Genomic DNA, 121,896 nt, shown 5'->3' with positions numbered 1-121,896 from the left:
ATATTCTAATACTGGAGTCCAATCTGCTGTTACCACTGCCCGAGTACTGCTGTCAGATGAAGACTTCATATTTCCAATCTATTGCTTTTTTAAACACTAAAAGCCTTTTAGTGACGAGGAGCAGCATCAAATTTCAACTTTACCCACTGGACAATATGTGGTTGAAATGAAGTTAAAGTAAGGGGAAGTCTGTGACAACATGCCTGACTATAAAACAAAAATCTGTTCACACATTGTGCGTTTTGTGAGGAGCAGATAATAAAAAAAATGTGCAGAAGCTTTTTGATTCATTTTCATCATCATATCATTTGTAAAGGTATGTTCATAGAGTTTCCTATTTCCTATTCCTAGTTCCAGTTGAACATCATTGAGCTATTATCAGTCTGCTAGCCATCTGTGTATATATACAGAGTTTTAGTTTTCACAGTTAATAGGAGCGATAAAAACATTGAAGACACAAGGCCAGTGCAGACACCTCAGCAAAAATCTTTAGAGGTCAAAAGGTGCATTTTAAAATTCTGCATTCCTTGTTGGTGAGTGTAGACGAGTATTCAGTACAGCCAAAAACCTGGGTATTCATGTGAATTTTCTTCACAGGCAGGACTCAAATCTCCAGTTGGAGTGAACTACACTGAATCTTTGCAGTCAGTCTTGCAGAACAATACCAGTCTGTTGAGGTCAAACGCCCAGTAAATAAAAATGTGCAAAGTGGTCAGCGGACCATACTGTTGACATGCATTGAACAGATGTCACACTCAAATCCATTTCGCCACTGCTCACAGCGAGTGATGCACTGCAGAAATTCTCCAGTGAAATGAATCTCCTGCACTTCTTAAGCTGAAGAGAGAAAAGAAGAATGGAGACTCAAGTCATCATGCATATTAGATCACTTAGTGCCGGTTAGGCAACTGAATTGATTATACAAATTCCTTTTAATTAATGTAAGTTTGAATAAATTAAGAAAATATTAAATGCCTTTCCCATATCATCAGGGGATGTGAGAAGTTATTTTTTTCACAGAAGGCAATATACTGTGCACCGTTGAACTACAGCTGTCAGTTGTTCTTAATCATAATATTTCAACTCTCCTGATATTTGGAGTAAAAATAAACACATTCAAGGAAGCTGAGTGGCAAAACCCAGCTGTTTTGGCAGGATATCTCCAAGATATAAAGGAGAAAAAAATGCACAGTGTATTTGGAAGTACAAATCTTGGCTTTTAATGGTGTACTGATGGATTCAAGTAGGTGGTTTTTGGAAGAATGCTCTCCCACTTGGCATGCTTCACAATGAGTGTGGAATTATACTCCACTTGCCAATTGTTAAAAACTGTGATTTCATAAGTCAAATAAGATGGGTAAATCAAGGTCAAGAGCGATATTCCAAGTGAGGGATACTTAACATTTGTTCAAAAGCAATGGACTGTCTTACTAACTCTGAGCATATGTGCATTGTTTTGGTTGTTTGTTTGTGGACCTGGCTGCTTTGACTGCTAAGTCAGGGAGGCAAACAAAGCAGATGCAGGGCAATTTGATCAATGATCTCCCAGAGTTCACGGAGAGGGCACATAGGGGTTTACCAAGGCTGGCTTAACCACCAAAGGAACAAAAACCTCCATTACCTACTCCTGCCTAGCCCACTGATGAGACACCAAATTAGGGTCAATGAAACCACCAACTAAAGATTGATCATCAGAACATCAAAGTCCCTGATGTAAATCCAGCCTTTTTCAGACATCTGGGGTATTGATACAAACCCCTCCCAGAGGAGAGTTGCTGGTTAGAAACCAATATTCCTCATGGGGGGTACTCTGACCCACCCTCTACAAAGACCCGTGAAGTCTGAAAAGTATCTCCTCGTGAAAGGGTTGAAAAGTTTAAGTTTTCACACCATCCTCTACAGACCTACCAGGTGGGCCTCTTATGCAACTGTCCAAAGTTCAAAATGGGTTCAGTGTTCCAAAGTTTCATTCAAGGACACTTCAGCATTTTGATAGAGCCGTTTTTACTTCAGAAAAATCAATAAAGGACCCGAAAGTAGCTCATTGTTTCCAGATGAGGTGACAGTGGTCAATGGAAATATGATAAACAATTACACAAACAGTAAGTTCCCTGCAGCCCCTCCCCCTGTCCTGTCACTCTGTAGAGTATTTTGGTTCAAGTTCCACTGCAGCATCCGGCTGTGTTGCGGTCTCGGTTTCACCTCCCACTTCCTTTTTTTGGCCCTGACGTGTTTCCGCCCCTGAATTAGAATCAACTCTTTCCACACTGAATTGTGATATCAGGCCGTCTTCCTTCTCTTGTCGACAGTGTTCGGAAACTAATAAGAAATCCCCATTGTGGTCAAAAATCTCCCAAATCCTTCGCTCCAGACCACAAGACAGAGATACAGGGCAACATCAAAACCTAGCAGCTGGTGCTACAGAGGAACAGAGGAAGTCTCTTTCTAACTCAGTGATAAGATAAATGCAAAGAGGGCTGACCTGTTGCAAGCTTTGAAGAAATGATGCTGTTCAATTCAGGAAAAGTAGGGAAACATTATTTTATATAATTGTATGACAGATTCTTCCTCCACATTTTCTTTCAGGTGTCTGACCATCCTTCAGTCTTTGTAGTTTTGGGTGAGAAACTGCAAAGTGGCCACAGGCTCTCCCAAATCAAACCTTGTGATGAAGTCCTGAAGATCCCATTTACCTGTGGGAGCAGGATGACACATAGACAGATATTTATTAGTATTTACACATATTTACACATATTTACTTAAAATCCAGGTTTGTTTTCAGTCTGACACAAGATTGTATAACTTAAAACAGTTAAACCTCACAAGTTTATTAGACAACATGTTTTTATTCTAACAATATCTTACATAAACTTAGTACAGTCTAAGTTCAGGCTCTGGTGCATTGCTAGAGCATTTCTCATGACCGCTCGGTCCATGTTTAAGGGATCTGAGGCCTAACTGAGCAGCACATGGCTCTGGGATGTGAGTCACTGAGAACAGCACTGCTGAAAATAAAACATGTTGCTGTAATGATGGAGGTGGGAACACAAGGACGTATTGGCAAGAAGATATGATTCAATCGCCTGGACGTTTTTTTTTTTTCTTCCCTCCCCTTTTAAACAAACACCAGACGGCCATCCGGCTGGTATGACAATATCACTTCTTAGATTTTGACAACCGCTGATTCCCTGCAGCTTCCCCTCCCTTTACAAAAAAACAAAAAAAAAAAACCAAAAACAAATTCACAATTATCATTCCAAGGCAACAAAATCCTGCAGGCTTTAAACTTGTGTCCTCACATGTTTGGGTGTACATAAGACAATGCCTTGCTCCGTAATCCAGGGAATCACTGATATTCTGGTATTTCCGTATGTGGAGTAATTACATTAACAGCTGCTCAAGAAGATTTTTGCGTAGGAAAGCTAATCTTTTGAAAAGAAAGCCAACTACTGAAATGGTCCAAATCTGTAGAGAGAATGGTCTCACAGTCAGGGGTCGAATCTGACTATGCCTGGATAGAAACATTACTGCTTTAGACCTCTTGCTGCAGCTGCTTTACAGGCCTTCGCTGTCTCTGTTTTCACCATCAGGGAGCCACATTTTGTATCCTCCGGCATCTTGGAGGAGATCTGGGAGAAGAAATACGCTTTACCGGTGCCACGCACATCAAGTGCACTCACCTACCATCAATGCAGAAACAAATCAGAAGGGTTCATTTACATTTCAGACAAAATTTCTTATTCAAGGCTGCGATATTTCAGGCTTTTTAAAGAACAAATTATTGTATTTAACTCCTATCAATTCTTAAAGTAGAGTATTTATTTGTATTCCAATTTGCAAATTGGAAAGATTTAAACATAAAAAGGATAGTACTACGAAATTATTACTCAACTATTTTGAGGCTCATACGCTGTTCTTGATCCTCCCCACATGTTAAGCTTATGAGAGTGACACCTCAGTGTGTCTGGGTTAGCCAAGAGGTCACGTCAGGTGGAGCTCAGCTGGGGAAGATGGTGAATAATAACTGGGAGATGAGTAGATGAGTGCCTGAACCTCGTCAGGTCCTTTCTGTGAATGAGGATTGCCAGCAGACAGGGCTCCAATAATCAAGTGAGGGCAATGGAGTCAAGTGACCTGTCTGTATGATAGGTCGTGGCCTGGTGGCCCCTCTGGCCTGTGGTTTAGTGGAAGATAATGTACCGCCTCTGCAGATCCCAGAATCCCCTGCCTGTCCAAAACAAGGTCCCTCACCCCTCAGAGGCAGCACTTTAAAGGAAGCAGAGGGGTGAGGCAGCTGGGGGACAACAAACTTTACACTGAATATTGGGTTATAGTTCACGAGTCATGTGGCAAATTTGACTCTCACGACAGGTATGAGAAAAATGCTCAGACTTTCTCTTTCGCTTTTAATAGGGAGAACCTACCCCACAATAGTGTTAGGCAACATTTCTTCTAATGGAAAATGTCACACTGAAGATCATTTTATTGTAGAATAACGATCAAAGGAACAGTCAAAACCAGGCGCTGCTTGTAAGGCTTTACACACATAATCCTGTCTAAAGCTGTGCAATCATTGGGCGCAATCCAAAATGAGGCAAATTCACAATATCTGGTGCTATCACGCTGGCTGGTTCTCTGCACAAGCCTAGACTTACAAGTGACCTTAAAATAGGCTGGTGTCTGTTTGTAGTGCAGAGACGTGTTTCCGTCTCTCCCATCTGCCTGCTCATGGAAAGGACAGATAGTGTGGGACCTGAGGGCGATGTTAAAGTCTTCCTGCCTCCACTTTTGTTTCCACCTTGCTTCTCTGTCTGGGTATGGCAGGAAGATCAGGACTGCTCTGAGGTGACACAGAACTGCTACATTTAGTGGTGTGGGCGGTGTCCCTGTTAAACCTCTTATAGTGTCTCAGAAATGCTCAAAAGCAAGAGATCCTGTTCATTGCAGTCGAGTAACAGGAGCCATATCAGGGGAAGAGCTTCACTGAGCGTCTTTACATAAGATTCATAGTAATACTAATGCAATCCTAATTTCATGGGGAAGAGGATTCTTTGCGGTCGTCAGAGGTCAGGGGTTAACCACAGAACAGCGCCTAAGAGGTGCTTCAGCAAGGCAGATGCCTGCTGTGGAGGGACCTGGGTCGAGAAACAGTGTTTGGCTGCTGATCCCAGCTGACAGCCTGCTGTCAATATATAGCAGCCTACATCTTTACCAAATGCTGTCACCTTGCTGGAGACTCCATCTTCAATCCCAAAGATAGTAAGGATAAGTCAAACGTTGAATTATATTCGGTCAAGATTCGTCCTGTCACATTGTAAGAAAAATGTCTTTCACTTCCCTTGGAATACCTGTTCTGGTCAATTACAAGGTCCCACTGATTAGGGGCTGCAACTAACAACAATTAAAACTATTGATTAATTTGCCGACTATATATTTATCTGTCTATAAAATGTCAAATAAATAGTAAAAAATGTTGAACCCAGTTTCCCAGAGTTGAAGATGACGTCTTTAGATGTCTAAAATTCAGTTTACGCTTATATGAAAGAGAAAAACCACAACTCCTCAAACTGGAGAAGCTGTAACCAGAGGACTGGCATTTTGTTTGAGAAAAAACCTGAACAATTAATCAGCTGTCAGAATTGTTGCTGATTAGATTGAATTAACAATCAATGATTTAGTGTAAAAAAAAAAAATGAAGTGGAAAAAAATGAATGTGAAAATGCCCATCATAATAAAATAGGTAACATAATCAAATTCCTTGTTTCATCTCAGATTGTTTGTTTACAATCATATAAATGATTAATTAGTTATTTTCCTGTTGATCAACTAATTGACTGATTGACTTATAGTTTCAGCTCTACTTTGATGATTTAATCACAGCAGTGATTTTCTGACAATACTAGGACCCTGAGTGAGTGAAGTTGAAGAAGAAATCCCCAAAACTTTTATCCTAAACCCGACAACTGTGTGTTGAAAAAAAACAAAAAAACAGCTAAAATTAAAAAACGTCAAAGTGTTCCTTTAAGGCAACCGACTCCTGGCTGAAACTCAGGCCTGCTGTAGCAACCAAATCCTGGCTCTCTTGACTCCACGCAGCTCTGATTAATGGTAGAGGCTGTGGGTGGGTGGTAGACATGGATCTGCCCATTACCACACTGCAACATTGCAAATGGCTTCAATTACTGTGGAGTGTGCTGAGCTGGCAGTAGGGGTTCTAGGAGGCAAGATGAGCAACGTGCACCATCCAGCAGCTAACTCCACTGTGATCCATTCACTCACACAACGTGATCGTCACATACATCCTCTGCCTGGTAATTTACCAGGAAAAAAATAAAGGAAAAAATGAGCAAGAATGATGATTTTGATCAATTTTTAATTTTCAGGTTCTTCTTGTTTTCATCACATTTTTATGTCTGATCAGTCTACAATATCTATTGGAGTGCTGGCTATGTGAACAGTGTATGTGCAAACTACCAGGAAGGCTGAAACAACACTAGATGGCCTCTCTCAAGGCCTCAGCGTATCCTTCCTCAGCACTGTAACACTGTTTCCCTTGACAAACTGACTCGGCGGCACTAAACAGTAGCAGGACATATTGAGGGCTTGCCAAGTGGCTGACAAGTATCACGAGGGCCTGTGTGCCCAAGCTTGCCCCCTACCCTGGCACAGGGACAGCCTCCATTCAGGGACAGCCTTCCTGAGCCAGAGCAATGGGGATTCCCTATGATCACGCCCCTGTGCCCGGTGCCAAGAGCGCAGCCCCCTGTAGATCCTTGTGTAACAAACCAGCTGTCTTCATCAGTTCGCTGACCCACATTCATAACCTTAACACAGGAGGCACACCAGACTCCCACGGTTCCTCACAACAGACCTGCTCCACCTCTCATTGTTCCCCTTTATTACTTAAGTGATGGTCAGAGATGAAAAGAAAAAAGACGACAAATTTGCGATAAAATTGAGTCAATGACTGCGCTACTGGAAGTGGAAAACGATCATTAGGAGTCTCCCACCCACGACTAAATGCTCTCCCTTCGCAAATCACATCAATTAATGTCATGGGCTATGAAAAATGCTCTCTGTGTCATACCACATGGAGGGAGGACAGACGCTAATAAGTGAACATACTTAACGGAGGAGGTGGGGAGACATGGGATTCCCTCTGTTCCTCTTGCCTGTGCGGGAATACCGTGTTCATGGCCAAGTGGAGGCCAATAATAATACAGCAGGTACACCACTGAATCCAGCCAAACCAATAATGACTGTAAAATCAAATATTTTTCTATTCATAAACCATGACTAGGCTGTCATTCTTAATATGTCACACCGTGTCTATTTCCATTAGCCTCTTTACAAGGGCAGTTATCCTCTCCAGAATTGACCCATCAAATGAAACATCTGATTATCCAAGAGTGGATTTTCTTAATTTCATTTCCCTTGAATGGAGAGAACAGTTTGCAGGAGAGAGGAAGTGCTACAGCACGAGTTAAATTCATCCAGTAGATTAAGGATGGGTGGATCCACTCAGCTCAATCGCTTCATAATGTGGGGGAAACTACTGTATTTGAGCTGGTAGCAGAAAATTAGTATGCACCAGTTTATTTTGCACAAAAAGTATATTAAATTATTCTAAATAGCAGGTTATTATTCATGCTATTATTTCTTCAGCTTAACCATTTCTGACACAGTCAATACTCTAACAATGTGATAACAGTTCATCTCAACCTCCCCAAATGTGAATTCGGATACAAAAAAATACTCCAAAGTACATCTCTTTTGACATTTCTTTTTCCAGAGGTTTCAACATCAAACACACCTCAGCCTAATGTGCCTGGATTGTTTGCTGACACAGCTGTCAAAACTTCAAACAGTAGAGACTGGCAGCTCCACTCATTCACGGCCGCAGCGCTTGAAGTCTCAAAACGCCCTGATCTCCCCTCAAATCACCGGTCGTGGCCCAAGTAGAACAGACAGACAGGCACGCCCCCTGTGAGGCACTGTACTCTACATCCAGGTGCAGGTGCCCACCTTCAAGAGACTTCTCTTCAGGGGGGGGAAAAGTCAGAAAACCTGAAGTGTAAACAAAACAATAACTCCGCTTTCTGCAAGACAAACAAGGTCGTCCTTTGAGAGACAAACTAAGAAAATGATCTGGTAATAATAACAGCAGTAATCAGGGTTAAAACTAAACTGACCGTGCATGTCTGTTGTCATTGTTGATAAGAATTTCAGGTTTTGCAGAGGTTAACAAGACGTGGTCAAGCAGACTTGTGCAGGTATGCGTGGGAGCTAACAATACTTGACCCTGTAGGCATTAACACTGCAGCAGACTTACTCACTGACCTCATTAACATTTCCTTTGTCAAGGTCAAGCACTTTGAGACGATGATCTTCCTAAAGTAACTCCAAATGCTTCGATTAAATGCTCATAATTGTTTTTGTCTGAGCGAAAAAACACAGCTATAGTCCAAAACCTGGACTTAAAGATGGTTAGACGGTGTCTGGCCGCAGAGCCAATAAAGGTAGCTTCAAGAGTGTCGCTGATATATTTGATGAAACCTAATATGGTAAATCTTCACCCTAAATAAGCCCACTCAAACAAATGAGGCAATAAGTTAATCAGTCTAATATTGTAAAATGACACAACTTCCTACTGTATGTCAGGAAGTGGATAATCCTATTGCTAATGTTTATAAAAATACCTGCAGCAGCCTAAAAAGGTTCTTAAAACACAAAACCTATAACCACAAAAACCTATACTGTAATTATTTTGAGAGGAAATGTTTGGGCCTCAAGTTTCAATGCCTCGGTGTAATCTTTCTATTGCTGATTCAACAACTAGCTGTTGGCAGTAGTGCTGATCAGTGTTGGTATATGATAGATGATACTGCAGCAGCCAAAAGTGGTCTGAACCCAAAGTACGGGTGAGTTGAGTCATTACCGCGGGACGACTTTTCCCGCCCGGTGAGCGACACTGGTGCGTCTGGAAGCTGCTCAAACAACATGAACTGGTAGCGATGAAAACCAGACTTCTGTGGCGGGGTTGGTGGATGATAGTCTGCATGGGCATACAAAGAATCAGAATCAGGAGAGCTGAGGCTGGTGGATGATATTACATAGAAATACATGTGATTATCAGAATGATGCAAGTAAAATCCGACAAAATCTTTGATACGCCAGTTGTTTCCATTGTATCAGGTTTCATAACAGTTATGACTCATGCATCCGGGTTATGTTTTTTAGATTACAATGAACCAGTGGTAGCTGTGGATCTATAAAACTGAATTTCCTAGTGTTCCTCAGTCACTTTGGGTTGTGGGTAATAAACAGGCAACTGTTTTTCTTTGAATAAATCTTTTTTAATCAACACTAAAACCAGAAGACAGTAAGCAAACCTAGCTTCCCTGTTTCAATGTTCACATCTGACTCTCAGCTCTACTGTTGCACGTGTTTCACCTGTTACACGTGGAAAATGTCTGCTGCAAAACAAAGGCAGGTAGGAAGTAAAATTACCCAGAAAGAAGCAGTCACGATAACAATCGTGAAGTTAAATTGCTGTAAGTGATAGTGAAACAAAGACTATTGAATTAATAATAATGAAACGTAATTCAGCAACAGTGCAAAATAATATTGTAGAACAATTCCAAACAAAAAATATTTGATTTACCTCAGTACATTTTACAGCTTACACAACATAAATGAGCAAACTTGTGTAATTAAAGTAAAGCACGGTGTAATGAGTACAGTAACTAAGGCTACAAAATGAATGGTATACTGAAAACCATACATACCAGTGAGGGTGGTTCCTTGTATTTGTCCTTTCTTGAGTGCATCTCCCTGTTGATTCAGACACAAAGTCAGTCAGGACAGGACAGTCAGGACAGTTCACTTCTATGACAAACCAGTTGTTTAAAAATGACCATAAACCAATAATTTGACAAGAAAGACAGCACAGTGGGCCGTTACATTGCTTCCTACAATACAGCCCTTAGTTATGTGCTCCCACAGCCAAATATTCTGCGCTTGCTTAGCTCAGTGGTCAGTCCTTGAATTAGCACCCACTGTACCAACTAGAGAGAGGATGGAGAGGCCATTTCATTCCCACGCCAATTCTATTTGGAGCTAATTTTGTTATAGTCTAACCTGCTTCATTTTTACTTGGTAGAAATATTTTGATGTAGCGAGTGATTTTTAGCAAATATAGATCCCATAAACATTGAAGTTTAGGTGATGACAGATAATCATTTTTCACTTGTGATTTAAAAAAAAATATTAAGCTGACATTTAGCTCCTCTACAGGGTTACATCAAAACAGTTGGTTAAAATATGTCAAAGTCAAATATATAAAAGATCTGTTATATTAATATCTGAAGATAAAAGAGATGTCCACTGAGTGGATCTCCAGGTAGCAATTTCCTGTATTATTAATTACACATTAACTACCTGTCTCCTCGAAACAGACATCATGTTAAACGATGTGAAGCTCAGATATTTTTCAAAAGCATTCTCTACTCTATATTTGTCAGGTTAAACTCCCTCATCCTCAGGAAGCCCACAGTCAGGGACTTCACACTGCAAATTGTGCACACAGGAATGTTTGTTTAATAGACTTGGCTGCTTACTGCAAGACGGCTGCATCCTTGAGTGGGAGGAAAATTACTAAATATCTCGTATGTGAAATGGCCCAAAACACACTTGAGGTAAGCATGGAAGTCCCCATCACAGACATCAAATATCTGGTCTCAGCGGCTATTACTGTCCTCTTTTCTCCACACACAGGCTCCCCCCACAGGGTGACAAAGGTACTGTGTTACTGGACAGCATACAAGGACAAAAGACAAGGACAACCTCCTTTGATCCTTAAACAGAAATTTCAGTTTGCTGGAAAATAAAATACAAATTTCAGTAGGATAATAACATTAAGCTGCATTTCTCTTTATGGATGTGGACTTAACCAACTCAGAAAATAGTACAAACAGCAACAATGGCATTTTGTAGACTATATTTTTCTTCATCTTGGGAATGGTGGAAACACATTTTCCTCTCAACAATCGATCGTTTTTAAGAGGGGGTCAACACATTACACTTTGGAGAGATAACTTGATCCCCCTATTACCTAATAAATAACTTCAATATTAGTGTTTCTTGACAGGGAAGTTTCATTTGATTTCTAGTTATATGCAGAAGAGAGGACTAGGGCACTCGACCGATCACAGTCTGACTGTTTTTTGAAAATACTGCACCTGTTACCCGGCAGCCGATGAACTGCTGTTCACATGATGACCATGTTACAGTGCCAGTTACGATTTACAACTAACTATGGTCATAAGCATATACTGTGTCCGTAATTCTATGCCAAAATACTTGAGATGCACTTATATTATTTGTATTGTTACATTTATTAATTTATTCAAGTCTTATGATTTATAAAAATGTAAAAAAAAAAAAAAAAAAAAAATTAGAACCAGTAAAGCATGTGCCCCTTATTTTGCATCGTCTTATCTCTAATCCTGTAAATGCTGTTTAGGAGGTTTAGGAATAAGTATTAGAGTGCACAGCACCAGTGTTTACTAAGACTGATACAATTCAGAAGATTAGTTTCAACTGTGAGTATCTTCATCCACTGATCAGTGAGAAAAAAAGCTTTATTTAGAAATAGCAAGAGTCCTGCAGCCTGCAGGATCCAAACCCATTGCCATAGCAACAGGTAGTCAACATTTGAGCGTGAAATATTTTCCCACATCTTAATGCTCGGTTCTCGCTCACTCTCCATGGCACCCTGTGCCCTTTAAATTTCATTATAATACATAGAGTAAAAACAACAGCAAATGAATGCAGTATTGAAATTCAGCCAAATAATAAAAGACAAGTCAATCATATGCAGAACTCACACAGAATCACCAGATATCATGATCTTAAAAATGATCGGTTTTGTGGTCATAGTGGTTTATCTATTCCAGAGCAGAGCCGCTGTCACAGTAGTTGTGAAAGGGCAGGACAGTGTTGAGGTTGCTGACTCTTGATGTTCACTGGGGAGGGACGGACTCGCTCACACTAATCTACAGGACATTCTCACATGGTGGGCGGCCTCCCGCAGGGACCCTGATGTGGGTGTGGGGCACAGAGCGTGTACAGTTCTGACCACTAAATGATTGACAGCTGCATGCTCAGTTAATTGTATGGGCTATCATGTGTATCACTTTATTCTTTCAGTATTTTATATAATTAGAAATACACCTGCAATGCTTCTAATTAATGTAATTTAGTACGGCTAAACATATTGACAAAAACAAAATGCCACAATGGTATGTAAAAGTACTGAAAATTGAAATGATGATTCACATGAGTCAAACAGAATTGGTCAATTTTGAATTCATCACAGTTTCACCTAATTAAATTCACCTAATGCCTCTCAACCCAGTTGAATGATTTTCTTATTAACCCCACCCATGCAAAATCTGTAAGTGATGATGTCATAAATTAGGGGTGTAATACAATTATAAGGTTCATCAGACAATGTGTGTTGTGTTCTATCCACAATCAGCTGGTGAACAAGCACTTACATAGGTCTCTCATTTTAGTTATAGTCAACTAAATTCATTTTGTATTGCAGCATGGATGACAGATGTTATGCCTGTTTGAAGCAGGCAAACTTTTTCATATAGTAAATCTATTACTGCTTTGTTAGAGGGAATCAAAAGCCACATAGTGCATTGATGAAGTTAATCTTGGATCAATGTTACTCTGAGCTCAGGGTTAGAAAAGTTAAAAGCGTTGAGACTGTGGACCCCAGGCACTCCAGACTGTAAAGCTCCAATAAAAGCAAGAACATTATAGACTCTACGCATTACCATGTTAATCTGAATGCAATGTCTTGTCAGACACAGCCAAAAAGAATGAAAGTCAACTTGATGGATAATGTGAGAAAATTATGAAGTAGATTTATAAATAATGGGTAATAGATACATAATAGATAAATTACAGTTTGGGGACTATGTAATAAAGGCATTAGATTAAAATCTGATGTGAACCAAGTGCGTTGTTCCCTTGTTGCTTCCTATATACTTTAACGTCCAGTATGATATACTATGGTGCACAAACATTGTATATCTCTTTTGAAAAATCTGAAAGTTCTTCATACACATATACACAGAGAATAAATGGTGTAACTCCTTTGCTGTACAATATCCAAGTTCTCCAACTACAAACAGTTATATTTTTGGATTGTCTGTCCTGACCTCAAGCTGAAGATAAAAGTTACATTACATAATACAGATGTCAGAGAAACCAGTAGTTTGGACTACTGTTGTGTGCTATATGTTTACTCATAATCCAAATGTGAAGCACACGACTAATTCATCCAAAAAGCAATTTTAAGCAATTTGCTTAATTTTAGAAACAGATTAGAAAAGCAGCAGAATATTAAAATGAGTATATTTACCAGAAACCCCAATAGAGTACTCACAGCCACTGTGTCAGTGTGTTTCAACTGTTGGAAATTTGCAAGTTGTGTCATTTCAGCTGCTGAAAGTTGAAAAAGACTTGGACTGGCTTCATTATCTATGCAGTTACCAAGATGTACACTATCAGTGCTTCTCTGTAACTATTTTCTCATCTAGGCATTACATTTTAAATATATGTTTATGAGTACCATACATCACAGAATTTCTTCTATGTTCAATCATTCATTCATCTGACTACTATATTTTAGACTTTATTTTCTTACTTTTAAACTTCTTATGTGACAGGTATAAAACTTACATATTACATTAAACCCTGACAAATCATCAAAATGTCATCCAGCATGACAGCCTTGACATTTTGTGATCGACATCAGTTAAATGAATATTCAAATCAGTTAATGCATAGATACCATCAACAAACTAAACATTTGTACTGAGGGACAAGTCAAGCAATTCTTTCCAACACTAATGAAAAAAAAACACAGCATGAAATAAATTATCTGGATCAAATTAATTTAAGACTTAGTCAAAGAAAATGTGACTACACTTTGCATTCTCGTACTAGGGGAATACCCATTGGTGTAGCTGCGATAGTGAATCACACACTGAGCAGTGTGGGAGAAGCAGAAACTGACAGAGATGTAAACATTGAAAGCGTCAAGCGTTTACTATTTTACATATTTAGCAGAAAAGAATAAGAAAATTCTGAAGCACAAATGTGTTGAAGTCTTTCAACTGGAGAGAATTAATATACTGTAAATTATAATAGACCAAGAGCCAGTGAGCAGTGAACAGGAGTGGGAGAGAGGGCAGTGAGCAGGGTTAGGCTTAGGGGGCCTGAGTTGAAGACACCACAACAGGAAACGTGTGCCTTGGTAAGTGGTCTATGACAAAGTCCCTACAAGCTGTTGTATAATCGACCCTGACCTCTGATCTGCCTGTGAAGAGAAGTAATGGAAAACAGCATTGTGGTTTTAAGCATAAAAAGTCTCATACCAAAAACTGATAAAAAAATACATTGTCGTCATCGTTAATTTCTAAATGTTAAAGAAACAACAACAATTTATTGTTTTTTTCTGCTCTGTTTAAATGTAGGGGCCATTTACCCCTTTAGATACCAGACCAGATCTAATGTGAGTCCAGATGTGGTGCTTCGGACACTCGATCCTACTGTGCCTGCTGTTCATCGTAGCTCAGCTTTGCCTTCATGTTTTAGTGTCTCTATCTCACACTCTGACTCAGACAAACGCAGAAAGGATCCCAAACAACCTACACGTTATGAGCAATGAATAATTCTGAAAATCTGGAAAAAGCTATGCAGCAGATCTTTTTCTGTGGGTCACGCAATAGCCTGACACTCAAACTGCCAATATGCAAAGCAACAACTTTGTCTCTGTTCTCAGTGAAGCACAAGCAAGGTGATCCAGAGCAACTATTTTATCATAATACAGATAATAGATTTGATAGCAGTGTTATTACTTTCATGAAATTCTTGAAAATTATAACTGATGGAACATTGATACATTTCCCGTGGGTCTGAAAGTGGCAAACAAAAACGACTGTAGGCATCACCAAGGTAAACTTAATCAATATTTGAAATTAAGTTTGATATTAAACATGAATTGTTAACTTCTCTAGGCCTTAGAGGAGAAGATGAGCAGTGTGTTTGTATAATGTGTCTACATAACTTCCACTAGGAATCCTCTGACAAGAGCCAATAGGTAGGAGTCTGTGAGGAGGAGGTGGGTGGGTGCAGGGGTGCGGTTTCACCAGGAATACCCACTTGCCCAACAACCCTTCTACTTCTCTGTGTGGGTGAGTGCTTCCCTTTGTCAGCAAGAGTTACTCATGCACCTACTTGTATATCCACCACTTCCCTCCCCCTCCCTTGCACACCCTGTAAACCCACACCTACGACAATCAGCACCCACGTCCTTCTAATGCAGTTCTGAGAGCATCATTCTCCCTTTTACTTGCAGTCAGGCTAACAGACGGGGAGAGAGAGCATGACAGATGGTGTTCACAGCTCTATTTCTGAGGCTGGACTTGTACCGCCACAGCCACCCCTCCCCCCCTCGCCTATTCCACTCAAGCCAAGTGCTTATGACTGCCTCCTCATCTTCGCCTCAGTAATCAGCCCATTCATTTGCAGGGTTATTGTGAATTAAAAGTCTATGTCTCACAAGGAACCTACCAGTTTACAGGTTAAACATAGTTTTTCTTGCAGAGTGGAAGAGAGAATCACATTACTGCTTGACTGGGGGACTTGGTTATGTCGATGAAGGAAACACATTAAATTTCTCTTCATAACAACCTTATTTCTTCTGTTCTAATAATGCTGGAAACAGAATATTTCAGGGTAATCTGCAACTTCTGCACATAAAATGACACGGTTGAAAAGATTTCCTTGTATGACAGCCTTTTTAATTTACACAGTTAAATTAAATTAGTTAATTAACACAGTCGGCAACAATTATCTGGGCTGCGACTCAGCCTATCAACCATCAGTCTCTCATTGAGCCTGACATATATATATATATATGGTCATCCAGCCGGTGCATCACACCTGTGCCACCCCCCATAAAACTGCAGGACAATGTCTGCACTGACCTCCAGAAGAGGCTGGAGCCAGACATAATTAAGCAAGTTGACACATTGCTGTGGATTTGGCGGTCAGACAGAAGCCAGACATTGAGCGAGGAATTCCACAGCCACACTCTGTGAGCTCCTGCGACTATTTAGCTCTTGCAGCCACATCGGGTGCCGGGCGTAGACCACTTACGATTCACTGCTGGTCTGTAATGCTCCCTCCGAACGCAGTCTCTCTCCTCCTTTGAGCAGGTCCCTGAAGTCTCCCAACTTTGCTCTATCTTTTCCAGGTGGCCCTCAAAGATCTCAGAAGAACTACAGTCAACTTCTGTTGGTTTCAACATGAGCTGTTATGCTGGAGTGAAGTGTGCATAGCTCAGTGACTCACCACTGATGCCTGCTGCAGACAAGCATGCGTCCTTGTCATGGCCCACAAGGGTCACCTAGGCATCATGTAATCGAACCGATGGTGGTCAAGGCATCATTGTGGACAGAAGCTGCATGGTCACAGACCTCCTGGAGTTTCTTTTTACATATTTGAATGGCTTCAGAGCTAACAGATGGCTCCATCTTTTCAAATGCACTGCAAGCCCAAGGTACACCATATTTTTACTGAAACCTCTCTGGTGCTCGTCAAAAGCTGGTCAGTGCAGGTCACAGTTAGCTGGGACCAGGTATGCCAATGCCAACCGTCATTTTATAGTGAACAAGTGTTACTTCCTGGCTGAGCAGCTGGTAGATGGCCATGATTCATGATGCTGCTGTGTATGACAGTAAAATCATATGGGAGGTATGTTTTATTTTATTTTTTCCTGTTTTGCAAACGTAGTTGCTCCCCCCTCTGCCACCCATATCACAAAACAGAAAATACAAGAATACCAATAAATTAAACTTCAATGAATTACATCAGTGAATGCATAAAATAAACAATAATGCATTTGTTAAATTCAAATTTTCAATAAAATATAACAGTATATTTTATATCATATTAATAAAAATAATAAACATGTTCTAATTTGAAGTAAAATAATAATACAAAATAAACAGCTAAATACAAACTACTACAAACAAACAAAAAGATAATAATTTCCCTATAAATCAGCCACTAGCATGATAATTACCTTATTTACAGGTATTTGAGCCTGTAAAAACTTGATGGGCTTGACTCTGGGATAAATGGTTGGTAGAGAAACCTAACAGTGATCAGCTGAGCAGAGCGCATTGGCTGAGCAGGACAGGGTGAAAGCCAGTGGAGGAGTCACCCGTGATCTGCTTCAGTGCATCAACAAATTAACCCACTTAACAATAGCCTGCTGGACTAATGGCTTTAGTAAAGAAACTCATTTGGCTTTGGTAATGAACTGAGTTGGAAACATAAACAGTCCAGTTATTAAGTGAACTCCAGCCATCACTGACATCACCCGACACACTGTGATGTACCAAGCCTACACGCCTTTGGTCATGCTCATTAGTAAGAAAGCACACTATTACTCAAATCACTGGCTTAAGAAACTAGCCACCCAAACTCATTATCACATCCATCTATTCAGTCCAATTTGCATACATTACAAAGTGGCCGTGTCGGGTTGGTCATCTCATTCTCACGGAGCAGATTGGGCCTAACAGGCCAGAGTACAGGCCAAAGTGAGAGTGTTTTAATAAGCTAATTTCATCCAACCTGGGTGCTGCTTCCCTTGTAGCTACTGTGTGTGTGTGTGTGTGTGTGTGTGTGTGTGTGTGTGTGTGTGTGTGTGTGTGTGTGTGTGTGTGTGCGCGCGTGTGTGCGCGTGCGTGTTTATGAGTATGGGTGCTGATGAGTCTGTACTTTTAGTACTGTTGAGGGAAGCCCAAGCCTGAGTTCCCAAGGTAACAGTCAGTTTGAGTGGGGGCTGGCTGACTCATTTGAAGGGAATCCTGGAACCTGAACAAGGCTGCCCACTCGCCCCACCCCCAGCTTCATCAGCACAAGCAAACAAGGCGCTGACATGTCCCCATATAGGGCTTCCCACTGACGGGGGTGGCACTGGAAAATCCCAGCCTGAGCTTGCCTACAAGTAGCATCAGAAAACACGCACACACAAACATGAGGCCTCCATGGGAGAGTAAATGGATAGATTATAATAGAGCGGTATGCCTACAAATACATCCAGGCACGTGCTGGATTTTGATTAACACATGAAGGGACGGGGGAGATGTAAGGGGGTGGGAGAGGAAGAGGAAGATTAAGCTTATTAAACAGTCAAAGGCACAGAATTAAAATAGTTTTTGAGGTGTGAACAGTGACACAAAATAAATGAGTATTCAAACCTTGTGGGCCCCGGCGTGGAGGAGGAGGAGAAAAAGAAGTGAGAGGGAGAGGAGGAGGATGAAGAAGGAGTAGGAGTAGGTGGACAAGAGAACGAACTCTTTGCCCACACAATTAATCTAATTATTAAGAAATTAAAAGAGATCAACAGGCGTGTAATTGACCACTTAATTAGTTCAAGGTTAGCCGGTTCTTTTGACTTTGGAAGGACGGTGAGCCGGCGTGCAGTAAGGTGGCAGAATTTTGGTGAACTATCCTGAAATTTACAATAATTAATAAACTGATAAATAGCTAGAAGTGTTTCCACACAGGTGTGGCGCAGTTTCCCCAATGAATAGTAATAGTTTTAAGTACCATTAATCCAACATTGTGTTATTCATAGAAAACCAAGGCAACACACTATTTAAAAGTCAGAATAATAATTTTAGAAACAGTCAAATTTGGCCATCAAACAAAAACTGTACATGTAATGCTCGCTGTTGAGAGTAGCCATTTGCTTCTGTCCACTGTTATATCTGTTGATAACTCTATAGTTCATTCAGTGTCTTTAGTCATTAACAACTGAGAGCTGGTACAAAGGGATTTAAGAGGCAGCATTACTGTTTTGAATCGCTGGATGTTTAATTCTTCTATTATAATTGAGGTAGGAGCGAGACAGAGGTTATGGTAACTGCTGGAAACCTGTCCCACTTCACAGAAAGGTTAATGAACCTTACAAGTCCTATGGGAGATGGAGTATGCTGTTAATTTGACAAACGTGGGAAATAAATGCTTTTATGCTTTTATTGACGGTGACCAATAGCGGCCTTTGCTGGAATGAAAGGTTTTAGTCTTTTGGGTGCTTTGCTATGAGGCAAAACAATAATGTGGAATGCATTTGTTGGAAGAAACTAAGTACATAATTGTTTGAATAGCAATTTCAGGCCAAAAAGCATCTTCATTATTAATTCCTACTTTTGGGGAACATATACTGTGTAAAATGTACAGTAACCTAATTCATGTTATGAAACAACTTTATTCTGAATACATTTGTGGGAATGAGGAATTTTAAAAAGGTGTGTTTTAAAATCTACATATTTTCACATTCCATTTTGTGCACCCTTGGTCTGGGTTTCATTTTAACAGGGCACCAAGGGTTTAATACACTGACAGGTGGAGAGGAACATGAGTAACAGTGTCAGCGAGGGAATCGTTGTTAAAGGTGGCGATGATAGATCTGATCAGGACAGTGGTTTTAGGCACAGGACCAGCAACGTATACAGTGTGCATGATTAAGAGATTAAATGGATAATCTCCTTCCCTTTCAAAGAGCTTGACGGAGGCAGAAATCTGGTTTCACAAAGATAGACTTTAACTACACTTTAGATCTAACCAACAGTCAGAGTTCAGACAGACATCCAACTGGGTGGTTTTCAACAATCTTAGGTAAAACAAATTTTCTGCGTTTGAGTAAATCCGAGTAAATTGTAACTCTTGTAAATTAAAAACATGGAAATCCTTATAGAAGAATTCAACAAATCAGAGGGCAGTTTGCAACAACACATGTACTTTTCAAGTATCTGCAACAACTCCCATTTTTCTCAGCATGTGATATTAATGGTAACTTTACCACATAATCCTTGTACCAAAATTTTTCACTGAATTGGGAAACTACCAGTTCCCTGATCTGCGAGTTAAGAGATGAAGTTTCCATCATCTCAAGGAGTGATGGAGTGTAACTAAGTGCATTTACTCAATTACTGTACTTAAATGTAATTTTCAGGTCTCTGTGTTTTCCTACTTTTCTTTTTCTGATCATTTAAATTTGTACTCCACTAAATTTCAGAGGGAATTGTACTGTTTTCTACACTACATTTATTTTTCAGCTATTGTTACTACTTAGTTTCAGATTAAGAGTCTTCAAGAAATATACAGTATAATCAATTATAAATGATGATGTATTATTAGTATATAACAGTATATAAAGTCGTTGAAATAAATCCAACCTGACCAGGTGCAACATTAAAATGCTCCTTACATGTGAATGTACCTGTGGTAATAATATATCTTAATACTGTATAATACATAAAGTGGGGACCAAAAGTCTGAGACCACTTGGGAAATAATATAACTCTGCTGCATAAACAATACTTTTACTTTTGATACTTAAAAGTGCAGTTTGTTGATTACATGATATTATACTTTTATTTTACTTTGAATACAGGCTTTTTACTCGTAATGGAGCATTGTTAAATTGTGGTATTGCTACTTTTAATTAAGTAAAACATTTGAATACATCTTTTCATCACTAATTAAAACTCTATCATTCATGTTAGGGAAAGAGTGTTTTTAGGGTAAAAAGCGACCTATGTTGACTGTTTGTGGAAGGGCACAAACACCAGATGAATTCAAACACTCTTTTAACACTTGGTTTTTGTTCTTTCTATATAACGGCTACACAAACATGCAGCCTTTCATGCAGCTTGATCAAATCCTGAATGCTGTCCTTTTTCCGGAGAGGACAGTCTCTAATTTGTCAGCAGGTGCAATTTCTACAATCAGCACATTTTTTAAAGCTTAATATCAGACTTAATTTTTAAGTAGCTGTCTAACTGGCACTAGACTAGTCTAGGAGTGAACACTGTCCTGACCTTATAGACCAGTATAACGTATCTTTGTGAAACTGGCCCCAGTCTTGTTCTTTTTGATACCCCCTCTCGACCGAGCCAACTCGCTCTCTCTGTCTCTCACTCTTTCTTTCTTCCAGCGATACTATGGGCACTATTTCCTGTGCCTGTGTGCGCACAATGTTTGCCAGAGGAACACATAAGAATCCGTGCTCCACAATCCCTCTTAACCTTTGACCTTGACTTATTGTTACCTGTGAGCAGCACTGTGGCAAACATGTTGTACAACTACTGTACAGCCCTGCAAGCTGTTTGTGTTCTGCAAGTATGGAGGGCAGGGGAGGAGGGAAGGAAGAGAGGGAGCTATTTAATCCCCCCCAAAGGAACTCCCCTCTCAACCCGTATCGTGAACTCGCAGGCAAATCGCGTTGCTGGAAGGCACACCACACACACACTGCTGTCTTTTTAATTTCATCAGCTGAAAGAAATCTATACAGTGCTTTGGAATCCGACTGAGCTGCGGAGAGAAGTGAACTATACAGCACCCTGGAATGTAAACAGGTTTCACACCAACTGTAGCATAAAAATATCACATTGTAACAAACCTCTTGGCTATGATAATGGTCAATAGTACAGATCAGAGGTCTTAGTAGATTTTATGGTTGTTAGTCCTACAGCATATCAATAAGAACAAGTTGAACAAATCCAGAGAACAATTCAGAGGAAATTATTCAAGTGTATCATGGACAGAATATTGGCATCTGCTGAACATATTGTATTGACAGTGGCTTTTCGTTTGCCATTATGAAAAGCATTATCTCCTGAGAATATTAGGAACGCTGTCATTAAATCCCATGCAGTCAGCTGCTTGGTTAGGAAAAGATATGGGGTGTAATCTGCACAGAATGGACTCATCCTCCTGTACAATGTTTGTTATTGTCAAGTACTGAAAAAAACAGGCAGAATATTTATTTAATATCAGTAAAACAGAGCCAGACTCTTGTTCTACGATTTCCATCGACATCGACAGATAATTGTCAAACCTCCATCACTAAGCCTTGGTAACTCTGATGTGCTCAGTTTTTTTATTTTTTTTTATATTCACGGTAGATTCCAGCTTCACCGAGTGCAGTTTATCTTATTATACACGATGTGAGCTGTCACACCAGTTCTAAGTGTTTGTTCATCATACAATATACACGATGCTGCAGTTTTCTAATCTTATAGTTTAGTATAACTTTTGGAATACAAACAATAATAATCAGTATGTAGAGTTAGACAGGCCACTATAATATCTGCCAGCTTTGCATTCATAGCTGTCACACTTAATTATCATGCCAAAATACAAGAAAATACATTGGCTGCAGGAGGTCTTTTGTGAAGTCTTTGTTTTTGTGTACAATTAACTGGCAAGCATGCTATATACTTAAGTAAGGGCTATTTTAGGTGAGCATAATTGTTAGTGAGTTGTTTTTATCAGCATGCCTCACTCCCCTTTACCGTACCCTATCAGGAGTCACCCCTATGAGGAAGCGTTTTCCACAGCCGCAGCCCCAGTAACCCCCCACTAACCCTGACATTTGTTCATTTATCCGCCCCTCTTTCCCTCCTTCTGGTTTCCATGTCTGCTTGCCCCCCCCCCCCCCCCCCCCCCCCCAGGCCCCCCCCCCCCCCCCCCCCCCCCCCCCCCCCCCGCCCCCCCCCCCCCCATGTCTGTCAAGATTGACCAAGGGAACAGGTAGGCAGACTCCGGCAAGCCCCCCCACCTGTACCCAGAAACGCACAAATTCGCACGTGGGGCAGACTGCCAGAGATCCTGCTTTACTGACTGAAGTGAAGGGGAGGGGGGAGGGTGGGGGGGTATGACAAAGACGACAGCTTGTGTGGGGGAACATTGTCTGCGGCTGCGACTAGAAATCTTTTCAGGAAAAACAGGATTTTATACACAATGGTCGTGGGTGTGAAGAAAGGGGGCACATATTAAAAGAAGCGCCTTTATGTGTGCACAGCTACTGGTTTTTAAACTGCATTTGCATGGAGAAGGTCCAATATGTTCTTTTTTTTCCCTACCAGGCTATAGTGTGACAGACTGGATCAAAGAGGGCTTTCCAGGTTGTCCTTGTTTTCTTGGAGAGTAATCGTGATATATCCAGGACAGTGTGCAGGGTAGAAATTAAGGTAGCACACCGACACATAGTAGGCCTACTTCTTTAAATAAAACAAATGTGTAAGAGATGTAATATGAATTTCTTTCTCCCTGAGAAAGTCACTAAACCCATGTGGTACAATCAATAGGAATTTAGTTTCCTAGAAAAAGCTATTGGGCAACGTGTAAAAACTGTAATTTATGGATGGTTATTCCCTCACTGTCCAAAAAGCATTCACGACTCAGATAGGAAACCATAGCAGCTCACGTTCTTCATGCAGTGAAACCTCCTCAATCATCTCACCACGGCAACTACAGCAGGAAGGTCAGTTGTTATAGAGATGGCAAGAGGCTTGGTAGGTTATCAGCTACAGTATTGAACAAGTGTGTGTGTGTGTGTGTGTGTGTGTGTGTGTGTGTTTGTTTTATGTGGACGGGGGATGGAGCTGACAATTGAGCGGAGGATTCTTATGTAATTCTCCCTTTAGGTGGCGGAGAACAGTGAGAGCAGCAGCCCACACTGAAGAAGAACCTGTTTGTTAATAAGCTGTAAGATATAAAATCGATAGGATTATTACAGGGTGTTTGCACACAAGACCAGGGAGGTCCAGATGTGTCAGAACAATAGGGGACGAAGCCGCAGTTACAGCAAGTTCAGGCACGAAGTTGGCACATCACCCCACAAAGCACCGATTCCTGCTCTGCTAGCCTCTCTCAAACTCTCTCACACATACACACAAATCCCTGCACGCAGACAGCAGACAACATACAATCACACATGAAAGTGCAACTTTGAAAAAGGTCACACTCAAAAAGCTAAAAAAGAAAAAAAAGAAAGCTAAAAAAAAAAACTAACAAACACCAGCATCCCAATCTGGCGGAGAGGCTGTGAGGAGAGTCTGATGGGGTTTAGTGAGGGAATGACTTCCAAAAGCTGAACTCCATGTAGTACCACCTCTGACATTTGTCTGGCTGTAAGCTGACAGCAGGATGAGCACTGCTCTAAATGTTAAGCACCTCCAGCTGGGCTTCCATGTGAAGGACTATTGTTGCCTTGTACCAAGGGAGGTTTCGGTAGTTATGAAAAAAGATGAACGACCTGCATGTAAACTTTGTTGGGGTCAAACTAATTCAAACTGCAATATAAAATACCGTATTCAAGCTGTATACTGACTAGAAGCTGGGAGGGTCTATCTTAAAACCTAAAACATTTTATTGAGTTCTGGGATGACTCTTGATCACGTAGCAGGTGCTCAGTTTACTTACTCCTCACATATACATTATTGACAACAATCTGTTCAAATTCTTTAAGGCACTTCACAAAAAAGTGTGAATGTGTTTATGCTGTCAGTTTAAGTTTAAACAAAGGATGACAACAGGTGCACAGAGTGGAGTTTAGATTAGATAAAGTTGCTTCATATGACTTGGAGCCAGGAGGCACTTCTGTGTAAAAGTTTGTGAAACCATAAACAAGCAAACTGTTAACCTGGGTTATGAGCATGTTTAGCAACTTTGGAGGGAAAAAAAAAAAATCACATTAAAAAGGAAAATTGTTCAATTCCTTTGCGCCCACCCCCTTGTCATAAGATATGGATGTCCCGTAAGGTTATTTGTGTTTGCTGGGAAATGAAGTGCTCAACTGGATTAAAAACATACTGCATATGTTTGGAAATCTGTTTCCCTGGGCGTATGAGTGGAGTGAGCGAGCGTGAAGCAGCAGCTTGCGTCTCCTCCAAGAGAGAGGGCAGACACTCTCATCATTAGCTGGGCTACAATGTGCTCCTCTACCTGCTCCAATCTGCACAGCCAGGCTCCACTCTGACGCCAGACAGATGTTCCCAGCACGAGGTGCAAAGTACCGAGAGGGGAAAAGAGAGTGAGCAGGAGAGAGGCAGAAGAATGGAAATATTCAGCAGCGTACACAATAAGAGTTTAATTATGAATAATACCAATGGCTCTTTGTTCTCACAATGAAGCTAGCTATGGTTTGCCTGGCCTTTGGGAAATTGTTTTTGGCTTCCATATGGGGGCACCTGTCTGTCAAAAATAAATGCTTAAATCATAACATGCCACGGTAGGGATAATTACAGGATAAAGAACAATGCAATTATGTATGTTTATTTGCAATATTGGATAGGTATTTTGCTAAAACAAACTCTCAGGCTATTGCAGAGGTAAAAACTGAACTATCAGTACTATCATACTGTCAGATACTGCTGATCTACAACTGAGACTTTTACTAAACTTGACATACAACTGTAACTCAACAAGATAAACACATATTCTCTAGTTAATGTATATGTTGCAAAGTTTGTGTGACAAGACAAAGAGGACATGCTATACGTGACTAAAGGACCGTCCTGGCTGCACTTTTGAAGGATAAGCTGGTTGCAACTTGTTATTTTTTCATCACTTGTATCATGAGAGAAATCTCTCAAGTACTGTCTGTGCAGCTACGACCTGGTGTATCTTACTCCTCTGTGACATGAACTATTGTTCTAAAAACTATGAAATGCTAGTAAAAGAGACGTATCATGACATAGATTATCACACACTATTTCTTCATTACAATCACTACTGCATAAACAGTTGTATGAAAAGATAATCATTTTTGAGTGGTGGGCTGTTAAGGTGAATGGGTGATAATAACAAAAAGATAGAATAACATCAGTGTTATCCTTTTAAGAGCTAAATAATGAATGAAATACTGCAAGGAGTTACACGCCTAATAGTTAAAGGACATCTTGAGGTGTGGAGCAGGCGATCTCTGCAGGCCACAGAATTCACAAACACAAAGCCAGCTGGTCTGACACACTCACAATACTTCACTGTTTGTATTTGCCTGACCAGCAGCAGAACACAGGCTCTGTCCCTCTTTGGGAGCTGCTAAAACAGAGATGGATGTTAAAGCATGCATATCCCTCATGCATCATAATAATGAGCACAGCACGCAGTGTGCTGAACTGTCCAACTGGCCCTCAATTAGCCGAGGAAAGGAAGTTAACAAACATTTGAAGGCTTCCAATCCACAGACCTTTTTGAAGTGGATCTGGAAGTGAAGAAGTGACCACAGCCTGAACAGGTTACAAGGGGCCATGAATCTCTTTTCTTGTGTAAAATGTATTTCATGTAGCTTGTCTGTAAGAAAACTGCTATTCAGTCCAATTAAACAATAAGAAAGTTAATAGCCGTAATGCTTTTGCTTCAGGTGGACATATGCATACTGTCTGAATATGTTGTTAAGTGAGTGTTTATAGAATCATTGCACAAAGAACAATCTGAGCACAGAATATCCAATAACTAACCTCATGTTAACTTTTCTGAACATTATTAGAAAAAAGTTGAGTATGTCAGACAACTAATACCTTTCATGGAGACAAACCCTCAGCAGAGAAACTTCATACATTATAAAAAGTAAGAAAAAAATCCATAAAAACCTAAGGCTATACATCTCTGTTTAAATGGGATTTTACAGTGATAATGAACACCTTGGCTTTTCTCAGCGCAGAAAAGAGCATTAACTGTAGCACTGTTTTGCAAGTTCATATTGCATCATGTTGACTCTCGAACCGCCAAAACTATAATGAGAGAATAAGTATTAACAACTAAAAGTAACACCCAGTGCTGTATTTATATAACCTGCCTCTATTCAGATACTAATGATTTGCTTGTTACAGTAATTATTGCTGTGAGACCATACCGGAACATCTGCATTGATTTAGACTCTGGGAGAGGAGAGAGAGGGAGGGAGAGGCTCACAATCTGGAATTCGACTCCAAGAGCTTGACAACAATCTGTTGATGGTTATTTTGGTAATTGTCCATAATTGATGTAAAACACAGAGTGTTGCAGGAGATTCTAAATTACTGTTTCTGTAGCTCTAGAGGTCATTGAAAATGGGCAGTTGTGATGAAAATGCATATACAGCATCTAATAATGTGAGTTGTAAAAGAAAGTAGACAGCTGGTGGGAGAAGACGAGACACCCACACAGTTTACACTTAACTGCTGGATTAAATTGTTCTTGACTGTCAAAAGTAATGATGTGATCAGTGATACAGCCAGTTAAATAAAAGATTTGACACCTGACATACACATTAAATTATGATTGTCTTACACACTTAGTTAGTAACATTATTTGTTGTGTCATACATGTACAAAAGTCCAGCCCACATGAACTTATAAGACGCCAAAAATACTGTTGCAGTGGTAAAACATTTGTGGCTGACAAGGACGCAAATACGGTAACTACATGTTTAGTCAAAATGTAGTTAAGACCAGAGTCTTTTTTTTAAAACGATTTAATAATAATAATTATGTTACGTGTTTCCTTTAGTTTTAAAGGTTTTAATTAGCTAAGTAATTTAGTTTGTTATCCCACATAAATAAGAGAGAAGACGAATCCAGTCATGGAGAATAAGAACAGCTGAATTGGTCGTGCTAACGGTAACTAGCCTAGCTTTGCAGAGTAGCATTAGCTGCCATCTCACCCTCTGAGAAGAGTTCATGTAGGTGTGGTTAAGCTACTTTTAAATTGCATATTTATTAATTATATAATTTCAAAGTTATTACACATTGTGGTTGATAATACTGTGTTTCGTATGTTAGAGTGCAGTTTTAAGGTCTTATCTGTGGTCTGTCAATGATTTTTCGTTGTGAAATAATCAGTCTAAAAGACATAAAACGAAGGCATGACATCCTGTCCATCTGTTACTCAGTTTGTCCAGTCAGCCTGAAAACTTAAGGGCAGATTTGTCAGACAAGATCATAACTTCTTACACATACTATAAAAATACCAACAAAATGTTCTGTCTTCTGTCCAAAGCTTGACACATAAAATCTGCCACAACAGAGGCTCTCTTCCTAAAACACAACCATCCATATAGAAGAACTTATCAGAAATGAATGACAGGTTTTCAGAAACAAGTGTAACAAACAAAGTCTTTTCTCTTCAGGGAGACCATTCAAACGTCCTGTTCCTATAATGCTATGTCTGCTTCTTATAAGGCTCTACCCTGTAGGTGTGGATGAATACTGTATGTATGTGAGGCACTGTGCAGCATGTGACAAACATCAGACTCTCAAAATCCTCTCTCTGTGGTTCAAGAGGGTTTTGGCATGGCTGACACACAGTGAGGAGATCCTCAGCACATGTTTTGGTGAGTGAAGATAAAACTGCTCAAAGCAAGGTGAGTATTGTGTCTATAATACACTGGGTAGTCCGATGTGTCCTTGTTCTGTTACCACTGCTTCTCTAATGAGACCTCGGCTAAATAAATCTACGGTGCCTCGTTGCTCAGTCCAGCCTGACCTCACTTCACTCTCGGCTGAATTAAGGAAATCTTTTACCTTCATAGCTGTGGCTATGGATAAAGAATACACACTAATTATGGAAACACCCACAAACTGGGGCAAGACTGCATGACCTTGGACTAATGAATATATATGAAAAGAATATGGCTGCTGCAACTCGCACCGTTTGACGAGCGAGGATCAAAACACTGATCCGTTTGACATTCGAAAGCATGACCCCTGACTTCAGCTAAAGAAACTACTTTGCTTTACAAAACAATCTACCGTCTAACACATTGCCAGAAATCTCAATTTCAATGCCAAACATGATACTGTCCTGAGGTTCACTTTGTTTACATTATATACAGATGGAACCAACTTATAAACAGATAACAAATGGATAATTTCTAAATCATATTTAATCACTTTTTTTTTTCTGAATTATGTGTAAGTGCATTAATTCATAAATTCAACTACATTCCTGTCAAAATCACAACTACACTGAAACAAAATCCAATAGATTCACATCGACACTTGAAAAAACAAAACTGAGGTTGTGTGATGTCACCTGGCCACCCTGGTCAATTAAACACCTCCCACTATGGGTTGGCATCACTCAAAAGGCTCATTAACCCTTCTGACCAACCACCAGTCACAATCAGAAAAACATCCCGTCACATTGGCCAATCCCTACATGGGCAACGCAGGTCAACACCCACACAAGTGACAGGCAATTGAATTGCTAGAGAGAATGTGGTCTGTCTGAGCACTTGAAAGACATTTGTTTATTCACAGCTGGTCACACGGCCAGACAGACTTTATGGGCTTAAAAATAAGAAGCAAAGGTGATGCCTAATGCAATTTTATAAAGTGGAAATTACTTGGGTTTTTTTTTTTTTTTGTATATCAGTGATGTATGTGAGTGATATGATATTCACATATTCTTAAAGGCAAGCAGGAATGTCGTTGCATAAATCATCTCTTAAGTGCGGCAAAGATGAGCTGAATCACAAAATTCTGAATTTATGCCTATTGTAGGTTTACTAAAATATATATCCTAGATACATCACATTTGGATCTTTGAATCAATGTGGCATTTACTTAGTGTACAACAACGCCTTATAAAATGAAACGGGAGCAGTGATACATCGCTGAAGCGTCTTTGTGCGCTTGTTTTTCAGACCACTAGTCTTAATCTACTGGGTTGATCTCCCGGTTCCCCGCGGGATTATAAAATGTCTGCAAACCTCCAAATATTTGAGGCAATCAACAACTCAACACGCATTTGGCGTTAGAATGCAAGAATGTGAAAACACACAAACGAATGGATAAAAAGGAGAGAAATATGAAGAGAAATAAGGGGATCGGAGCCGTGCCCATTTCGGGGGTGTAAAATATGGAGAAGTGTGGATCATTGGGGGAGCTGCTCTGCCTGGGGGAACAGATGAAGGGAGGACACTCTGCCAAGATCTCTCCACTGGAGGGGGAGCTGAGGGACTGGAGCTCTATGGGAGAAAGAGTGTGCGCCTCGCATCCTGCTCTCCTCAATCTCAGTCTCACACGCCTGCATTGACACGTCCCAGGCTCTCTGCAGCAGAGGGAAATTGCTGCTGACAGGGCCTTGCAAACTTTCACAGCCATTTAGAAAGACTTACTCCCACACTTTTGTCACAGGCATTTATTGCACAAGATACATGATATGAAAAATTAACATTTTTTGAACTTGGCATCCTTTCTTCACCAAGTTAGGCTTAAAAACCATTCATAATTTTTCAGCCTTGCAATCGGCCCCAGTGCAGATGTAAACACAAGACATGCCAAGTGAGACCCCGAGATTATGAAAATGCACAATTTTCAAGAAAAAAAAATTCCAGACACTACTTCATAAATTTGTAGCATATGAGCTCCTAATCCAATAAGAAATGCTGTCCGTGTCACCCTTACCAAAACACACAAGGCTGTTTTTAAGTGAGCGCAGAGGTTATTGCAGACGTATTGTACCTGTATGTCCACGACCAGCCAGTGCCTCCAGTAAGCAGAAGTTGGATTGGTACGGCTTGGAACGTCAGGATCAACCATCACCAGAACATACATTTTTTTCTGCAAACACAAGGAAATTCATATATCATTACTTTTAATAGAGAAAAGTACTTTACTACAGCACCGCACACATTGTGATTGGCCCAGAGGCAGTTCCAGGAACAGCGGTACCTGATCCCTTTCGCTTTCTAAATGCAGCCATGTGCTGTTTGTGCATCCCGTTGCCCAAGGCTTGACAGCCATCTCTGCAGCTAACAATACTTAGTTTAAATATTTCAAAACAGATGCTTCACTTTACTTTCTTAGCTTTAACTTATTGTACTTAAAAATGCCATAAAGTGGGAATTTTATTCTATTCATAAAATGTGTGGTTTGTTTTTTAAGTAGCTGCTTGTATTCTCAACTGAGTACAGAAACCTCACAAAGCTAGCTGATACCAGAAGGCTGGGTTTGCCTTTTATTGGCTTGACACATGATTATAACACAGTCTTCCTTCAGCTGTCAAGGCTAAAATGTTAAAATGTTAGAAATAAATTAACAGGAGACAATATTGTTATAAAAAGCATGAAATAAAACTGTCCTAAAAAGGCAACACCACTCATGAGAATACGTACTGTGGCTGTGCTAATCACAAACTGCAGTACGCTCATTTTTATAGAAAGAGTACATCTCCGTCTCTTCTCTGTTATTCCTTAAACTTAATATATTTACTGTGACATCAATAAAAATGACAACGTCTTGGATCTGATACCAATCCCTCTCGTTAACATATTCACAGTAACTTTCTGCCACTTACCCAGTATCTTTATACCCCTCAATCTGTCAATAGATAAAGTGAGAGAAAAAGCATCTTAACTAACACTTGATCACAGTTATTGGACGTTGACTTGGCGGCTTAATTGCCGGAAAATGTTCATTCTGTCTGTCCCTAAAAGTTAGAGAATTATGAGAGCAGATTGAATTATTGCGAGAGCACATTTGTCATCCCTGGTCCTGTGCCCAAAATCTGCCAGACCATATGATGGGGCTTTTTTTTGATTTTGTTCGCTTCCTCTACAAACAGAGACATTAATCGAGGCAGTTTCGATCCACAATGTCCTCTCACTGTATGTATGTACTTTTAACTGAAGCAAGACCATAATGTTATCAGCTTTAATGCATATAAAACAGATGTATCGTTTCTTAAATTCCTACACTGACTGCCAAACAACGCTGTCTGTGGTGCAGTGAAAGATTTCATAGAATCAAATGCTCCCGTGTAAACATAAACCTTAAATTTCTGTTTGTTGTGTCCTATCAACACATTCTTAAAGGCCTCTGAAAATTAAGCCGATGTACTTGAATGAGATAAAGAAGTAGTCATGTATTTTTCTGCAGATGCTCATTTTCAGAAGGATTCACTGCCTACCTGACAAGCAGTAATAAGCGTAAACAACTAAGCCTAATAATAGGATAATACTGTAGTCTCAGTGATAGTGCCTGCAGGTAACATCCAGACACACCAGCAACAATAGAGCCTCCTCCACAGCCTGTCAAAAGTGACTCTATATCAGTGACCCCCTCGGGCAGCTTACCAACCATGACCTGTTGCCTTCTCAAGAGTTGTAATCCTCATTTGTACATGTTTGCTACCAGGCAAAGACACTGTGATAATGTAGTTACACTAATATTTAAGTCAGACCCTGATGCATTCAGAAATAACATGGCTTCAAACAACAGCATGCGTGCACACACAGACACATACACATACACACACAGACACATACACACACACACACACGCGCGCACACACACACACACACACACACACACACACACACACACACACACACACACACACACACACACACAGACACAGATAAATGCAATTTAAGCATTTAAATTAAAAATGACCTCCAGTCACAATTATCATTGAAATAAATAGCACTTTATCGGATATTTCATGAGAGTTACCATGGATAGAGATATACTGTATAGGAAAGGCGTAGATTTCCTAAAGCCAAATTTAGAACAACATTAAGAACATTTCACATTCATTTCCAACTGTAACAACAAAATCATGGCCTATTTATAGTGGGGACTGAATTTTAAATGATTTCTGCACATATTTAGTGCTTGAATTTCTACCTGTAAGAATCTGGCTGGTCCAGCTGGCACGGGCAGCAAATAATACAAGAAGCTCCCTCCGTGCTTGCACTTCACACATTGTGGCATGTACCCTTCTCTCTTACAAGTACATTTTTTTTTCCTCCATCTGTCAATTCCACATTAATTACACACAGATATGTGCGAAAGACTCCAGGGAAAAACAGATGCATATTCTGCCATCTGAAATAATTTATCAGGGCTCGAACAAACTAAATGTATATCAAAACAGCGCTAATTCTCATAGCTGGATACTGTAAGGCACACATTTTCCAAGAATATGTTGGCGCTCTATGTTATTAGCATTACGCATTAATACTTATGGGGAAACTTAACATTTGAGCCTTGCTGATAATTTATAATTCAGATTTGCTTTTACACTGCAGCTAATCAAATCTGTCACTGATGACAGTTAATTGTCTATATTTCGGAGGACAAACAAAGCTATCAGTAAAAACTTCAAATTGTTTTAATGCTCCTGTGTTTAGCCTCTTTTATCTACTTAATTTAGATTATTGTAAGTGAGGTGAGAAGTCAGCTGCCTTCTCTGTTACGCTCTGTAACAGTATCTACAGGACTTTAGAAATGCCAGAATAATCTGAGAGCTCAGAGCAGAAGTGAAATCTGGGTAGGTGTCAGCTACAGACCACAGAACTCGGGCCATTATACAGGAGGGGATGTGAGGCTCCTGGGTGCAGGCTGGAGGCGGGGGGAGATTGAGCCTGTATTCTCTTGGGATTAACCTCCCACTGCCTGCTGTGATCACAGCAAAACGGCCCACTGGGACCACACCTCAGACGCTGGGCGGCTGGAATAAACCCTGCAGCTGACTGGGCGTCTGTGTCACGGCTACTGGTCAGTGGTAGAGAGGAAAGGGGGAGGTGCTCTCTTCAGTGACAACTATAGAGAATGAGGGGGACGGTCTTTTACTTAAGAATATATGGACTCTAGACCTCTTCATGATTATATATTATAGAACTGCGGGTTTAGTTTTTTGAAATACATTTTTATATTGTTGTGTTTTCAAGAGATGACATGAAACTCCCACTCCAGTAGCCAGTAGCATCGAGTAGATACAGTATTTGCAAAACAGAAGACGGTAAAGAACAAAGGCAGAGGAAGACCGTTGTCTCTGAGGATGTAAACTACTGGCTTACCTTTGAGTGAACTCTGCTGGGGCTGAGAATCAGAGAGATGTCTAATCGCTGCTCTCGTAGAGCTGCCTGGGCTATCGAGCCCAGCTCTGCTAACTGATGACACCACGAAGGGCGAGTGAGTTAGCGAGAGGGAGGGAGGGAGGAGAGGCCCCTCTGTGAGTTTACAAGTTCATGCTTTATCCCTGACCCAATACCAAACAGTGTCGTCCATGCAGCTGCCTATTAATATACCCATCGCTTTATCCTCCCTGTTCTTCATCTCCTTCAGCCTCTGCGCACAGAACCCACAACGTTTCATTAAATGGTCAACTGTGCTCACCGCTCGACCCAGAGCAAAGCAACGCATCGATCCCAAATCCCTGTTTAAGTAGCAAAAACACTTGAACTCGTTTGGTAATTAACAGGTATCTGTGTTGTGATTAAGAGACAGCAATGGCTTAACAACCATCGACTGCAGCTTAGAGCAAGGTTGAAAGATCGATCTGTAAATACAGAAAAATAGAAACTCTAAAACATGGCAATAGAAATAAATTTGTCCAATGATGGAGAAAACGAATCTCAGCTACAATTTCAGTGTTTGTGCAGCCAAACAGTATTAAAAAATATTTTAAATCAAACTGAATATATAATCTAGTATCAAGTGAACAGAGCAAAGAGGTGTGAACTTTTATACTAAGAACAATGTAATAAGGTCTCTTTTTGGAGACAGGATAGCAGGGAGAGAGGCAAAAGAGCAAGTGATAGGGGTTAACAGTGGCACCACTGTCAGGGTCAGAAGATGAGGTTCATCCCGGTGGAAGAGAGGTCAGGGGTCAGCAAGGCAGCAGTAATTGAATCCCGACCAGAGAGTGGGGGGGCGTAGACCCAAAAATGAGATGGCTATAGAAGGGGGGCAAGAGCACTCTCACCTAGAGGTCACCAACCTTTACAGGTGAGGAGGTCCTCGTTGTCATTGATAACAGCCCACCCACCCCCACCCCTGATCTGCCGAAGCTTGGAAACCTCATTGTTCCTCACTACAAGCCGCATTATAAAACCTAATTCACAGGAAGTCATGATGGACCGATTGGAAATCTGCCACAGAGGAACTGGGCGAGGAAAAAACTGTGAATTTAAAACTGGGAATTTAAAACTGGGAAACTGGGAGTTATTAAAAGGTATAATTATGACTACAGAGATATGAATACAAACGTCAGCTTGGATACCTGGAACTGTTCCATGATCCACATGTTTAAAGTAAGTAAGCAAATATTTATTTATAAGACACATTTGAAAACAACTATGCTTCACAGGTGGTGTCGTGCTAAAGGTGGGGAGCAGATAGGCTTTTTTTAAAATACACACATGACCACTCTCACCCGTCCTTTGCCTGCAGTTCTCAGGTACCAATAAAACAATGGGAAACAATGCTCCACTTATTTTACACACTAAAGTCAATTTACTATTGATTGGGAGAACTACTCAGCCTGTGAAAACAGTTATAGTTATATCATCTGTGGCTTTGAATGGAGCTTTCTAAAGTCTGAGATAATTACTCACGTGGTCACTTGAGTAATATCAGTTTGGGCCTGAAAACTATAAATCCTTAACAAAGCAAACTGAGGTTGAAAGACATGGGCTTTTACAGTCCATAAAGACGTTAATTGAGTAGCATAATGGGAAGTGTAATGCAGTGTTTTAATATAAGGACAATATTAATTTAATTTGTGTTTACATTCAGGGTTTTTCCCCAAAACACACTAAGGTTTAACAAACATTTTGAATGCATTTCCCTTTTCAATAAACATTTGCAAAGTTTATTTTTTTTATTTGTGTTTACATTCAGGGTTTTTCCCCAAAACACACTAAGGTTTAACAAACATTTTGAATGCATTTCCCTTTTCAATAAACATTTGCAAAGTTTATTTTTTTTTACATGTGCATGGTCTACATCTATGTTTCCTTGCTAGCAAGGTTTTTCTTCAGTGCCTTTGTTGTTGAACCATTACCACCACCAACTGTCAATCATCGGAGTGTGAAACTGATGGCAGGAAGTGAATCCAGCGCCCTTGTGCGCATGCACTTTACAAACAAAACATTGCTCTGTAGCAAAAGTACTGGTAATAAAATCCACAGGGTACCTTTAAGAGTATGTCTAGGCACTTGGTTAAGTTTAGGGAAAGTTCAAGGTCAACAGTGAGTTGTTTACTTCCTTACATTTGACTAAAACTGTCCCTAACCTAACATTAAGTTGTTTTGCTGTGTAAACCTAACCACACAAGGTACTCTGGATACTAACCCCACTCTCCAGTGTCACAGTCCTGCACTTCTGCCACCTCAAGACTTGCGTGTGGTACAAAACGGCAGCACTTCTTTTACTGGTAAAAAGGTTGAACACTGAGCATATTCTGGCAGCAGTTACACTTCCCTCAAAACATATTTGGCAAAACAAATTAGTGGTATGTAAATGGAAATTCTAGGAGACAGTGCTAACTATGGCCTTAAATTCAGAATAACTTTGACATTTTTACAACTGTCTCTTGCAAGTCACCCAAAATGCAGAATCCAGAATGCTCCTTTAAGATGGTATATTAAAGAAACACAATGGACACACATGAGCTAAAGGTGATGTTTTATAATTGAAGCCACTTGACGTCTTAGATCTTGTAATACAGCAGAAAATTCACTACCCTTTATTATCAAACTCCATAAAAACACAGTGTCAGTGCTTCTTGCTACTTTGGTGCAACATGAGTGCTACTGATTCTTCTGAGACTATTACACAAGATGATTTGGTGAATGTCACAATAACAACAGTTACTGGTTTAACATTCAGATTGATTATTGAAACATATAAATGATATGCAAACAGAATGCCAATACTCCTCAGTGTGTTCTTAAGTGCCTCACACAGTGCAGGCTGCTCACTACCTCCAAACCTGCCTATTTTTAACTCAGCCTCCCTCCCACACAGGAGTGGAGTGTGAAGTGGCTTATAAATCCACACTTCGAGGAGCCACATGGTCAAAGGAAAGCCACATGTGGATACAAACGCATATTTAAGGCCCAAAGAAAACACAGCTACTAGATCCCCACTAGGTAGCCAAACAGAGGAGTGAGTGAGCTGAGAGGAGGCAGCGGTTCAAGAGGACTATCAAAGGACAGTGGAATATCAAACACAAGTTTACATTATTACATAATCACATGAACACTTTTTCTGTTTGAACGTACAAATATGTATTACAATGCTATATTCTTCTTCTATATTATTCTTATATCATTTATTGCCTATAGATTCTGCACATTAATCACTTAAAAATTCCTGAACAACACATTTTATTTGAACAGCTCTTTTATATGTTTAAATGCAGCCTGTCCTGAACTCTGTTTGTAAAGCCTTGTACTTTTGCAGTGCAGTTTGGAGCTGCTATGAAGCCATAGCTAACAGTGAGATGGTTCACAGTCTGATTGAAGCTTGAGGGGGGTGAAGGAATTAGTGGCAGCCTAGGGAACCATTTCTGCATTTCTCTCAACATTGAAGACTTCTTTCACCGCGCCATGCTTGCGAACACAGCCGTGCTCATGTTAAGCTTATTAGTCACCCTGGATGCGATCTTGCTAGCTGAGGCTTTCAACACTTTCTAGTGGTGGCTTTACACACATACACCTACTCACTGCCATAAAAGCATTTCTGCAAATGCACATGCTCTAACTAACACAGTAACTACCACTAACAGGTACTCTGAAGTAACATGCAGCCAGGCGCTGGGATATGAGCCTCAGATCCAGCCTGTGCTAAATGAGGCAAGAGGGAAATATTTTTGTCATGTAGTTTGGCTGCTGAGAACACAACACAATCAAAAAGGGCAAATTACAGCACTGGACTCATATCCATAATTAGTCTGTCAAGCATGTCACACACTTCGAGTCATAGATCTGCTATTTTACCAGCAAGTGCAGCCTATAAAAGTTAATGGTGAGCACATTCTAATTACTTCACTAGGATTTGGGAATCTAAATCAACTATTTTGATTCTAAATGCCCTTAGGGGAATTTGGATGATGAAAAGTATAATAATAAAGATCTACTGGGATTAGTGGATATTTTAGTTAGTGTATGTGCAACTGAAAACAGCAAGTTTACACAGTGCATGACATGAGATTTCAAAGCTGTAAAAACCTAAGCTCATATTTAACATGTTTTACAGATTAACTTTATCTAGGTCTTCACATTTTATTTTGGCAGCTATGTTGTTCTTATGGAAACCAATTCTTCCTTTTTTTTGCTATTGTTATATCTATTTTGACACTTGCTGCCACATTTGAAGGACTCAAGACTGTCTATAATTGCATTTATTTAATTGTCTATAATTGCATTTTATTTAAATAAAATATAGGAAAGGCTTACAACAGCTACACTTCACGGAGAACCATCATGCAGCAGAGACAATTCTGAAGATGATGGGTTACATGCTGCCATGAAGGGAGCTTAGTTGTAAGCACTCTGACACCCATTCCTATTTGGCCATCAGAGCTGTTAAAGGTGTCAGGGCTGTTCACAGGCACTGTGTGTTTCACCAGCCAAGATGGCTTCCACATTTTTTCTATCATGATTAATTATGGTTTCGGATGGTAGTACAGTGAGAAAGTGTAAATTATTCCCACATTTTCTTGTGCCCTCCGTTCAGTCACTGTTGTGTAGGAAGATGCTATTGACGCCATCCATGGATGGCGACCAAAAGGCATCTACATGGGGTGGCAAACTCTAGTGCCTATTAGGGGTTGGAAGTGGTGGTGGGGGGTGCTTGGCATGTGGGCTGAACCTAGTCCAGACTGCCAGTTGACAGGGCCGGATTTTCCAGTATGGAAGAGTCTTGTTTCAGTGGGCGAAGCTGGGTGTTGGGAGACTGGGAGAGAGGACTGCCCAGGGCTTGGAAGCTTGAAACAGAATATTTCAAACAGACAAGCACCGTCTGTGTTCCAGTGTCACCAGCCCACCCGTCTGACAATCAGGGCCATGTCATCACACGGGCTCTGAGTAATTCAGGGAGCACTCTTATCACCTTAGAAGATGTGGCAATCTCAGACGTCAGAGCAGTCTGAGGTCCCAGCAGCAGAAATAGCATTAAATGACACACTGCATAAGGTATGGCAGACAAAAAAGTACAGTAAAAATGTTCACCTAAAGGCAAAACACTAACAGTATGAAAAGCAAAGCCTGGCGAAATGCAACCACAATGCTGCGCTTTGCTTTGAATCCTTAACAAAATCGACAATATGTCTTCAAAAACACACACTGCACACACAGCAATGAAAATCCTTAGTTTTGGAGAACTGGTTGAAATAAAATAATTCGTCTGACAGATCATTTTGTGTATGTTGATATATTTAGCGCTGTCAGAGAGGACATCACAGAGAATGGCACTTATATCACAATGCAGAAACTGTTATCAGAGGAGGTACAGGTTTATGGTTCAAGGGCTTGTCCATTCATAGACAACAAGCTCAGCCTCTCTGCCTGACACACTGATAAAGACAGCACAAATAAAACAGCTCCACAGCTCCATCTTTGCCTCTCCCCAAGGGAATAATATATCACCCATCTGAATGTGGCACATATTGAATCATTTCCAGCATTGATGATTCATTTGAATAAATCAGCCTTTTTTATTTTGCCAACTTGAACTGATACGGAAATAAGGAAAACTGAAGTAACATTGTTAGATATGAGGAAGGACAGGTGTTAGAGTGTTCTATAGGACTGGTAATCCTAATCCCCTTTCAAGCAACAATTAATGACTACAGCAATAATCTTTGCGTATATGTTGGTGCAATTCCTTTTTGACTGTCAACCATAACCTGCCATAGACCAAATCCAGGGGGATATGTCGCTGCAGGAAGATAGGATCTTATCCTGGATTTGCATAGATAAATGCACAGCAATAATTCAAGAAGCACACGGGACAGATGTAGTTTTGACCTGAGATATATTCTCAATCTGACCATACACTATTGACAAGGCCTGCTCTCAGGAGCTTAATTTTCAAATATGGTTGATCCACAGAAAGAGGGCCACATGTTATCTGCATTAACTCCAAAAAAAAAATCAAATATTTAAGCAAAAAAATGTAATATGGAAGCTTCCATAACAAAAACTTTCAATGTCTTCCACAAAAAGCTACGGATGCACAGGATCAGCCTATCGGCAAATATGAAAAATCAGCAGCTTGTGCAATGAAAGGGTTATATCCGCATTCAAGCTAAGAGACATACTCTAACATACACAGACACAAATCCTGTTGAGCTGAGCCGAGCAGAGATACCCTACCAGCCCTCCAAGGCACAATTAGGATTTCACGGGGGGAAGAAATCTACATTCCTGCACACATGAAAAAAAAGAAGTCCTTTCTCCCTCCCCACAACAATATCAACTTTTTACTCAAGGAAAAACCTGAAGCACCACTCGATAGGATTTGGACAAAGAAATAAAAAACAAAGCCAGAAAAAATCTAAATTTAAGCTGCAGTTGTTAAAGAAAAAATATCATGGTTGAGGAAAATCCAGTCCTAAGCCTCCCAGTTCCAATCAATTTCTCCTATTCTCTCTGATATGAAAAGAAGCAACCACTCATAGTTTGTTTGAAGTGCTCGTCTGTGTGGAGCTGTGTTACGTTCAACAGCATTCTGTATGGACAGCCTCTGTGTATGATTTTAACACCTGTCAGACATTACCTCCAAGTACAAGAGGTCAAGTACCTGCCGGTCTGAATAAGAGAAGAGATGGAGCGAAACACAAAATTTCATCTCATCAGGTGTCCTACCTAATAAGTGGCCACATTAGCAAAAACACATCACAGTTAAATCATTGTGGTACAGTACACATAAGAGTAAGAGTAAGAAATCACTGTGTGCGTTCACTTTCTTGTTAGCACCTTGTTAACTGCATACATTGTTACAAATATATCTGTCACAAGCCTAAATTAAAATTGTATCGTCTAGTTAGCAGCAAATATATTTCCTGCAAACCACATTTGTATGTTATGCAAACTTAGCCTTGCAGAGTCAATGATATCTTCTTCTAAGCGCAGGTACATTACAGATAATAACAAACACTGCACTATGTCTTTTCTGCATAGAGAAAAAAAGGAAGTGAAATTATATTGAATGTGATTTATTTTAATCTATTTCACTTGTTTCATAGTAAACTGCTATCATTATTTAGTCAGTTGACAAGAGCATTACATCTTTTGATGCAGGTAATTTAGAAACCGTCTGAGATGAAACGTGGTAGATGAATTAAATCAGTACACATAATTGCTGTCAGTGTAAGAAACTAGAGCTGGAACAATTAATTGATTATTCGATCGACATAGAATGAATGAGCTATTTTGATAACTAATTATTTGTTTTCCTGTGACGGGAAAACATTCTCCAGTTCCAGCTTCTCAGTTGCGAGGATTTGTTGCTGTTCTTTATCTTATGTGATAGTATTTGGAATATTTTCAGGTTTTGGTTTGTTGGTCACACAAAACAAGGGATGTAAAGATGATATCCTGTGCTTTAGGAAACTGATAATTTGTAGACAAAACAATGAGCGAAATTAATGAAAATAATCATTAGTTGCAGCTCTACAAAAGACATACACAATGTATTAAATACGTGCTTTCATTGTCGTAGTATTGAAATCTTTTGCTCTATATTGTGAGTAGACTGTTCAAGTTCAAGAGTTCTATGGTCAGACTTCTAATGTTCTCATAACAAATGTGCTTCACTGCTTTTGGTTTGGCTAGAGTGATTTCTGTCTTAATTAGGAAACTAATATAGCGGTCCTTGACCAAAACCCTTCTCCATTTATCATAAAAAAACATTTATCCATGAAATAAAACAACTGAAAACTAATTTGCAGAGTAATTCTTAAGATAATTTCAGAAATGTCTTTATATTTCAGGCAACTCTTTAAACTCTTATCCAAATTAAATAAATTAGACTTGTAGTACGGCCACATTTACTTTGACCCCATCATGTCTGATTTAACTGTGACAGACATGAAGCTAAATACCATGAAGACAATAAATGGACTTAGGCTTCAGCTACAATGAATGTCTCCAAGTGTCAACTTACAGTTCTGCTGATGCAATCTGGCAAAATGAATGCCCTGAGGCACATCCATAGAGCATTATGCCAGACAGTGGCACTACTTGAGTTTGACCAAGACCTTTTAGCTGCCCGGCCTGTGAAGTGGTGTTTTAAAGAAAAACACATTGTAACCGTCACTACTGATTCTCAGATTTGTGTCGCGTCTGAAGAAAAGGTTAAGCACATCATATATCTGAAAATGCCCAAATCTGCAGTCAGGCATAAAGTTGGCACCCCAATAAATCATGCCATCACTGTGCTTCAGTTTTCTCATTATCCATACCTCTCATGACATTCACAGAAAGAAACAAAGCATCCTGCCAACACCTACTCTGTGAGAGAGCTCTTTCAGTTCAGCTCAAAAGCTGAGAGCTCCAAACCTCCACACCACAGTGTGGGCAGTGCTGGCAGAGCCATGTGCCTAAGAACACTGACTGAGTGCAACAGTTGGACTAATAACAGAACAAAAAATAAATAAAATGGACGCACAGTGGGGACAGCCACAGCTCCACAGCTGAGAAGCAGGTTGACTTCTGCCCACCTCTCTCTTTTTCAAGAGCGGAAGATGTCCACAATGCCTCTCAGGTCTTAGTGCCATGAGGGGCGGTGAGCTTGCAGCTTCAGCCACTTCAGGGTAAAGCAAATCACTTTAATATGTTAAGAAGATTAAGCTGGATAAATGTCTAGATACATTTTTTGAAAAGCCACGTAAATCTCTAGTGTTTTTATTTGGGGAGGGGCGGTATGTGAGTCAGTTGAGACGATCAACACAAACCCACCAAAATGCAACGCGATTGGCTAGAGAAAATTGGGCTTATTTGAGATTTTGCATTTTAAGCTTCTTGAATCTAAGACCATCCCACCTCTTTCTTATTATTTTTAACACCAACCTTTGGGACAACAAAACTATGAAAAAAAAACACTGGTCACAGTTTCATGTGCCACTGCTCTCTCGGCTTAGACTCAGCTGTCTTATCCTGCTTATGCTGATATTATATCCTTAATTGTGCAGGTCAATGTTTTTCTCGAGAGACTGTTAATCTGCCGGTGAAAGCATTTAACAAAATATACATAAAAGAAGAGAAGGAGGTTAAAGTTGAAGGTTTCTAAAGTGAAGTAGTTGAAGGGCTTTCAGGGTCTATTTGTGCATTTTCAGGTAAATCATTCAAGTCAAATTAATTAATTGAAGCAACTATATTCTAAATGTGATGGATGGCTGACTTTTTTTTTCTATCTTAAGAATTAGCAATCTGAGGGTGTCCGCCTGTCAGCTCGCTGTGCAAGAAATCGAGTGTGAAAACGAAGGGAGAAATGGAACAAATAATGTAAAGGGATTAACAAATCATTTGCATAACATTTTCTCTGCTTCCAAACTACAGGATCAGAAAAATGACAAGGAATGCAGTTTTATCATCCCCTGTTCTCAGATCAATCAACACATCAATGGACCTGATCGCTGTTACCATTAGCAGCCTTTTAATGTCAAAAGCAAAATTAATAAAATAATACTGATATTAAAAAAAAACAGTAAAACAGACTGGCAAGGTATCTAAACAAGTTGACAGAAACAGGAAAAATCATTCTTTAAAAAAACACTTGAATAGAGAGTATCTTTGAAAAGATACTTTACTTTCACTTTGCCAAATGTGTATTAACCTGTTTTTTCTTAACACTCTGTCTCTCCATCCAGAGTTAAGACAATAAGACCACTGGGGAGATGAAGGGGATGGCATTATGGAGAGTTAAGCATTATGAGCAGCCCTGAAGCTGTTCTTAAAGAAGGTGAATCAGAGGATTGGGACACAACTGTAACTAAACCCTGTGCCGGACCATAAATGAGAAGCACAAAACATTTTGGGCAACATGCCACTAAGCCAAGCATCTGGGTCTTAAGTAAACTTCACATGATCACTTTTAACTTTGTGATTACTTAGTTCTCAAAGAAAAGAGGCTGTCAAAGAAGAAAAAGTCAATTATCCCAGTTTCAAGTATAAGTACCACAGAAATCCTGCACGTAAAGTTATGAGGAGTGTCTGTATTCACACTTAATGAATCTTAGATAAATAATTCTACAACTAGGGATCTAAATTAAAGTTTACAGTTCAATTTCTGTCATGAACTTCCTCACAAAAAAAGCATATTAACATCCATAAACGGGTGGCCCCCGAGATATTTAGAGATCATACAACACACAAGATAAGAGGACAAAATGAGAACTACGCAGAGCAGCTTCACTTCTTCTTTTTTTTTCTGTGATGATGATGTGATGTTTTTGGGTGTCATGAGGCTGCAGACATGTCCCTACTGGACAGATCACATTAAGAAAATGTACAAGTTTCTCACTGTGCCAAAGTGCAACTGAGTCGTCTCCAGATCTTACAATGATTCACTGGCAAATGTTAGGTTTCTGTGGCTCATATAAATAGAAATTTAATCTTGCGTGTTTGTTTAAGTATCCACAGCAGCAGATGCACTTCCCATGCAAATTATGAATCTCTGTTTGAACAGATCTTGCCGTCAATGTATATGAACTGACAAGATAGAATTTCTGTGTGAATACTGAATAATAATCAGGAGGCACAGGTTCGGGTGGTATTTTTATTAAAGACCCGCTGCTTCTCCAGGTGTTTGCTATTGCCTCTGTGCTGAAGCTTGTTCGCAAATTTGGATCTAAATTTTAACTTTTGCACATTTTTTCCAACAATGGATTCTTGTATTTTTTATTAGGGTAGTTTGTGATGTAAAAAAAAAAAAAAAGCTGACCTTTCAAAATAATGTTCAATCAATACGAAAAGTTCCTTTGTATCAAAGCTAATAACCTCAACATATCAGGGTCTGAGTCGGCTTTACATGTTGAACCACCTCCTTTTCTCAGAGCTTTTGTCAAACGGTGAAAATCATTTTCTTCAATACCACTGCTTGCTTAGAAAACCTGACCATTGTCATCTGTAAGAGCATCCCAGAGCTTCCTTAATCTGTTCTTATCCTCCCATTGATAATACAATACATTTTCATGGTAATTGAAATCATATTTTACTCACAGCCACAGAGTAAAAGTATTGCTGCCTACGCACTTAGACCAAATGTAAGGTGAAGGAATGCCATGCTACTGCAACAACAGGGTACAAAACGGTAGCTTCAAAAAATAAAATAGACTGTCAGTATACAAATGAGTGCATGGGTGAGTGGAAGGAAGAAGACAGGAAAAGGAGGTGAGAGATATAGGAAAAATTAAAAAAACAAATACTGCTCATGAGATATATATGTGTCAGGTGCAGTTTCACTTATGCATGAAAGACATTTGCACATATCCTTTTGCCCTCAGTCTTACCATGTGAGGGCAAAACTGAAACCTTGCAGCGCTACAATTTGTATGAATAGTTCTGCTTGCACCTGTAGTCGTCTGCATGCCACACACATGTTTCTCGAGGTGAAAATTATTCTTCTGTGTGAGATTGTGGCTTGAGAGGTTTATTGCATCTCTTCATTCCCCTGAATATGCATAATCAATCGTACTAGTAGAAGAAGGTTGTAATTCTTTCCTCTTGAGAAGCTTGCATGAATCATATATGCTGTGTAGTAATGGGCAATGACTGAATGGAGCGGGACACGGGTCAGCTTAACATGGTGTTATAATGACAAAGGGGAACATTAGCTAAGGAAATAAACTCTCTGAATCTCAGCCAAACACACTGATTTAATCCAGCAGAGCCAAAAACACCCACCTGATGACAGTGAATATGCAATTAGATGGATATTATAGTACATGCTTCACTTGTTGACCCTCACGGTCATGTAAAGGCTCAAGCAAGTGCCTTGTCTGTTTATCTAAATATACATCCTTGACTCTTCACTGAATAAAGACCATCGCCTACTGAAAATAAAATCCCTATCTTTGCGCTCTCACATCCCCAACATGAAGACCTATCAGGAATCCTGCATGGGTGGACATGTAGGCTTTCCTAGGAATGACAGGGTCTGCTAGAGAGGAACCCCACCCTCGCTTTCTCCAGCATGCCAACACAGAGGAGAGTGGGCAGCGCTGAGACGGCAGCCTGCCGTGGGCACTGCCAGGCTTAAAGCTGCCCTGTCGTCATCAGAGGCTTGCAGAAAAGAACGCTGAGATTCACCAAAAAAAAAGAGGAGGGGGATCGTTGCATTTAAATCCTCTCTCAACGCCCCCACATGTTTTAGCGAAGCATAAAAATCATTCACAGAGAGAGAGAAAGCGAAAAAGAAAAAGATAGAGGGAAATAGAGAGGAAACAGCTATTAGCAGCAGTAAGCAAGCTCAAGAGATCATAGTGAGGCAGCTCTAATCGCAGTAATGGTTTAAACCCTCATTCCATCCACCAGATGCAAGAAATGTCTACCCAAAAACAAGGCTTTGAAATCCCCCATGTCTAAGAATGTGCCCTGTGGCTATGGTCCTTACTGAAAAAAGAAAAAAAGAAAACAACAACTCCAAAACTGTCTCCACTTTTGGAGCAACTATGAGGTAAAGATAGCTCCTGTGGCCTGTGTTGTTTATGCCAAGAACAACGAGGAAAAATGAACGTGCATGTTATAAAATAATGTATAGAGCATGTTAATGTATATATACTATATGTATATGTATGTCTACATATATTTCAAAACAGCTGCATAGCAAAGTCACACTATATGCTTTTTTTTATTGGTCTTGTAAGTCATGCTAAAATTAATCTAATCTAATCGCGCTGTTTGCAAAATAAAATAATTCAAAGACTAGACTAGAAAAGTACTATATAAATGCAGTCCATACATACAGGTAGCAGTATGTGACCAAAAAATACATTTTACAATGTTCTATGACGGGCAAATTTGTGGGCTGTAGGCTGACCTCGAAGACAGGATTTATCACAGCACACACATGTGATTTACAAAGTTGGATTCTGACTTTACATATTAATCTTCTGAGTCTAGAAGAAGTTGGTTCCAATTACAGATTTGGTTCCTTGCTTCTGAGGATGTCTTCGTTCAGATCATTCTCCTGAGACACTATATACAGCAAGGTGTCACTGTAGATCAAACATAAGAGTTGGTTTGGAAAACCAGTAAGGATGTCATGAGAGCACAGCCCTGGCTCTCATGTTAGACCTGCTGAGCATGTCATTTACAGGGGTGAAAGCTTCTCTGCTACATCATTATTACCTTTATGTGTCGGGAGTCATTCGTACAGCATCTATGTCAAATATTAGAATTTTAGTTGAATCAAATTATATACGAGTGTCTTCTGCCTGTCATTTTGATTGTTTTAACACTTTTTCTTGGTAATGCTGAAGTTAACTGATGCTCCTGGCCGCTACCAAAAAAATCCAGAAGTGTGAGACTGGAGCAAGAAGCAAAGGATTTTTTGAGACAAGAAATGTCCTAAATTTTGACTTATTATAAGGTCACTGTACTGTGTAATTTTGGATATTACAACTAGGCCTATACAGTCATGAAAAGCTGTAGGACTCCAAGGATGGTGATTATTCGTAGCTCTGCATTGGTACAACCCATTTAAATGTTGTTTCAGACAATATCACATTTAGTGGGACAAAACTGGAATCACACCTATGTTATGCATTCCCCTCAAAACGCATAGCTTTATCCTTAAGGTCAAAACTTTTCTTAGTCTATATGGCACAATTATGGTATTTCAAAACCTTCTTCCACAGGAAATGTAGTTGAAGACAGTTTCATTATCTACTGTTGTTCCTTTTAGAGTTCAGAGGTGAATGTATGTGCATATGCATGTTCTCATTAATTTCCAGTCTTTATTATCACTTCACACTAACTTTATTTATCAGACTAAGTCATGTTTTTATAGTTTAGTAACGTTAGCCAATACATGTCCCACTTGTATCGAACTGTAGATGCTTTTGAGGCATCTGAGTGTAATCAGGGCTTCTAAAAATGCTTCATTAAGACACGTGCCAGGTTTTACTCACACATAAGTTCAATTGGTGAATCGTTGCTCTGAAGTTTGGACACAGAAATCTGCAGTTTCTGTGGCCCTTTGCTTTTGTTTTTGGTCATGAGCACCTATTTAGAGGCGTTTTTATGGGACTACTGCCCATTGCGCTCCATTACAATTACTCAGCAGGCATGCATCCCGTCCCAGTAATGAAGTGGGTGTTACAGTGGGTGGATTTGAGCCTGAACGGCCACTATTCTGTATTCCTGCTACTGGGTACAAGGGCTGAGTGGCAAAGAATAGCAGCAACACTGGCAGCATGGCACAGTGACAGAAAGCGTGGTGGACCAGCAGACCAGCCACAGAACCACAGGCAACAATCCGAGCCTTCAATAGTGCGTGTTTGCTTAAGTGTCAGGAGAAATGGAGAATTACATTTCAAAGCCCAGTAAATAAAGTTTGTATTGATTTAATCTAACATGTAATCTGTTTTGCTGTCTAGCACTGATTCTGGCAATAAAAGAGAATCATGTAAGACAGCATTACAGATAATACGACCATAGATCAAAGGGAGTTTGAGCAAGAGAAGGGCAATAGATCATGTTCAAGCTAGACTGCTTAGCTGTGGAATTCATAAACTAGCTCCTAAATCGAGGTGGCTTTCAATTTTAGTTTTCAATTTACAGATATAAGATTTGGTGTAATTCCATTGTCAACTTCAGCAGGGGTTCTGAGGACTGGGAAGTGTATCTCTCTCAATCTGTCGCTCAACAATAAAACTACACAGAAGATGGCTCAGTGAGACATACACATATAAATAAATGAATACTACACGGATCATGTGAATGAATCTCTGTCATGATTCTATGTCTGGCACAAGTATTTAGATGAACAGACATTCAAGCCCTACTTCATGTTCTGTCAACCCATCTTCCAAACTTGTTTCTCTTTTCAGTTCATGTGGTATCAAAGGTATTTAGGGGCTGTTCTGTTAAAGCCACAGTCTTCTTAAAAGCGTTTCCAGTGCTCCTTTAATGTCATCAGCTAATAACATTCTGACACTGAATTTTTTTTGCAATCTTTTACATCAAATTTATCTAAAATTTTAACACTACGCTCAAACTCTAAACAGTAGTTTTAATGCATTACTTTGGATTTCAGCCTCCAGTCATTTTGATAAATGAATCATAATTAGTGATCTATGTTTCTCATTCTGCTTTGTCTTACAGTTACTGTGATTTTAAACTTGAGTAAAAGTTATTTTGTTATTAAACTTGGTTTGCCATTAAAGAAAAGTGTTTCATACACTGATTCTCTGAAGCATGCACAGCTTTGTTTGCTGTCTGCTGCAGTTCATTCTAATAACTGCAACTGACACCAAACTGAGGCTGGAGATTGATTGTCTGTAACGTCACCGGTATGATTAGAGTTTTTACCCATCAAACCTGGGCTATTATTAGTTACTGAATTAAGGATACCAATGATAGCATTACAAACTTTACAATGTATGTTATCTGACATTCTGAATAGTATGAACTACAAATGTAGATACTACATAACTGTGGTTTAACACAATTTTTCATCGAGTGGCTTATGAGTATGATGTGCTAGCACCCCACTCTGGTGGTACAAATTACTACAGTGAACCAGTAATCTGTACCGGTAATGCAGATACTAGAAGGTGACAAAGACGCTTAAAACTGAAGAGTAACCTGACATTAAAATTGTTAATGATTAGTTGTTTTTTTTGTTTTTTTTTTAGTTTAATATTCTGCCAAATACTGTGAACACTTTGTTTCTTGTGAGAGTAACCCATGGCCTGCTCTGTTGAGGTTGAGATGCTGTCTATTTAATGCATTACTGCACTCTAGTGTCAAAAATAAGCATGTGCATGTTTGCCAAATAACACTGATTACATAAAGATGAAACTTCTCAGACAGCATAATGTCAAAAACATCCCCATAACACCTTTTATCATATTTCAGACCCCTTTTTCTGAGGTATAATACATATAGTTCTGTTTAATAAGGGTAGAGGAATGATAAGCTGATACGAAGAGATGAGGATTTCCTATTGAAAACTTCCTAAAATCAGTATGTAGCTTTAATGTGCAGATGTACCAATGCACGTCAGTTTTTTTGTGCCCTGTGACGGTTCAGTTTACTATTCGAAAAGAAAATGTGGGTAATATTCTTTTTTAATAACCAGCAGAGATAGAATTATAATCAATGCACGCTACAGTACAGGCTCCATAGTACTATTTGATTACTCTGACACCCCCAACAAACAAACAACATAAAATCACTGACACACACACATCTCTTACCTTGTGTGCTCCAGAGAAGTAAATCTGTGGGGCTTTCCAAACTGTGCTGACTTTCTCTCTGACTTCGCGGCCCTTTGGAATTATGAGGCAATGGTCGACGTCCAGCTCCGGATAGATCACTTCTAGTCCCCCACTTTATTTAAGAGAGATAAAAGCTGAAACTCATTCTACATAATTTTGTATTACATTCTGTACTGTACATTCTATACCAACAGGCTCAAAGCCTGATATAAACATTGTCAACTTACTTAAAATGTTCAAATACTGCCAACAGTTAGTGAGAAAAAGAAGCGTCAGATCAGGTTCTTCTGTCTCTGCCATGTTGATTTTGTGTGGTGTGGTTTACCTGCCATTGCCATTAGACTATGATTACAGCTCTCTGAAGCGTTATGATCTACTTACTGACAGAAAGAAGAATCCAGGGAGCTCAGGGTGTCCGGTGTTGCTTCCACATGGAAAAGCCCCAAAATGCAGGCACGTAACACCAAAAATGACACTGGTGCAGCCTGCAGGACAACAGCACTTAGTCAGGCATGAAGAAATTATTTTCAACAAATAAGTTATGCTGAGGAAATGTTTTAGTTTTGGACTCTGTTACATTCAAATAGTATTGTTATTTTGCCAAGCAGTATACTGTAGTCTAACTGTCAAAGTCAAAGCAGACCTGTCTATACTGACAGGCCGGTAGAAGAGTGTCACACTATTTCATTTCTAATGAATGACCGTGCAACATACATGTCATTTATCTGTCAAGCAGTAAATCAAAATTGTGTTTGCCAGAGGTGTAAAGTATCTGTTATTGAAGTGATGAGTTATAGCTTTAGTGTAGGCATGCAACTATTAATCAGTTTCATGATTAACAATGTGTCAAATATCTTGTCGATAACTTGACTAATTGTTGGACTATAAAATGTCAGAAAATACTTTAAAATACTAGATACAAGATCCTAGAGCAAAAGATGACTCCTTCACTGAGCTTGTCTGAACTCCAAGCCAAATGTTTTTGAAAATAATACAATGTAAGACAAAGAAAAGATGTAACCTTAACATTTGAGAGGCTGGAATCAGAATATTGTCGACAGTTTTCCTTGAAAAATTACACAAATGATGAAGCAATTATCAGGATAATTAGTGATCAATTTTCTGTTGAGTGCCCCAATATTTCAGCTGTACTTTGATGTATTTACTTCATTAGGCTGAAAATGTTATGCTACTTTAGGTTTGGTTACATTTCAATACTTGACCTGCTTATGAGTCTATGAAGTCTTTTCACCTGTTGTACAGTGTGGGCCAATCAGGGCTTATGTATACACCTGACCCCGCCTACACCTGTTGCACCAGATGACACATCAGCAGCACTACACACGACACTGCTTACGACGAGAAGAATCCTAATTTACATTCAAAAGATAAAAAACACTGGTCTTGATTTGTATCACTATATAAATCTTTGTCGCGCGTGACACAAATAGGAGGACACGCGCTACACTGCAAAAAAAAAAGTGGTACGTGCTACATACGTACTATATTTAAACGTAACTTGGCTAAGTTGCAGAGACCTTTCATGCCATGTCACTATTTTCAAACTTCAGGATATATGACAAATGACACGTGACCCATTTCACACCCATTTTTTGTAACAAGCATAGGTTTAGCCTTCACTTGTTTTAGCTTGTTTATATTTATGCAGTGTATTAGGTTACATGACGACATGGTGGCCTACAATTTGTCAAGTGAACAAACATTAAATAAAACTGTAGAAGACTGCAGCACAGTAGTAGAAGACCGCATTAATATTACCATCTCAGAAGTCGTCCACCTGTGTTTTTCAGCTGGTTTCTTCAGCTGGTTCAGACGCTGTCGTTGCTGCCGCCTCTGCGCAGTGGAGGATCCTACTGACGTATGAGATGAGGCTGCAAAAGTTTCATATGACACAACTATAAAAGGTTTAAAAAAAAAAAAAAAAAAAGACTGGCGCCATACCCAAACTGCACACGTTGCTCCTTTTTTTTTTTTATTTAGTAAATATTACTTACACATTTTCAAGAACACATGCTACAGAATTTCAGATTTACAGCTCCTAAACAATAAAAACAGCTCTTGAGAACAAAAATACCTGATGACTAAGGAAAATGTCATCTAGGCTTTGAACACTGAGAAAACATTCAAGTTTTTTTTTCTTTTCATTTATTGTTTTTTTATTTAATTTTCAACCATTTCTGAACAAGGCCTCTTAAACTATGCAGTAGTGATTGTGCAGCATATATAATATATTCCTGGTGCTGCTAAAGCTCCCTTTGGTTTGTGCTTCTCTGCAGCGGTGATATTAGCACCCAAACGTATGGAAAAGGGCCCCAGTGACTTTGTAATTTATGATCTAATCTTTTTTTTTCTTTTTTTTTTACCTGATGTTGTCTACCTAACTAATGATGTTGCAATACCATCTAATGTAATTTGAATAGAACCTGGTGCTACAAAGCAGTGCAAGTTTGTAGTTTCAAAGTCAGACATTTCAGTGTGCATAGTACAAAAACAGTACCTACTTAAACTATGCAATAGCTTGTATCAATTGCTATGCCAAGTTTGATTTGCAAGTCATCCCACAGTTTATATTTACAGGTTTGAGTTAGACTCTAACTTCCAATGGCCACACTGTCTCAGCATTTTGTAACTATGCAGACTCCAAAAATGGAGCTCATTAGCATAAAGCAGCTTTAAAATAATAAAACAAAATTGAAATCCCTGCATTCATTTCATAGTTAATGTCATAAATTGATGGTTTGTCATTGTGTTAGTCTAATGTGGCCTTGATGATCAGAGTCTTTAATTAGTTTTGTGTTTCGGCTTTAAAAGGACATAAACCCTACGCAGTGTTCAAACTGAAGCACACTCATCGGACTCCTCAAATCACACACTGACTGATTGCTTTACATCCAAATTATGAATTATGTACATTTACAAATACACACACAGCCTAGAGAGCACCATGGTAACTTAACATATAGCAAACAAACTAGTAACCATAGTAACACTACTTTACATTCGATACCATACACTACACTGTACATTAAGGCATGAGGTGTTGTTGATGCAAAACAGCAGTAGATTCAGTGAGAAATGCAATGCACTGAGGAATGAAATGCATGTCTATGAACTTTGTCAATCACACCACCAAGGCAAATGATAACAATTATAACAATATAGACCTGGTGTTAAACTATTATAATAAACATATATTTGGTGAGAAAACTGGACATTATTGTTTATTAATCAAATAAATTAATTAATTTATGAATAAATGAAAACATTCAGAATTAGAATAAAGCTGACTCTAAAAGAGTGCCATGCTCCTGGTGGCTCATCCTTCTGCCTAATGTCTGACCATGTATGCCAAAAGATTTGAACTATTATGATAATCAGAATGACAGTTCCTATGTTTCATTAGCAATAGACAAAATTAATGTAATTGAAAACAATTTAAAGCTACTGCTTAGAGCACCAGCACCATCACTTATCTATAGCTTACACTTTAAATGACAATGAATCAACTTCATCTATTTTGCCGTGAGCCCTGTTCATGCAGTGTAGTTAGGTCAGGAGTTATTACAAGCAAGAAATTGGTTTTGTCACTGAATTGTTTTATACCACTTAATCATTTGAAGCTTTGTTGGGCTCTATCTAATATCTGTCTAGTCAACAACTGTATGGAAAAGTATAACCAATCATATGCAGAATTAAAGCAAGCCTTTCTTTAACATGTGCTGCAAAGCAAATGCTGCAATCAGAATTTACTCTTTTGATAACAATGGTGAGTTTATGAATGTACCATAAGTCTTTATAATGTAAGTTATATAAACATGTGTCTACTTTGCACTGTAATCCTATTTTACTATTAGTCAACTATTCATTTGAACTGCCTGTAATTTGCATGTATACTACAGTATATAATAGAAGTAACTCGAGGTCAGCACGATGAGTATTCAGTTATTTTCAACAACAGTTTGTAGCTGCACAGTAACTAAATGCAAGTCGGATAAGTCAAGTCTATATTCAGTATATGTATTACTCAGTAATACGGTATGAGTCTTCTCACTGCCTGCAGTGCACAATATTAGGAAACTGCACATTAGTGTGATGCAAGTTACTTGCAGTTCATCTGATATTTTGTACAATTTACAATACTACCCATCTTCACTGAGCACCATGCTTACAAATCCAAATAATGCTGCAGTCCATCCTACAATCAGGTAGATGACAATCTTGAACATATACTGTGAGGTGTGCAAAACAAATCAAGAAAATGATTTGATCTAAACCTCCTCACAACTTTTTTTTTTTTTTTTTTTTTTTAACATTTTAAATATCATGGTCTCGTATCCTCCCCAGTTCCTTTTTTAAAATTTGCGGCAGCTTGTCATGACACCATACTGTCTTTAGTGCTGTTCACCAGGATCCTGCTACTGGAGGTTTTTGTGTGTGTCTCTGTGGAGAAGAGTCCAGAAAGTGCTCGAGGTGTGTAAGAGAATATGGATGACTTCACCCAGGCATGAGGAAGCCTCTTGCATGTACAAGTCTCACACAGCCAACTGCAGACAGTCAAGGGGCATCCTCTGATCAACTAAGATAAATCTCTAAAGGCCAAATCATCACCAGTGACAGATGCGTCAAACGCCACCATCACAGAGGAATGGTAATGTATATGTCGTCGCTTCAGCTCTGGAAATGCTGCTATTGGTTCTGAGATGCATTATGTGTAGTTTTCCAGGATGACAGTGAACATGCTAATGGGACCATTCAATGTAAATCTGAAGGACTCAGGAAACATGTGTGCCAACAAGCCTCATCAAGCAACACATCGGGAATAATATGGTCTGGTTTGTTTTTGCTGGCATTTTACAGAAAATATAGATATTTTCCTTGATTTGGGATCTCTTGTGTCTCAGGACACTGAATGCATTCATGTAAACTAAAGCCCTTTTGTGACAAGAGGCCACAAATCACAAGATCACAATACTTAAATGCGGAGTGTGTTCAGACTCACGTCACTTTTAGCTGTGCAAGCCGTACACAAACATTCAAAAACAGAATGACTGTACAAAAATAAACTTGCCAGTATTTTCATTTATGCATACACGATCGTAGTCAGCATGGTTAGAGTGAATGACTTCAGTAATTGATTCCTGGCTATACTATCGTTACATCCTGTTGATGAGATCATACTGTACACATAGTTTGGTAGATTGTACAAACACTTAAGGGCAAAGTGTTATATCTCTGAGACTTAAGTTCTGTGTTGAATTGCTGGTTGTTGCAGCTGATAAGCAGCACTTGGTTATCAGTTCAGGTTTATTGATGATAATTATGATCATAGGTGGAAAGTTCTGTGCCAGCAGAGTCCTACTTTTAAAACTTAAAACTCAGATGTTGAAACATATAACAATCAGTGTGAGTTGTTATTTGCGCCAGTTACACTGTGCCATTTGTCAGTGAGGTTCATATCACTGAGGTTTGAGTCTCATGTACACCGAGCTAAAAATATAAGGAACAAAACTCGACTGTAACTGCCAGATTGAGCTGACCTCGCGAACCTGGAGGAGTGCCGTTTGACTGCAGAGGCAAACAAACAGGAGGAGAAACTGTGTGCCTGAATAATTGGGGCGTACCTAGTCAGCAGTGCTTATCTTCTTTTGTATCTTTTACAACTCGCATCCACATTGATGTACTCCAGAGTGGACCTGGCCTTACCACTTGGTCAGATGACAGCGGATGAGCCAGAAGAAGGAGAGTTCGAGTTAGGGGAGGAAGGGAGGTTCCAGAAGAGCCACTTGCGTTTACATTGCCGTCTCTGGTACAGGTAGTCCTCCTTGTCGCGCTCTTTGCGTGCTCTTTGGTAGTGGTCATCCTCTTTAAGATACCACACAGGTGGCCAGCGATGTTTCTCAAAGTATTCTTGGTTTTCTGCATCAGAATAATCTGTTTTAGGAAAATGCTATGTAGAAGGCAGCACATGTCAGTTGGAACAAAAAGATTTAAGTTATATTTGCTTATTTTCCACAGTATTTTATTTTACATATTGTATAGATTGTTCAAATTATACTTTAATATAGAAACCCAACCTTAATTCCCATCATGTGCGACAGCTAAAATAGCAGCATTCATAATGATAAAGGTGGGTTATTATTGATTCTGCAACATTATAGTACAATTACTTCTTTTTGATCATTGATCAAACCAGTCCAGTGTAGGCAGTAACCATGGTGTTTGGGAATCCTTGACTATTTCTGAAGCACTACAAACTAAATATAAGTCATATTCCAGTGGAATGGGTCCACTGACCATCTGTCTTTAAAGCCCATTAAACTGGGTTTTTATTTCATGCTGCCGTGTTCCAAGACAAACAAGTCTTCATGTAACACAACACCTGAGGGACTTTGTTGCCAAACTGTATGTCAGGTTGGTGTTTAGTATGAACAAAAAATAAAAAAAAAATGGAGTATGAACAAGTGTATCACATGTGTTTTACCTGTAGACTTGGACTTCATGTCTCGGGGAAACTTGCGGCAGACACTGTTGTAGTTGGTGCAGATGTGGTGAAGACACCAGCCAGTGAGCTGCTGGGCACCATGGAACTGTCAACATACAAAATCATTATTTGTCATTTTTGGTTTGTGAACCATTTTTGTGCATGACCAGCGTTGTTGTGGGGTTTTACTGTTGGTTTGGAGGCAGATGTCTCTTTATTTGAGATAAACTGAAATGGGCAGCACTAAAAAGCCACGGTCATTAATGCATGAATGAAAAATAAATTATTTTTATTTAAATTTTATTCTTTTATTTATATTTGATAAGAGTACAGTTGACATTTTAGATAGCTAATTTTAGAAACTTGGCATTAATATAGCAACTGAGAAAGTACAGCTGAAGGTGACACAGTACTAAGCCTCTGGTGTCCCCCAGACACTGGGCTCCTCTATAGGATTAAGTAAAAAAAAATGAAGGAAACAACTAAAGGCCCTTTCCATTTCAATTTAGATTTTTGTGCTTTAGTTGTGCATATAATCAAAGTAATTAGTAATTAATCAAACTGCTACAAAAGGAGCATGTAGCCCCTGGAGGATATTTGCTTGGTTGGTAATCCAGTCTTGCATTTGACACTGATGAGCTGGAGCTGAAGTGAAACTACTGAACCAGAAACACATCTGCGCCTGAATGATGAGATAAACTATAGTCCTGAGCCTGACTCCTATGTCCTAAAAGTCCAATGCCTCAAAGATCCTTTGCCATTCATTTTGCCAAATAGCTGACTTGCACTCTGAGAGACTGCACTTCTGACTCTTCTCCACTTCAGTGCCTCCAGAGCAGTTCTCCCTGAGAAATGCCCTCATTATAAAAATACAATTGACCAACACATTATGTGAGCGCTTTACTTGCTGTCCTTGTTTTGAGATGATTGACCGGTCACGCTACCTGGGCCATATCCAAGTACACCAGCACATCTCCATCAATGTCGGCCCCCATCATCGCTGCCTCTGTCAATACTGTTACTGTGTAGAGTTCTGAAAGAGACATAAAAAGGGGTCATTATAGGCATTGACTTAGAAACACACACAATGGCTTTGTGTAATACAATCCTGTGGTTTGCAGGGTAATAACTATATCAAATGTAATACCTGTAAGTGCAACCAGGTGGGGGAGGCAAAGACGATTGGCAAGAACAATAAGCTCCATTGCATCCAAGTCAGGCCGAGAACAAAACCGCCCCGTGTAGAGATATTCTAGCACAGCCCTCATACAGCTGCGAGTTGTATTGGGAAACAACACCTTAGAAACAGGAACATGTGGCAGTCACGTCTTTGGACCCAAGGCGTTTGTTGTGTTTTGCATTTAACAGAAAAGTGAGAAGAAATCTACTTTTCACTTTTGTGTTTATATGATGTAATGAAAATAAAATGAAAGAAAATTTGGTTATTTTTTAAAATTTCGACTTAATCTACAGCAACAACAGAAAAATCATCATGCGCCTGATAATTGATGAGTTCAAATCTATCTTTGAAGAACCATATGACTGATTTCGATTATTTGAAATGACAGTATCTAAATCTCAAACTGCATTAGTATTTTATTATCTTTCAGTAGTATTAAGGTAGAAAAGCAAAAGGAGCTGAGCTAACAGAACCACAGTATGTTTGGATCACATAAGCCACTGTAATTGTATTACAACAGACCTGCAATCCTCTAATTAAATTATATTCTGTACACAGACCACGTAGTTCATTGGTGCACGACTTGGGGCAGTAGATGTATTGATCTCTGCTGCAATAGTGTGCTTTGTGTAATTATAAAATAATTACATTTTAAACGCTACTGCTTTATAAATCGACTGGCAATAAGAACACCAGTGGAAATTATTAACAACGTGGAATAAATGTTTTACCCAGCACTGACTTTAGGCTGTACTTGAGCCCTGTTGGTTTTATTTCACACCCCAATAAATCACTGATGTAAGGAGACTTACCTCTTTGGTGCAGCTCTCCACAAAAGGCCCGCCAAACATAGCTGCCATCCAGTCACAACTAGAGATGAGTAGAGGCTTGTGAGCCATGATCGTCCCATCGTCTAGCTTGAATATTACATCTGCAATACAGAGGTGAGACACTGGTAGCACCTTACTCACACCTGCATCCAGTGTATTTCAAGCAGAACACGTGAACAAACATGGTTTAATGATTTCCACTCACCAGAAAAGGTGCCTTTAGCCAAGCACTCTTTGACTCTGTTTGTGCGCCGTACATGGAAGGCTTTGGTGATTTCTTGGTTCATGAAGGCTTCATTGTTAAGTATGTTTGCCACCATCATCCGCAGGTCAAAGACCTCCAGCAGCTCAGCAATGTGTGCAATGTGCATTAGCTCTTTCTCATTCTCGTCTAGCTGACCTGTGTACAGGTAGCGAAGTACTGCTCGGAAAGGACCGAGCTGCATGGACTGGTCCATGTGCACTACAGTCATGGGCCTAGGGCTGTATGTTAGAGGGTCATCTACCAGCTCTTCCTGGATGCTGACGAAGGCTCGGCTCCACGAGGAGAGCAGCCTGCCCCTTCGGCCCCCCTCAGAGTCTTTCAAGGTCCCATCGCTAGTGCAGGCCCTCAGGTTGGCCCTGTCTCCATCATCGCTACTCTCGCAAACATCAAAGCTAGCAGCACGCATCAGCAGCTCTCGGCCAGAGAGAGGACCACGAGGGGGCCTTTCAGTCTCCTCCGTTTGCGTGTCCATAATAAAGAGGTCGTAGAACTTTGAAGAGGATGTCGCCAAGTATATCTTGTGTGCAAAGATTTTCTGTCGCTCCTGCAAAACCAGAATGACGTCAGCACAGTGTGGGTCCTCCAGGAGGCCGACTGGATGCTCCTCTGTGGTGGTTGGGGGAGGAGGCACAGTGATTATAGGTGGGGGAGGTTTTGGTGGCAGGAAGGGCGCCTGAAGGAGAGGCCGCTGCACATTTCTGAGGTGAGATTTCCAAAACTGCAGGTGGCGGCGAGAGATGAGCGCAGCTCGGATAGCATTATCAAAGACGTCCTTGACTCCGAATTGAGCAACAACACTGGTTTCATAATACGGCACTCCCAACTCTTTGGCCACCTCCCGGCCTCTCTCTGGAGGAAGAATCTCATTCGATTTAATGGGTCTGAAAAAGAAGAAAAGACATCAAAAGCAATTCAGCGTGAATCAAAACAAATCTCAAACAATCTCTTGAAAACTTCAAATTCTTGCATTCAAACTTAAGTCCCACTACCTAGCTAAAGGCCTCCGTGCCCTGTTCACTGCCTCCAGGTCAGCATAGCGCAGGTCCAGCTGACAGCCCACCAAGATGACAGGAGCACGGGGGCAGAAGTGCTTAATCTCAGGGTACCACATGGTCTTCACATGGTACAGAGAGTTGGGATTGGCGATTGAGAAGCACAGTACCACCACATCAGACCTAAAGGGACGACGCAGGACAAATAAATTCTCTGAACTCTGACAACACCAGAGCATGTGCTGGTAGACTAACACAGAATTTTACAGTATCTCACCTGCCATATGCAAAACGCCGATCCTTATGATGGTCACCAAAAGTATCCCAGAGCCGAAGGGACACGCTGACATCATCCACTACATCTCTGGAGCGCTCTAATACCTAAGAAGAGATAACACATTCATGCATATTTAACCACCAGTTTCTGTAAATTGCTAGTGATTGATTGCAAAGCTAAAAAGGTACATATGATTTACTCATAAATTAAATCTAGTCCAGCTACCAGCGATTTAAATCCTTAAAAACATGTTTTCATATTTTTTAAAAACATGCAGGTAATCTTAGTAAAGCTATGAGCTTGCATACTCACCTCCTGGCATACTCTGTACTGATCAATTGCCCAAACCGTGGGCACATGAGTAGCGAGTAACTGGTATTGAGTCAGTGTGGCATTGCAGGCCCGGGCGCAGATAAGGCGGGTCTTTCCAACTGCATTGTCTCCTACCACCACACACTTGATAGTTTCAACGTTTGGCCTCTCATAGTCCATATCAGAATCTGTCAACTGGGACCTGTCCAAATAAAAAGGAGCACGGAGAGCTTCATCAGCACCAGAAATCCTAAACTATTGTCCTGAACAGTACAGGAACATGGATCGATACGGATATTAGACACTGTGACTACTCCTTATCATCTGCACTGCTTTTTCTGCCTGCAGAGCTATCAATGGATGGTCTCGTGACTTCCCTGTGCCCATTCACAAGTTCCCTGTCCTTGTTCCTGATATAGCAAAAAATTTAAAGAGACAAGCAAACAAAGAGGGGGCACTTTAAAATAAAAGGAGTTTACAACAGCCCTGTACTGCAAAATGACACAACTATTTTCATCACTTTAGTTAAATTTAAAAGGGAAAAGCACATCCGGTTTCAAAACAATTATTTCAAAATAAACTGTTTGTCCTCTATGGGTTAATCAAGGCTGATACAATCCTATCCACATATTTCTGTAATCCCATCACCCTCTGCAAACCTAAAATACTTTTCCCTGTTTGCGGTTCCTATATTACAATCCTAACAACCTTGACTTAAAGCTTAGCTTCAATCAACACAGCCCTTATTCATAGCAATGAATATTAGAAAACTGACACGCACAAATACGACTTCATTAAATGAAATGGAGGGAATAGGTAAACAGACTATTTCTGTCTCTTGAAAATGGTGGCTGATGATTTAGGTACCCGGGCTGGTTTCCTTGGGAACTGTAGTCTGTGTCTCTGTGTGTCACAGCCTATATCAGACAATCTTTCATGTACTATACTGACAACAATTTTTCATTTTATTCTACAAAAAGCAGCAACATTTAAACATGACAGTAGATACTGTGATCATCAAATGTCATACTAGTGTAGTTGTCTTATTTCACTTTTACTAATTTGTGCCACCACTGCACACAGGACATCAAACTCTGTGTACTGAATATCCATGGGTCCCAAACTTAGTCACGTCTTGTTTGACTCCCAGATCCAGAGCCTATGTGTTTAAATACCACACCACCATTTGAGTTTTGCGTCAGCATCTCCACCCCTCCCCTTGAAACAGTTACTGCACTGGGAACCTTTGATCAGAATAGTCATTCATATTTATAAACTCAGACACTGCAATCTTCTTATGAATGAGATCAGCTAGACCTGGTGTCCCTGAGCCTGCCTGGACCCCAAGGACCCCACTAGAAAGACACAACTGCCCCTGTTTTCACTATGATTCCTAAAGCATCACTATTGGTCACCTACTCTACAACCAAAGGTCTGACTCTGTGATGACGCGATACAACGAGAAAACAGTATCTATCTCTTATAGCAAGAATTTTATATTCTGATTTATACAGTGATCTAAAGATTACTACCACGGGCTACTATGATTTTTTTCCCCTAACGGTCACTTGCAGTTCGCAGCCATTCATGAAATCAATCTTTCATTGACTGCCCTATCTGCATCCCTGTAGGCTAGGTATATATATATATATATATATATATATATACATAAGTAGGCTATATGTATTTATATATGTATATATAAACATCTGACAGCCTGACCTTAGGCTGGGCCTGTATGACACAATAGAGATACACCGCCTCTAATAGCCTATTGCTCATTCCCGTTACAGTCTACACTGCGCAACTCCCGAATTAATTAATCATTTTTGATATGGTCAGATATTCTATATAAACCCTACAGCGCCTTCGGTCTATCCTCTTACATACATCGCCATTAAATAAGCTTGCAGCTTCAGTTATCATCCATAACAAAGATGATAAAATTGTGCATATCCTACCAGAAGGACCGAACAGTCCCTCCACCACCGAGACACTAGTCATGAGGCTCTGCTGCATTACACGTTATGTAACACCCCGTCGCTGACTCTTGAGCCTGTTTATCTGGCTCAGTGTTCATCGCAAAACCAGCTAATGGGTGATAAAAAACCAGTTTGATTCCCCTGCAGGATATGTGTCATTTCCCCCTCCCCCCCCTTACCGCAACATAAGGAAGTGCTGCATCGGGTTGGTCGATGAACGAGATAAAAAGCAGGGCTCCATCGGATGCGGCTTGCACCTGACGGCAGCTCGTATTTAACTTCATCTTCAAGGCAGGGTGAACGAGGCTTGAAAATAGGCGGCCGACCGCAGATGTTTCAGGAGAAGTCCTCTGGATCAGCGCGATAAGTCCGATCGCGTTGCCAAAAATACGAAGGCTGATCTGGAGCCTGTCGGTGCGTTGCAGAGCTGCAGCTCTGACCGTCATGGAACCACCTCCACTTACTGTAAGGCCTCCGTAGCTAATAATAGGCAGGCGCACCGACGAAAAAAAACCCATTCATTACAAAACACTGATCCACTTTAAAGTCGCACAAATCCCATTCCACGTCTCCTAAGCAGCCTAGATAGACTGACCTGCAGTCCAGCACTTGTCTAAATCTCTCCCTTAAAAGAATCTGGATCGTACTTTGCACACTTGTTTATGTTGTGGGTTTGATAAAATACATCATACACCCTCCATGCACTCAGGCCGGCTTACATAAAGTTTGCACAGTATTGCAGTACAGACCTCAGAATGAAAAATCACTTCCCTTAAGCGATAATTGATAGTGTTGTATCCAGGAGAGGTTGCACTATGTTTCCAGTTAGGACAGGTGGAACTCATCCAGCTGAAAGAAAGTAGTTATTAACATGTGCACCTGTGTGTGTGTGTGTGTGTGTGTGTGTGTGTGTGTGTGTGTTGCATAGAGTAAATAGTCTATATTTACACACAGTGGTCACATGCATGGCAGTTAGCCTACATGACACCAGTTTAAGAAAAAAGAATGCCAAGAAATCAGATGCCAAGGATACAAATAACAAATCTGTTTCAAAAGAAAAATGCATGAGTTGTAGTAGCTGTTGAGCTCTGTGGCTCTTTTACACTGTACATTATGGAGAAAAGTATTCAATAAATTGATGTTAAATTATATGGACTAAAAGTGTTTGTTTATAATTGTGAATTTGCATGTATAAATTCTCGTATATTAAAATATAATGAGTATACATAAAGGAGATCAAAATTGATGTCCCTTTTTGAGCTTTGTTGCTGTTACACCAGTGATATAGTGCTGCACTTTCATACAGCTGGGGGACAGAGACAAATATTAGAGACCTATTGAAGTAGCAGCTGAGGTATCTTGACGTCTACGGGAAGTAGGTCAAGTATAGTCTCCAGTTTGCTGTTGTAATGCTGTCTCTACTGCAGTAGATCTTCTTTTATTATAGATTCAAATATATTGCATAAACCTGACTGACTGCAATCAACAACCATAACTGGATTTCTGTCCTCACCAAATTGAAGTATCACCAGGCAGTTTGAATTTTTTCCCCCTTAATGTTATTTCTTGTATTCTACCAAAATCTCATATCATTGTTTTGGCCAATAATGCTACTGTGTTAGCAGTTTTTTTTTTACTCCATATTTAAGACAAACAAGGTCATTCAGAATGATTAAGTCTCTATGAATCTCGTCAATAAACCTGCTCTCTATACTAAAAAGTGTATGAGGATCAGGTTACTGAGTTGAATCTTCTTGCTGTGCATTACATTCACATATATCATGATATTTATCCAAGACAATTATTGGTACAGTGTTAATGACTAGGAGAATGGCTCATTAACAGCGATGACACACGCAGTCACTTCAGTTATTGTAGTTTGGGGCAATGTAGTTACTAGATAACCTCAAACAATGCAGAGCAAAGAAATCACTGACCACGATTGCTCCTGGATAAACAAAAAGCTACTTACCATTCACAGGTGACAGCCATGTTTTCACTGAGTTTTCACTGTCAGTGAGATAGTGGCTGTTTCCACTCCAGTTCAATGCAGTAACTCCATCCCTGCAGCGTCAGATGATGCAGTTTAGGGAAGAGTTATTTTATGTTTTTCCTCCCTCATTCTCTGCTGCCGTCAACCACATCATTCAAGTTACACAGTCGAACAATGCAATCCAGTGTTTGTACATCTTAACTTTGTTCCAGGACCAAGAGGATCAAATTACAGTTGACCTTTATACTCACAACTTTTAGAGTGCATTAAGTCCAAACCTGCACTGCAGTTGTTGTAAAAGAAAGGCTTCAAATTGGTAAGCTGATTGCAACAAGGATCATTCTGTGATGTTTAAACAGATTTCTATCCTATTACATTTCTATTTTATTGAGTTACTTGTCTGAGTGGACAACGTATGTTAATGACCTCAGCCAACTCATAAAGTGAAATACACTTTTGCTGTTGCTCTGGAGGACTTGATGATACCGAAGCAGAGGAGTGACATATTTTATCTATGTTGTCTGTTTTATTCAACTCCTGCAATGTTCAGTCTGCTCCAGCAGGTGAGGCTGACAGTCTACATTTCCTTCATCCTGCCCTTAATTCACAGCAATAAGCAGTTGATAGTAAGCAGAGAGCAAAGGCTGGAATATTTTCCTTCAAAATAAAATAGATGAAAGAAATAAAAAGAAAGGTTCTTATAGCAATTTTGTTGTAAGAAAGACTCTTCTATTAACTTTAAAGTAGTCAATCAATTAACCAATGTTAGTTTCCATTAACAGAGAAACAGAAGTAATAACAACTAAGACATAAATATATGTTGTGATGGCTGTTTGTTTTAGCCTGTCCCTGTTTCCCTCTTTTCAGGTTCTTCCTGATTCATTAAAAACGAGACGTACAGTAAATCAAACCCTACATTTGGTGTCAGCGTGCAGAGAGCACGGACATATAGGACTAGACAGATTAGATAACATTTGGCATTTTCTTTTGATTGTATATTTTCTGTATAATTCAGCAGGTGCTGGTCAAAGCCTTTTCTCAGCTTTGATGCTTGTGAAAGTGTAGCATAACAGTTGAAGTCTGTCACTTAATGATTCACAAAGTGAAGCGTATGCAATGATTTGCCACATTTCACTTGGAATTGTGCAACAGCAGAAGTGAGGGATAAATGTTGTGTAAGCTATAACCATTGATGACAACAACTGTAAAGTGAACTCTGTGCCAGAGTCCAGTCAGGTGAGGGTCTCTTGAACTATTCAGATAGTCAGAGGATTGTTGCTGTCTGTGGCTTTCTGTTACTTTCTCTATGGCTGCGGTTGAAACTGACTCCAAAGCTCCTTTCTCTCTGGACTCCTACCATGTCTCTGAGGAGCTCGGCTTCATCCTCCCTGAGCCTCTGGTAGGTGGAAAAGCTTTTTTTCACTTTAAAAAAATTTTTTTTACACAGGCAGTCACACAAAAATCTGACTGCCAGGAGACTGTAGGGTCTGGATAATATTGTAAATAGGACTTTAATTAAACAAAATCCAATAATACTGATTCCTTTATAGACAAAGAAACAAATATGGTGCTGATAATTTACAAGTTATAAAACTGTGAACTCGTGGCTCATGTTATTGATTGAGATCAGTTGACTGAGAGAAGTTGAAATTTGGCATTTTTCATGTTTGTTTTGTGTATTGAACTTCATTCCAACAGGCAGCATGTGTTTACAAAATCACATTTGCCTCTACAAATCCAAGATCACTGTGCACGTAACAACATAAAATGAAATTGAAATTTAGGCTCACAAGCCTTTAAATTCAAATTAAAAATGTGTCTGATTGTTCCATCATTTGCAAATTCACATCTGTGCACTGCTGTGTTTCATTTCCTTTTGAACATTTTCTCCTGATGCACACATTGCTGCAACTTCATATTCAAAGAAAGACCTTCCACCATACTACAAGCCATGGATGGATATTGCCCTGAGAGTCCCAGAGCTCGTGCAGTCTCATGAGCTGCGCTCCCATATTAACGAGGTAAATAGGGACAAGAAACTGGCAAAGGACAGTTCACTGTGTTTGTTGAGCCATGGTTCAGTGTTGTTTTCTATTCAGATGCCGATGCTGAGCAGCAAGTTTCTGCAGAAACACCGTGAGTTACGGCTGGCCCACCTGGCCCTCAGCGCGATGACCATGGGTTATGTTTGGCAGGAGGGCGAGAATGACACAGTTGAGGTAACTCTATGTCTGTCGGTTTGTATTGTTGTCATATTTACTTTTTCCCCTCTTCCTTCCTTCCTGCACTGTTATTAGTTGCCCAACAACATACAGTTTATATGAATGCTTTTCCATTTTTAATAATCTTCCTTTAAGACGCTGCCATGTAACCTGGCTGTTCCATTCTGCGAGGTGTCACAGCGCTTAGGACTTCCCCCAATCTTCACCCATGCTGATGGAGTGTTGGCTAACTGGAGGAAGAGGGACCCTGAGGGGTGAGGCCAGTTTTCATCCGTAGGTGGTTTGATTACGTCCTTGATAAGTGTTTTTACTAGTTTTTCATGTACATCTTTGTATCTCCTGTTCCAGGCCTTTTGACATGGAGTGAGTACATTTTCCTTTTAATACAGTTCCTCTACTCATTATGTATGATAATATTTAGATGTGTGCAAAATGTATTGGTTTATTTACCTCACACAGGAACCTGGAGCTCCTGGTCAGCCTCCCAGGAGGAGACAGTGTGCGGGGTTTCTTCATGGTCACTCTGCTGGTGGAGCTGGCAGCAGTTCCTGCACTGAGGGTGAAAAATAAGTCAAATGATACAATGTGTACTTGTGAAAAAAACTATCTAGGGGAGTGTTTGTGTCTGAGCTGTCGACTGAAGAGCATAAAAGTTCCATTAAAACAAACAAATAAATCAAGGATATTTAAGACAAAGCCACTGTAACTGGACCTTCGTTGCAGAGCATTCCCACTGTGATCAATGGTGTCGGGTGTGGTGACACTGAGGCTGTGGCCAGGGCTCTGGAGAACATCAGCCAGTCTATAGAAGACATGACAGATGCACTCAAATTGATGCAAGGTAGTCACTCAGACATATAACGTAAATGTATCGATATTTATCCTGTTAACAAATATTTTTGATCAATGCAACTTTTCTTAAGTGCACGTGGAGCCTGCAGTCTTCTATGGCATCATGAGGATCTACCTGTCTGGGTACAGAAACTTTTGTTTATATTGTTTTCATTAGTTATCTATTTAGTCATTTATTTGTACAGTGGAACGTGTTTTTGAAATGTGTACACGTGTGTGTGTGTGTGTGTGTGTGTGTGTGTGTGTGTGTGTGTGTTTGTGTGTGTGTCCATGTACTTGTAAATAGGTGGAAAGACAACCCCAGTATGCCAAAGGGTTTGGTTTATGAAGGGGTCCAGACAGAAGCGATGGAGTACTCAGGAGGGAGCGCTGCACAGAGCAGCCTGCTGCACTGCTTTGATGAACTTCTCGGAGTCAAACATGAAGAAAAAAGTGGTACGATGGCTAATGTTTTGTCCTTTGAATGATTGCATCAGTGCTGGAGAAGAATAAAAAGCACTCACTGCGAGGATAATGCCTTTTTATAGGTGCCTTTCTTACCCGCATGAGGAACTACATGCCACCTGCTCACAAGCAGCTGATCCAGGACATCTCGTTGCAACCCTCCCTGAGGAGTTTTGTCCAGCAGCAGGCCGACGAGCGGTTAAGCCAGGCTTTTCAACTCTGTGTCACAAGACTGTTGGCTTTGCGCAGCTACCACATCAACGTTGTCAGCCGCTTCATCACTGTACCTGCTGCCCGCGCACGACAACTCCGTGACCAGAGCCGGGACCTCGAGGCGGAGATGATCAGCAGAGCGCCCACTGCACTGGAGGAGAGGGGTACCGGTGGCTCCGGTATCATGACCTTCCTAAAAACTGTGAGGGACCAAACAAAAGACGCCTTCCTGCCTGAGACGAGTTAAGAGATGAAGTTGATGTGAACTGTTATCACTGAGAATACACAGCAGATCAACTACATCACTTAAAACAGGAAGTAAATCACCTCTGATTATTGAGCACACTATTTAATCCAGTATGTCATTAAAAGGATGTCTTTTGGCAGAATGAGAGTGAGTGGCCTCCATTGCTTGTCTTACATGGAGCATTGTTGTGTCTGTCAACAAATCAACACTTAATAGGCATGAGTGACAGCCACCATTCAGTCCAAACCATAATTCAAACAATTGTTGATACTTTCCAATAAATTCAACCACTAATTCCTTCTTTAATCTGAACTGGAACAAAAATGCATCAGACATCTGTTCCAGACCCAGGATGTTTGGACATTAGCCAACCCAAGTCATTACTAAACCACCTTACTTTTGGAGAAAGGGATTGTGAGATTCAGTTCAACTGAAGTTTAGAAAATAACAAAGGTTTGTTTTCTGCAACTTGAAAATGTGGCAGCATTAGTCTTTTATTTCTAATCATCCACTGACACTGGTTTAAAAGTAAACACCATAATTAAGAGAAGTTTCCAGCTGTTTAAAAATTATGAGATAAAAAAATAAAGTACAGCAATACCTACTCAAACCATGGCAGGGCAGTAAAAGGCAGCCTTATAAACCAGACCATGGGAAGATTTCATAGAGTTTGCCTTTAAAAAGCTGTAACAGTGGGCAATACCTGAGTGCACCAAAGCCAAGCAAGTCATAGGACAGACCTGATGGAGTAATGCACTCCATCATTAATTATTGTCACTTGAAGATGTGTTGAAATCCTCACTAGCTAAAAATCACCCTCACACTGACGTATGGACAAGCTGGAACCTGACCTTTCCATCTCCGAAAATAATTGTCCTTTGTTGCATCTTAACTCTACCGTGCTGTTTCACAAAGGGGTTGTCATGTTGAAGCACAATGCACAATGCAGTGCAGAGATGCATCACTTATCAGAGTGGTTACCTCAGCACTGCTGCTATCCTCCGCGAGCCCACATCCAGCCCTCACATGCCCCACTGTACTTCCTGGACTGGGACTGTGGAAAACCCAGAGCAATGAAGGGATGGATTGTGCCATGAATCGCTCACGCTGTGTAATCTTCACCTTTCTTGGCTCGTCTCCACTGGTGTTTCATTACAATAACAGCCCTGCAAGATCAGATAAGAGACCGAGATGTGGCAATTAACCATGACGATTCCTCCCAACGTGAGCGATCTACTTCATCTTGTACCTTTTTTTTTTTTTTTTCACATGCTGGGTAGTAGGGAAGACAATAGAAGAGCAAATGAGAGCGAAAAAGAAAACAATTACAAATGCAGCCTGTCAAGATTATAGTGTGACAGACATTAAAGGTTTTTCTTTGAGTGTGGATGAGGACAGACATTTTAAGCCATTTTGTTCTGATTGACGTACAGCAAATACATTAGAAGTGTATAAGTGAGCAGTCACTGGGTTGGTAGTCATTCATGTTTTCACTCACGCTCAGACATGTTTCGATTCGTACAAAAAAGACAGGAAGACCCCTGGTGAGGAGGTGAAAGGTGAAGAAAAACTACGCGGGGATGGAGAGAGTTGGGTGGCGTGGAGGACAAACATGATCACATGTCACAATGATGTGATTAGAGCCTTCTTCAACAGCCAAAGCAAATAATCCCCTTCCTTATTGCCTGACTGTGGAGGACTCCCTGACAACCCAGTAAACACAGGCCATCTCTAAGGATGTCTTCATTGTGTAGTCGAGGCTGGGCCTGCAGGGCTGCCGCTGACGTTTCACCTCGTGTCACAACACTGGCTGGTTTCAGTGTAGGTCATGACACAAACATACATGTGCACACACCCGCTTACGAATGATTTGTATTGCACTGACGGCGTTGTGAGATGCATAGCGAAATACAAGTGTGTAAGGTATCGTTTTTTTTATCAATGAATGTAATAAATGTTCCAGAGGAATCAACTACAAAAGTTCTGCTGTATTTGAGTACGAACTTACCATGTAAATGCTATCGAGAGTCAATTTGGCAAGCTAAATAAGTGATTTTCCTCACGGCAAAAGGGCATCTGGAGTCATTCTTGTTTTCATGAAATCCACTCAAACATCCATATTCCATCTATCAGAGCCGACAGGATTACAGGCGTGGGTTCTCCTTTTGGTTAGACAATCGGATGTCTGTGCCTTGGTGGTTAACCACAGGATATCCTAGATTCTGTTATTTCAAAATTGAATTTATGATGCTTCTACTTACCTCAAGCCAAGCAAAGCCAGGACCTTTTCTCACCCTGTGAATGAGTACTTTCAATGGCAGGAGCTAGGGGACTGATTGTCTTTGGCGTACACATGACGGGCGTAGCTGGGAATTATGAGCTGTATGTGCAAATACAGTAGGTGACTCTGGGCGTTTTTCCACTTTCTACTCATCTTGACTTCACTATCTTTTTCAAACATCTATGTCTACACACCCAGAGGTCAAATACGTCTTCATAATTCACTTACTGATCAGTTTGGACACACCCTCAGATAAATTGTGTTAAATCTGAGGTCTGTGTGTCCTATTAGGTTGTCATCAGTGTTTTTTCAACACCATGTCCAAAATTTGCCTTTAGATGATCAGCATCCATAGTCTGAAATCTACTTTTGTTTGTCCTCTTGTTTCGCTTTCTATAAATACACACACTTGAGGCCATAACACACCATTTAGACCAAACATTCATGAGGAACTCTATTAGTTTGAGCGTGGAAATAGTGAGTACCCAGGTCATCCTTCCTATAGTACATTTATTAGCAAGATTTCCATAGAAGCCTTCTCTCTAAATACAAGCAAATGTAGCTGACATTCACTGTATTGTGGGTTTTCAGACTTCACTTTTCTGCCTACGAGTCACCATTAAACAAAACATTATACTCATCTTTCACCCACCCCGTCTTTCTAATCATTTTTTTAACCCCTGCTGCTCTTTGTACATGACTTGTGCGGTCTGTTGGACCAGGTTAAAGGCTTTTGATGTAGTCATCTTACAGCAACTTTATCACTTCCTCCCCACTGAGTTGACTGAGCCACATGAAAAAACAGAGGAAAAAAAAGAGGCTGTCATGTTCACAGCCAGCTTGAAAGGCTGCTTTTTCAGGTGTAGAATTACTGTTGTTGCCAGTGTTGATGATCCGGCCCAGGTAACGTCACCGACTCGACAGGAAAGCACACGTCACACTGCAGCCTTTATTCTTCCAGGGAAAACTCTCGGATTTGCATTTGATGGATAGTTCTGTTCCATCCTTGTAGTCCTATGGGCTACAGTGTTAAACACAATAAACACAGAAGATCGTATACGCCACGTGTGTTTGTTCAAATGACTCTATTGTGCAAGTTTTTATGAGTCACCTGTGACGTTTTCAGAGACTTAGAGGATTGTAAAGTATAAATAGATATAAAGGCAACATATTGATTTAATATTTACTTTTTTCTTTTATATATATTTGTAATAAATATGTTTATTTATTTAAACAAGGCTAAAATTCTACCGCCATGCTAGCAGCTCTGGGTGATTGTACTTAGCTATATGCTAAATCAGCATGCTCCCAGTGACAATACTAACATGCTAATCTTCAGCAGGACTAATGTTTATTATCTTCACCATTTTAGTTCAGCATTTTGGCATTTTACATTTACTAATTGGTACCAAACACAAAGTACAGGTGAAGTTGATGGGAATGTCGTTAGTTTTACAGGTAGTTTAGTTGAAAACTAAGGTATTGGACACATATTAACCAAATGATAATGCTAGATCAAAAACTGTAGAGTCGAACGTCAATTTTGCTTAAAACCACAAATGCAAAAGTCAGATGATCACCAAAGTCATTAGGATAGATTGACAGGGGATCACATATTTCTGTATAAAATTTCATTGTAATCCCTCTCACGCCTTTTGAGATATTTCAGTTTGGACTAAGGTGAACCGACCAGCTGATCAACATTACCATCCCCAGAGCCATGCTGCAAGCATGTTTTGAAAATATAAAATTAATTGACTAAAGTTTTTTCCCTCTTCTGAGAATGTCATTCTTCTGTTTTTTGTCTGTTTTCTTGAGCACTTAGTAATGGCTCTCTTTTACCGCATCATCCAAAAACTTAGCAGGGTTGAAATCCTGTCCTACGCAACACTTGTGCTGTAGTGGCCTCCAGCTTATTGACCTCTTTCAAATAAATGCACTTATGCAAGAAACTTTAAAAACTCTTGGGTTTTTTCTCTTTCATATGTGAAATATGCTTTGACAAGGTTAATGAACAAAGAAAGACTGCCACCAAAAACTGAGCCCTCAGTGATCTGCTTCATGCTTTCATTGTGGTTTTGCTTTGTAGCTGCTGTTGGCCAGACAGTGAACTCAAGGGCAATAGATATTTTAGCACATTATCAAAATCTGTGGAGAACCTCAGATTTTTTACGCTGTCAGTCTTGTCTTCCTTAAACTTTACAATGTGACTTGAGAAAAATGATGAACAGAGAAGTTACAGAGAATTTAGGAGAGATGTCAAAAGTACAAATGAGTAGGACTTTTTTTAACCTCACATCCGGTAACAAATGCTTTTTACTAACACATGTATTAGTCAAATTTAAAAGTGAAAGACAAACAGCAGCAGATCATTTTGAAAGCTTCTGATTTCCTGTGTGCTGGGTGCATCTAATTACACTGCAGTCTAAGCGAAAGCCTCCAGTAGAAATGACAATACAGGAGTGTTATTAGGGCAACATTTCGCAGGAAGACTCACATTGACCAAAATGCCCTTACAATTCAGTTAAACTTGCTGAAAGGTTTCCCGAGAGACCTCAACCACACATTTTAAATCAGATTTTGATGGCTGCTAGAAGAATACATGACATTCAGATGGCTTCCCTCACAGGATTAGCAGAGGCCCACACACGTCACAGTCTTTTGTCTTAAAGGTTAACACAACTTTGAGCAGTGTGACAGGGAATACAACTCAACCTCTCACTGCTGACTCACTTCTGGCCTGGCCAGGTGTGAAACAGACAATTGTGTGATTCCCACACACACACTCCCACACGTGTGTGCAAACAGGCATGCATACACACACATGCAAATGCACTTAAATACACAGACACACGCCATGCCCAAATGAGCACACGTGCGTGCACGTGTAGACACAGCCCCACATTCCCTCTGACCTGCAGACAGATACCTCGCATGTGTGTTTACTCCCACTTTCCCCACTTGGCTTTCCTCTCATGCCACGCTATTGTCCTCCTCCCTCTCACTCTGCTGATTGACTTCCTCTTCCTCTGAGTTGTCGCTAATGTCACCTTCCCTGCTGGTGCACACACACTCATGTTATCAACAGCTTCTCATCTGGGTTACAAAAATACAGGAAGTTCCCCGGGGGTCTCCTGTATGGAAAAGAAATGTCCATCTTTCCCTGCCTGTCACACACTCACATGTATTCAGTGCTACATACAGAGACACACTGCATGATAAGGGGGCCGTGAAAGAGCTCAGGGGTAGATTACACAGTAGGTGTTCGAAGATAATACCAGTAAACTCGGGAACTGGAGATAATATCTGCACTGGGATGTTCACACCCCCATATCCAGCACCAGCATAGACAGGAGCTTTGCCACAGGTTGAGTGACAAGCCAAATCTGTAACAGAAATAACACGGTTACACAGCCTGAAATGGATAAACACCGGCAGATCCAATTGCACTGCTTAATAAAGGGCTACTGTAATTCACTGCAAAATTGTTTTATTGTAGTTAATCACTGGGCAGTGAGAGAAGAGAGCCTTTCTTCCCAGGCCATTCAGTCATGGACACACTGTACTGCAATTTTTGGACACCGACTCTAGTTTGCTTTTTCTGCATGGGATAAAGCTCATTAATCCACACTGGCGATGGCTCACTTATGTAAGAAAAATGGGGGCTTCCTTTGGAGCGCAACTACTGAGAGATGGAATGAAAATCCTGCAATGGTCGTCTAATCCCAAACTTCCCAGTAAAAACATTCCACTTCCTCCCAGGCGAGATCCAGACTTGTTCGGCAGCAGAGCTGAGGCAGGCGGAGGGTGGGCTGCTTCGACCATGGGACGAGCTGGAGACAGACGGGGTCAGGCAGATGGGAGGAGTGGTCAGGTGCAACTTACAGGCCTGGGGAGACCAAGGACATGAGACGCTGCACTGTTCTACCATGGACAGGAAGAAGCATGCAGACTTTTACAGTTACAGCCAGATAAAGAATCATTTTAAATGGGTCAAAATGCAGGACAGGATCTTTGTATGCCAGAGCTCAAAGTCAAAGTTGGAGTCTTTGTCCAGATGGACCATGCGAAAGAATAAGAAAAAATCTGCCACTTTTTAAATCTTTTAATACTACTGTTTACAGCAACATTCACTTACCTACAGTGGATGGATTTGGCAGGCAGACACCCTCTTTCACCAGTGTTTCACTGATTATGCCCACAACACTCCAAGAAGGCCAAAGACTGTGCTTGCATCCCAGAAACCCTGCTGTGTTTGCCCAGATTTTATGACTGAAGGAAACCATGTTCATACTTTTATGCCTGATCACTTTACAGGCATCAGGAGGGGTTTAGTGGCATGACAAGCTGTAAGACCTTTCAACCCCCAGTGAGGAAGACTGAAGTCCGGTGTCCTTGGCGAGCTCCTGGTTGGCTGTACTGAAACGTAGATTTGGAAACATTTGAGCTGAGAGGTTGATGCCAGCCAAGTTTGTATCTTCTTTTTTTCCCACATTTTTCTAAGTTCTCATTGCTTGATCATACTGCATTATAACCATCCCACACACACTTACACACAACTGTATGTCAGCATGCTAAAATGTGGTGATAATTCAAACCTAATGATGTGTAGCAGTTATAATGTTTCCTATATTCATTATCATAGTTTAGTATGCTAATCAGCGCTAAACTTAAAGTACAGCTGACGCTGATGGGAATGTTATTCGTTTTGCAGGTATTTGGTCTAAAACAAAAGTGTTGTACTAGAAAAAAGTATTTAAGTATTAGCAATTAACAAGTCATCATGGCAATCCATCCAGTAGTTGTAAAGGCATTTCAGTCTGGCTCAAAGTTTTGGATCAGTGGACAGCACATCACTAAAAAGCAATGGTCTGGTTTGGTTGTCCTGGAAATCAACATGACTATAAATATAATTTGATTAGCTGATTGTGTTAAGACACTGTCTTATGACAAATGAAACTTCATACACTCCTTTGACTGGTCCATGTAGGAAAACATTCAGACCTTTGTCCCACCCTGAGGTTGGCCCTTTGCTGCCCACACAGTGTGAGCTTACTTTGCTCGTCTCTGCTCCCATGGCACTGTGTCCTGAAAAAGTGTTTTCATAAAACAAGCTATTACAATTTGTTCTGCCAATATATGTTCACCTAAGCCAAAAGCAACCAAATTTAGATTTAAGACCTTGTACTTTCTGCCATGTAATTTACAAAATTGGGGAAGCCAATATTGTTAGTTTCCGCAGTGGGCTTAATGCAAAACATATAAATAGATACTTGCCAAATGTACTTGTTCAGTATTTTCATGGATAAAATTAGCTTCTGAGAACTAAAATATTTTTCATTGCAAAAATCAGGAAACCCCAAAAATATTGTTACAGGTCTGGCAGCCTCATATGTGGTGTCATCTGGATTACTACTGTGGAGTGTAAATATACAGTAGTCGAGCGAAAAGTTCTTTCTCATTTCTGTTGTGTAATTATATAATCTAGTCTGCAGCTATATAATCAAATAACTGAGCTTGTTTTAAATACTCTGAGAGGGCCTTTGTGCTCAGATGTTTATATTAACCATTATATTCAGAGCTGACACACTAGACCACAGTGAACAAAGTGGACAAGTCTAATACAAAAAAAAAAAAAAAAAAAAAAAAAAAAAAAAGTTTGCAAAGATCCAACCATCTCAACCTCAGTTGCCTGACTGGCTGCAGATCCTCATAAAAAAAAAAGAAAAAAAAAAAACTGGCTTTGCAATTTTTCAGACATCAAGTGGCACCTTGGCAGCCTTGGGCACTCACTTCAGGGTTTTTTTTAAACATTTTTTTTCATTCTTACTTATTCTTATGTGGGTGCAGTCCAGGAGTTTCAGTCTGGCTTCTGTACACCATTTTTCACCAGCCTTCCTCCCATCATCTGCAGCATCACATGCTGATGGATACTTGCTCTCCACCAAATAAAACCTTTCTCCAAAAATAATTCAGTAAAATAATTCTCCTCTGTGTCAAGACAGTGTGTCTGGCCAGAGCTAATTCAATAACTTTGAATGAGCTTGATTGTAAAAATTAGTTGACAAATTACAGTGTTTGGCATTTTCTCTTTTTTTTTTTTTTTTTTCATATTCAGAGACGCATATTGAGATCAGCAGTACAAGCAGCAACAGGCATGGGAGTGAAGAGTGTTTTTCGGCAAAGCAGCACACACACACACACACATACACAGGAAGTAAATCCTCCACAGCAGGGGCTGAATCTTCACTTTTCAACACCAGTCTCTAAGCAAGAGAGGTCTATAAAAAGTAATTACCCTGAACAGACTGTAGTAACACTGCAGTGCACTGAGACTTGTTTGACACACTCAAATTTTCAAGATTGCTCTTTTAACATGAAATCAATATGATGTAACCTGTGGCAAAACAAATAATGTTGATATAATACTGCAATTTGACAAAACTGTCTTAGCACAAGATACACATACTAGAAATTTTCCCTGGATTTCAGCCAAACATCTGGGCCTTTATTAGCAGACATGGATTTGCTCAGTTGTCATGAAGACAGTTCAGTTATTATCAGTTATGATTATCGTGACCTGAGTGTGAAATTTCAGTCATGTGATAATATTATTGCAGCGAGGGCGAGTTGAGTCTGCTGATAAAGGCCAAGATGTGGCTGAAAGCTCCAGTATGTTGTCAAATTTCCTTGTCTTCTTTCTTTTTTGTTAATGTATTTTCTTTATTCAGTGTGCTTTGCATGTTAATGCAAACATGCTTTATAAATTCAATGGCCTTACTTTGAAAATTAATACTGTGACAGTATTACTGTAGCTTATTAGTTTCCTCACTTCACCATATTTCAACACAAGTTTAAACCTGAGCTGCAGATTTATGTGATATATGTCCTTTGTATATTCATCTCTATGAGCGACGTCTCTCACATTGTCACATAACAATATTGATTATAGCCATTTAAGGTTAATCAATGAAATTATTTTACAAAGGTAAGACAGACAAGGCTGTTGAGAAATATGAAAACAACTTCTTCTAAAATTCAGTTGGTGTTTCCCTTTAATAAACCCAGCAATGAACATTTCCTAAAATCATTTAAATAATTTTAAAGAGGAGAAAATGTACAGAGGGATAGATTTATGTTCATCCTCCAGCATGAAATTGTTTGTCAAGGGGAGAGAAACATAAAATGAAAAAAAAACAGGACATTGTGTCCCTGTGCAGTCCCAGTATACAGCAGTGTGAAAGGCATGTACTTTTATTGAGCTGATTATCCTCAAGCACATTGTCCCGCTGAGAGGGATGCTTGTGCCTCAGCTCCACTAAAGAGCGTCAGTTCTGTAGCAATACGCTGAGTGATGTTTATAAGGTTCAGGGCCTTTTTCTCTTCTTAGCTCAGCACATACTGTTATCATGTACTGGTGGAGTGGTGAGTTTGACTCCAGCTGATGACCTCTGTCACGTTTTCTACATCTGCTGCTGAAACGCTGCTGCAACTTCATGTTTAATAACTTAAATAAAATGAAAAATGCAAAATACAAAACACTTAAAAATCATTAACATTGAAAACTGACTTCACAGCTGCCTGTAAAGTCTGCAAAATGTAGCTGTTTCTTCACAGAAACAAGTCAATTCTGCATGTTTGAAGGGAGTTCTGAGAAATGAACCAAATTATTTAAAAAAAAAAAAAAAAAAAAAAAAAAAAAAAAAAAATGTTGTGGGAACCAGAGTCGAGGTCGTCTCTGGATAATGGGGCAGGATGCTCCGGCTGTGTAGTCCTTACCTGCTGGCCTGGCACCAAAGAGACCCAGAAGAAATTATCACGCAGCGCCTTGAATTAACCGGTCTCATGCAGACAAGCTTGTTCCATTAACAGAGGACCACAGAGACAGGCATGTTCCACCACGCTCCTGGTGTGTCTGAAGTTTTAGGGTACAAAGCTGGATGCCAATTAAGGGCTTTGTAATGTGATTTAGGTGGAAAGGATCTGTCGCTTGAGGTAGAGTGTGATGCTGCATAGGTAACAGAAATTATGCAACTGGTTTCAACTCCCAAGAAAAATGTTATTTTTCTAACTATTATAATCATCATAAGTATCATTATCATAAGTAAGATAAGTTATAGAACATTGAACACAAGTTAGAGCTTTTCTGGTTCAAAAAGGTCAAAAACTATATGCAAAATACCAGCTCACAGTGTCTTGTGGCTGCATTGGATTCTGGTCTATGGCATCTATTAATTAACTTTTATCCCCCACACTTCCAAAGCCAGATGCTAGCAATAAGCATTTGACTGACTTTTGGTACTGTTACATGAATATGCCTCTAGCGGTCAGTGGAATAACCTGAAAACACAAAAATAATTATCTTTCACTCACATCTGCATTATTTTGGAAAGCATTACTGTACTATACTGCAAAATATTTATATTTAAATGGTTACATTCAGGATATTATGCTGCCAATTTAACAGGCCATTTGCAACTAGATGTAAAGACAAAATTGACATATGATCACCTTAAAGTTTTTGCAGCAAACAGTTGTCACTTTACACATCCAGTGGCTGTAAATGTCCCATATTGTAAAAACTGAGAATTCCATGTATGTTTTGATTATAAAGCAGGTCTAAGTATCAAAAAGCTCAATCTACGGAGATATGTACACAGCCCATAATTAGAAACTATGCCTTAAAATGAGCCATCTGGACAGTGATGCCACAACTACACAGTCGGACGGCACGGCCCAGCCTAACCCTAACCTTTTCTTGTTGTTTTCTTGTTTCTTGTTGTTTTAACTTAATCAAAAACACACCAAGCGATCATTCCATCGCTTAGTTAGCTACAAGACATAGGAATGTCGAGGACACACTGCAAAATCAGCGGATGTCATGAAGCCAATATGTCATTGCACCACCTTCCCAAGGATAGAAATATTAGAGCCCAATGGCTAAAGTTTCTTTTTTTTCTAAAATAAGCCAAACATTTTAGCTTGAATTTGACCAACTGTTTGGCTCATTTCAGCGCTGACTGACCATCACCATTTGTATTTTCCGGGCTACAATCTGTTACTTGTGGTCGGCCTGTCTCTGTGTCACTCATAATACAGTCAGTCAATCAGAAGAGTCTGGCTGACTGTACAGTAAACTTAAAAGATGCTACAGCGCTCTTTAGAGTTGAAGGAAAGTGTAGAGTTGTATGCTAATTCTCTGTGCATTCACATAGTTATTTGATCCATTGACAATATAAAAATGACAAACAACAAAATGGGCACCAAAATCTAAGTTTCTCTTTCACTAACTTTTGTTTACTAATATTAAGAATTAGGTTTAACAAAATAACTGTTGTTATAGAGCATGTACTCAATACTGTTAAAGAAAGGAAGTCCAAGCAGCCCACCAAGCAATGAAAAATGGACATCCCCTTCTTTCTTCTCATATAGTGGATTATTTCCAGTGTATCGTTTTTCTGCCTAATGTAAGCCATGGGAACATCAGACAATACATGTGTGAGATAAAACCCAGACCCTTAGGAGCCAGTCAAGGTACATACAGCTCCAACAAGCACCAACATGTAGAAGCAAGGAAGTCTGGGGTGATGATAAATTTCTTAAGGATGACATGATGGACCATGTTTATCACTTTTTCACGTAATGATACTCCATCCTCAGACAATCACATTACACTGCACTAAAAATATAAATCGATATCCTAGTGAGGTCTTGTCTTGTCATCAAGTTAAAATAGACGATGAAAAACGTAACTAAGAGTGTACTGGTCTCTAAAAACCTGAGACCTTGCAGATAATCTGCACGATAACACACTATTCTCATTTTCAGCAGTATCCAGACATATGACTGGATTTTTGTATCCACGTCTGAAGAGTTGAGTTTGCTCTTGCCATTCTGCCACAGAAGCAGTGAATGGACTCATATTGAAAATGGAGTCACTGAATCTCGCAGCTGATGTCAAGAGTAAGATAGAAGGCTATTAAATCTCTCAAGGGAAAATAACGCAAGTAAAGAGTCTGCAGCACTGAGGGAGCTGATAGCATTTTTCCTGTGGATAGGAAAATGGAGCAAGCTCTGTCCTACACCGCTGGTGGGAACGTCTGTCAGCAAGCCACAGCCGGGTCACATTAACTACCAGTTTTCCCACAATCTGGCCTTTATTAGAAGGGCTAATGGCAACCCTAGAATCAGGTAGATCTGAACTGCCCCACAGAGAGAACACTGAACACTGCCTAATTCATACAGGACGGCCTAAAAATATCTCCCTGTGTATGACATGATGCCAAGGAAAGCAGTCAGTTCCTCAGCTATCACAAAGGATGTTGTTGATCTTGAGTGCACGGAAGGTCGTAGAGCAACAATCTTCAGTTAATGTTAGACAGGTTAATAAAAGGTTGCTGGTTTCAGTTTTTTAAGCATATTGATCCAGAGTTTGTTCCACCGGGGAGGTGATACTGAGCTGCAATGTGAGCCAGAGTGAGGCTTTGAATCTCATTTGTACAGCAGTTTTAAGATGTAATGTGGCCTTGGTCCAGTTTGGTTTGGAAAAGGATCTATGACTCAACGAGAACACACACCAAACTTTTGCACTCATAACCCAGAGGAAAGCACTGTTCCCTGTTGCGTTGTACCACTTCCACCTCATTCATGTTGAGTCACAAAGCAGCAACAGGGAAGGATATTTCCCACTTTACAAATAACTCATTGTGGTTTTCTTGGAAGCAATGTTTGACCAAGATAAAGTAAGCTCCAAACTGTATCACTTCCACACTTTCTTTTTATCAGGTGCCAGATGTAAAGTGGTGAATGCTCAAATTAACAGCTCCATGTTGCCACATTACCACTCCAAACAACTTTTAAAAAACAGTACAAATTTCCCTCTTGAAGTTAAAAGGCATGTTAGAATCTCAGTAGCTCACATCTTCCCACCGTGAAAACATACAACAACATGAGTATGATGGAGATGTAATTGTGCAATTAGGATTTAATATTTAACTCAGTTTTGTGTTTAAATGTAACATTATGATATTATTCATTTAAGAGTTTATTTTTACATGACAAAATACCATTTTACAAAACCAAAATACCAATAAAAAGTTCGTGAAGTGTTTGTATTGCACATTTGTAGTACTTTTTGACAAAATGTAGCAATATGGTTTATTTCAACATTCAGGACTCGTGGGTAACACTTTACAATAAGGTGCACAAAATGCTAGTAGTTAGCAGGGAATGAGTGAGGAACAAATCAAGAACAACAGGCTTGACCAGACTTTTTTACATTCAAAACCAACGGACATGCTTATTAGTCATTACAAAACCTCAAGACCAATTCTGAAATTTGATTTTGAAAGAATTATGCGGTCATACAACTGATCTCTTTGTCTTTTACCAACTGCTTGCTCAGTTAACCAGACAGCCAGTTTAGTAAAAAGGCTTGATTTGTCAGTTTTGCTCATTTTAGAAGATATAACACTGTTACCTTAAACTTTCTCACAGATCTCATTCCCTCATTGCAATCCTCCACAGCCTTCTGTCACTGTGCAGGTAGGACAGCGTTATCCTTCATCTTTGAGGGAATCCTACACCCTTTACACTCTCTGTGGCTGTGACTCTGAGCCACCAGGGACCCTGACTGCCCCACATACAATGGTTCAGTTTTCAGTATTGAGTAAACAGGGGATGTAGCTAATATTATCTGTACAAAGATAGACTTTCCAGCAAGTGGAGCGCAGAAAAGCAGCTGTGCATCCTGGGAAGACTGAGGAGACAGAGTCTCTGGAATGCTGATGAGTCCCAGAATGAGCAAGTGAGGATTGAACAGCTCTCCAAACACATGGGAACCAACTTAAGTGTGAAAGGGAAAGACTATTTAGTGTAGACTGAAAGGCAAGTCGTTTGAAGTGTTCGTGATGGATAGACTCTATCCTGGAAAAGCATCTCAGATGCTTGTATGAATCTACGTGTGAACAGAGTGCGTAGAGGAAGAAACACAGGATAAACAATACAGTAACAGCAACAGGAGGAACTGAAGTCAAGTGAACAGGAAGTTGCCCGGCTTCCCGTTCTAGATGTGAATAATTGGTGTTAATGATTCCGAGTGCTGAGAAGGCAATCGTTCACAGCTTCTTGGTATTTGGGAACATTTATCAGTAGTGCTCTCAAAAATAACAATATGATACTTTATCATTTGACTGACATGTTGACTGTTTCATAAGAAAGGTTGTTGCCACTATTGATTTTCTCACCTACAAATATGCTGTTATTGCTTCTTTTTCTGCCGTTGGATTTTTGCAAGAATCATCTTTATTCTGGATCATAAAAGCCAGACTTTCCACAGAACACAAATAAAGTGTTTGAGACATACTAAAGTGAGTAACAGCAGGCCCCATATTTAGCAAAATAACCAATATTTTCCAGGAAGGTTAACTTAAAAACCTCTGGCACCACACATGGCGATGGGGGAACAGAAAATGAATACCAGATTTTTGCACCCAATTAAAGATATAAAAAAAAGAAATAAAATATAGTATAAAACATGTCCACTAGAAGAAGTAATTACTCTGTAATGCAGACTTGTTCTGGATCCAGAGTATAACCTTGTGTTATCATACTTTATAGAGCTATACTCTAACGGACCAACATGACATTTGTTAGCAATCACTTTCAGTGCTGACTATAAGCATTAGGACAGTGGTAAGACCTATTTAGGCTTCTTAAGGGACTACTATTTTCTTGATAATGTGCTTTTTTTATTCCTGCACCTTTGCTTTTATATGAGAGCTGACTTTGGTAATTATTCTGTGCCTATTTTATGTTTAAAATTTGACATCTATTATTTGCAAGCCGCAGAGAAGTCATACACAGATGAAGGGATTCCTCACTGTGATGTTAGCATCAGTCAGAGTAAGCAGCGTCACCTCAAAGGGCTTGAAACAAAGAAGAAGACATGAGAAATGCAAGCAGAGCATAACAAAATGATGTGACTCAGCTCACACACGGTTGGCACAATGGCAGCTTTATGGCTGCTCACAGGTGGCCCTTTAAAGTTTACAAACATCCTCTATAAAGCTGCTAAGTGACTCTGTACTGACTCACCTTCACCAGCACACGTCTCTGTGTGCACCTGCATGCTCACACGCAGGCAGAGGTTGCCAAGCACTGAAAGAAAGGCAGCTGTGAACATGCACGTGCTCTCTCTCTCTCATCCTCTATAAAGCTGCTAAGTGACTCTGTACTGACTCACCTTCACCAGCACACGTCTCTGTGTGCACCTGCATGCTCACACGCAGGCAGAGGTTGCCAAGCACTGAAAGAAAGGCAGCTGTGAACATGCACGTGCTCTCTCTCTCTCTCGCTCTCTCTCAGACGCGCGCGCGCGCACACACACACACACACACACACACACACACACACATACAGGGAGAGATAATCTACAATCTACTGAAAAAGTTTTTAAAAAATGTACAAATTTTGGAACAGAGGTGAACACTGGCCGAGGAGCCTCTACAGGGTTTCCTATAGAATTAGTGGCGGGCTTTTTGCAAAGTGAGCCTGGAGGTGTTCTTGTGTAGAAAAACAAAGACGGGTATGTCAGTGAAAATAAAATGAGTGGTATTTCTCCGAACAGGCTGGTTATCATCCCAGTTGTAACTATGCTTCCCAGGACCTGAGCTGTTTACAAGCTCATGAATTTCTTAATGGAAAATATTCACCCCCAACAAAGCCACCGTCAGTGTTGTTGGATGCGTTACTAAGTGCACGCCTCTCCTTTTCCACATAAAACCACCATCTCTAAATTGTGCAGTTTTCAGTTTAACCTCCTTTGAATTATCATGTCTCCTCCCCAGTGAGTGCACTTGGGAAGCACAGGGGAGCAAGGAAGAGAAAGAAAAACAGGAAGACAACCCAAACTAAACATTACAGGTTGCATGACTTCATTTTATACATGTACTATGCTATTTGAGTGCAATAGATAAGACTTTTCATTATTTTTCTGAAAAATTTAGTTTTTAAATAACAGTATTTTGAAAAATTTTAACCAGTGGATTGAATATCATGAGGGTAATTCTCCTGTGCAATGAGCAACGTTTTGTGGGACCAACAGACTGAGGTAAAAACTTCTCCTTTCCTTTACTCAGTCAGTTACAACCACTGAAGAGAAAGCCAAGCTGAAACAACTGCACCACTAATTTGTCTGGGCTACTAATCAAAAGCTTATTATATGCTATTTGAATTAAATACTTTCACATAAGTCTCTACAAGGTTCTTTTCCACTATAATACAGTATTTCAAAAGAGTCTAACAAATAGACATGGATGAATATTCTCCTTAGACACTGTCTGTTTTTTATTAAAGTTTATTAAGATTATGTGACATCTGACACATTGGCATTTGCTTTCAAATCCATCCAGACTTTTATTATAAAAATCAAGCATTTTATAGAATATTTTTTGCTCCACAAAACTGAACATGAGAAATCTGATTAATGATTGCGGAAAAAATATGTTATTGCCCACTAATATGATGATAAATGTTTCACCAACACAAACAATATGGGAAGACGTTGTCCTGATTGGATTTTTGTTCCACATGCTCCACATGCAGCATGGCCAGTTTCCATAAATGCGTTATATGCAAAAAATTAAAATTGTTTTTATTTCTGGTCTTGTCTACTTCACACACCGCAGACTACGGGGGGAAGGGACAAATGTTTGACAATCCTGATATTGAGTATGGTTTTATAAACCCTTGTGGTCTGTCAAAATAAGAGAGAAAAGTGAGGACTATTATCATTACACTATACAGTATAAATCAAAGCCTCAAGCATAGAATAGTCATATACGAATAAAATATAGAAAATCCACTTGCTTTAAGTCAAATATAACTATGAATAATGGCCCGCCGTGCTGCCAGCTGTGCATGTAAACCATTACATCTTCACTGGGATCCAATGAGGACATTTGCAGACACTGTGGTTTACACATTCCCCACTGTTCACAAAACTATTCTTCAATTCTGCTTTCCATGCAAGCAAAGCTGGTTTATCTGTCATCCTAGACAAGAATGCAAACACACTCACTAACAAATACCAGGAGAGAACACCATGAACATTACTGGTGGTGTCTGTTGAGCTCTAATAATTAACCAAGGCTTTTGAATACACTGACAGTTCGGTCAGAGCCAAGATCATCAATTTCACTATGAGGTTAAACCAACCTATCAAATCTTTTCTGGACACTTTTGGTATGCAGGAGCAAAGAAAGGCCATGCTTGCCTATTCTTAGCTCAGACACACAAAACCCTACCAAATCTATGAGTGTGACTATTAAAGTACAATGAAGTTAGCACACCCACGTGCTCATGAGCAATACATGTGACAATTGATACATCATAGCTCAAGCCCTTTAAAGACCTCTCCAACTGGGCAGCCGAAATTTAAAATGTCTCAGGGAAGCGAACATGGATTTGCCAAGAATGCATGAAACATGAAAGGTTACAAGGACCCCTCTTGTTTTCGTTATTCATCCCACTCACTGTGAGTGTTCGATGTGGTTTATACTGCAAATTTATATAAACGTGGGACCAACGCGCTACAGAAAAGGAGTCATAAAAACAGCACTCATTTACTTTCCCTTTGATTCACACATACACACCAGCCACGCAAGAAAATACCTTTAGCAAGACTTTCTTGTTTTCTTTCTTATAAATCTAATGATTGTGGACAGTAAGGAGTAAACTGGACTCAAATTTTCCAAAACAGGTCTAATGAAAAGACTGAAACATGTTGTGAACATCTGCCAAAGCCACTGTTTTAGCTCTCTGATCAAGCACGTCTGCTGGACATGCTACATCCAGCTGAAAAATTATGAATCTCTAAACAATGAACCATTCACTAATTATGAATGTATGTGTTTTATTTCCTTCTAAAAACTTAATTCTTAACTTTCATCTTTCAACATAAGATCCTGCATGTTGCCAAATGTCAAAATATCTACTCTTACACACTAAAGCTCAGGTCATTTGGGCCACCTCTTTGGGCCAGACAGAAATATCTTGCCGATTGCCATGAAATATAGAATAGATTTTCATATTCTTCAGAAAATTAGCTACTGACTTTGATCTCACCAATCTCATCGCTTTTAGCCACAGCAGGCAACTGCCAAGAAAAAGCTCTCATAAACCCACTGTGTGCTACCTGCCCAACACCAAGCAGCTGACAGATACAGTTAGCGAGTAGCTAGTGAACATTTAGTAGCTTAAGACACTCAAATATTCGCGAGGTCACACTTTTTTCTAACATGTTTCCTACATCCATCAAACTGATAGTATGTCAGTGTTGTGTTCAAAACTTACATATACAGTATATACTGTATATATATTTACATACATAGTGACGACCCCTTCCCCTCTGCCTGCCTGCTTGTTCTGATACTTGTGTTGTACTTACAGGGGGTTGGCTGTGGGGTGGATATCTGATTGGCTTCAGCTTATACCTGCCCATCTGGGAAGGGCTTCCAGAAAGCATAAAGGACTGCCCTCCTGGCACTCTCATTCTGTCTCAGCCTCGCCTGCTGCACCCTCCTCAGCCTTATTCCTCTATTCGGTTTGCTGCTGCATTCAACATGCAAAACACAATATTTTCACTCAACCATATATTTTGTAACATCACTAATTTCTCTCATACTTATACTTATTAAATGTCTGTGGAGTGTGTTTGTTCATTTGAAGTGAATAAATTACGTTTGTGTGTGTGTGACCTCCCTCACTGCCCTTATGTTGCCAGCCCTATCTATATCTATCTATCTATCTATCTATAGATAGATACTGTATATATAATCAATAGGCTATAGCAGTGAGACTGCATGGGTCAATAACTTTTATCCCCATGCTTATTGCCATATATCATTTCAAGCCCTGGAAAAAAAATTGCACCACTTCAATAAAGCTTAATCTCATTTAAGAGTAACTGTTGTGATAGAGATTAGAGATAAGAGAAAAAAAATTCTGAGTTTGTCTTTCCTGAGTGTATCCTTTCCCTTTGTGTCACCTTTTAATTTATCTGCCTTATCTCCTATTTGTGAGCTAATATCCGCCTTACTGCTAACAGAGACAAAGAGGAGAGGCTGTGACCCAGCCTCGCCTTGTTTGCACTTCCCCGGCTCTCACAGTCTGATTCAGTTCTTGATGGATTGGTGGAAAATGCATGGCAACTTGCAGGAGATGCAGGAAGATATATTTGGAAGTTGTAAATGGCCTTTCTGTCAGTATAGTTGTCACTGAATAGACTGAATAGATACTGTCCACAGACAGCAACTATTACATTTTAGGTTTTTAGCTGACTTAGCTCATACAGAGTGATTCACAAAAAAGGAAAAAGCACTGTCTGGTTCTTAAAGACAGTTTGACAGGTCATGTGGACGCTGATAGACACATAGTTGGCTCTTACAGAGACTCAGCCTGCACCTTTTTGATTTAGTCTCTCAACTTCACCCATTTACAAGGGGACAATCTTCCTAATATCCCAATATTGATCCTAATAATTAACAGATGTTTTACTGAGATTTGCTTTCACTCTGGACAATGCAACACTGTCCCTCTCCTGAGCCGCAAATCAAGAAACTGAATGAGAATGTGTCCATCCACATGAATGATGTTGCCATATATCATGCTGCTGTAGAGCCCCACTGTGATGTAAAGTAGAAATCGAGCTTGTGTAAATGAATTTTATATAAATGTATCAGTGGTGAGAATGGTGAAACATTTAAAACTGCAAACACAGATCCATACTTTATGGTGTCTACAGCTTTCAGATTAAATTATTTTGCTTTCTAGAAAAATCATATGCATGGATACAAATGGGTGGTGAGGTAAGTTTAGGGGCGAGACATCTGTCAAAGGGAGAGGACAGCGAGTAGTGAATAGGTGGCATTGTACAACAGAGCCTTGGAGAAGATAACTTCGTCATGAAGGTAGTTCTCACCCTGTGGAGAGGGAACAATGGCCTCTATTGATAGACTTTATTTATAGTCACAGGAATGAAAGTCTATGAGAAAAGGATAAAAAAACTTTAAACCAAGTAAGCTGAATTAAAAGGCTGTTGACCGGTTCTAATAGATGTTAGATCATTTTCCTTTCCCACTGAATAAGATCTTTATCTAGGACTGTGAATGAAAATTATATAACCCTTAAGAAAAAGTTGATGAGTGAACTGAGGAGGAAGTGGTGGGCTGGTGGATGAAGGCTGAGCAGACAGTACTGTTTCTGTCAAATATTATATATGAAATTGCATAAAGGACTATTACATTTGTGCAAACTGTAAACTCCCACACCGCTGTGTACACAGTCACTGATTTTGGCATTATTACCCAAAGTCTAATGAGAGTGAAACGCATGGATCTTTATGAATGTTAAACAAAAACTGAGATGCAATAAGCCACATCTGCTGTAGCTGCAGCTGACAGGCATTAAACACTTAGATTTATCATTTGGAGGAATTTAAATTAAGGTTTCCTGGCTGAAGGCAAGTTTACAGCACCTTTCAAACAAATTGTGTTTCTGACAAATGTAGGTTCAATATACCCTCTCCTTTTCACTCTGTTTTTGGTCTCCACCAACTCTGTCTTGCTCTTTAGCGGCTTAATCCTCCACTATGCTCACCAACTAGTTGTTAACACTGTCAATCTGCCATTGGTGTTAGACAGATAATGAACATTTGATTCATAAGAGCTTTCTCACTGAAAACAATGGGATGAATGTTGGGATTGAGTCAGAACGGTTATGCTGCATAACTGTGAATCAATGAGCTGAGGGGAACTGCAGAGCTGGGTGAAATTTCTCATCACTATGAGCGACCTCTTTCACATTATACATAGACTTTGTTGACAAACAAACATCAATTAGTGCAGCTTTAAAACATCCAAACTACACAAATCAGATGTTGCTCCTGAGATGAGGCACCCAACTGTTACCAAAGGTGATAGTAAAACATCCAACTCAAGCATGAATTATAGTAAATGTCTGGAGGCAATAACTTTGAAAGAAAATAAACATCAGGCAAGAAATACACGTAACCTTGAACAGCTGGGAAATATATTTGTTAGCTGAACTTTGCCGAACAGCTGATGGTGAACAAACTAGTGTGGCTATATAATGTAACATCAGAGCTTTTCCTCCCTCTGACTGTCAAGGACGTTGAATGCAGATGCAACTTCATCTATAAAAGACAAGCTTGGGCTGCTGCCATTCTCAACCAAGCATCTAATTTTCCTGATATGGTACTTAGTACCTCAGGGCCTAACCTGTAACATGGCATATCAGCTTTCTGACTGCTCCCAGGAGGGGCTGCATGGTGAGGAAGTGGACTGCCATGAGCCCACAGAGGGCCAACAGAGCTCCTGGATCCAGGCACGCTTCCAGCCCCCAGCACGCACACCAGCCCATCTTCCTACCCCCGGGGCATTCTCACTGATGGCTTAGACTGGCTTTTCACTGTGCCATGATGCTTTCATTAAGCTAGTTTATTCCCTGTTTTCCACTGCTGGGCATCTCTCCCATCTGCATTCTCTCACAGCAATCGGCCAAGCTGCCGAGGCTCTGGGAGACATGGAGGCTGTGTTTCAGTGAGTATGCACAGTGCTTTTACTACAAATCCCGCTTTCTCCATCATCCATCTCAGTGGCTCTGTGGTTAGGTTGTCTGCCACAAAACTAGTGGGCTGTGGCTTGGTAAGACTCGTCTAGCCTTTTTTTTTTATGCTTCAAGCTCAACTTTGGAAAGGCAGGTCAAGGCTGTGCTGTACAGAGCGAGATCACTGCAGCAGTGCAGAAAAGTTGCCAATGAGTGAATAATTGTCCTTTTGTAATTACCAGCATTGTTACTATCAAATTCTCCCCTCACAAGGACTTTGCGTAATCCAAAACAAGTTATGTAATCAGTCTTAATTGAGCATTGGGAAAATGAAACCCACACATTTATCTCAAGCAACTCAGATACATAAACAGAGCAATGAAAATAAAATTTATAGAGGCAACAGCTCATGGCAAACAACTGGGTGCAGAGATGGCTGCAGTCAGTTGCACTGGGTGCAGGATTGGTAGATGCTGGTTTTGGAGCAGCATTGTCCTTAGCTTCTGTGTCCAGTTCATTTGTGTGTTGCAGTATTTGTAAAAGGTTTAGTTCTGTTGATTGTTTTATTTTTCGCTTATGCTCTATCGATCACCACAGCCTCTCTCACTTGTTACAGTCTAATTACATCTAATGTCTGTAATTAGACTGTAGTAATGTCGGTTTGATTTGTGGTTGTCATGGTGGTTGCACCTCTGGGGGCAGCATGCCCATCTCTGAGATGCTTTTACGCTCATTACATACACTTGATAACATCATAGTAATTGACACAACAGGTTGTATATATTATTTTGTACCAAAATAAAAGATATTAGTTTTGACACATGGATGATGGTGAGCTACGTAGACTATTTAACTGGAGTTACATTCAGGTAACTTCCTACTGCTTTGTCTTATTACTGAGTAGGAGTACTTGTGTGCAGTGTTTACGTTGGTTCATTCACATAGAGAGAAGAAGGTTTACAGTGGATATTGCTTTGCTAGATGGGTGTTTCTGAAAAGGGGAAGATTACAGCTTCCTTGGCTACAAAACTCAGCTACATTCAACAACAACAATATTTTTATGCCCATTTCCACTGTTTTGACAGTTCTTGCTCTCTACAATATCTGCACACACCCACTACATGATTGTTAAAGTTGATTAAAATAGACTATGGTTAGGGCTAACTAACACGTGTGGTGAAGGTTAGAAAAAGATAGCGTTTACAGTTTATAAAAAGTCAAACATCTGTGACAGGACACAAACTCGACCTCCGCACTCCACATTGGTAGTGAATGTAAAACATGACTACATGTATGTTATTCCTAGATACACACGGAAACTGATAGGTGACAAATTGAAGTATTATAGTAAGGTGTTGGGCCACCAAAAGTCTCCCGAACAGCTTGAGCTCTACTTGGCATAGATTGTGCAAGTCTGTAGCTCTGCTGGAGGGATGAATGCCATTCTTCCTAACAACCGTCCCTCATTTGGTGTTTAGATGATGGTGGTGGACAGCACTGTCTAACATGTTACCCATTTGGATGACACCTGGTGACTTTAAAGACCATAGCGTGTAATTTACATAATAGGTGTGGAAGATAACAATGGACACAAGTGAATAAGAACAATAATCAGTCATGTTTTCTTTGCCAGCATCTCACAGAGGGCTGTAATGAATCTACATGATGCATATCGCCGCTAACACCAGTTTCGTTTCTATAACTCGAGTAATTACTTGAGATGTTTTTGACCATAAGGATGCACTGGGCATGGAAAATCTGGCTGTAGCGAGAGACAGAGGTTGTGTACACTGCTGCCCACAAAGCAACAACGCCATAAACATCCTGGCATCTGGCTTATGTTCCCATCATAAGCTATGCTCAAATTCAATTACCAAGTCAACATTCTCTGAGTGATTTTGAAGGGTTCTTGATGGAGTGCTATGTACATAACCCTGATTAGGGATTACGCATAGATGTGATGAATACCGCAAGACCATTGAGAAACACTCCAGCATCATAAATCAAAGCCACAACGATCCTCCAGATTTCAAGCTCTGTTCAGTTCTGGTCATTAGGAAAAAAAAAAAAGCTCTGCATAAAACACATTTAACAACATGAGAATTAGTGTAATGGTAAGAATTATAGTTTGTTGGTGTATGAGGGGATTTTTAAGGCGTTTTTTTACTTTTTCAGCAACACACACAAACACAAGCGCTCCATAAAGAATTTATAAAACTGACAAACTCATGCATTAACTTTGTTTTATCTTTTTTTCCACTAAACTATCGGCCCTTAATGGAGATCCATTTAACCACAGAGTAGACTGCAACCATAAATGCCTACACGGTTCATGCAGAGATTTATCCATGATAGAACAAGACACATGCTGCAAGTTTCCTCTTGGAAAATGGCTTATTTTAGATTCAAATGATGCCCAATTTCATTTTCAGTACACAGAGTACCATAATTTAGATGGGTCAAAGTTGAGTTGAATTCAGACCAACCTATCTCCAGTTTATGCCTCCCGTGTATTCTCATGACATTCGAGTCAATTTTTATAGTATAGCCAATATAAACAAATGTATCTGATAATAAAACTTTGAAATTTGGTCCACATCATACAAATTTAGCAAAGACATAATTTCTTGCTACAGTCTTGGTTTATATTAGGGAATAAAGCTGCAACTTGGGAAACAGATGACAAATCTTTTGTATTGTGCAGTGGACAGACTATTTTTTCATCCAGATGGTTTGAAGAGTCTTTAATGATTCTGGAAATACTTTGAGAACAGTGGTAAGTGTTTTTAAACAAACTATGTAGACAGTCTTGTATCCTCTATTTTTAGCCATTCTAGTGGCTAGAGTCTATGAAAGACCATGTCAGGTTTGTGGTTCCCGAAGGATGAATCCTAATGACTTTTCCTGTCCACAAGCAGGTCAGAACTTTCAGCTAACCTGAGGCATGTCTCAACATCTACTAGACAGTTTGACACAAGATTTTGTACAGGCATTTATTTATGACATTTTGTATCTCTCAGCTTTTGTGAGACTTATATTGAACAACTATTTACTATTAACTATTTGCCAGTGATGCCGGTTAATTCAAATAACCTGTTCAGTCAATGATATTTCACTTGATTGGTGGATACAAGCAATGACGGTGTAATACAGTTAAAAAAGCTCAATGCCTTATGGTAACTGTTTGGCTAAGTTTAGGCACAGAAACAACTTGGTTAGGTTTAGGGAACGATTTTGGTTTGGGTTAAATAAGTACTTTGTTGAGGTTAGAAGACCTTTGTCAACATGGTTACTATAATAAACACATGGTTAAGTTGTGGAACAGTCGGATAAAAAAAGACATTGACTATCGGTTGGAAACAGGAAACAAAGAGTGGTTTCATGTTAGTCCTGTGTTTTGTTATGTATATTAATATCCACATTTTGCTATAAAAGTAAATTACACAGCCCTTTCCGCAATACAGAGTTCCTGAATTTTGTGTATACATTTTAAGTATAAGGTCTTACAGATCCACGTTCACCGTAGCCTTCTGCCAATTCTGATCCCAGGCTATCTTGTGAGTTGGTCTGTGCATGGCCAATCAGAGCATTTGCGGATGAATAGTGGGTGGTAACTCATGTGGCTGGGACAGAAAGAGGCCCTGAGATAAGCAGGGGGAAATCAAATCGACATTTTTTTTCTAAACACCATTACAGAAGTGATTAAAACCCACACATAAACAGTACAGATAACTGTTAAAATATGGGACCTTTAGACAGCTGCTAATTATATCTAGACTTGGATCTGCTTAAACTATCATGTTCATGTTTGATTAGCCAATAAGCTGCATTGCTGGATAATATTAAACTGTGCTGCAGCAAATGTTGAGCCAGGATCAACCAGTTTTTTCCCATGACAACTTTTCCTCTGGACTACTTGTTTTATTGGTGCCTCCCTCTATGACAACGCAGTAATCTTATTGAAATAAATGAAGAGGCTACATTTTTGACGCAGTGCTATTGTCGGTCTGAAGGAGGCTTTACAACATTTGAATAGGACGCTGAGAGCTGCTGCAGCACTAATTCAAGATAGATGTGAATGATGGGGACTGGATGCCTGATGGGGAACTTATATGAGGGCTACCACTGTGTAGCTCATATCAGATTAAATCAGGAATAGTATTAGCATGCAAATTGAAAATAGGGGCAGTATTTCCTTTGGATTAACTGCCACTGCCTGTGACAATGTATAAGTGCTACACTATAGCCCTTATCACACAGCCATATGAAATACTGTAGCTGTATGAGTACATGCCCATGGGCATCCTGAGGAAGGTCTCCACTCGTTTAGTCATAGACCTCATTAAAATGTGTTGTACGTCATTATTTCAAATAGATTCAGGTACAAACGTCACTGTGACAAAGCAGAAATCATCAGAGTGGATTAATGTGTGAGGATGTGACGAACACACACACACACAACTCTTAAAGAAATGGGAAAGTTTTATGTTAGTGACAGAAATGCAGCTGGCCAAGATGCATGCAAACTGGTGTTGGGTTTTGCTATTTTTATATACAGGCTATAGTTTGTTGCATGTTACTTTATTTGCTACCACTCTGCTCCTTGTGGTGCATTGTCTATTAAAACAAAAGTGTAAGACAATATCAGAATGTACATCAGAAAAATTGTGCAAAATACTGAAGGTTCAGTAAACGATCGTCACTCCCACTAGATGTCGCACTAGACCACCAGCATCTCAGACCAAAACAAATTCTTCACAGGCCACAGTTGCGGCCTCCGTTTTTCCACAACCACCCCTCGGCAACCACCCCGTTCAGCTAGGTGTTAGGAAGCGGCTGCCATACGCACAACAAGTACTCACAACTGAGTAAAGCTACTCCGTGTACACGAGAGCCAGCAAAAAGCTATCCAGCCACAAATGTTAGCCCAGATTGCTAACATTGTGTGACATGCTCCACTGCAGTGCTAGCAGATAGAGGATCTTTGCTAGCAGTAAGCCAGCTAGCAAAAGCAACATTTACTGAAAAAAAATCATAATATATGTAACAGCAAGTTAGCCGAAGTTACCACACCTACTGATGCACTAAGTCGCACACGTAACATTATGTAGGCTAACCTTCAAGTTAAGTTACTTACCTGTCGAAAAGGTCCGAGTGTTTTAGCAGCTTGTAGGAGATCGTAAAGCCTGACCAGAGACCACTTCTGGCAACAGCTTAAAGAACTTTATGGACATTTCGATCGTCCACTGCTGACCGGGTTTGGGCCGGTTGTCCACATGGTCGCTCTGCCTGTGCTTCTCTGTTATCTTTGACTTCGTCAGAATCATTTATTTAATAAGCCTCAATCAAACAACTTTATGAAGTTGCAGGAGGCACCTGTACCATTTTCAACTACTACTATACACATTATGTATTTAGCCCATTCTTCTGTAAACAAATGTCAGTGGTACATATAATCAACAACAGTTTGAGATGTCACAGTGGTTTCAAGTAGCTGTCAGTAACACATCTCACTTACGGTTTTAACTTATAATTATTATTTTTTTAAATATATTTTTATTGCTCTTAATGCAATGTTCTAAAAGTGTATGTTTTGTGAAAAATAAACATGATTTATAGCCACCACTTTTTTAAATTGGTTACTTTCTTCCCAAAAGTTACAAAGTAAGGCCTTCTGGGAGATCTTAATTTAACCAATGAGCATGCACCCTGTCATTTGTGATAAGTTGTGTGAGTAAGCTGCCTTTGTATTTATTTGTTAGTGTTGGCTGGCTAAAGCTATTTCAGATGTGTCATAGTTGGTGTGGTGGTTTGAGTTAGAGTAGTTGATAATTTTGTCACTAAGGCTGCTAGTTTGCAGGATGGGAGTTGCATGGTGAGCATCTCCATGGTGACATAGCCATTGTCTGAAGTGGTTGTGCATGCCCTATGTTTTCGATTTGTTTTGGGGGGGAGGGGCAAGAAAAATGTTTGCACCTGGGCCAATCACAATTATGTTATGCTACATTTGGGCGGTCCATGTGTGTTCGGGAGGGCCAACAGTTTAACAGGAGGTACTCACATGCACTAAGATGCACGTGTTTCCAGACCAGGTACCAAAACAAAGAAAGGAGGAATTAGGATTACATGATTAAAACCTCGACTACACATAAAGCTAACTCGTTGTGTTTGGTGTGGGAGCTCGTGAAATCGTCCTGTCAGTTTTGATATGAGATGAGCTCTTTGCGTGGTTGTCATCACTTCTTGACTCTCTAGTCCCTCCATGTCGTCTGAGAGGATATCTGTGATAGCACTGAAGTCAGTAAACAAGTATGTGTTGTGATCGCAGAGTATGTAAGCTGTGGTTATGGTTGGCTTGTTGAGTGGTGACATGCTTCCTGCATAGCCATCAAGGTGTAACTCAGTCGACGTCTTATGTATACTGGTTACCCATCTTCCTTTGAACCAGCTCTTTTAAAATAGTATTTACCACTACTGCCGCCTTTAAAAAAAAAAAAGCTCAATCACTTGGGTTTTAGAGACATTTAAAATTGAGTAATTGAAAACACTTGTCTGTGTGAACGGATGTGGGCACCCCTCCAAAATGTATTCCTGAGATGCCTGGGCTGGAGACAGATCCAGATGGGTCTGAACTGAAACCAGATGGCTGGGTGAAGGGAACATAGCCTAGGTACTACTGCATGCTGCATACAGACGGACTCCTTCTAAGGTGCACAGACTGTGATTTTGCTTGATGTGTGTGTATGTGTGAGTATGTGTGTTTCTCAAGTGTTCATGCACACGTGCTAGTGTGTGCTTGGGCGGGGGAATGTAAAGAGACATTAGACTAATTATCTGAAATCCGGTAGAGGTATATTTTAATTTAAGAACATTTGTTGAGGTATAACAGAAAGTCCATTGCCCTATTCAACTAGTTGTCTTAGTTTTGGAAAGAATAATGACAATACTATGACTATACCTACATAAGAACCCATACTGTGCATTAAGCTGAAAGCTTTATAACGCTGCATAAAAGCACTGTGTAATTCAGGTGCTTGCATTAAGTACTCCACTGTTCTTGAGCAGACCGTTTTGGCTGAGACCAACACTCTGGCATTTAAACAATGGACTCCACAAACATAAGATGTTCAACTGAGGAGCCATGACATTGGATTTAAAAGGTCTGACACAAAGAATAAATCATTGCAAAAGTTGCAAGTCTCAAAATGTGCTTTTCATATTTCATAGGGCTCTTGAAGTTCACATTCCAGAGGTCACTTCTCAGACACGTTTGTCAAGTACTGTTAAACTTTTAAGTTTCCTTAGATTTTCTGATGATGAAGTCAGAATATATAAAGGTGTCAGTCATTATCTACCATGGATGTTGCTCAAGCAAACTACAAAGTAAATTCTCTTTATATTACATTGACATCACCCTGGCTGCTGTTGGAAACAGTAACTGGACACACCTGTGCACCAGAGAATATTAACCACAAAAACCTACCAGACAGCAGGTGTCTCAAAACGCTGACTGCGAAAGCGCCACAGCACGATTAGGAGTGATGAAGCTCTGGGAATGATATTGTTCAGTTAGTGTTTCACAGAGCCTTGTGAATGGCTCTGCCCTTTGGGAAATAGTGTGGGTCTGATAAATTAATGCATTTCAAATGTATCTTCAACAGCATGGCTCACGCAAGTAGACAATAATTATTTCCACCATCTTACTTCAAACGCATTCCCATTAAAAATGTTTCCAATCAGATTTAGCTGGTTGCAACAGGAGCAAAACACGCAGACAACAAGCAGACACAATATCAAACACTGCACTTTTTTGTCCTTGTGAAATGTCTTTGGGCTCCTGATCTGGGTAAGCAACATCATTTTAGTTCCTTGAGGAGAACTGAGTTATTTCAGTAGTCTTACAAGGTGCTGGGTCACCAGTGGAGCTGGGAGCTGAGATTCAGTATCTTGCTCAAGGACACTTCAGCTGCGTGGATGCTTGTATGTGACATGTTGAAGCCATGGGTGAACTAAGGAGACTCAGCAGGACCAAAAATCAATGAACTTCAAATCAGGAGTCGGATAAAAATCACAAAATAGTGTGTAACCTGCAGCATGTGTAGAACATCTAGATAAAAATACATCATTCAGAAATTCTTTGTGACAGCACTGATGACAGTAGAACGCAAGAACATCATTGTGTTCACCGGTCAACTTTATTCATGTTCATTTCATTAATCTGTAAATTTTATTTGTAATCTGGTTTTCATCTATCTATTCAATACATTTATTCCCTTTGCCAGTGAAAGAAACCTATTTTCATTCCTTCAGCTGCAGTTGCAAACATAAGCAAGTCCATCAGTGACCACGTATCTCCAATGTAAGGGGAGGTCAGGGTACAGAGTGCTTCTTTAGAGAGTCATGTTTGTGCAGCATGTTGCTAGTCGTCGTTTTACGACTGAGCACAAATTACCAACAATTTGCAATTTCTGATGGTTGCAGCTCTACAAAGTAAATTGTGGCTGTAAAACTGACGGCAGAAATGGTACAAAATTAAATGTAGTGGACAATATTTAGTGAGGATTTTGGAGCATTTTATTTTGAAGCCCCAGCTTAAATTTCAACATGATGCCCCCTGTCCACACAGTATGAATACAGTGATTTATTTCATTGTAAATTATTAGGAACCCAGTGCTTTCACACCAGCCTTAACAACCATATAGTTCCCGTACTTGACTAGAAGACAAGCTTGCCCTTATAGTCAGACATGTCCAGCTTCAGCAGTTGGATTTGAAGACAGTAAAGGGTGGAACGTTGTTTCATACTCTCTCTGCAGTTGACATTTTCACAGAATACTTTACATAACATATATACAAAAAAATTTTAATGGGAAAAGTGTTCCACAATCTTCCATCCATATCGTTCACGCAAGATCCTTCCACCATTCACTTGAATGAAAAAGTGATATAGGATTTGTATCCTACTGTGTTATATGGTTCTACATTTCTTTGATTCTTATTCCCTTTGCAGAGCAGCGAAAATGTGAAAACATTCGTAGCAATTAATTTTTTTTGTGCAATGTTTTGTTCCTAATGTTTCATGCTGCAGAGCTGCAGTGTGTTTTCATTCCAGCTTCCAGATGTATAGCCCTGCTATGCTGCTCGTATCGGATACACATTCAGGAATGCAGATCCCCTGAGTTTTTTGCGTTATGTTCAAGTCATGCAGACATCTGTTTGAGGAAAAACACCATCCATTCAGATACTACAGAGGAAGAAATGCATTTAACACTCCTAAGAAAATAAACTGAAACATTCCACCTTCTTTTCTGGTAATGTGCCAATGAGCGTTTTCTCTGTCAAAATCCTACTTTTTCTAAGAAGTTTGAGCTCTACAAGGCCACAACAAATTAGAGCTCTATACACAGAGGTGTCTTCTAATTTCAGCCTTTCTGAGTAGTGAATACCACTCACAATAGTAAATGGGCTTAGCTGCTCAGTGTGCCCACAGAAACCAAATCTCAGTCTGGTTGCTCCACTTCTGGTGTTTCAATAGACTTTCATCTAACAATGCAGACTATAACTGTAATTAATTTGGTTTGTGTAAGCGGTTTTGAAAGGTTGTTAACATTTTGTTTTAGAATTAATCAAATTTCTCTGCATCCTGAGCGCCTTATAGGTGGATGTGTATGTATTTCAAATTCACTCTTGAGATATAAAAGTGACACAGTCTGTATTTTAGCTGATGTCAGGGTGGGTGCTCAGTCTAATGGACAGATCTGTCTGTCAGAGCTGCTGCTCATACCCCAAGTCATGATCAAAATATTTCCTCAAAATTCAAGTGTCATTCACACGTGAACACCACAGTCATCTGCTGCCAGAAAGCAAAATGCATTACCCCCCCGAATCAAATGACACACATCAAAACACACAGAAGAATCTGAATGACGGTGCAAACACATCACCGTTGACCGGTTTTACATGTGGCAAACTTGGATGTGATTCTGATCCTGCAGGGTGTCTCGCATCCTTTCCACTTCTCAAATTTCACAAATCATGGACCACTCTCCATCCCTCCAATACATCTCAGACAGCAGACTGTTTGGAGGTGTTACTTCACAGTAATAGCTCATGTTAAGTCAGTGAAATCTGACAAAGTCCCTCTTGTGGACGCAGGTAGACTTGCACTGCACTGTCCTTCCTTGCAAGTGTTTTTATATAACTCATTATAAAAAGATTCAGTGCAGACATTAGCAATATTTATGATTAATTAGCTTCCACTTGATAATAGATCAACCCCCCATTTTTACACTAATTTCAAATCTCTTGCTCATAATGAGCATCTCATAATCTTATAATTATAGAGGAAGTTGCTGTCAGGCAAACGGCAATAAGCTTAGGGCAAAATTCAACTTAGATGCAAAGTGACGTCTAATCAGAGAATCAGTTCATCCACCTCAATGTAAATGAATGCAAAACTGCAGCCGCCCGTTTTGACTGCATGTTCATTCTCTGCAACAGATTTGTCCTTTCGGTGAACTCTGCCCTCTATGTTGTCTGTTATATTTCTGAAAACAAGGTGAAGCACCTTCTTCTACCTGACAAAGGAATTCATTATCCTTTCCCCCAAGAGGACGCAGAAGTGGTATTCTCAAATGTGTTTGTGGTATGGCTTCGCTCCAACATTGAAGAGTCTGCAGTGATGTGCTAACAAGGATGAGACCGACTTCCAAACTCATGAATAAACTCTCAGTTCATGTCTTCAGTTTCAGCTGAGACGCACCAAACCCCCACCCACTTGAGTTTAAAAAAAAACATAGGGAAGCAATAAATGCAAGAGCAGCAACATATTCATGGAAAGCATGAATATCAGCTCAGCGTCTGACTCAAATCCTACATATTGTTTGCATTGTTGTTTTCTTCAGGCTTTTTAGGAGTGCTGACATATAACCAGTGAGCAAGCAGGCTGGTCTCATACTGTTTTCCACACCTAATATATAAGGAGAGAGCCTTCATTCACACGGACAGACATGTAAGAGTCAACACTATAATGGACAATTACTCCTAATTTTCTAGATATGGTCATGTCTCATTCAAAGAAGAGAAAAAAAAGCACTTAAATGACCTAAAGAGTCCCATCCAAGGACAAACCCTCAAGCAATCAGGTAAATTAGATCACAGAGCGTTCTCTGGTCTCTTTTCAAAAGGTCAGCACTGATCCAACTTAGTCTGAACTGTGCAAATTGTCAAAAATCATTTTTCAAACATGTAACTTATGCCATTCTCAGACGAGGATATTGATGGTGATTGACTGTGACAGTAGATAATATCTCATTCATTAGGCTGTTAAATTCATATCATCTTTCCATTACAAAGGCTATCGGTGCAGTTGGCAGGGGCCCATATTTGGATTCCCCAGCAGACATAAGGTGCCAACAGCTTGACATCATGCCCAAGTCCTGACAACGCTCTGGGAGAAATTAGGGTTATAGCTCAATGATTGCCAAAGATAACCAGAGCACAGAAGACAGACGTGAAGAGGTGCTCTCTGCTCTCTGAAACACTGCAGGAAAAGAAGAGTGATTGACAGAACATGATACGGTTTGTGAGATAAGAGGACAAACATTTACAGGTGCTTGAAAGGCACTGTATTTCAGCTAAGGAAGAGGTTTCTGCTGTAAATCTAAACCAAAGAAAGTCTTTTCAGATCACTGTTAAACATTTTCTTTTATTCCACTCTATGATTATCAGGACAATTCGGCTTCATATACTGTCTGATTCTGCCTGTAATGGTTGAGCATTGCACTGGGTGAAGAGGCGTGAGGCCTCCATGATAAATGATAGCTTAGAGTCCCACACATCATCCTCTGTGCGGCGGCACGTGCAGCTGCAAGTTAGTGGACTCTGAGCCAACATTTTACAGTCTTAGTAAGAGGAGAATGGAGGATTAGATCAGCAGCAATCATTATCCACACTTTATGTCAACAGCACACGTAGTTTATCTCCATGTTAAGTAGATTCCCTGAGCTAAAGCAACAATGGTGTCATCATTGAGCATGGTTCAGGAAAATGCCAGAGTGATAAAAAAGACATGTCATTTGAATGTTCTGGGTTGATATTTGGGCAAAGTCTGGTAAAGCATGCACCACATTTGACTAAAAAACTGGTTGGTTAAAAACCTCAGGTCTATCAGTGTGGTGAAGGGCTTTGCCTTTGTTGATGTTAGGGACAGCAGAAAAATTATTTGGGGTGGGGAGGAGGGCTGAATCTCCTGTTTCCGTTTAGAAAAAACAAAAAAACAAGACCTGCCTTGAGGTTATCAGTATTTTTCTTTGGATCCACCTCTTGACTAAGGAAAACCTGCACCACCCTCTCTAAATCTCTCCGAGAGACAAACTATTATTAATATACTAAAAACAAATGTAAAGGGTGTACTCCATTTTTTTCTGCGTAATGGAATGATAATTTTCGCGTGAGCCAACAATACACACATCAGAAGAAGTGAAATTGGCAATGGTCAAAAGTTGTGGCAACTTTGATTGTGATGGGGAAAATCAAGCTCTGGATGCCCTGTGCCATAGTGATCATCTTTACAATATTTGATTCTAAAAAATGTTACTTTGGAAAAAAATATATCACTATGAATAAAATGCCCTCTCAAGACTGTCCTCCCTTCAGTCAAAAGAAAAATACAACACCCTTCTACCTTTTCACACCCCCTCCTTTCCACCTAATTAATTTTGATACTGTCCCTTACCTTTTATTTATGCAAGCATGGTTTCATGTCAGCCTGCCTATACTGTAGGGCAACACAAAAAAAATCTTATTCTATGTAAATCGTTTTGATCACGGAACAACTCATCCATAAACCAATTTATTCCATTTATCAAAGGCACAACCCTTATTTCAAGCCTCGTGACTGATCTGTAGCCTAATACTTGTCAGTCAGGGATCACTTGGTAATCGGATCACAGAAATGATTTAGTAATAGAAATGTAGTTGCCTGATAGAAAGGATGATTTTAAAAAGTCCCTTTAGATAACAATTAGAAATATATAGTGCTCGTATTTAGTTTGTTGGCGTCATTACAGGAAATAATTCCCACAACCTTGACGCTGAGCTGGAAGATCCACAGTGTTGGCCGTTGTTAAATGATTTTATCAATTAGTAGTGGAGAGACCGGGACCACGGTCTTGAATACTGCCTTCTGATTGGTCCAAACGCAGAACTCGTAATGTTCAGCGCTCCCATATAAACCCATGCAGACTTGACATCGGTGCTATCTGTCATGCAAGTCAAAAGGATAGTGAGGAGTCCAATGTAGAGACATTGCTGGCAGCCTACTTGTACTAGCCTACATTTGTTCTGTTTTCGGCGCTGCAGAAGCTTTTGGAGCTTTTATTCCTATGAATTACACACAGAGCAGGAGGCGTCTCTTTCCATTTAGTTGTATCATCTGTGTTGAGAGGACGATGCCTTTGAGGACCGGACTTTTTCTCCTGATGGTGCTGAACGCATCTGCAAATGAACTGGATCAAAACGAGTCTTATTCGCCCAGGAGAGCACGCTTTTCTGCCAATAGCCCTTGTAAGTAACACGCTGCTTCCATCTGTATATCTCAGAGTGTACAGCTTGCTTTTTTTTTTTTTTTTTTTTTTTTTTTTTTACACACCATTTATTTACAATGCACAGCCTTACCTTTGCTCGCTCCCTGTGTGGAGGTTTTTTTTTCTCACATTTTTTTTCTTTCTTTCTTTCTTTTCTTTTTTTTTGGCCTATGCAGCCCTTTCTGTCTAAACGAGCGCGTTGATTCACGGAGAAGGCTGCGGGATTAACGCTGTGGTTTTTGCCGGTGTCCTGCCGGCAACAGATGAGCATGGAGCTTGGTGCTGACACCTGAGAGTGCAGGCTGTGTCATGCTGACAGTCTTTCATAGCTTTGGCTGCTGCATAGGTCCAACTATTCAGCATTACAGTGGACTTAAAGGGGGTTTCAGTGCATAAAACATAAAGCTTCCTGTGTAGCCTGTATAGTCAGAAAAAGAAGTAGGCTACACCATTGTACCTTTTCTCCAGCATGCCTCAGAAAAAAAAAAAAAAAAGCTACACTGTTTGTCACTGGGGCTGTGCCTTTTGGACAAATAAATGCAATCCTATTAGTTGACGTTTATCCATCAAAGAAAAAATAAAGACCTAAGTCAAAATCCCTTGTAATAACCATCAGGAAATGACACAGCAAAGCAGAAGTCTGTGTGGCTTCATTAAAATTTTGACTTTTCCTTCTTAACACAAAGGTACAGCTCAGTGATAAAAAGGCAGTGGGTAACAGGGATGCTGATTCCCTTCTGCAGGAATTGCTTCATCATCATAAGATTTGCAGCTCACTCTCTGTATTTTGAGAGGAATCTCTGGTCCCTGATGGCAGGCAGACTTTATCTGACTGTGCAGGTCAACATGGGGCCCCAGATTTGAAGTCTGCCAAGTGGGCTTAGGATCCTCTGTGACATTTCTTAATGGTTATTACAAAGGATTTAAGTCAGGCTGCTTGCCATCTCAGTGGATTCTTGGATAAAGAATAAGGGAAGCCAACTATCTGGATACACTGATTTACAGATTATGTCTTACAGCTCTGTCTTGGTGTAAAATTTCAAGTCGACTGCATGGACTTAGAGCTGTGTCCCTTGGCTATGATTGGTTTTTGAAGGACTGAATGCTGCTGCAGGGGAGCTGTTTCGAAGGCTTTACAAAGATGAGGATCAGGGTTACTAGCCTAATAACTCTTCTGGTCATGTGATGCTCCTGAAATGAATATTTCTGAGTGTGTATTTCATCATGTAGAAGCGCATGGGATCAATTCTGGGTATGTAACTGGACTGTGACATGTGCTTAGTCAATAGTTAAGAATATTCAAGTGGTTTGGAGTCAGAGTCCTCAAATCAGCTTGACAAGTTCGGCTCGCGTACAATAATTGAAGACAGAGTCTGGTGGCACTGAGCATTTGTGCGTGCGTATGTGTGTGTGTGTGTGTGTGTGTGTGTGTGTGTGTGTGAGTGAGTGTATGTGTGTGTGTGCCAGCGGTACAAGTGTATGTTTATGTGTGTCTACAGGCATGCCAACAATTTTCAGGAAACTCTTTGGTATTTCTGGTACTGTTCATCCAAGCTCTGCTGAAAAGAACCAAACAGTGGAATATAGGTCCCTGCCAAGAGAAAAGTGCAGTAGTGCCAAATAGTGTCTGAGACTCTCAGAATTGTAAGGTGTCCAATCCCCAGTCAAGTCACTGTTTGCCCCGAGTGACTGTATGTCTTTTGTGAATCACCAAAGTATGAAAATTCTCTTTTGTTCGTCGCATTTTTTTTTTTAGCTGAAACCCTGGCAACCCTTGTGTAATGAGCTCAGTGAGTGTGCAGTGATTCCCAGTGAACCCACTGTTGGCTCCCCTGCTGATGGTTCATTCTCTGTGCCCACAGCAGATGTGGCACGCTGTCTCAACAGTGCCCTCCAAGTTGGCTGCGGAGCCTTCGCCTGCCTGGAAAACTCAACTTGTGACACAGATGGCATGCATGACATCTGCAAGTCCTTCTTATACAGTGCTGCTAAATTTGACACTCAGGTATACTCTTTAATTAATTTCACAAAGACTACATACAGTATGCCATTTTGTCTGTTTCTAAGTGCACATGAGCTGTGTAGTATAATATGGGTGTAACTGTCAGGGCAAGAATGTGTGAAGCACAAGTTTTTTTTTTTTTTTTTTACAGGGTAAAGCATTTGTGAAGGAGAGCCTTAAGTGCATTGCCAATGGCATCACCTCGAAGGCATTCCCCACCATCCGCCGCTGCTCCACCTTCCAAAGAATGATATCTGAGGTCCAAGAGGAGTGTTACAGCAAGCTGGATATCTGCACTGTTGCCCGATCTAATCCAGATGCTATTGGTGAAGTGGCACAGCTGCCAAGTCACTTCCCCAATAGGTGAGCTTCCCCTCCACCCTATAGTATATACTGTACATACATATACACAAGTCGATTGAGGTTGACAGTCCTACACGTTACATGATGTGTTAAGTAAGAAAATGTCAGTCATTACAGAATTTAAGCCCTGTGAAGCTCTTTGACCCCGAGAACAGACTGGAAAACAATCGTGCAGCTCTCCAGTAGTGGACAATAAGAGTGAAATGTATCTGCTGCTAAACTTGAGTGAATGAGAGACACAATGACCTAAAGTGCTGTTCATATTACAAATATACAAATAGATGCACCTTTAGCCCTGTATTACGTGGTGTAACAGATGGCTACATTTGTATTGATTTCCATGTTTTGGTTACCATCTGCTTCATACATTCTTTCATACAATGAAAGAAAATAAAACAGGAATATCAAGTTTGGATGTTTTCGTTCCTATTGTTGTTGTAATACATGCAGGATTGCAGTCTGGGAGTGGATACAGAAGGATAGGAGGGTGGAGCACAAGGCTTAGATGTGACTGGAGCTGGGATGGTCACTCCCATACGGATGACATCAGACCTTACAGCACATGTACAAATACATAGATATACTATATTAAGATCTGAGAATGCCAAAAACCTCCAAAGAAGATCTGTGAAATGAGAATAAATTGTACATTTTTGTCCCTTTTGGTTTTGAGCACTTAAAAAATCATTCTGTGATGCTTTGTGTTGTCCCAGGTTTTATGGTAAGCTGCTTCAAAGCCTGATGGACTGTGATGAGGACACAGTGGACCGCGTTAGGACCAGCATGGTGTCGCGGCTGGGCCCAGAGATGACCATGCTTATTCAGCTGCTGCAGAACAAGCCCTGCCCATCCACTGCTGTGGCTGCAGCTGCCGCCATCCCAACTGGAGTGGAGGGCCGTGGGAGCTGGCGCTGGTCCATGGGTCCCCATATGTACAAGATCCAGCCTAATCTGCGAAACAGAGACCCTGCCAGTCATTTTGGCAAAAAGCGCTCTGCCAGTGACAGCTCCTAACTTCCACTCAGATTCAAAAAAAACTCCACACACCCCTCAAAACATCACGAAAGCTCCTCTATTCCCTAGGGGTGATAAAATCCATTCCTCCGCTAGACTGGAAGTTACAGAAATATGCACCTCTAGGGAATGCCGGATCGCCCATAGAGTTGATATCAGAGTTTGATTGTCGTTATATTGTATATCCTACACTATAGGCTTGAGAGAACCCCCCTTCCATCGACTGTTTTCAAACGTGTCCGCTCACAGTTAGTGTTGAACATGTGGCTGTTGCATCTGCGCAACACGGTCCTGTTCATACTCCTCCTCACCTCCTTCAACAGGGATGAATCCTTAAGATGTCTCTTGATGCCAAGCAAGAAAAAAGAAAAGAAAAAAAAGCAGCCATGGTGGTTCACACCTCTAGAGCACAAGTCCGTACTTTAAAAGACAAAAACACAATCTCATTATCCTGACATTTGTTCATGAATAGAGATAGTTGGATTATTATTAGTTCATTGATAGGAATGCGAAATTATTGGTAGATGTATCTAATATTTCAGCAATGAGACCAGTCAAATTGTGAGCATGAGATGTGGAAATGAGTTTCATATCTATTTTCTGACACTAACATAACACTTAAATGTACTGTACACTAAGTTATCTGAGACAGCCATAGCAAGCCCTCTAAACGAGAGTGCTCATACGGAGTGAGGTCTGTAGAGGTTTCATGATAACCTTTGAGAGGTTACCTTAAACTGACCAAAAAACTTCAAACTGCCCTGAATGCTATTCATGAAATACCAAAATAGTGTATAGCTATAGTACTTATGATTTTTTGTTTTTTTTATTAATTAATTTTATTTAGATTTTTTTTATTTGATTTTTTCTGATGGCAGATGTAGTCATGGTCATGTGTTTCAAATCACCATCCTGCACATAAGGATTGTCCAGGTCATGGCCAAGTCTGTCTATCAGAAAAAAAAAAAAAAATCCATTTTGCATATCTTGTATCCAGACACTTGTAATGCTTAAGACTGTTGAGCTCTACAGTATATGTGGGACCATGTTTAGTGGGATCTGTATCCATGTTCTTAACTGAGTGTGAAGCAGTGGTGTATGTGCAGTAGCTGATTAGCACGTTCACCGATGAGACTGAGAGCAGCCATCTTCTTGGACTGATGATCATCATTCTCTGAGGTGAATCACGTGACATACACACTGGCTTCCAGTGTCAAGATTGAAAATGACTATTTAAAAAAAAAGCCTTGTTGGAATGATATTTATTTTCCTACTTTATTATTTAATGTTTTTTTTTATTATTTTAATGCATTATTGTAGTTTTAATTCGTTTACAGATTTAAAAAGCAGTTCAGTCATGGCTCCTATTTGAACATGAGCTCTATGCCAAAAAAAAAAAAAAAAAAGAAAAAAAAAAAAGAGCTGACACTCTGGTGACTGAATGGGACCCATGTCATGACTCTGTGCTGGCCATAGGGGAACAAGGTTGGTCATTCAGGTCAGGTGATGTACTTTATGGGTGTTACAAGGGACCACAACAAAACTCTAGCTTCATATTGACACACTTTCTGGTTTAAAAAAAAGATAAGGTTGCCATTTCAGCTGCTAGTTGTTCAAAACTGGGGTTTTGTGCACACTGTTGAAGACTGAGCAGGTGTAGTCACAGTAAAACAAACACTAGCATTAAGTGCGCTCACAGTGATGTTTTTTGATGGTTTTGCACTAATTTAAAGGATAATACAAATTTTCCTTAAGATGGCTGGCTAAATGTAGACAAATTCTAATCGTAGCTAATGTCAGCTATTATCTTCATGCCGTATATTTCTTTTATGTTATTATTTATTGTTTTTGAGTTCCTCTTTTAAAGGTGTCACCTCTGATATTATATAGTAGAGAAAGGATGACATGTCTCAAAGGAGAACACACTGTATTGTTTGTGTTGGTTTTAGCTCTAGTTCGTCTTTAAAGCCCTTAAATTGATTAAAGTAAATCTTAGGTGGCAATAAATTTTTACAACTAAATAAGCGACAATAGTTATTATTTAGGATTTCATCAGAACTGTGCGGGTGTGGTTTGATCAGATTTGATTGACACTGTCTGGAAACGTTAGCAACAACATCCCCACTACTGTCATCAGATTATGGTACAAATGTTGCTACATCCAGATTGGTGCATGAAAACATGTGACATCCAATTTCAACTCAAATAACCAAAACGCTGAAAAGAAAAATGAGGGGAACATCGATATATACACTTAAACTCTATAGAACCAAATTAAAAAGTCCCAGTAGACTTCATTCTCTTACATCTACGATCAAGCCAACCTGTGAGAATCGGTAGACTAGCGCAGAGCCACGGTCACTGAGAAGGGTTTTCATGCTGGTGTTTGTTTTATCCATACCTGGTAGACAGGTGCTGGTTTGGTGCCAGTAACTTCGATGAGATAACCGGTGGTTTAAGATTGTTTCTGCAAATTTTTGTGCACATTGAAAAATTTAATATAGAGATTAACTTGGAACCAGGGCTGGGTTCAGTTCACTATGAAGCAATTTGATTGAGAAAATTCCCTTTCTTAAAAATTCAAACTTTGCAAACTGATCATCTTAACTTTTTTTTTTTTTTTTTAATTACAAAATTATAAGGAATTTTTTTTTTGCTACTTTTTTTTAAGCAATTGAACCTGGTCCTGTTTGCAAAAGACAAGTGAATCTATATATTGTTCTGGATTGATAAGAGTGAAGCACAGACCAGAAAAAGAGATGCTTTATTTTTCAGTGTCAATAGCTATGTTAAGAATTCCAAACTATGCAATAATCTCACACACAAAGGATTCACAGCAACGCAGAAATTGACCTTTATTTCATTCAGTGCCAGCTGATGCTGTGTGAATAAAGCAGCAGCATGTGTGCTCTCATACTGCACTCACAGTGTGAAGGCATTGCTCCTCTGTATCGCTTTCTGTTTCTGTGGTTTGTGTAAACTGGTGTTTCTTTTGTTCTGTGAACCTGATCATTTCTCTTGTGTCATTTGGTGCAAAAGGACCGCAGTTCTGAAGGAATCACTTGGGAAGTTAAGAGCTATAGTCACACTGTAGTATATCCTAGCTTACTATTTTATGTTAAATATGCACTTTGCATCTTAACCACTATAAAGGGCATTGAAACATTCAGCACATGTGCAACTGAGACATGTTTTATTTACCCAGTGAATGGAAATCAGTTTGAATATTTCGCATCCTGAAGGGTCAGGGCTTCTTCATGTACTATTGATACATATGTCTGTATCTTGGTTGTCCATGGGTAAATCCAAAACCCAACAGCTGCTGCTAAACTGTTACTTCCCTGTATGATGCTGTCCAGATGCCCGTCTACTGTGGCCACTCCGATCTGTCAACACACAGTGAGCTCAGCATCAGTTCGCATTTGCATTTAAGCATTTTAATGTCTATCTCATGTCTTCATATTTATTTTCTATGAACATTCCTTGTGTCAAATATATTTGGCAAGGGCAAATTGACTGTTTCCTCACCAAGTCAAATGTAACGGTAATTTCAGAGAATGTACCTGTACACTGAATGTCTGTTTCGACGAGAACATGCCCGAGTTAGGTGACCCGTGAAGGCTTATTGGGGAAAAACAAAAGCGAGAGAAGTATAAGGCTTTCGATTTCTTTCTGTTTTAGATTTTAATTCAACTATAGGGTGCTTAAGGTGGTACTGGAGTATTGTTAAATTGACCCGTGGTGACTTTTGTGAAACTGTTTCTCCTGTCAATACCAGAGACTAAAGACTCCCACACTCCTGGCACTTCATGGTACTCTTTCCTCTCAAGACTTGAAATAGATTGATAAATGTTGTTGCGCTTAAACAAAATCAAAAAGCTTCAGTGACTAGTAAAGTTTATTTTGTATTCATATATAAGTGACAGTTATTTTACTATCGGATTCAAAAAGTTATCAAGGATTTAAGGAGATTACTGAAGTTGCTGATACAGATGCTATGTAACGCATGATTGACCCTTGTGAATCACTTGCACTTTAGAATATACCCATATACATATATACCCATACTGTGTATATGTTTGGGTTTTTCCTCTGTACTGAAAAGTCATGAAAGATACAAATGCATCAATTGTGTGTCTTTTGCTGATCAGAAATAAAATATTTATCATATCTGGCATATGGTATGAAATATGTTGCTTTGCTCTTCTTTCACTCAGTTGGATCCATCATCATTCACAGATTTACATCAATACTGACCAGTTTAATAAGTAAGTTTTAGTAAAAGTCCTTTAATGCTTCGACATTCCTGTCCATCAGTTGCCCTCAAATATTCAAAGAAGGGTCTCTGATTTCATAACTTGTATAATGGATGGAAGCTGGTGAAAACTGAGTAAAATTTTCCCTTCCACTGCTGGTTAGATAAGTTTAAAGATGCATATATGTTCTGGCTCTATGGTTCAAAGCAATGGCAGTACAAATACAACCCCCCCACCCCCCATCCCCCCACCCTGACCCCTCAAAATGTTTGGGAAACCACAAAAGACACAAAGATAGATGTAGCAAATTGCCATGTCCTGTTGACCTGTTGAGCAAGAAGTGGAGTTTGTTTTTCTAAAACATTTCTGATGGATTTTCTGGATTGCTGATTCCCTTCATCACCACCTCTTCAACCAGACCACACAATCTACAATAAATGTGTCACCCATGACACCACAATAATATCCAGGGCTATTAGCATTTCTAATTTCCTCAGCAACATGAAAAATGGAAACAGAATCAGTCCTCGGGGCCCAAACGCCTGGCACCAGATTTTAAAGAAATGCTTCTATGTCGGTTTCAGCTTCAACTCTCCAGCTGATGATGAAACTCAAGAAAAAGCAGGAAAGACAGTTAAAATAATTCTAAACAAAGGCCCACTAACTAAACCCTGATTGGGGGTGGGGGGGGGGGCTCTGACCTCCCCACAATGAAAAAACAAACAACACAATGGATTGGGGCAGGGTATAATTCTTCTTACTTCATCCATTCACATTATACATATTCATTGGATACATTTATTTTTCATTCATATAAAAATATTGATTTTAGTGTCAGGTGCAAACAACAAGTGTCATGTGTGCTGAAGTTGTTTGTCTGAACCTGCTTAATTTGTGTTCACATTATGTTTCACATACCAAGAACCAGTTTCCATCTGACTCCAGCTCCATTATTTTCCACCATGTCTGACACGTACAGTATCGAAAACCATTTACCTGTGAGGTGGTGATTCAAGTGCAATGGCAAAAGTTCTCTTTCAAATAGATGTCCTCTGAAATCAACTGGCCCATACCAGATTACCTGGGGTGTCCAGGACCAGACCAGACCAGGAACACAGAGGTCATGACCATGTAGCTCTCAGCTCTCTACCCATTTGGTCCCTTTATTCTTAGAGTGACAGAATATACAGTGTATAGACTTCCTTTTTGTCCTAGTGCATGATTTCCCATTTGATGACACTAAGTCTTTTCTTTACAGCCTCCGTTAGACTGTGATTTTACTTCAGAGTGACTGAGATTGAATTCAAATCCAAAATTTATTTGAGCTTTCTATTGTAAAAGGATTGATTTTCAAAGGCCAGCCATGTGTGAATAAGTTCTGCACTATGTATTGCATGTGCTGAAACTAACAGTGTATCAAATTCATCCTGGTGAATGATAAAGTAGCTGCTTAAAGGCAAATCATCAGCACAATAACACTGCTATGGTTTACCACATCCCTTCAGTACTCTGTATGTGTGACAAATCCTGCAGGACCCACGGAGGAAGATGAAGGACACAGAGAGCACCTCCTGATGAAAATGAACTTTCTTAAACTTGAGCACAAACGAGCTGAAACTGCAAAGTGCCTGTTTGGTTTGAGAGCCTGAGGAAAAGAGGGGGCAGAACGCAAGAGGCTCCATGGACGCTAATCTCAGTCAGAGGGAGATATAATTTCATGCCTATTTAGAGAAGAGTCCTGAAGGGCTTTCTCATCAGCCGCTCTCCAGTCTCATGGATAGGTGATGCAGCAGCTCTGCACACAGATTCTATCATCCCCTTCTTTAAAGAGACATTCACTCTCGACTCATCAATGAATTCAACAAGAGCATGATGGACAGGACGAGACGGTTTTGAATTTCTCCATATGGTCAGTGTAGACATCTGTCTCTCACTGAGTCTTTCTGCCCAGTTACATTGCTGCAGTTATGTGGTGGGCAGCTTTTAAAAGCAATTGGGATGGAATTACTGCTTTCAACACACAGAAACATCTTGTTGCCAGGAAACATTTGAACAGATTTTTGACCCTGCCTATTCACTTTGTTGCCTGTTGCTTGGACTGCTGCCGAGTGTATCACCACCCTGACAATCATAACCAGAGTAATAATGAATAATGACGAAATTAGAATATCATTATGCAGATGCAATTCATACCATCTGCTTGTGCTTTTTTTGTAAAAAATACATTGCTATAGTAGCTTCTGATTCATGCACGTGCATGTCTGTAAAATGCATCTGCCTGCAATGCTCACAATGTCACCCACCTACAGTCTGCATGCATTTCTTACAAGCAGACCTATAAAAAGTATGCAGATTTGAACAGCAGGGTGCACAGAGGTGAGGGGTGACGCATGCCCTCCTTGGATAAACGCTGAGCCTGTAGTTGATGATCAGAAATGACCATGAAGCTTCTGCCTACAATCTGCAGGCAAGAAAACAAACCCACCATTGTTTGTCATTGTTTTAACCTCTTGATCAAACTCTGAGGGAGGAAAGCAATGTATCCATGGTGCATGCATAGTGTCAGCAATTTGATGGGACAAATGAACAATGCACTGTGGTTAGTGCGGTACGGCAATTGCCTCTCCCCCTCTCCCAGTGTGTTTTATATTCATTATGTCCTTCTCTTTCCCATGAAGCTTGTGGCATATTCATCAGCAGTGTGACAAATTAGATGTGCAGTGAAATGGAGTATGACTGAGAGCAGTGGAAGATTAGATCCACTCCAATCTTACCCAGCAATCACTATCCCTTCATTTCTGTGGGGAAATACCCAAGGACGGGAAAGAAAATTAGATCAAATTTTACTGAAGAAAGCGCTGGAGTGGCAGGGGAAAGAGATGAAACAGAGCATTTTCCATTTCTGCCAAAGCATCTTTAGATTTGACTTGGAATCGAATGCAAGGCAGTTTTTGGTTCTGGATATGCTAAATACGTTAAACTACACATTTACTCCGGCTGCACAGCTGACCGGAAAATATAGGTAGATGGATAAATAGTAAGACACATAGGTTCACTGCGTTTTGTCACCATCCAGTTTTTTCAATTTGCTCAGCACCATGCTATTTGTGCACCTAATGTCTCCCTTAGCCTATCAGACTGATGGAGCCAATTGAGCATCATATTCAGTCACTTCACTAGCAGCTGAAATGCTCTTGAACGCTCTCAAATGTTGCTTTCTCTTGCAGAACCGGACTATTTTAACGGCTCTCCAGCAGAACATTGAGCAGTGGAAAAAAAAGAGGAAAAGGCAGGTTTCACCAATATGGACAAAACCATGTTCCTCACAGTGTTGTTTTAGGTTGAAGCAGAGATGGATTACAATTTCCTTGGTGCTAATTCCTCTTGTTTTACATCACGTCTTAGCCTTCGTGAAAGGCTTAGAGGAACACGACGACACAAGACTGGGCCGTAGAAGAGAAACTCCCATGTAGGATCTCATGGAGAAAGCTTTCAGGTTTAGCTCAAGTCTCAAGGAAAAAACTGGCAAGATGAGATTAAGATAGATATGTTGCTTGTGTCTACTTTGCTTTTGTGTTAGTTTGAAAAGACGCTCCCAGTGTTAAAGAGACATCAGTGTGTCATGTAATTTGTGAACTCAGGGTAAATTTAACAGCACTCTGCTTGAATGACAATATACAAATCATATTTTTTCACTTATTGATCATCAAGTGTAGATAAATCCATCCTTTTATTGGAGCCCTTGGATTTGACACAGTGCGGCAGAGACATCTAGTGGCTGTAATCAGGTTGTACATATTTTCTTCATACAGGACAAAAAGCTTCAGCTAACAAATTGTAAGTCCATAACTTTGAAAGGGCAAATCCACAAGCACTCCACAATGATGTAGCAGTCTGTCATGTCAAACTGAAATGGTTATTTCAAATATGTGAATTCATCTATGGCAATTCCTCATCCATAATTTTTGTCCATATAAAAAACACTTTTTAAAACAACCACTAAAACTTTGTCGTTATAGACGTCACAGTAAAGCAAAAAGGCACTGAGAATATAATTGATGGCACGTATGTTCACTGTTCACAGTTTTATCTGAAACATGACTTCAACTAAGGATGAATTAATCCAGATGAACCTTCCCCTAGAGCAAAGTAGATGAAAACATTTTCCAAAGGTCTCTGAATTCAGAAGTGAATAACAATCAGTCACACTCATCGCAAAAGAAGGAACTTAAATCAGCCATGTGTGCAGAAAGGGTAGAAAAGCAGGAGATGACACATGAACAGGTTGGAATGACGTTTATCTGGTCAGGTGCATCAGAAGAGTTTGACAGCCGATACAGGTGATAGTAAATAAGATTTAGCAAAATGATTAAGATGGCACACTGATATTATTCAAATGTAAACAGTGGTTTGAATATGGGTCACAATGACCCACGTATTGACTGATAAGGTGGAAAGTGAAATAATTCACAGGAATCTTCACAGGAGTGAGCATACTTCATCGTCAGTATAAGGTCTGTCATGACTGCTGGATGAGTCAACACCATGTAACATTTTAATGAGTATCTTCAGTTGCACATTGGCCAAAGGAAAGGCTGGGTTCAGTTTCACTCAGTGCAAGGCCACTCTGTCTCCTCTTTCAGCTGCTATCAGCCTCCTATTTTGCTGTATGATGAATTAGGGGTATTTTGTGGTAAACTGTACTTAGCTAGCTTCTTATATTACCGTGAGGGGACATATAGCGGGATCAGTAGGAAAGGCTTTGACTTTGAGGAACAGGAGTGGCAGAAACTCAGAGAGAGAGCGTTGCTCCGAGCCTTCAGAGAACACTGCTGTAGTGATTAAGTAATTTACCCCTCAAACTGGACACCCTGAAATCCCCAAAGTGTCAAACAATTCACAGTTAACTTGTGATTTTTTTTCCCTCTGCTTTTGAAGTTCAGGTTTCTTGGTTTGTCAGTGTATGGCGTGCTTCTTCCACAGAATATCACTGTTGAAAACCTGAGCCTTGCATTAGGTTTTAAGGATCTGTTTAACCAGCAGGTCCAGGAAGCAGCTAAAGCAGCAACAGGTGATAACAGGTGTTGAAGACCACACGTATCTACCACATGCAAAAAAAGGTTCAAAATAAAAGAGAGATTTTAAAAAAATATTCTACTTCAGTCCAGTCATAAACTCAAGAAATCTTTCCTATGGGGCACTGTATTGAGAAAACAAATGAATACATATACACTGTTGCCCATAAAGTTGGAATAATTTTGTTTTCAGAAACAATCCTCTGTTTATTCCTATTTAAATGCATCAGTAATCACTTTTGACCAAGTGCAATGATTACATTATGTGTCCCAATTACCCAGGTGAAATGAAATAAATCACATTGTCACAATCATTTCATGGAAAGAGGTAAAAAATATTTTATTCCAACTTCATGAGCAACAGTGTATATATTCATATATGTTTTAATCTTATACCTCGCATAACTATAAGCTATTTTCCTATCTTATATCTTATATTAATGACCTGGACACAGATACACAACTAATGACTGATTTAATTCATTGTTGCTGTGTTGTACTCCTTAGTTGGAACATCATCACTGTCCTCACCATAAGACAAGAAGTAGTTTTCTTGCAGCAGCAGCAGCAGCAGCAGCAGCAGCAGCGGTGCGAGCTGCCTGCCAGCTGCTCTCAGGCTGATCAGCCACTTAGTTTTTACTTCCTCTGCCTACTCTCTCCTGCTTGCTGCCATGCTCCCTCAATTTCTCACTGAAAACATTCAAGTAATGATTGTGACAAACAGGCCTGCTCTGGCTACTGACCGTTGTCTTTTTTTCTTCTAGTTGTTGAGAGAATAAATGTTCATCTTCTGTTAATCCAAAGGCAAGAGGAGCAGTACATCATTTCCTTTAGACCTTACTAAAAGGTTGTACCAAACACAGTCACAAATACAGTCCTGGTTATCCAAGAAGATTATGCATTATATGATCATCCTGCATCAGGGCTAAAATAAGGCACACAGTCTAATGAACTAATCAAATACAATAGCTCCAGGCTCTCCTAAGCCAAAGAAAAGAGAACAAAACTAACTTCCAAATGATAAACACAACAACACGACTGCTTCAAAACAACAAACAAGGGCTCTTCTTAGGATTAAACATGCTGACAGATTTTAACTTTAGAAATGAATAAAGTTGTTGGATGTATAAATCTGACTTTTAGATGAATTCAAAGCCTAAGCTTAAACCTTTTTACACAGGTTTAACTTAAACCCCAGAAATAGGGACCTTAAATGGCATTCGAGTGATTTCTACTGGACACAGCAACTGCTTGAACTGTAGATTAAACCACTGGTGCAACAGCAGTGGGGCTGATTTTGTTTCAGACAGCACACTTTCAAACCTGTCTTAAAACTTGAACAGCAGCTTCGCTAATGACAGATCAACAGCTCTGCAAGGTTCACTAACACAGGTGTTTTCGCTTGTTGCCTCCTCTCAGGACTGTGTGGATGTTTACCGGCTGTTTTTTTTTTAAAAAAAAAGTATAATTCTGTCCATGCAACTCTTTTCTGATTTTTCTGACCCTAAGCAAAGTGCAAACACAACTCCATCCAAATTCAACTGGAGAGCAGGAACTTTTCAGGAATATTTAAACCACTTGTTCAGCAGCTCGCCCTTAAAACTAAACTAACAGAGTAGTCTTCATGGTAGCACTACACAAGTGTGCACATATAAACTAGCTATTTGTAACGTTGATTAATTAATGAACCAGTCACATACACTCAAAGTGATTTGATCATTTCTAAGTAATGAGAGACAGAAATCATGATATATACTGCAAGTCACCATGAGTTCTATGTTAGCTCTGCATTAACACCGTTTTGAAACCTTATTATAAAGTGTTGCCAGGTTTCATTTGTTGTTACTCCAATTGTTCTAAATAAAGGATCAATCAACAATTTCAATCAGTGCTTTGAAAAACCTGCTCAGACCTATAAGTGCCCTCCATACATCCTGCAGTGGGACAGCCCGTGTCTGTCCTTGTTCCTGTCTGTGTGGACGCGCGTCTCGGCCTCAGTCATGCATTGCGGGCTGGCGCCGCCGCCTCTCCACTTCCACAACATCAGGTGTAATGTTTCTGTTTGTTGTGGCCTGAGAACACTAATAACGTGGCTGGAAGACAATGTTGATGGTAAAGCTGTTCAACATCACCCAAGATCACTCAACCCCCCGAAGACCTGCGAGCTGATTAAGTGGCTTTACTGGGCTCACCAGAAGGGGTGGTTTGGCTACACACTGAATAAATGATCCCCCTTTTAAAACTGGATCTCCAATAGTTCAAATGCACGCGATTCAACAGATATCTGGCCACAAACTTTCTTATTTCCGACAGGTTCATTCTCTGACGTGGATTTTGAATAACCATGAAAAAAGTGGAGAGTTTGTCCACATGTTTTAAGAGCACCCTGGTTCAAAATGGCTTGTTAGAAATATAATTTTCTGCATAAAGCAACGTCTTCCCTGTTATAGAATTGCTAAGAATAAAACATATTTAGTGTAGAAATTCATTCAAATGTGTATAGTAGTAGTCTTATCGCTTAATTAACCTTCTTAATTACACCTCCTGACACAGGGAGACGGGTGGATATGATGAGAGGTGTTCATGTAAGGTGAGAAGGAAATGAGCTGCAGGACTGTGAGCACAGGCAGGCAGGGTGTTGGCCAGTGTTTTTGGAGAGGGGTGACAGATATATCTCTCCCCTTGCTCTTTAGCTGGACCCTTGAATGATTTAAATCTTCCCAGGCCCTCATTCATCAGTTAGTTAAGAGATACGTCCGGCCGCATCACCAGCAGCTCGAGCACAGTGCGTAAAAAGGATCAAAAAATCATTTAGAGCTGCAACTGCAAGGGTGGGGATGCATCCCAGTTCAACCTCAACCTCGACGCCCTTTTCTGTCAAGGATATTTTGAAGCTGGAGCACCATCATGACTTTGAAAATGAATTTCTGGTGACTGATCAAGTTGTTCCGATGCATCATCATCACCAGCAGCAGCAGCACACACACGCCGCGTCCCGGGACTTTTATGACTGCCAGCCAGAGCCGTGCGCCTCCGGGATGCAGGAGAAGCTCGATACTCACAAGTCAGCAGCGGAAGAGGAGATAAATGAGAAGGGTGAGGTGACACATGCTGTACATCACGGGCAGATTAGTTGGTTTCTATACACTGAAGGCTGTTTACGTGGGGTTAGGCCGTGCGACAGAATGGGGCCTTGGGTGAGTGATACCGTGACCTGCCACAGTTTCATTTTCCAAACCCAAGCAAATATTATTAAGAAGAATTTAACTTCAATACGCCATGATGAATGTGAAACATGCATTTACAATATATTGCCACCAAACATCCAAAAGTAAATCACTCACATTTATGAAGATAATAAGGAGCACTGACTTGTGACGAATAGAATTATTGTTGTAATTAAAAGATCACTGTGATCAATTACAATCGTTATAGATAACCAGGCGCACGCTCCTCAAAGAGAGTCCTGTTTGGTGGTCTTTTTTTCTACAACGTCTATCGATCCATTAACTACAAGATCAAATTTGAAGTCAGGTAAAGTCTGGCAAGTTATCAGTTTTGAATTTAGTTAAGTAATAAACTGTGTCGTCTTTTTAAATGTCAAAAATAATCCAATATTCGTTTTTTAATTCGTACATTTTTTCAATGCGTCTATATTTCACTTTATTTTATTTTATTGATATTAAAGTGTGTATGTAATATATATATATAGCACAAAATATAGTCTATTGTAGAAATAATGCAACAGAAACATTTTAGAAATGTACGGAAGCCTATTGCAATAAAGTTAAAAAAAAAAAAAAAAAGAAAAGTTGAAGAAGACAAATGTAAAATTGATAGATTTGACTTTATTTAAAAAAAAAAATACAGGTATAGAACACCATCCAACTCCATCAATACATTTTTTATTTTTATTTTAGAAAAATAGAATAAAACTATTCGTTTATTTAATAGTAGTTTTAGTAGGTCCATCTAATATAGTTTAAATGTGTAAAATATATAGCAGCCAAACGGTTTGTAGGTTTTGAATTTTGTAAGTTTTAATAAATTTGATTTATGTGACTGTTTTGTGATTTGCAGAGATGAGCGGCCTTAACATTTCACCTGACAAAAACGCACAGAGCAGAGCCAGGCAGCGCAGGAAGCCCCGGGTCCTCTTCTCCCAGTCCCAGGTGTCCGAGCTGGAGAGGCGGTTCAGGCAGCAGCGCTACCTGTCCGCCCCGGAGAGGGAGCACCTGGCCCAGATCCTCAAACTCACCTCCACCCAGGTCAAAATCTGGTTCCAGAACAGGAGGTACAAATGTAAGCGTCAAAGGCAGGACAAGTCTCTGGAGCTGGCGGGTTGTCCGACTGCACCCAGGAGGGTGGCGGTGCCGGTGCTGGTGCGGGACGGGAAGCTCTGCAGCGCAGGTTCACATTCATCACCTTACAATATCACTCTCGGACATTACAATCCCGTGTTTGGATATGGAAACAGCGGCGTGTATGGCTGCAGTTATCACAGTGTGTCTCCCTCAGCCTCACACGTGTCTCATCACCAGCTGGATGATTTAACAGGTAACAGCGAGGGGCCCTTCAACCACGGACACTTTCAGGCTTCATTACAGGGTGTAAGAGGCTGGTGATTAAAGGAATATAAATGGTCCGTGTAGCAGAAACTTATCAACTATTTCAGGGTGGTCAAATTTTTTATTGTATATTTTGTATGGAATTGTTTCTGTTGGCAGTTTTCTCTTGTTGGAGGTTGTTGTTGTTGAAGTCAGAGGCAAATTAAAAATCAGCTGATTGGTTAATACATTATTACATTATTAGTCTATTCTTTTTTTTCTTTGACTGTAGGCCTATGTATATTTCACAGTTTAAATATATACTCATTCCTAATTAAAGATATAAAATTTCAAATAGTTCATCAAAAGTCCCTGTTATTTTATATTACCTAAATACGTTTACATGCTAATAATTTGGTTGATTTATTTTGTTTTGTTTTTTTAAGACACTTAATATTTTTTGTTTATCTGTTTTCAAAGGTTTTCAGAATTTTTATACTATCACGTCCAGGAAGATGAAATGTTTTGAAGTTGACTTTACAACTTTTACAAGGACCGATGTTAAAAATATGTGCAAAGTTTTTAAAGGTCATTAATGTATAATAAACTCTCACTAATTGATATCAAATTTGACAAGACGCCTCGATCCATTGGTTCTAGTTAAACTGCGTAATGTTCCTCTTAAGATCCGATTAAAAACAACATAGTCTCCCTGATT

General features: G+C 39.9%; 5 protein-coding genes across 8 annotated transcripts; 3 read left to right on the top strand and 2 right to left on the bottom strand.

Annotated features, from left to right (window-relative positions):
• Nucleotides 1-2,516: 2,516 nt before the first annotated feature.
• On the bottom strand, nt 2,517-51,979 carry pebp4 (phosphatidylethanolamine binding protein 4). Its single transcript, XM_022758003.1, has 7 exons — nt 51,898-51,979; nt 50,500-50,603; nt 50,098-50,230; nt 30,399-30,497; nt 9,789-9,834; nt 8,939-9,055; nt 2,517-2,693 (listed from the first exon to the last, which is right to left on the bottom strand). The coding sequence occupies exons 1-7, from the start codon at nt 51,898-51,900 to the stop codon at nt 2,602-2,604; spliced, it is 594 nt and encodes a 197-aa protein (XP_022613724.1). The 5' UTR covers nt 51,901-51,979; the 3' UTR covers nt 2,517-2,601.
• Nucleotides 51,980-54,544: 2,565 nt separating this feature from the next.
• Nucleotides 54,545-64,493, bottom strand: rhobtb2 (Rho related BTB domain containing 2). 3 transcript variants are annotated; one of them, XM_022757634.1, is made up of 11 exons: nt 62,638-62,868; nt 60,477-60,678; nt 60,165-60,268; nt 59,885-60,070; nt 58,836-59,776; nt 58,613-58,731; nt 57,768-57,918; nt 57,565-57,653; nt 56,621-56,726; nt 56,214-56,237; nt 55,998-56,055 (listed from the first exon to the last, which is right to left on the bottom strand). In XM_022757634.1, exons 1-10 carry the CDS (start codon nt 62,697-62,699, stop codon nt 56,215-56,217), a joined length of 1,983 nt encoding a protein of 660 aa, XP_022613355.1. In that variant the 5' UTR covers nt 62,700-62,868; the 3' UTR covers nt 55,998-56,055; nt 56,214. The 3 variants fall into 3 exon arrangements, with proteins under 3 accessions (XP_022613348.1, XP_022613339.1, XP_022613355.1); XM_022757627.1 differs by lacking the exons at nt 56,214-56,237; nt 62,638-62,868 and adding an exon at nt 64,431-64,493 and having other exon boundaries at nt 54,545-56,055; XM_022757618.1 differs by lacking the exon at nt 56,214-56,237 and having other exon boundaries at nt 54,545-56,055.
• Nucleotides 64,494-65,667: 1,174 nt separating this feature from the next.
• On the top strand, nt 65,668-68,571 carry LOC111230009 (indoleamine 2,3-dioxygenase 2-like). Its single transcript, XM_022756543.1, has 10 exons — nt 65,668-65,850; nt 66,377-66,472; nt 66,551-66,670; nt 66,809-66,927; nt 67,022-67,036; nt 67,133-67,232; nt 67,397-67,514; nt 67,597-67,648; nt 67,812-67,960; nt 68,053-68,571. The coding sequence occupies exons 1-10, from the start codon at nt 65,758-65,760 to the stop codon at nt 68,427-68,429; spliced, it is 1,239 nt and encodes a 412-aa protein (XP_022612264.1). The 5' UTR covers nt 65,668-65,757; the 3' UTR covers nt 68,430-68,571.
• Nucleotides 68,572-103,609: 35,038 nt separating this feature from the next.
• LOC111228050 (stanniocalcin-like) lies at nt 103,610-108,001 on the top strand. 2 transcript variants are annotated; one of them, XM_022753834.1, is made up of 4 exons: nt 103,610-103,901; nt 105,784-105,926; nt 106,075-106,286; nt 107,000-108,001. In XM_022753834.1, exons 1-4 carry the CDS (start codon nt 103,721-103,723, stop codon nt 107,298-107,300), a joined length of 837 nt encoding a protein of 278 aa, XP_022609555.1. In that variant the 5' UTR covers nt 103,610-103,720; the 3' UTR covers nt 107,301-108,001. The 2 variants fall into 2 exon arrangements, with proteins under 2 accessions (XP_022609555.1, XP_022609563.1); XM_022753842.1 differs by having other exon boundaries at nt 103,741-103,901; nt 105,787-105,926.
• An 11,581-nt stretch (nt 108,002-119,582) lies between these two features.
• LOC111227159 (homeobox protein Nkx-2.6-like) lies at nt 119,583-121,256 on the top strand. Its single transcript, XM_022752580.1, has 2 exons — nt 119,583-119,727; nt 120,712-121,256. Exons 1-2 carry the CDS (start codon nt 119,583-119,585, stop codon nt 121,254-121,256), a joined length of 690 nt encoding a protein of 229 aa, XP_022608301.1.
• The last annotated feature ends 640 nt before the right edge of the window (nt 121,257-121,896 follow it).

The sequence above is a fragment of the Seriola dumerili genome, unplaced genomic scaffold (assembly GCF_002260705.1).
Source record: "Seriola dumerili isolate Sdu_G_001 unplaced genomic scaffold, Sdu_1.0 BDQW01000017.1, whole genome shotgun sequence".
Lineage (NCBI taxonomy): Eukaryota > Metazoa > Chordata > Actinopteri > Carangiformes > Carangidae > Seriola > Seriola dumerili.
The sequence above is the reverse complement of the archived record's forward strand: the minus strand, read 5'-3'. Positions and strand labels throughout refer to the sequence as shown.

Coding starts and splice junctions, on each gene's coding strand:
- pebp4 (XM_022758003.1), bottom strand. Junction 30,498..50,097: donor ACTTCTCTGGAGCACACAAG/GTAAGAGATGTG, acceptor TTGTGTTTGCAG/AAAAAAATGTATGTTCTGGT. Junction 2,694..8,938: donor GCGGGAAAAGTCGTCCCGCG/GTAATGACTCAA, acceptor CTGCTCCCACAG/GTAAATGGGATCTTCAGGAC.
- rhobtb2 (XM_022757618.1), bottom strand. CDS start 62,699: ATGGAGCCCTGCTTTTTATCTCGTTCATCGACCAACCCGATGCAGCAC. Junction 60,071..60,164: donor CGGCGTTTTGCATATGGCAG/GTGAGATACTGT, acceptor TCGTCCCTTTAG/GTCTGATGTGGTGGTACTGT. Junction 57,654..57,767: donor CCACCTGGTTGCACTTACAG/GTATTACATTTG, acceptor TGTCTCTTTCAG/AACTCTACACAGTAACAGTA.
- LOC111230009 (XM_022756543.1), top strand. CDS start 65,758: ATGGCTGCGGTTGAAACTGACTCCAAAGCTCCTTTCTCTCTGGACTCC. Junction 66,671..66,808: donor GCGAGAATGACACAGTTGAG/GTAACTCTATGT, acceptor TCTTCCTTTAAG/ACGCTGCCATGTAACCTGGC. Junction 67,515..67,596: donor TGCACTCAAATTGATGCAAG/GTAGTCACTCAG, acceptor ACTTTTCTTAAG/TGCACGTGGAGCCTGCAGTC.
- LOC111228050 (XM_022753834.1), top strand. CDS start 103,721: ATGAATTACACACAGAGCAGGAGGCGTCTCTTTCCATTTAGTTGTATC. Junction 105,927..106,074: donor CTGCTAAATTTGACACTCAG/GTATACTCTTTA, acceptor TTTTTTTTACAG/GGTAAAGCATTTGTGAAGGA. Junction 106,287..106,999: donor CCAAGTCACTTCCCCAATAG/GTGAGCTTCCCC, acceptor GTGTTGTCCCAG/GTTTTATGGTAAGCTGCTTC.
- LOC111227159 (XM_022752580.1), top strand. CDS start 119,583: ATGCATCATCATCACCAGCAGCAGCAGCACACACACGCCGCGTCCCGG. Junction 119,728..120,711: donor AGAGGAGATAAATGAGAAGG/GTGAGGTGACAC, acceptor TGTGATTTGCAG/AGATGAGCGGCCTTAACATT.